This window comes from Phymastichus coffea, unplaced genomic scaffold (assembly GCF_024137745.1).
Source record: "Phymastichus coffea isolate CEN01 unplaced genomic scaffold, Cenicafe_Pcof_1.1 PCOF00163, whole genome shotgun sequence".
In the NCBI taxonomy this organism is placed as follows: Eukaryota; Metazoa; Arthropoda; class Insecta; order Hymenoptera; family Eulophidae; genus Phymastichus; species Phymastichus coffea.
The window spans coordinates 1,303-145,481 of record NW_026706974.1 but is presented as its reverse complement, the minus strand read 5'-3'; the positions used below and the strand labels follow the sequence as shown (position 1 = coordinate 145,481).

Genomic DNA, 144,179 nt, shown 5'->3' with positions numbered 1-144,179 from the left:
TAAAAATAACTATAGAGATTGTTTATAGCAGTTTTCGATATGATAAATTATGAATTTGGAATACACGGAACAGTTTTACTAATATATGATTTCCAATATGATATGTATTTTATAACAAGATTGAAGAACCCACTTTTGAAAAAAAATGATTTGCGTTAAATATGTTAATTAATATAACAAGAAAGGAAAGAGAAGATGAAAATGCGCGTAGCACGTCTGTTATCCTTAGTTACCGTAAAAAACTGATTAAAATAAACCAAAAAAAGAAAAAATAGAAAGTACAAATAAACGAGTTGTAAAAAAAAAAACACGTCAACACCGGTAGACGGTGGCTTGACAGACGAATCAAGTGTCTTTCAGCTGGATGTGGTGATGGTGGTGCGTCCTTAAAACGTTGTTGAACGAAAGAAAAGAAGCAAATCCGATGTCTGGGAGTTGGCGGCAGGAAAGGAGATATCTTCATCCGTATCAATTACTCAGCGATTAGATGGACGCAGATACGCTCTCTCTTTCGCTCAAGTGGAACATAACTGGCGAACCCAAGCAAGCGCATCACAATCTTTCTTATTTATTTTTTCTCTTTGGTTTGAAGAAAGGGGTAGCCAAGTGGAGTTGCTGATTGACAGCGACATCGAGCAGCCCTGATTCCTGAGTGAACGCTGTCACTCGCCAGATAAGAGCGCTGTTTGCGGCTGCTCCCTTCTCGAATATCTTAATGAGAGAGAGAGAGGAACTCATCGCCTTAGGGTTCTACCTCCCTTTTTCCTTTGTTCTTTTAGATCGTCGTATATAACGCGACGAATCCAATCGCGAAATAGATGCCAATTAGACGGTATAATGGAGAGGCGCTCTCACTGATGGCGCCCAAGACGTATGCGCTCGAGCTCGTGTCATTTTCATTTTTCTCTCGTCGATTACACTCGTGATCTATGTACGCGCCACGGGTGCTTGTCATTTTTATCGCCTACCTTTCTCCCTCCGTTGCCCCTCCGCTCCTCAATCGCCTCGGGTGAACCTTTAATTGTGGATTCATTCTGTGACTTCAAGACTTTTCACTAAGGCAAGCTTAATGAGCTGGACCACTGTCTCTCACAAGTGAGAGTGTTTGTTTCAATTACACAAACGGGTTGATCTTCATTATAAATACTTAAATTTTATTAAATCATGACACGAATATCCGTAAATCTAAAAAAGTAACAGTGAAAAGTACTATTATTTTTTTCGTGATTATTTTGTATTCGAGAATTAATTCTTAGTGATCACACAAGACAAAATCCGCTTACAATTTTACTTGATATTTTTAACAAAAGATGTCAACATTAAGATACAATATCTTCAAAATTAATAGATCTTATGCTAGAAAAGGGCATTAAAAACTGCATATATCGATTCTTATAACTATTTTTGTTGTACCTAGTATTTTTCTTGAGTATCAGCGGTCAGTAATTTATCTATAATCAATTAATAAAAGTCGTATAGATTAATTTTGGACTTGATAAAGTAAGGCTCACTCAAAGTTGGTTATAAATATTTTTTTTCAATCATGTTCCTATTTGAATAGCTTTTAGGATGTACATGCTGCCTGCAAGAAGAAAGGCCAAGAGGAAAGGAAGAAGCTGTCGTAGTATCGCCAGAAAAGGTAGAGGGAAGTAGAGAGCGTTTAATTAAATCCCATCAGGATGAGGAAAAAATATGCAAACACGTATTCGTGGTTCGCGCGAGCGGCGAAGAATGGCAACGAGAGTAAAAGATTTTGCTGAGAGCAACAAGTCTGCGTACAGAGCAAATCATTAAAATCAGAGTCGACTCGCTGCATGGCAGCGGCGTGTGTATATACAGAGGCGCGCGAAGGGATTGTCCTTCAATAATGTCACCTGAAAACTTCATGGACCAAAAGAAAAAGAAGAAAGGAGAGAGAGAGAGAGTGAGAGAGAGAGAGAGAGAGAGAGAGAGAGAGAGAAGGCTCGCCGACGCGCCACGCAGCAACAAGAACAGAACGAGAGGGAGGCCTTTAAGGAGACGCGGAACATGTAAGACGCACCGTAATCTTGTCGATCAAACAATTAACAATGCCGAGAGAAAGAGAGAGAGAAGAGAAGAAGGAGGCGTCGTCGCATCCTCTCTTAAAGAAGGAAAAGGGGGAGCGGGGATGAAAAGAAGAGCGCCGCCAGCGATTCGCGCGCCGGAGGTCCGTGCGGTCGATGTCTCCTTCTCGCGTAGTGTCACCCGTTAATTATTCGTTAATTAGCCCGTATGGGCAGCAGCTGCGCTTCGCGGTGCCGAAAAAGAATCTGATGCGTACCAGATCAATCTTGGATTCTTGCCTGACGCAAACGACTCCACGGTACACAGCAGCTGTTCCCGGAGATATCATTTTAAGCTTAAAAAAAATAAAAGCTCCATATATACCGTTAGCTTATGCTGAGTATAATTTTAATAGGCTTTAATGACGCGTGCGAAACAAAAGTTAATATATTTTTGTAAAGATTTCTTTATTTTTACAATCTATATTAAATCAAAATCTCCTCGTTAAAAAAGCTATGTTTGGATGTGAATATACACTACTTATAAAAATTAAAGAAAAAAAAAATCCAAATTTTTGAGGTTTTTTCCAATAAAAGATAACTCGGAAAGAAATAGTCGTACAAAAGAAAAAACTTATAGCTTCAAGTTTCTAGTTTTCAGATCTGAGTTGTAAAACTTTTTAGAGTAAGCGGTTTTCGAGTAAGCATCGAAAAACCTATGAACAAAATTTTTCTACGTCTTTAAAATGGTCTGTGAACTTCAAAAAAATTTATTTGGTCATGCGATTTTGAAACTCTTTCAGGCTATTTAATTAGCTTTTATTTGCTTTTTTTAAAGAGATCTGTATGATAATTTACTTAGAGTAATCGTCGATCAAAGCAAAAAAGTTCATTTTGACTTTGATAATAATCAATTATTCGGAATCTAATAATTGTACAGAAAATGAAAGTACGGTTCTAAAAACTGCGAAACATTCTCTAACGTTTGATTCGTGACTGTTGATAACAAAATTTTTTTTGAAGTGATAATGTTGACTGAAACGAAGTTAGGTTTTATGAATTTAAGGACATCTAGAAAATTTTATATAACTTTGGATATAATGAATAAATAAAGAATGTCAATTGTAGTTTTTTAACCTCAAAGTGTCGTCGAAGACCCTCAAAGTTACAGTTTCTTACGATTTGTTTTTCTTAGTGACCTGAAGATTCAATATTAACGGTTTTATCAAAAATCACTGTAACAAGCAATTTTTTAGATTTTTGTTCAATATTTTAACTTTAAAATGTATATGTTAGCAATAAGTAAATTCTGTATGCAGACAAAAATTACCAAAAGAATTTATATATAAAACACATTTAAACAAAAATTTTATTTCAAATTTATTTCAAACATTTTTTTTTCTTAGCACTTTTTACTGTTTACCTAAAATAAAAAAATGCCAACATTTTTTTCCAAAAAAAGTTTTATGTGAAAAAAAATATTTCTAAAAAATGAAAAAAAAACTTTTTTTTACTGTGTTTACGATGTTCCTAAAAAATTTTGTCATAAAAAAATAGTTTATATAAAATTTTTTCTCTATTGTAACCGTCTTTGTTTTAAGTGTCAATTAAAAATTTAATTAAATAAAGTTGATATACCTTCTAACGGTCTACTAATTCTCTTCACATTAATCTCGAAAATGTAATATTTTTGCAGCTTTTATCGTTAAAATACAGTTTCTTAACAACCACAAAACAGTTTTTTTTAAACTACTCCAAAAACAGTTTTTTCAAAACTACCCAAAGACGTATTTTTCAAAACTAGCTCAAATCTTTGATTTTTTAAGAACGATACACATTCACTTTTTTTTTAAAGATGGGTACCACTAATGCTGTTAGGAAGTGACAAAAGTAAAAAATCAGGGTAATAAAGCATGACGTACATGCTGGGAAAAAAATTTTTTTTTTTGTAAAACTTATTTTTATGTATATTTTTCTTGATAAATTTAGTCTTTGAATACAGAATTTACTTATTTTAAAAGGTTAAAAAAAACATTTTAACGTTAAAAAAGTGAATAAAAATCGAAAAAATGGCTTGTTACGGTGATTTTTAACAGAATCGTTAATTTTAAACCTTCGGGGCACTAAAAGAAATTGCAGCGTTCAACCACTTTGAGAGTTTTTGGGTACACTTTAAGGTTGAAAAATTACAATCGACATTCTTTTTTTATCTATTATATCCAAAATTATATAATATTTTTGAAATATCCCTAAATTCGTAAAATCCAGCTCCTTTTCAGTCAATATTATCACTTCAAAAAAAATTTTGTTATCAACAGTCACGAATCAAACGTTAGAGAATGGTTCGCAGTTTTTAAAACCGTACTTTCATTTTCTGTACAATCATTAGATTCCGAATAATTGATTATTATCAAAGTCAAAATGAACTTTTTTGCTTTGATCGACAATTACTCTAAGTAAATTATCATACAGATCTCTTTTAAAAAAGCAAATAAAAGCTAATTAAATAGCCTGAAAGAGTTTCAAAATCGCATGACCGAATAAATTTTTTTGAAGTTCACAGACCATTTTAAAGACGTAGAAAAATTTTGTTCATTGGTTTTTCGATGCTTACTCGAAAACCGCTTACTCTAAAAAGTTTTACAGCTCAGATCTGAAAACTAGAAACTTGAAGCTATAAGTTTTTGTCTTCTGTACGACTATTTCTTATCCCTTGTTGAAAATAACCCTAAAAATTTGGAATTTTTTTATATCTCTTAATTTTCGTGAGTAGTATATATATATATATATATATATATACATATACATATACATATATAAATTAATTTCTTTTACTGGCAATAAGATAGTTTTTTCTATAAACTCCTAAGAATCATTGCCGCTTATTATAATGTAATCTCAAAAAATTTTTTTCTTTTAAAATTAATTATCATGGTAATAAGTATTGATTATAAGATAGATTCTGAATATATTCATACAAAAAAATGTTACTAAAGATAAAAGTAATATAAAAAGTTAATTAAAATCGTACTTAACTTTATTTGAATTTCGAAGTATTTCAAGAGTGAACATTTGGTATATGTTTACGCTGTGAAAATATTGAGGATATAAAAAGTTGCAGAAAATAAAGCGCATTTGTTAGTGAAATCCGACGCTCTGAAAAACGTATCACAAAGCATAAAAAATGTCATTCTCGATAGTCTACTTTAGGACATTCGCATATTTACGCGACACGTTGGTGAAAGCAAAGTGCTCAACATCCTGATAGCAAGTTGCTGATAGGCGTGCGCGTGCGTCTCGGATTGTTCGACAGCTGAGTCGTATTCTTGGAGGATTTCCATAAGCGTGCTTCGTCTCCTTGACCATATACGTACAATCAGTCGTGAAGCAGCAACACAGCTGCCTTATCAGAATGAGCGCATCAGTCTGTGAATTTTTCCTCGATCCGCGAAAAGAGTGAAGAAAAGAGAGAGAGAGAGAGAGAGAGAGAGAGAGAGAGAGAATGTGTACGTGTGACGAAGCTTGGCTGGAGTGAAGGATACAAAGGGTGTGCGGGCTTTCCTAGCTTTCTGCTGGCTGATGTATTTATAAGAAGCTGGGGTATTTGCATGGGATGCGCGAGAGCAGATCGTCGATAGGAGGAGAGAGAGGCGGCGTGTCTCGGCCCGATTCAAAGGCTTGCTTTGTGCCATTATCCGGTGCCGGTGCAGCAGCAACGGCATCAGCAACCTCCTATATATTCCAAGAGTCGCCGCGATTCCTCTTTTCTCTCTGCCCGCGCCCTTTCGTGGAAATAAAGCGTATCGGCACCCTTCAACCTGTTCTCGCTCGCTCGATTCCTATCTATTGGGGACCTGCCGTTCGTTGCTCTTTCTCTCTACTCGCTCTTTTTTTTTACTGCCTACCTTTTTGCCATGAAAACATGCTGAGCGCCAGCTACAAGGCTGATTGGCAACCGACTTTTCGAGCGATATCGCACCGCGCACGTCTCTGATTGCCATGAGGATACCGAGGGCTTGTGACACTTTTAAATTTGTCAGAATACTTGTTCGCGTTATCAGCTTGAGAACGGAACTAATTTTTCATACATTTAATACGAATTATCACGAATGGGATTACAAATAATTAATCCGAAGAGTCCATCTTAAATTAACTGTTTTTACGGTAAGATGTTAATTTTTTGAATTCATCAATCAAAATGACACCATTACCATAAGAAGAAATGTGATTTCTAGTAATCATTCAAAGTATTCATTGAATAAAGAGTGCTATAGCAATTTGTACATCTTGCAGATGAGGAAGAGAGAGAGAGAGAGAGAGAGAGAGAGAGAGAGAGAGAGACAGGCAGAGGAGATAGAGGAAAAAGACAGTAAGAACACAATTAATCAAGAAATCAAACGTCAGTGCCAATCCACCTGCGTCAACTGCCTGGCGAACAAAAGCCCAGCTCAGTGAGACTCGTCTCAACTCGAGAGAGGGACCACCCTCACTCGACTGTGTCTTCGTTTCCGTGGACCACCATGAGGTGCGAAACAGCAATATCCTGTACACTGGTACTGGCATTTCGATAGCCCTCCGTCAACAATGAGACACGCGTCAACCGCTATCGTGACTTAGGCATCGATCTCATGTACCGAATTGATCCATGCACGTTTTGCGCTTATAAAAGAGAGAAACGATTTACTGCTTGACGTGCATTCCTTATGAGCTGCTGGGCGTATAAATTGTATGCCTGAATCTCTTTTCTTCTTTTTCTTCACAATGCTTGTATCGCACGAGACGGTTATTTCAAAAACAAGTATTAAATATTGCCTTACTGTACCACAGACGTTTTTGATTTTGGTGGAAATGGATTCGTCAGCGAATTTTAATATCGCTAAGAAAAAACTTTGTGCGATAATAATGCCATGTCATGAATATAAATCAATTTGTAATTTTGTGCTGTGTATTAATATAGATTGATAATATAGTGAAAGAAAAGTAATTTTTTCGTCAGTCAAATAAGAAATATTTTAACACTTCCGACTAAACTAAACTGTTACTATTTATTGCTTCCTTGGAAAAAAAAAGATTTCTTTTTGCTTCTTTTCTTATCTTTTCAATTGTTGTTACAATTGTTTTGTTTTTGTCTGTAACTTTAATTTTGTAAAATATAGAACTATTTTATGTCATTAAAACAACAAATTTCTATATAATATTTATTAGAAGTTATGAAGAGACGACAAAATCATTTATTATGATGTCTGTCCACAGGAATATGTGTGTGGGTATGAGTATTTATAGCTATTTTTATAAATATTTTTCAAAATAAAAAAAAATTGTTAAATCAAGATGATAGCCTATATGGAATCACAATGTACTTTATGTGCTGTAACTTTGGATTGAGATTGAATTATTTAACATGCGAGGGCTTATTTTGAAGATTATAAAAGTAGTTTCCAAAGAATTTATGAGATAATGGATTTTGTAATATGTAGCTTAAGTTTTCTTATTTAAAAGTGACTATACTTTATTATACATGTATTTTTGTGATATATAAGAAATTACTATACGTAAATTATTGTAACTATTGATTAAGAATACGTTGTTTAATAAATGAATGCTCAATTTAAAGCTTATATAAGCAAATTTAAAACAAGTTATCGCACAATATATTTGATAATATCTATCTTAATATATTTCACTTTCAAGCAATAAAGCAACTTTTCTTTTTCTGGTCTGTTTTTCGATGGTATGTACGATTATATATTGTTTGTTTTGCAAAACAGAATTTTTTGTTGTTTAATGAGATTATATTTATTAATGCATATCGATAATCTGAAAAAGAGTGATTGTTTAAAAAAAATCTTGAAGAATGATTACATGCATTTTTTAATAGTTTCTTTGATGTATGTAGTAAGAATATGACAGCTGATTAATGGAGTACATTTGATGCTAATCTTGTTCATAAAGCGGAATATTTCTAATACTACATTTGTAGAAAACTGCAAGAAAAACACGAAAAAAAATTTATCTCTTATATGAATAATTAATAAAAAGTAGATATATCGACTTAAGTTAACAAATGTATTTCTTGTTTATGTTTTTCAGTTTATTTTTCTTTTCTTACTTCATGTTATTATTTGATGATGATTGCATGATTTATGCCGTGTAAACGTAACCCGTCTTCCTAATCTTTAGGCATTTTAGTATCAAATAATCTTTAACTATTTCTCTCAGTGGATAGATTGAACTAATAATTGAATAGATAGTTAAATACGATTGCTTAGTAAAATCATTCACCAATGATAGCGCATTCCCAACAGGATTCTTGAAAACTTATAGATACATAAATTATTTATATAGAAAAAGTTTCGACTCATCCAGGAGAATGAAAAAATAATTTTACTCAATATTTGATATCTGTTTTGAAATAACCTATTAAGAATATTCGAGAGCTTGAAAACTTGAGAATGTATAAAATTTCAAATCGACTTAGTTTGATTCGACCTTGAAGCTCTTGCTTGGTTATTATTCTCAATTATACAACATTTCGTATTTTTACGTGATACTAAGTAATTAATAAACATTCCAACAAAGTTACAAAAAAGATTTTTTATAAAATATTATGATTCTGAATTTGAAAGATAATACAATGAAAACGTTATCCAATTACACGATATATGATTTGACAAAAAATTATAAGTTAATAACAATACAAACACTTATCCTAATTTCCAAGTAAACATTCCTTGAGAGCATCTGACAACATTTTTATTTCATTTATTGACCGATGTATGACCGATTTTACATAAAACTTATCAAGTAACTGAGTTAACACTTTGTAAAATTATCTCAACACTACAGTAATTAGGGATCGTTTATTTCTCATTGATAAGCAATATTTTTATTGATTATCGTAATTTGAGTATATACATGAGTATAAAAACTGCAAAAAAGTTTAACGCATTTTTATTTGAACGTGAAGTATTAAAACACTGCAAAACGAATAATCTTAATAAATCTTCACGATGTAATGAAATGTATTTTTAACAAATATGTAAAAGGTTGGTCGGAATAAAAATAAAGCTGAAAAATAGTTATTTGCAGCGCGTGCAGTCTGTCCTTTCTCGTATCTCTCCAATTGGAGTTGAGGTCCGGCACGTTCGAGGTAGATATGTAAACTCACGAGGTCGAAGGTGACTGCTTGAAGATGCTGGAGACAATGTATGCAGATTCCCTTCCGCTTGGCGAACAGAGACATCTTCATATCGGCGTCAATCTCAATTTAAAAGCCACGATCGCGCACGAGACATTGTCGTCAGAAATGAAAAACAAGCGGCTAGCGAATATCGTGATGCGCACGTTTCTTGTTCCGAGACAGCGATAAGAATTTCCGACACAATTCCAGCAAAACGATGCCTTTTTTCGTTGTCGAATAAAACGCCAGTGATAATTCAACAATTAAAAAAAAATCTCGACGTTTCTCTCACTTATTTATTTAAATCAAAGGATGGCGCCCAAATCATCGGATAATTAAATCAATATTGAAATTTCTTAATATAATTTAACATACAACTAGAGAGAGAGAGAGAGAAATGGCAATATTTAATCGATATTTCGTAATTTACCGCATCAATATTAATTCAATTTCAACGAGTTCGGCTTAACGATTAGTTATTTATTCATTGACGTTCAACCAAAATTTTAATTTATCGACAACAAATCCGCTTACATTGAAATATATATTTCAACGTTTTTAACGCTAATCAAATTCACTCTAGGTGTATATGCATATTATATATACATAAACTTGAATGAATTTGTCATTATACTCGTACATACAGAACTGCGTCGAGTTGAACGTATAGTTTATCGTTGTAAATAGAATTGTGTACGTCAATAAATAGTGTTATCGTACCTCGGTTAGGCATATTTTTATTGATTGTCCGACAGCCTGAATGCGTAGACGGGCAGTAACACACTGCACACACAATGTGCAGACTGGCGCAGCTACGAATTATATGGTTGCCGGACGATGGCTGATCTAGCGGCCATTAACCACGGGTAAACAGAGCGATAATTTAGCCAGAGCAGACTTACTTCTTACTCTATTTTGGTTCCAATTCTTTATGTCCAGTTTTATCTTCAAACATTCTTTCAAATTAAGTCAAAGCAATCGTTATTTTTAAAAGCTCACACTGCGCAATCTCTTTATAAATCTGAGAAATGTAACTTTTATTTTTCATAAAATCCACAATTATTTTCGAGACTGAAATGTACACTCTACTTCTCAGCATTTACATTTGAATTGTGTAACTCTGAGTAGGTAAATTTACTGCGCGAACAATGAATTGTTGTTTATTTGCTTTAATCCGCTTAATATTTTTTATCAAACAAATTGATAATATTAGAAGCGATGGCTTACAAAGCTTGAAGCCTCGTGACGTGTACGCGTGTGCGCGTACGTGTGAACAGGCCAAGGGCCAAATCGTTAAACGTAATAATCAAAACTTATGGCAACACACGTGTCGCAAATTTCTGGTTGGGGTCCACGGAAGTCCGAGAGAAAGATAGATACATAGAGTGTGAGAGAGAGAGAGGGCGGATATTCGGGCACGTGTTAGCGTAAATCCCCTGGTGGGTCAATCAATGTGTACTCAGGGATGCAAGACACGAAAATAAGGTGCTAATAATACAATTTACGATTTTTTCCGGGGGCTTGTCGTTAAGTGCCAAACATTTGTAACATGCCGACAATCTCGGGTAAAATGATAATTTTGTTTATTGTTCCAGATAAATTTCCTACGTGCTTTTTTTTCACTTATATCAAAGTTACGCGGACGTCAATTTTTTTCGTTGCATCACATTCTTTTTACGTTAGGACGAATGAAGATTCTATTGTAAAAAATGAACGTTTGAAGTTTGATTGGCATGTCGGTTAAGTCGTATTCCAACGGGTAACATTGCAAGTTCGCCGAAGAAAAAGAGAGGAAAAAATGCAAATGATCGATCTAATGACTTCAATCGTCGCACGATAGCGCGAGCTGCACACGCGAGGCACGTCGCTCGAATACGAATCAGTAGCGATACGAGTATAAGACTCGCCAAGTCTATACGTGCATCGAAATAGACGAGGTCGTTCGCGGCGATGGCGGCGACTGCACGTACAAGCGTAAATCATTGTCGATTCGTGGCGCGACGTTTGCCGACAATTAGCGTTGCATCACAAAGACACAGGCTCTATACACACGAGCGAGCTTTTAAACGTGTGCCAGGAGCTTTCCGCGAAAGGAAAGACGCGCTCCGTATATGCCCAGCACTGCTACACGCCTATATGTTTGCGAACAAGGTCGGCCTACAATGTATCGCTACGTTACGTCCGTTCTGTCTGCGTCGCTTCCGTTTACCGCAGTGTGTCCTGCACTTGCAGACCGCTCATACTTATTCGTCGCGTCAAACTGCCTTGCGTAATCTGTTTAGCCGTTGGCTTTATTTATAGCCGTTAGTGATTTCCTAACTTTCCGATTAATCAGGGTTTCATAAGCTCCTTTTCAGCCCACGCATGGATGACACTGTTTGTTGTTTCAAAGTATAATATTGTTATGTAAGATGTCGAGCTTGCAGGCATACCTCCTAATACAAAGATAATGTTAAATCTCCTTGAATCAATTAAAAAATATTATTTCACAGACATTTCAATCGGCCGAAAATGTTTGAGCAACTTTTAACTTGTAGGTCAAACTGTTCAGGTAAATCATAAAACTCTTTGATTAATTAGCATGATATGCACGTTAGCACGTGTAATACGAGAATCGAGAGGGCATAGTCGACCAAGTTTTCATGGATGATGGAGTCCTGCAGAAAATCAAAAACGACAATTACGAGTTATAGCAATCTCCTGCTGTTTCGAAAGCAATTTCACGTCCATCTTACCTTCCGCTTATGCTCATTTGCACACTCTCTTTTCAATTTATATCTCGTGTACTTTCTCGTACAATTTGCGTACATCATTTGACTAGGAGTACTTTATTCGCAAGAAAAATCTCTCTTACACCCAGAATAAATTGAAAGGCAGACTAATCAAGATTTCAATTTATAAAATATAATAATTGGCAATCGCTAAGTATATATGTGAATGAAAATGTGCGGTATGAAAGTAAGCGAAAAGTCTCTCGATTCAAAAAGCTCGTATATCCAATTACCGAAATCTCGGCAAAAGTGTTTTTATTCCTCTTTGCCATTTCCCATCTCTCCTCTCCCTCTCCTCTGTTTCTTTTTCATTCGTCTCTCTCTCTCTCTCTCTCTCTCTCTCTCTCTCTCTCTTTTAAAACGTATTTCTCCCTTCTATCTCGTGTCTCTTTCACTCGTTGCGAGAGTCCTCTTTTTCTGACTTACTCCCACGCGACTGCCACGCATACCGTCGTCCACTCTAATTTGAATGTAACAACGTTCCGTTCGGTCGCAACCCGATACCATCTCCAACTGGCTGGCTTGTGCTGTATGCTACCGAGTTGCCGCCGCCACCGTCACCCCCTCGCGGAACGCGCGCTCACACACACACTGGACAAAGGGAATATTATTATTGGAGCGCTCTCCCGTAAGCCGTGAAGGGCCTATGCCTTTGAAGTGGCGCGACGATCTTCTCCCTCTCCCTCTCTCTCTTTCTGTGCAGTCGATGTCGAGAAAAATGCAATGCCGATCGACTACTGCAATGCACGCCGGTTCTCTTTTTCTCTCGTTTAGGGCTTTTTCCCGCGTTTCATGTCGCGACACTATGGTCGCACACGTCAGAATTGTCGATTGTTTTGCGTATCGGCTCGCCGGCCTCGCCAGATTATAAGATTAAAACAAGGACAAAAGGGTTCAAAGTCGATAGGCTATTTTCCTGCCGTTCGTTTCAACGTATCTGAAAATAAAATCTTTTAACAATAGCTAGTGGGAATGAAAAGAGAAATATTTACATTTTTTCTATTAATTTATGGGAAAACTTACTGAAAGAAAACTATTTTGCACTTGAATAGGCCAATTACTGTAAAACAATTAGATTAGCACTTAATCATCCAGACAACCTGCATACACAAGAGGACAATGCATGACTGAACCATTGTGACACGGAGACTCGTTGACCGATCAATCAGTATAGAGGAGAGCGTCTATACCGATGACGCCGTGTATGCGGAAGATTAAGGAGTCGCTCGCACTGCCTGCATGTATACATGCATATATATATATATATATATATATATATATAATATGTCTATCTATATATACGCAGTGATTGACACCACGCACTTGTTTCGGAATGCTAGACGCACTCTCATCGTACCGGCAGTCGCATGACTCGAATTCGCATAATTACCGTCTTACCCGCACTTCACTGTCTAGACAAGAGACTAGTCTAGAATTGCGATTGCCAATACCTTATCGGTCTCGTCCAGAAAGACAAGACTCATGCCAAATTACTATGAATAGTTGTTGATCGATGTCGTGAACGTTGTTTGACTTTTGTATGTTACAATGCTGATTTAAAATTTTTACGCTAATTAAATGACTGCAAGCAAAATTTTCAAGAATGCAAACGTTAACGAAATAAAGTAGTATATCCGATAAACGTTCTTATTACATTGTGGTCAAGTGTATGGAAGAGGGATTGTAACTTCAATCAACGTAGAAAGTAAATAAAAGAAAATCGGCAATTCGATAAATTTGATAGACGAGTTCGAGCTTTCTGACAATCTCGACATCGATGGGCACGACGCCGAATCAAAACTCTTTTATTGCCACTGTAGACATGAAAATTTCATCTGCTCCATGGACATGATAATTACTGTGTCTGTTACGTTGAATCTTTGTGGTAAACGACGACGTCAAAGACGGCTTGTGAAATGTGCATTCGGAGCACTTCAAATGCGTACTCAAATTATAGATCGAGAGAAACCGAGGACTACAAAGAATATAGAAAAGAATTAACTACCTTTATGCTCTTTTCATTATATCCTATACGGACAACTTTAATTGCTATAAAATGATTGATCATATTTTTCTTAACTGGCATTGTTTTTCAACAAATATTGAATATTTTTTACAATTGTAAACAATGTATAAATAACGAACGATTCATAATATATTTACTCATTTATATATAGTTTGTGAAGATAGAATATTATTTCTAAGACCAATAATTTTACACGTATATAGAGAAATAACTTTATAAAATTTTAGAAAAAATTACTATAAGATAAAAGTAAGCCATCCACATTATAACATTCTTTTCTGTAATTATAGTAAGCTTTACTGTATCAAATATTGCTATAAGTTACAGGGAATTCTATTATGTTCTGAGTATTATAAGTTATAGTAAATTTTTTCTTTCAGTACAATTTTGGATGACAAGGAAGTAAAAAACATTTTTTTCTGGATTTCTACTTGCTGATCTTCTTATGTTTATCCTACGTTTTTCATAGCAAGTAGATTTTTATTAGCGATTGAGTATTTCGTTTTGTAACCTACATTTTACTCGCTTAATTAATCGTCTCTAAGTTTTCCACTCACTGTACTTATCGTATTATTATACTTTTGATGCAAGAAATTTCTTGTATACATTGAACAACTGAGGTTTCAGCCGTATTGTTTTGTAAAACATTGAAAAAAGTACATTTCTTTCTTATTTTGAGTAAAATTTTCAATCTTACAAACGCAGTTTGTATTGACCAAACAGATAAAAATTGATCGTTTTATTTCGATAGAAAAAGTTTTTACTGTTCTATCGGTTATTTGACAATGTTGCTGTTACAATGATACTCGTAAGGAAGATAAATTTGTTAAATTTGACTGAAGAAATGTTCATAAAATCTTAATTATCTATTACAAAGTCATAATGGATCATCAATTTTTTTATTCCTCATAAAAACGTAAAGGAAGATCAATTAAAAATGCGTAGAATAGAATGTAGAAAGGTGCAATGAACGACCATCAACAATTAATTACTTTTGCTATCCGAATTTTTAACTTTAATTACTACAATAAATATCTAAAGTTAGTACATTAGAACAACAAAATGGATCTAATCACTCAAATGTTCATAAGAACATAGTCAGCGTATATGTACTTCTTATTATCATATCGTTATTCACAATGACTTACAAAATTTATTCAAGGTATATTCTGATCTTAACATGGAGATCAAAAAGAATCGATATTTCATAAAATTTGTGATATTATTATAAAGAGCCTAAGTCAATTGAAAATTTTTTTGAGATATTGTCGTATGAATTTGTAATGTCCTCATTTTTTATCGATATTATCATATAATCAACACAACTGCAATCAAAATTTTAAGATTTGCAATGGTATTCACGTAAATCGAAGACAGCATGATATCATTATTAAATTAAATTGTTGAGAAATTGAATATTTTATAGCTAAAATAAAAATAAAAATAATTTTTCAATACAAAAATATGTACAGCCATTTTAATAAAAATATAATCATATTTTTCGACTATTGGGTTTGTTGTATTTTTATTTTTTAACATAAAATAACTCGTCTTGTTTCCTAAGCACCATAGAAATAAGTGTAAAATATTCCTCTTTTATGAAAATTCATATAATTTAAGAACGAGAAATTAACTTATTATTTCTAAACATGCAAGAAACATCTTTAAGAAAAGCACATGATTTGGGGTCATACATTTGTTTAGAGATGGACATCAGTTTGGTAGCCATTTCCCGTTACGGGACATTTGCCCCAAAGAAGTGTGGCGTCTACTCAGTCGGGGTTCTCTTTTTGGATCTTTTGCACTTCCGTCGCGTGGTCGCGTGGCTGCAAAGTTATTCGAGCATCTCACTAAAGCGGAAGCTGCCGAATTTGTTTTTAGTCCGATAGTCGTATATTTAACATGGTAGTAATGCTCTTGCCGTTATTTATCGTATGCACAAGCCATCTCTGAATCTATATCTTCGATAATTTCTTTGGCCAATAAAAATTTCATCGGCGATGCATGAGAAATTCAATATCTTCCTGGATTATCGGAATTTGATAACAACAATCGTCTGGATGATAAAAAAAGAAGATGGAAGACATATCCCAAGCTAATAAACATCTCCTTTCAATAAAAGGCTCGTATCCCGGGAGTTACGATACGATAAAACAAGTCATTTTCCTTGGGCGTTTGCGATCTAGCATCAAGCGAAAGAGACGTCCTTCTCTCATTTCTTCTGGGAAGAAGCATTACGGGCTGGTGCCTCGTAAAACTCGAGCATCTGGACCACACCGCGAGAGAGAGAGAGAGAGAGAGAGAGAGAGAACCAAGAGAGGCGCGCGGTCAGTGGCATCCAAACTTCAGTCAGTCACACGCGTTCTCTCTCTCTCTCTCTCTCTCTCTCTCTCTCTCTCTCACTCTCTTTCTGCGCTCTCGGACAGCTAACTTTTACGAGCGCATCACGCCAGATTTATACTTACTTAAGAAATCGCTAGTGCACTTTAACCCCGGGTTATGGGCCACCCCGAGCGCGCGATATCATCTTGATGCGCCAGTCCCGGGACCTCTTTCTCGCCTTTACGCGCCTTACGCCTCGTCATCATCTCCTTTTCTCTCTTGCCTCGCTGATCTTTTGCCTCCTCCTTTCATGCTGATGCGCTCTACAAACTTAAAATACCTTCTCCTTAGAAATCTTTAAGAGCTTGTTTTTCGCTTGCTTAATTTTTTATTGTTCCCTTATCTTTCTCTGTCAGAGAGCATTTTTAAATTATTGTGCGTCGCGTGATACTCAACAAAATCTTTTATTTAAATGTCTGCGTGATGATTTGTAACATTAATAATAGAACGTACATTGTCAAAAACGGATATGCGCGGTATCAAAACTCTACAGCACCGGACACGCACTACAACAATATTTTACAGACGATAGTGTAACATCATTCGAATTGCGCAGTACGTAGATAAATTTTTTTTAAAGAATTTTTATATTATCTCACGATAGTATTATCATCAAAACCTATATAACGCAGAAAATATTGCTTCCTACTATTCAGTAAGTAATTTGATCGCTGCATTAGTAGTATAATATACATATTACGGAATCGTCACAGGACCTCCACCAGTGTAACTGATACAGCAAATCAGAAATATACGAAAATGGCTATCAGTATAATCAATATCGTCACTCTCTCCGCGTTATCACTTACATTGCCACTAAATACTCACAGTTTCATTACAGAACATTGGTGGGCTACAACAACGTTTGACGTTGAACAATTGAAGTATACGTGGATTATCAATAATTTCGACTCCCTTCGCTTAGCTGAAAATAATGGCTTATCTTCACCAGATTTTTGGGCAGATGACGATGACAGTCATAAATGGCATCTTTCTTTAGAAGAAATCGCTGATAGCAACGTTCATGGCGTATATTTGAACCCTAATTTCAACGATCCATTAACAGTACAGTTTAGTATTTCGATTAATGACGCCGAAGACTCTGCGATTCACAACTTTATTAACGGTGAACATTCTGGATTCGAAGTCTCCATAGGTACCGGATTTGATTTAATTAATAAGAATAGTAACGCAATAACTATTGAATGTAACATCAAGAAAATTGATAAAGTAAAAAATAATACAAGACGTTGCCAAGCACCCAAAGAAGATAATTCACCAAGCAAAGATATATTCAACGATTACGAGTTGTTATTCGAGAATGGGAGTTTTAGCGACGTCACATTTTACATCAACTCGAAAACTCTTAGAGCACATAAAGCTATCCTCGGAGCACGTAGCTCAGTTTTTCTGGAACAACTGAGACGCGATCCAACCGCATACAACAGATTTAATCGCGACATTGTCATTGAAATTAGAGATATGGAATTTCCAGTATTTAAAGAGCTCTTGCGCTACATTTATATAGGCCAAGTTCAAAATCTGGATGATATAGCTGATAAACTTCTGATTGCAGCTCAACAATACAATGTTCAAGGATTGATAAAATTGTGCGAACAACAGTTGTGCAAAAATTTGAATATTCACAATGCATTCGCTCTTTTAAGTTTTGCATATGATCAAAATCTCCATGAATTAAGATCAGTGGTTGCTAAATTTATTGCCGGACACGGTTCGAGTATAGTGCGTACCGGCGAGTTTAAAGATATTGAAAAAAAACTTAATAATTCTTTACTCGATGTATTCCATGCGCACTACGATAATTGATTTTAAATCGGTATACTATATATTTTATATCGTAATGAAAATGATTTTAACTATATTGTATTTTACACGCGTACTTTTAAATTTTAATATCATAACGGGTGCATGATATGTGTAATTTAATATAAAAATTTTTTGAAGAAAATTCATTTTTCTGCCTTTACCTATACATAACTACCTTTCACGAGAGATCAACACGAAGCCCATAAAAATCTGCACTACCTAATGAAATTTTCACCAAAAGATAATTCGTTCAAGCATCGTTGTTGCGTAATTGAAGAACAAATTATTTTTAGCAACGTACTAAATCAATGGATCAGCAGATCAGTCGTGTTATTTGAATTTAACATAGATTGAAAACAAAGCAATTAAGATTATTTTACCAGGTCCCTCGGAAAGAAATAGAGGAACACTGGTCGTCGTGGCGCTTACGTCCTCGAAAGGCTAAACCGAAGAGCACGAAGAAAGAGGCGTTGCGATATATCCGAAAGGCTGGCTCGTTCCGGATCGGCACGTATGTACAATCGTATAAACGTGTGCAGTTTGCGAGTTATTTAGAAGCTATCGCTTACGGGCAGAGAGAACGAGAGAGCAAGCGAGCCATTAGCCCCGATCGCATTACCGGAGCCAGCTAATGGCCGGGGGTCGTGAGCTTTTCCTCTCTTTTGCCGATTTTACAGAGGCTGCTGCTGCTGCTGCTGCTGCTGCTCTCTTTCCTGTCTGATATACAGCGCACAACGGCGAACACGCGCGGCCGCGTGACTCTTCCTGATAATACTAATTCCACCGCGAGCGCTAAGCTGAAACGTCGACTTTTCTCCCTATCTGCTACTGCCCGCCTACTCGCTGCTGCTGCTGCTGCCCCGCGCACGCTACGTGTATCGCTAATCGCCGCGCTCGTTTAACTTTTAAACCCAAGCCTTTCATTTATCTAAGCGGCCATTTCATATTTATACGTACGTCATTCTATCTGGACGCTTTCTCCTAAAATACTTCTTTGAATTGCTTAGCGACTTATTATTGACTGCTGCCCAAATATCGAGAACAACGTGTGCCTATGAATATTCGAACTTTGATGTTTTGCAAACACAAATCCAAAATAGTTATATAATTGCTATTAAATCAAATACAGCATTAACTTATCGGTTGATATGCAGTCGATAAACTTTATCCATCATTCGCATAAAAAAAAAATCTGGAATTTGAAATTCATTGCTGCTTTCATCGCAAATATTTATTCTTCCCTCGAATGATATTTGTCAGAATGCATCTGACCTAACAAAAATAATTTCACATATCAGCACTTTGCTCATCCTCACTGTTCTCACAATAGACTTTTAATAGTGAGATGTCATGCAGAAACTGTATCATAAAGATTTTATAAAAAATTGAGACTTTGACAACTGCGATTTTAAACAAAAGTACTGTTTAGGAGAGGTGTAAACAAGCAAATGATAAATGTAACATTTTGCAACTGAATGCGTTTTCATTTGAAAAAGCATTTAAAAACTGTGCTGCAATAACGGGCCAAAAGAAAATGGAAATGGAAAAATGCTCGTGCAAGAACCAATCGATGTAACAGACTCACGGGCAGGCGAAAACACGTGTAGGCATACTCATATCCGCGAGCAATATCGACAATTATATGGCAGCGTCGAAATCGGTTCGGAACGGTCATTAATTCCCGGCGCGTAAAAAATCAATGAACGGCCCATAAACAACGAGCGCGTGTGCGCTCGTGTGCGCGCGTATGTGCAGAGCTCGGGCTCGCGCATCGCTGGCTGTCTCTCTCACTGTCCGCCTGCAAAACGCGCCTGTGCACGCAGACGGCAGCCATTTTCCAATTTGCAATTGCGATTCGCGTTTTTAATTATAACGAACACAATGGCGGCCTGGTCGCGCGGGAATGGCATCCGGTCAGACTCTCCTCTCATCCCCCAGCGTATATATAGCCGCCAGCAGCCGCCGCCCGACAGCCGGACTCGGGATATTCCGTTTTCACGATAATTATTGTCGTTCGTTTATCTTCCTCTCTCTCACTCTCTCTCTCTCTCTCTCTCTCTCTCTCTCTCTCGCTCCCTTGCCTGCTCGCTGCTTTGTTGCCTTTTTCCGCGCTCCAAAAATGCATTTCCAGTCGCCAATACGAAAGTCAGGCTATTCACTGTTCGCGCGAAAAACTGATTAAATTTATTAAGTTATTAATATCGCCGGTATCGATTTGGCTGCATCGCCAAATACGAGTATTTTTTCAAGCTTCACCGTGGTTATCAATTGAAAACTTTTCAAAGCGACAGCAATAATTATAAATTAAAGAAATCGACAACTTAAAGTGTATCTCTCAAGGTTGTTGTACGTTAATTATGCTCGGAAATGTAGCATTTAGTTTCCATAAAACGCGTTTGAACATGAAAGGCTTTTATATTACAACTTCATTAAGCAGACCCGTTAGTTTATAATTTACTATGTACTTTACCAGTGCTTGAAACTTGGTTACAGATTCAATGTAAAGTTGAATTAGTATGGTATTAATAATGCAAAGTTAAATTGCAACCATGTTAATAAACAGCGAAATTAAAAGAAAATAAGGAGAAGCAATTAAATCGAGCATATCTTCCCAGCATTTGCCCGCAGTGTATTTATATACAGGCAGTTTCAGCTCTCTTTTTCCCCTATGACTACGTAGACGACACACAAGATGCTCTCTCAGAGATTAAGCCAGAAATCCCGGCATCCTGTCAAAATTGAACGGTGAAATTCTAATTACGGCGAATTTCATTGGAGACCTCTCGACGTCTAGCTTGGCGTTTATGCTTAAAGCGCGCTATCGCACTGGAGAATCTCATTCGCTCTCTCTCTCTCTCTCTCTCTCTCTCTCTCTCTCTCTATCCTTCTCCTTAGCTCGCGATTCTGCCGATGTAACTGGCAAGAGGATGGCACGATAAAACGTCGGAGCGAGCGAGCCTCCGACGCCAGTTCGAACGCCGACGAGCCTACGAACGCGCCCGTTAAGAGTTAACGACGTAACGATTATGCCACCATAATGGATAATCGCTACTGTCGCTGATACCGATCTTTATAACGTCAAATGCCACGCGCTCACCAAGCGTCACGCCGTCCCGCTCCATTTTAATAAGACGCGATGACCAGAGTCGAATTTATTCCTTTGTTTCTATTTTCTCTCATTGCCTACATCTACAGTCATTAATTTAGTTTCGTAAGTTATAGTTTCCCCATTTTTTTAACATCAGCTTTTTTCTTTTGAAATGTGCAATTCACTAATCTATCTTTCGGATTGACAGTTTGGTTCAAATTTATCTCATTCGAAGAATCCGCGCTCAATCTCAAATGTTAGTTTATTTTTTAGTTCGCACTGTTCAATCAAATATGTCATAACCAATATCAAAGAACGTATTGTATACATGGAATCGAGTGGAAGGTAAAATATAAAGTATGACAGTACATACACGTAACTTCTACAACAGAACCAAATATTACCTTATACGATACCGAGAGCTACAATCAACGCGAGTATTAAAAATCAATACACAGTGTTTTCAGTTAATTACAAATTTCAAGCGTACGACAGACGTCCACAACTTCTTTGTTATTTCATTCTTCCAGTTTCCACTTTCGATCACGCTCGTCGGTTGACTTGTCTCTCTCTCTTTCTCTCTCTCTCTCTCTCTCTCTCACTCTCTCTCTCTCTGTTTTTCTCCTTTTCGCCAGAGTTCCCTTCCCAATTTCCCGGCCGATGTCCCGGTTATACGTGAAGTATACACAACGAGGTAATCCCATGGGCTCGCCGACGCTGGGAGTTTCATATAGAGGTTCGCCGCGGCGAAGCCTCATATATAAGGATTTATCACGGCTAAGTCTCCCGTATATTGCACTGTACCGATCCGGCGTTTCCTACCCCGACGCCGCCGTCTCGCTCTATGTTGCTTGCTTGCTTGCTTCTTTTTCTTCAGCTGTGCTCTTTACTTGCCAGCGTGGATCTCAGTGCCGCACGCACACTGGATGTCATCCAAGCTTACAATTATTACTATCTTTCAGTTATGTTTCTAATTGGTATACTGAAAAACCACATAGTGGAACATTTTCACTGATAATTTCTCCTGAAATTCATTATTTTCTGGATTCGTAAGCGATCTCAGTTTTCAAGAACCAATTTGCTTTACTTCTGAAAGTCCACAGTGTGAAATATTGTATTTTTCTTCTGTTGGAACAAGAAAAGCCAATATTTATTTATTTTTCACACTTTCCTATATTTCCGTTGAATTCTATAGTAGAATTCTTTCGTTGTTTATTCGTGTATCGAACTCGAAATCTCCGCGCATGACGACGTTTTCATTCCCCGGGGATATCACGGACCGTTCACCTCTTTTCAAGCCTTACTGCACTGCGAAACGCTTTTATTTCTTCGTGTCCCTGTACACAAAACAAATCTCTGTGCAGTTCGATTTCGCATTTCTCTTTCTTCCTCATCTTTCTCTCTCTCTCTTTCTTCCTCATCTTTCTCTCTCTCTCTCTCTCTCTCTCTCTCTCTCTTCCGCTTACAGAGCATATCGGAAATTAACTTCTGGATAAAAATACTTTTGAAACCGACCTATTCGTATACTGAAAATAATTTGATACTTTCTAACGTCAGAAGCCTCTCAAAATCAATATAGGTCTGTTTGAAAGTTTTGTTGGAAGTTGGCGAAAGAAACTTTAGGTTCCTGCCGTTTACATCGCGCAAGAAAATCACGAGAACGAGAGAGAGAGAGAGAGAGAGAGAGAGAGAGAGAGATAGAGGGAGAGAGGGAAAGAGAGGGCAAAGGCGACGAGAGCGAAAGGAGCACTTTGTTATTCTGGCAGCAGTGGTGTGCCGCTGCGAAAGTGGAAAAGAGAGAAAGGAAAGGGTAGTGCATCTGAATGGCGAGCGACTCGGTAGCTCCATTAATCATGTTTATAGCGACCCTCGTGTCGCAAGTCACTGTTGCACTTCGTGTAAAAGCACGTGCCTATGGTGCTATACTCGCGAGCGAGCGCCGACGATTGTCCTTAATGGGAGTATCGGCTCAATTCCCTTTTGCTTTATTTCCAATCGATTCTACGTTTCCAGCTGCATATGGCTTCATTTTTATCATTATGAAACATTGACTCTATGTAAATTTTATATCAAATTAATTTTGCCAACTTTTATTAATTGGATCAATGACCGAAAACATATTTATATGTTTCACATCTACAATCAATTTCCACACACCAACAGCCATTATTACTTTCATACCTTTTCTGATGTTTTACATATACATTCTACACGAACATTGTTATTTTTAATAAATTTTTACAAATCAGTAAATTAATTTATCGACAAATATCTAAGGTTGTAACAAATACACAATCAGAAGTAGTTTGTCGCAACAAACCAGTGAGATTTCAAAGAAAACAGAGGGTGTGGGCAAAGAATGAGGAAAAGCTAACAATAACGGCGTGACATCGTTGATTCAATAAAGCATAATATCTGGCCCGAAATAGAGACCCTCTCATACTTTCACCCCGGCTAACGCAAGTCTAGGCGAGGGAGAGCAACGACGACGACGTCGACGGCGAGGAAACGCGTATAGAGGGTTGGTACCCGTGCCATTGATACCGACATAAATCACAATAGGAATTTGTATTACAGTTGCCGAGAATGGTGGATAGGAAATAAGGAATGTAATAAAGAAAATGGTCGAATGGAAAAAGGTCTCTGCTGGTGGTTCTCTGCAAGCAGGGGCTGCTGCTACTCCTTAGTTCGAATCTTTAAATCCCCATGGCTCAAGAAGAGGCGAAAAAATGAAGGAAAAAAAATCCTTGGTCTGATGCCATAGCTCCGGGAAAAGTCGTTAATAGCGCTTTTGCTTTTCCTAAATGCCTTCGCTGATTCGGCTTTTCTTCTTCTAAGGCAGCCCCTTGTTTATGTGTGGATTTCTGGCTTTGTTTCGGCGCACTTCTCACAAATTCTTGACTTTTCTCTTTTTATGCGCTCTTATTACTATAATAACTTTGCACAAATGCAAAATATAAAACTTCAGTAAAAATCAAAAACGTTGATTTGAGCGAGACGCGATACAAACGCAATGTGCCGAAGCAACTTCACGGCTGAATAAAAGCTTGCTCTGTACGACTAATAAAGTAGCTTATTTAAAAGGAACAAAAATACCTATGTGCAGTATACACGAAACTCGAAAATGAAAATGCAGGGCGCAGCTCTTACACTCGGCAACTCGAAAGCTCGCGCGATGGAGGAAGAGAGAGAAGGGGGGGGGGGGGTGAAAGAGGAAATGCTTTGCATGCGTTGAAGAGCGCAAATGAAACTCTCTTGGTCGCTCTCGCGCGGGCGCGCAACTCGCTCGTCGGCACGCGAAAAGGAGGTTAAGGGGGTGTGGATCGGCAGTGGCGCGTCGACAGGGGCAAGTCTCCAGTGCTGTGGGAGGAACCTTTCTCTCTCTCTCTCTCTCGCCCGAGGAACGGGGAATTGTAATGAGCAGCCCGACAGTTACAAATGACAGGACGGAATTCGCGAGAGCAGAGCGGCGCAGCAGCAGCAGCAGCAGCAGCAGCAGCAGCAGCAGCAGCAGCGCAGCACCAGTACTAGCAGCTAGCTCGACCTAGGAAAAGCCATCCTCTCTGTTACTCATTCGCGCATGCAACGTTCCATCTCATTTTCACTCTCTTTCCTCTCTTTCCTCTTGTTTTGAAAGCGTTTTTGCGAGATTGCGCGTCTTTTTTCGCTTTTTCTCTTTCTCCCTGTGCCGTAGCCCTCTCGAGTGGCTGGCTTCGCTCTGAATTTGTGCGTTTTGGGGTCGCTGTTTCATTCGCTACTTGAACGAGCAAGTTATCGAGAACGAACTCGAATTTTCACAAGCGCTAAATCATTTGACGCTAGAAATAAGAGAAAGAGCTTTCTCCGCGTCTGAGCGCTCTCGTCTGGTGGAATTCGAAATTTGGTCTTGGCGCAACGATAAGGTATGCTGCTAACGATGCTCGGGTCGAGTTAATGTGCGGCTGGTGCAGACTCTACTCTCTCGCGGCACCTTCGAGGAATTTCTGATTGCGCCGGAGCGGAGCGAGTAGCAGCGGCAGCCCCCGAGAGAAGTCTCTCTCTCTCTTGCTCGCTCGCTCGCTCGCGCATCTCCACTTCTGTCTTCCACTATGCAAATTCCTACTTGACGGCTCGCCTCGCTCCTTTGTTTCGCGCCGGATCTGAATTTCGCCCGGGATATTTGTCATTCACGCGGAAGGGCCTGCGCCGCGCCGCGCCGCGCTCGCCGGGCGCACTTTTCCGTTCTCGCTCGCGCTTGTCGTTGTCGCCGTTGCGCTCGGCGAGAAATGCCGATTGAACGCGAGGAACACGACTCGGAATTAATCGACCGATAAATAAGCGAGCGAACAAGAAAGCCGCATCAGGGCTCGCGCTGCTTTTCTTTTTCTGGCTCTCGCGCGCGAAATCCCCGCGGGGATGCTCTTGATGGTGCGACGACGGCGGCATCGACGGCGACCGATAAATACCCATTTGGCCGCTGCAGCCGGCGGGGAATCAGCTGACGGCGAGCACACTAATACCATTAGAGCATAACGCCAGCGCACACGCGCGGCCGAGCGCGCGTACTTGGAAAGACGGAGAGACCGAGTGGACGAGCGGCTACGGTTTAGTTCGGTGGTGCGTAGCTCGTGATTTCTGCCAAGTCACGTTACAAATGACTCCTCTGACGGCGCGGACCTCCTTCCATTCTCGTTACCGAAGTGACATAATCGTTCAGGCGTAATGCTCTTGTATTCCGTGAGCGCGCCCGCCACGCGGAGATCGATATCGCGTGTAATGATCTACCGAAGCTTAATGTCATCCTCTATACCGCTCCCTGGCTCTCCCTCCCTCTCGCCTCCTCGCTCTTTTCTTTTGCCTTTCTTCATGCGTGAGAGAGCTTGTACAACTCTATGCAACGAGGTCACCCAGTGTCGTGATTAATTGTGCATTGTTCGAGTAGGAACAAAGTGTTATTTCAAACTATCCATCCATTTTTAAGACGTAAGTGAAAAACTCGTTCAACGAAATGTCATTCAAATGACTGTGATCTATGCAAAGGAAATAAAATGCCAACTTTCACCGATTCCCAATACCAGTGATAATAGTGATCGGAAACGTTTTTACGGAGCATCTACTGGATACATGGACTGTAAATCTGCAAGCAAACTTGCGTTTAAACAAATACAAAGAGACAAGAGTAACGTAAGGCGGTGTATTAAAAAATAATGAAAATTGTTGAAGCGTGGGCGAGGGCCTGGTCGAGGAATAATCTCGTTGCGGCAGCTTTCGTTCAGTGAGGCGCTCTCGTCGGGCGAAGAGCTCACTTTCGCGGCTAATCCACGGGCCAGCGGAAATCCCGGGGCTCGCTCGTCATAATTTATGGCAGTATAAGAATGCGGAAGGGTGCCGCGTTGTTTACCGTCGTATGCAGGATTACAGCAGCAGCGGCACACTCGTCCATTAATTTACGTACGGCGACTAGCGCAAACATCGAGGTTATCCTCTCTCTCTCTCTCTCGCCCTCGATGTAAGCAGTACATATGCGCTCAAGGCGCGACAGACGCAGAACGGAAAAAAAAAGAAATAGACGCGCGAGCGCGCGCACGGAGTGATTCAGTCGCTTTTAAATCTCTTTCGCGTGTGCGCGAGGGCCAAATCCACCTAACAAAAGGACGATTTAAGCTCTGGAGTAATTTTTACGCGGAAGACACACGGGGCGACAAAGAGAGCAGTGGCTGCGGCCGGCCAGCAGCGGCACCAGACAGCACGCTGAAATTGTGAGTTGTGCGCTGCGGGGCAGCACGCACAGGTGGCCCCTCGAGCTCTCTCGCTCTGCGTTGTACCACCGCTCGCGCTTTAATATATTTGACGCTAGATTGGAGAGAAGCTCTCCGAGAGGAATTGTGCGTGCTGCAAGCTCGCTGCTCGTGCTGCTTGCTTGCCTTTTGTAATTGTCAGTTATACGGTCGCCTCTTCTTCTCTCTAACTCTTCCTATTTTTTTTCTCTCTTGCTCGTCCACATGATTTACTATTTACAATCTAATAAACCAACAAAAAAATGTTTTATCTTTCTCGTATTTGCAGCCCACGCTTGGCGTCGACTTGAACAACTTTTCAGGGTGAAATTCATTTATTTATGAAACTGATATTTCTTTTTTTCAGTTTCATATTTAGTATAAAATCAATGAAAGGTTGGTACAAGAAATGAACTATTTAATGTGAATTTATACGTATTAAAACATATCAACTTATCATCCATAGATTGGCCATTTACACGTTATAAAAATACCCAAACAAAGTGTTAATGGACTAGATATTAAAATTTTTAGTGCTTTGAATTGATGTTTATTAAATGTACCATTAGTTGGACAATCAATCTGCAAAAAGAAGCGTCACAGGAATTTAAATCGCAAGAATGAGAGCATTCATTCATGCGTATATGTAACGACAACGTCTCAATTGATGGTTTTCTAAAGAAAATTCATATTGATTAAAGCACTAGGATCCTATTTTCTCTGTGAAGCAAATAAAAGAATTTCAAAGACAAGCTGGAGTAGTACGAGAGGCGGGCAGCAAAGTCGTCGTCGTCGTCGTCGCCGTCACGAGAAAATCAATAATCGATCAGCTAGGTTGGCTCTCGGGGCCGCGCAATAAATCTTTGGCCTGAGCGAGGTAAGAGAGAGAGAGAGAGAGAGAAAAAAGGAGAGTTGTTTTAAATAATTTAGCGTTGGCGCCCCGCTTCCTCGTCGTCTCTTTTGCTCTCGTGTGCACTCAGCTCTCTAAGGCAGCTCGAAAGGCTTAATGACGCCTCGTACCATCTGCGTCCAATCGCACCATGATTCCCCAGTTTCCAAGCTTACGATTGCCTCCCTCTTTCTCCCAGAGAGAGTATACGCCGCGGCCTCTTGCACTCGGCCTCCATTAATCACCCCCTTGTGCACCCCCAACCCTCCCCGCTCTCTCTCTCTCTCTCTCTCTCTCTCTCTCTTGCTGCCACTAGACAGAGAAACCGACTATCTCTATACTTTCACTGCAAGAAAGCGGAAGAGTTTCTTTTTCCGATAACAGGGGGCGGCAACTCGCAAGCTTGCCTTTATACCTCGATACAATTAGTGCTAGTGATTTTTCTTGTCGTCTTTAATCTGCTAATTTTAAGTTGGCGCTCTCGCTGAGTAGAATGCTCAAAGCGTACAGCTCTCGGTATACCTACAGAATAAAATGTCATTGTTTATTATTTTCATTCCTTCATTTGACTACGATGAAGCTCGGAAAAATCAAGACACCGACAAGAAAATGAAACAAATTACGATTATTGTGGAGATTTATCTACTGAACTGAAATTACCTCTGAGAAAAGTGCTTGCAAATAATTGAATATTTCAATAAGAGAAAACTTTATGGGGAGGGTGGGGGGGAGTGGAACTACAACAAAAGCATAAAAAGCATTGAAGCTACGCCAACTCATTATACTGGCGCTTGGCTCATCAATAATTACTTTTCCACGCAAAACTTCGGTTAGCAATAAATAACGAAGGTAGTCCCGGGGATAAGAAAAGGCGCTGCAGCCACCGGGAAAACTCGCTCTCACAGTGCCGAGCTTTATCCTTCCGCGGTGCTTTCTCGCTTGTGTGTGCATTGCGCGTCGGTAGCATAAATTGAAACAGATGCGAGTTGCCGAGAGTTTTTCGTTACTTCCATCCCTGGAGAGAGAAAGAGAAAGAGAGAGAGAGAGAGAGAGAGAGAGAGAGAGAGAGAGAGAGAGAGAGAGAGAGAGAGAGAGAGCTGCGCCACTTTCCTCTCTCGGCCAGGCTTAACAGTATTGCCACTAACGGAGGCAAAAGGATAAAAACAAAAAGAGCTACCGCGCGGCGACGAGCGACGAGCGACGGGCGACGAGCGACGAGCGACGAGGAGGACAAAGAGTGTCGAGGAAAAAGTCGACTTTAAGACTTACACGTCCCACGGTAAGAAATAGCCGCTCAGCCATCAGGTAATTAAATTGAACTTTCTTTCGAAATCGTTGCTAGATGAAAAAAGTGATAGTCCTCGTTAAACGCAAGAGTATAAGAGGGTAACGTGAGTCAAAATGAAAATTTGACGAGAATGTTGATGAATAATAAAAAGAAAAGACGGGCAATTGCCGTGTTCCGATATCTCTGACGGATCGTCGGGAAAATTGAATATGTTGGCCGTGTTTCTGAGCTTGAATGAAAGATTAAAGCACGATGAGGCGTAGGGCTTAGAAAGTAGGCAGAGAGCAGGAGGGTGGCTTTTACGATCCGTGCGACTTTTCCCCTCGAGTAAGGTGCTCCTCATTGATAGCCGTGTCGCCGCGGAGACGAGCGGCCGCTGCGCCGAATGTGCGCGAATTCACCCGCTTCCGCAGAGAAAGTGTCGTTCGGGCTTTATCCGCCTTTAATTGGACTAATTCATGCGGACGACTTCCACGCCTCTCTTTATCTCAAACGCCCTTTTCATTTTCCCGCTTGCTGATAAGATTTCTATGGCTTGTCAGTTATCCATTTTCATTTTTACTCGTTTGCAGCTTTAAAACAATGTCCCTCGTCGATTCAATGACTTTTTTTCTCAAATAATCACGCTCGCTGTCTATTGCTGTAAAATTAATCGTAACTTAGTATTATTAATATATTCTTATTATTTTCCAACTGTCATCGTCTAACCGAGATAATATACTCGCGCAGGAAGTTCATTTGCGCGTAATACCAACGATTAATTATCGCCTGGGCAAAGAGGCAGGAGCGAAGCAAAGCCATGGCGCGGCAAGACGGACAGCGGAGAGTGGGAGCAAGCAACAGGGACTCGAGCAAAGATGCGCGCTCGAGCAGAAGAAGGCAGAATGTCGCCGCGGAGGTGTTCGAGGGCGCGAAGTTGTAGGCCCATTTACGGTGAGCCACGGTGCCGTGTAAGCGCGCAAATACGAATTTGTTTGCACTCGAATTCCTTGCCTTTGGCGAGAATTTATGCGGCAAGAAGAAGGGGAGAGAGGGAAGAGAGAAGGGCTCAAGTGTCCCGCTCACACTTGTCGCTTGCGCGCAAGGGCCTTATAACAGGCCTTCTCCATTTCACGCGCTGCGGCTCGCTTATATATACGCTAGCGCGCATATCGCGTGCTCGCGACGAAGCAGCAGCTCCTCTTTGCGTCGCGCGCGTATCCGAGCTGCATCGGTCCACGAGCAATTAGTAAGAGATCTCTGGTTGCCGCGCGCTTGCCTCGCGCGGACCTCCTTTGGCCGATACACATACACGATCACCGGCGAGAGAGCAGCCTACGGCGTCCTCGCTGCGTCCTCGCTGTGCCGTGCCGATCAAAATAAAGACTGAGCCGCTGTCTGCGACCGCCTACTCGTATCGTTAAACGATCATACGTTTCTGGCGTACAGTATGGAATAGTTACAATCCATCGAGTAACGACTTTACAAGATCAATTAGCTCTTTTCAAAATTCTCCTGGGTTCTATCCAAAAAGATCCACGTTAACTTTGATCCGACACTCCTGGTCAGTTTCGCCTGATAACGGTAACGACGTCGGCCTTTCAAGTAGCTCAAGTGAATATCGTCAGACAAGCCTTCGGAATGATCATCGTTTGTGGATAAGCACGCGCTCGCACGTGTGACGTGTCGGTTCGTATAAAGCACAAGTAAAGAGGAACATTATTAACGCGTGCCTTCCATGCCTGATGATTATTAATTTAATTGTACATCAAGCAGCGCACGTCAGGCAGTACACGCGAAGCTGCGTGCAGATCGTTGCGGAAAAATGTGCTCGCGGCAACATCGCCCTCGGGCGATCAGCTCAATAATTTACGTCCGATGAAGAGATTCGCCGGGTTCTCTCGAAGCAAAACGTCTGCGCGTCAAGCAGCAGCATCGCGAAATTCCTAACGCGAGGCGGCGCTGTAACGCGATACTACCGTAATTCACGTTGGTTTTACGCTTTATGCGACGCGGCGAACATGCACGTTGCACTCTCTCTCTCTCTCTCTCTCTCTCTCTCCCCGCGAATTTACGGGGGATCCAGCGGCGACGGGACAAAACATTCGTGACCGAGGCTTGATGGACGCCTCACCGGCGCTGGATTAAACACCCGCCGAGAGACAGAGAGTTTGCCAGAAAAACGGAGAGCGCGAGGGGAAGGGGGCATGCGTAAAAAATACGTTCGCGAATATTGCGTCCAGCCAGTGCAAGAGCCCGCGAAAATGCTGCAGCTCTGTCATTCTTTTCTCTCTTTTGATGGACTGCTGTGGGTTTTCGCAAACACACACACACACACACACACACGCATTGCCGTTATTGATGCATAGAACTTATTGGTTGTCGAGCTTTCTTTTTTTTACAAACCTGCTTTACTTTAACGCAGTGCTAATTACTGCATCGATGCGCTGCATTTATTTCTTCGTACAATTTATCAGGCTTACACGTTGTTAAACTGATTTTTATTGCCATTAAAAATTTAATATTACTGCAATTTCCATAATTGATATTTTTTTATAGCAGAATACATTTCCTCGAACAATATTTAACAACGATAGTACCAAGTTTTCACATTTCCCAAATAAATTTCACGCAGCGCTCTATTCTTCATCGCTTTCCTACAATTTGCCCTAAAATACATTCAAACGTTCAAGTAGTTGTCTACTTCAACTCACTTCCTAGATAACATTCATCGACGTACGGGCAAATCAATATTCACCCTAACCTTAACATACTACACCGGAAATGATACTCATTTAACATTCATAAACACAAAATAGCTTATGCGCGTTCAGCTAAGTATTGCCTTCAGATTTTTTTTATAACTTTCATGCATTATAGAATAGTAAAAGTCAGCTGACACTCAACTGAGAAAATTTCAAGAAATATGAACGTAAAAGAAATTTGTCATAGTATGCTTATAATAATAAACAAGTTGATTGAAAAAACAATCACTTGTTTAATTTTATCAAGTCTTGAAAAATAATGTAAAAGCTTTCGCAAATATTTTTAACAGAAATATGTATTGTTGTACGTCTAAATGTTTTCTCTGTGATATATTTTACTTTTGAATGTAAAAACTATAACAAAAAACCGTATGCCAAGCAAAAGGCTCGATGGAACATGAATTATTTTAGAGGAATAAAATCGAAAAACGACTGCAGCAACGAATCAAAGCACAGAATATTTTTGCGAGCGAACTCTGACATAAAAGAATTTGCTAAAATGCCATTGCTATTTGGAGAATAGAAATTCTTGAAGGCTGCATTGGAGCCGGACAAACAGACAATTCAGCACCATCGCACTGGTGTCTGGCGCTGCCGGCCGTGCGTGTTTCCTCACGAGTAGCCTGAGTTCCTCTTGGGCAAAGGTAGAAGAGAAGGGCAGAAAACGAGAGAGAGAGAGAGAGAGAGAGAGAGAGAGAGAGAGAGTGGGCAACGGGCGGCGGGGGTGGGTAGCTGAACGTCTGTCTGTTGGCTGCCAGCGAGCCAGTCAATCATTACGTGCCGCGCAGGCGCCTGGACGACTTCTCTCGTTCTCTCTTTTTCGCCCCGCTCCCTTTGTCTATGCCTTCCTCTCTCGTGCGAGTTAGTTCACCCTTTGCCTCTGTTACAAGCACGCTACAACGCCGCCGCCCATCCTGCATATTTAAGCGACCTGTCTTGGCCGCGTAGTAGTTACAACCTCTTTCTCCCCCCTCCCCTGCCACCCGCTTCCTCTCTCGCTCGCTCTGACGCTTTTGTGTGTACGCCGCCTAGAGAGCTTTCGCCGCGACTGCGAATTCGCAAGCTTTAAAGTCCGCGAGCTACGCTTTTGCCGACTTTTTTCGGTAATTCTGCTATTTCCCTTTCGTCGCTGCTGCCTTTTGTCTTCGCAAGTTCCCGAGCTGCTCTCTTTTTGCGCGATATTCCCTTTGTTTGCCCCAAGCAAAACTAGCCGGGTATTCGCCTGTAGCTTTGCGCGGATGGAAAGCCATTCGTACGCCACGACTCGCTTTTATATTTCTTTTCTAGCTTCTATATAAAACTCACCACGACCATTAATCGTTCCCATGACTTTTATGGAAAATTATTCTATTCGTATGCACTCGATTTTACCTTTTTACCTTTTATCTTATGAAATACGTCGCGGTCGTTCTGTCTTAAGCTGCCAAGCACGCTAGCGATGTAATTGAATGACCTTGAGAAACGAATGAAAGTGATTGTCGGATATATTTCATTCCGCTATAATAATGGATAAATCAAATAACTTTGACATAGATCTGTGATTTGAATGCCGTTAATGATATACCAGTCAGAGATGTCATGCTATCGTTGTATACACCGCGAAAGAGAAAAAGAGAGGGAGAGAGAAAGAGAGAGAGAGTGAACTGGAAATTGTAAAGTCATTCACGTAATTTGTAGCAGTCATGGACTTCCGGAAGCAATTTAATTAATTTCCCGAGCTGACTTTGCGACAGGTCTGTATCTATCAAATGATTAAAACTAATGCTAACCATAGCACGTCATTTGTAACGTGTAATCCAGTAGAATAGAATGTTGTTTGGAAAAGAGAAATAATTATTGGACGTAAAAGAATCGCTCCTATTTTAATATTAAAGTTTCCCAGGTATGGGATTGACAATCAATGGAAAAAAAAAGAAGTACTGTATTTCGGCGATAATCCAGGCAAGGTATGCTTTAGCAACAATTTCTACAAAAATAGCAACAAACGATTGTTTCACAGAAGCGCGTTTTCCTCGAAAAAAGAATTCATGGATTTTTTCCTTTGGAAAAGTACAAAAAAGCTCCGCACGAGTAGGGGCGCCCCTGTCAGAGAGCCGGACGGAGGATGCCCGAAGCCATAGTAGTGCGAGAGAGAGGATCGGCCGGATGAAAAGCTTGCGGAGAGCGCGTGCGCGGGCGGTGGGGGCTGGGTTAGCGCCGTCGGGACTCGCCAGCACGACGACGACTGCTACTGCTACTGCCGTTGCTGCTGCTACTGCCGTCGCTGCTGCTACCATAGTGGGAGTGCAGGCGTGTGCGTTATCCTGGCTACCGAGCGAACAAGAGAGAGAGAGAGAGAGAGAGAGAGAGAGAGAGAGAGAGAGAGAGAGAGAGAAAGCTGAGCTTTCGCGTGCGAGAAAGAGAGAGAGAGAGAGAGAATCATAGGGGGGTGTTACTATGGTTACGGCGCTCGCGCCTTGACATTGACAAATGGCCGAGCAGAGGGGTGAGCCCGAACGAACGAACACAGCGCCGCTTTTACATATGCAGGGACACCCATTTGTCCGAAAGAGAGGCTAAGAGCTGGAGAATTCGAAAATTTTTCGAAAGGGATCACGCTTAAATGCAGCACAAACGACAACGACCAAAAGAAAGAGAGAGAATAGCCGGCTAATAGAGAAAAGGAGATGACGGGCGTTTTGCCCAAAATGGGCTTTTTATGATCCAAGAAGTTTATGAATCTTCAATTTTGTTTCTCTCGACGGCCGAGAGGATTGAACAAGCGAAACAACATGGACAACACGGGCGCTTGATTAAGAGGCGTATCTGCTATCGATTGACCTGCGAACCGACAAGATACAAGCCGCGAGCAGCGTTTCCGCTCTGTGGGCCAGTCGCGCACCGCCGAGTCTCAAACAAATGACACATACGTCGGCGTACGTTTCTCTTATTCTCTCGGCTGTGCCCGTCTTCGTACTCAATCGTTCAATCGTTGGCCTCCGCGGGCTCGAACGATTGATCGGCTCGTCGAAAAAGTGGCGGCAGCCTGAAAAATCACGTGGCAAAGTGAATAAACATAGAGGCGACGGAGCAGCAACAGTAGCAGTAGCGTAATCGCGTCCCCGGAGAGTAGTACGATAGCACCCTTAGCGTGAAACGCCCTCCGAAGCGCGGCCGCGCCACTCCCTTGCGCGCCTCTAATATCTCATTACCGCGCGGCCGGCAGTAGCACACCGCCGTCAACCTGCCATTACGAGATTGTTTGCTCCCGGCGATGCTTTATGGCCCCATGCGCCAGAACCGAGTACGTCGAGTCTTCGTCAGCGATTCGGGAATAACTAACAAAAAAATAACAAGCCAAACACACTTGACTCTTCGGCCGAGGGTTATTTTTTGCTCCACCAAGTTCAAGTCTGCAGCACTTTTTGTCGATATTTTTTTTTTCGTCGATCAAGAAGAGCTTCAACGTGGTCTTGCGCATAACGGATACGTTGAGTTCGGTCGAACAAAAATCGAGATTCGTCAAAAGTCACTTGAAGTTCTATTTTTGACGGACGAATTGCTCGAAGATACAGCTTCAAACGGAGAATGGGTCTTTCTATTGCTCATCGCGTGAAATCGGAGGTGACATTCAAGTATTCTCATGTAATCAATAAACTAAGCAAATATATAACGGTCCTGCTGTCACTTTGCCGGAGCCACGTTTCTCGAAGAAAAGACGACGGCGCGTCGTCAATAATTGGGATCTCTCTGAAAGCCGTTCGTGAAGCCGAGACGATACGCGTATAATAAGGTCCATTTCCATGGAATAGCCATCAGCGGTAATTGGCACGAAGCTGCCGCCACTGCTACCACCACCACCACCCTCTCTCATATTTCATAAATGGCCAGGGGACGCGACGTTGTGGCGGTGGTGGTAGTGGCGGCGTTCGACTCGCAAACGAGAGGAGGCACCATCGACACCCTTTATTTTTTTGCAGCGTCCGCTATACAAGCATAACGAGCTCTCGAATCATCATCGACGGCTCGAGCTAACAAACCATCAAGCCCACGTTTTATCGAAAGAGACGGCCTGAAAAACTTATTCTCGTATACTTCTTTACGGCCGCGAGCGTAATGTCGTTAATTGGTGCTTAATCAATTGTCAAATCGACTAGAGCATCTGTCTAGTCGTCGACAATCAGGCTGATGCCTCCACTATATTCTGTTTAACTTTTTATCCGTCATAATTATCTGTTTCCGCGCTTATAACGTATACGTACAAGCTTACCTTTTTCGTGACAGGCATTCAACTGCAGAGTCATTCAACGTAATGGAGCTCGTTGCCTTTGTATTCTTTATATAACGATTTTTTCCATTTATTTTTATATTTATGAGTATGTCTCTTTGGTCTTCAAGTAATTTTCGGAATAACTAATTTTTAATAAATTTTCACTTTTTAAGGTGTCAATTCTTCTTATATATGAATTATAAATAAAGAAAACTTTAATAACTTTTAAAAATAAGTAATAAACAAAGGATAAAATAATAGATGTGGGAAAGTAGGAACGGGAGAGAGTGAAATAATTGCAAAACAGCGTATGTACACAAGATGTAGCATTTAATGCTCACGTTTTTCAAAAAACACTATACAATGGACACTTTTCTAACATAGACCACCATGACATCGTCATCCTTTTGTTTCTCTTTTTTTAAACTCTCTCGCTCTTTCGTTTCGCTGCCTCGTATAAAGTGAAATGTGTGTATGTGTGTAAATGTGCATGTGTCGTCCGCGTGACGTTAGAAACGAGTGACACACACGATGATCATATGAGAAAACGCTCGTTCACGTTTGCATACGGCTATTATACAGTCAAGCGCGAGCGCGTCACGCGAATCGCTGTACATGTATATGTATATACACGTATAGTTCGATTCGTCGCATCTGTACAATTCTATGGACTAATACGTAACCAGAGATAGGGGTATACTAAAGCCATGCAATAAGGTAGCCAAAGCAGATCGTCTCCCGGTCTCTTTTAGCCATCTTTGCATGGTTTCATTATATCCATATATATATATGGAGTCGCATTAAACAATAGAATGAGATGTCTTCACGGTATTGTTCTAATAGCTTGACGTTCGTGTCACTTTTTTTGTTTCCTTCTCTCGTACTGCAACTCAATCGCGTAAGATTGACAAAATAAACGTTCACATTTGCTCTCTATTCTTGTTCCTTTTCTCTCTTCGCGCGTGACGATACTCTTGCACGAAATCTACGCTGATGTACACGTCTATTCATTGCAGCAGCAAAGAAAAATCGCACGTTAAAATCATCGAACACGTGTTATTTTTTTACGTACAATATACACGTATTCCGAACCGGGCTAAAATTCGATTTTCCTTTGTTGCCCTCGCGATCACGATTTATTTTGTTACTCATAGTCAAGGTACGAGTCGTATACATGGTTCAAGGTTTGCTCGCAGAAAGGTTCCTCCCGTACGTCTACATGTCAATACAACCGTGAAGCGAACGATTAAATAGCGACGAGAACAAGCGTTTAATCCATGAGTGTAGTAGTTAAAAACATTTGATCTTTAGCACTTTTACTCTCGATCACGTTGTCGATGTGATGCAATGCGACTGGTCAAGGTATGTCAGGTGAGTTGTTGTTGCTGTTGAAAAAATGTATATGAAGACAAGGTTTCGAACAATGCGCAAAAAGAAAATAAACACTGGATGAAGTCAATTTTCATACCGATATAATGAATGTTATCATATTTATACATCATCTTTTATCATAATCGTTTACAATAGTGATCGCAACAATTTTTTCTCCCTTCGCAAAATCAAGCCCTATTTTCGTGGCAGATCATCAAACGTCGACCGCAAGAAAATCGGACGATCGGTAATCATAATTATACACAATATATAATAATTATACAGCGTGTTTTGTTTCCTCATTGTTTTATTTCTTGTTACGAATTCCACCACAAACACATTTTTACTCACTCACTCGGTAAGGTTTCATGCGATCAAGCATTTTTATTAATTTCTTGTTGTCGGTACGCTTAATCTCTCTTTTGCACTCTTTCTCGCGCTCGCACATGCATACGACACCACTCACCCGCATCTGCTCTATTTTCTTCTTTCGTTCTCTCTCTCTCTCTCCACTCACTAGAGTCGATGATGCTACTGCTGATAAAAACTCTGTGTACTCTCTTTTTCTATACCTTCTAACGTGTATATTACTTAGATAGCTTAACTGTTACTTCGTATACATTTTTAAGGCGATGATTCAATCGAATGAACTCATTTTTAAACGAACAGCCAAAGTGTCGGATCGCATCGTATCTCTCTTGTAAATTGTTTCGTAAAAATTTGCTTTCTATAAATTATTCATTTTATATCGCTTACCGAGGACAATAGTGTTTATTGTAAAATCGTATACAGTCGTTAAAATTGGGATATCCAGGTGGAATTGGTGCCGAAAGCCATATAATTATACTGAACAGTTACAATGAAAAGTTTCTCCTGATTATCTATAATTGTTCTATGCCGAATTTATTTATATTTTTTATACAGTTCAATTAATATTTCTATATTGAACCCTGTAACAAAAGGCAGCCGTAGTTTGACTTTCGACGATCAACTTGAACCCGGATCCCCTGTGAATTCTCGCACTGCTCGATTGTTTAGCTCGTCGTCCTAAGTTACTAAAATCTACCAAACATATTAATACTATGTTTCTTTTTTTTATATAAAATTATGATTAATTCAACAATTAAAAAGATTGCACTATTGAAAAATTAATAGACAGTTCGACAAATGTGAATTAGCTAAAAGTTTTCGAGCCATAACCGAGCAACGATGCGATTGATTAGTTACATTTGATCCGATTCCGCCTGATAATTTTTCTTTTCATAATAAGATAATTTGATGTAAATGTAGGATAAAAAAACGAAACCGAAACTCCTGTTCCCCTGGTCGATCGACGTCGCACCGATCCACACAAGTCGGGCTTACAACAAAATTTAAAATCTATTTCAATAAATTCAATAATTTAAAAAATCAGAATCATAAGAAAGTTGCCCGTTCATTGCGAGTCGATCGGCACGAGGCCAAAAGATTAAAAAACCGCCTTTTGTTTGATATAAACGCATGTCTAACGGTTGATTGTCTGCTTAGATCGTTCCCATTGAATTAAAATTGATTGCTTCTCTTCAAGAATGTCAGAGCGATTTTTGACACGCGTGCGCTTGCGTGTATGCGTACATTTTTTTTAAAAGGTATTCATAACGCGCACAGCTCGTATACGCGATAATCGTCGTTTGCGGGCCAGGAGTTTCGGCTACCATCAAAGGCATTTTTATAAAGTTTTTAACGCGTCTTGATCCACTGGAGGAAGATCGATATCTTTCTTTCGTCAGCATGGGCATAATTGAAGTGTGACCTAAATGTTACCAAGTCACGATCGCGCGTTCGATGATCTCTTTCTCCAATTAATCAGACGTGAATCTTTTTTTCTTTCAGTGTTAATTACATAAAAGTTTCGGTATACATCAATTTCCACTGATTTTTTACATTTCAGTATACTAAAACGCCGAGTCACGTAACGCGTAAAACCAAAGCGACGATTCGTTTCGTTTGTCTGACGTTAACCTCTCGAATGAAGTCATCAATCGATGTGATCAGTACCTCTCTCTAAATGAGATTAAATCAATCGAAGTGACGCACGATTGTGCCTCAACTCGACGGTGAACTATCCTTACGTAAAGTACATCGTTCGCTTGATATCCGTTGCTACCGTGCTATCCGACATATAATTTTGAGAGATTTAAAATTGATATCAACTTCACTGGTGATCATTTCCGGTGCGTTGTTAAAGCAACGTCGCAATTTCGATAGAAAATAGTTGAAAATCTTGAAACAAATGTTTCTCGTCACTGATAAGTCGATCCTTGCTATACATTTCAAAATGAATATATGTGGTCATCACCAGGAGAGCCTCATCAAAATTAGCCTTTGTGTTGTGTATGTAGATGCGCTTCTGTCTCTTTCTTTCACACTCTTACGTATATCAAGGACATTTAGTATCTAAGAGATGAAGAATGGACTTGCACAAGATTTTTGCACTCGCTTTCTCTATCTTTTTCTCTTGCATTCGTTCTCTCTCTCTCTCTCTCTCTCTCTCTCTCTCTCTCTCTCTCTCTCTCTCTCTCTCTCTCTCTCTCTCTTTCTCTCGGTCACTCGTTCCCTCTTTCTCTTCGAATTGAATGGGCGTTGAAAGTTCGACGTCTGTTTCGTTTTAGCCGTCGGATCTTGTTGTTGATCATCCGTAGAACGTAGTAAAAATCTCGAATGCTTTCAGCTGCTGCTGGCATTGCCGCGAATAAATTAAAAGGTAAGAAAAACACACTGACCTTGACGAATCGCCAATCAAGAGTAAGCGCACTTTAACGAAAGAAGAACTGCAGGGGGGAAGGGATATAAATGGGATTAAATCGAGATCTCGTTGTCTTTTTCTCTCTTTCCATTCTCACGGTACAGTCGGGAGAGGGAGCCGCTTCGTTGCCGATCCACTCTCTCTCTCTCTCTCTCTCTCTCTCTCTCTCTCTTCCTCTCATTCCGTGTTTCTCTGTATATATGTATATATGTGTGCTGGTTGCCATGCAAAAATCTTCGTAGATTTCGTGCGCCAAAAAAAAAGAAAATTGGATGTTCCGATGCCCCCTTTCGCTTCACTTTTTTTTATTCTTGTTCTCTCTTTCTGTCTTCTTCTCTTCTTCTCCGGGATAGAGTAACGATGCAATACAAAAAAAGAAAAAAAAACAAAACAAAAAAGAAACGAAACTGCCGACGAACCGATTGTGGACTCGTGTGTGTAGATGTACTTTCGGGCCCTAGATACCTGCTACTCGCGTACTATATATAATATGTATACTCTATTATACACCGCTCATACTAATGCATAATTTCTTGCATTCTCTCACAGAAAAAAAGAAAAAGTTTTTTTTATTGTTTATAGTCAAGCACCTTCACTGTCGCTCGCACACACACACACACCATCACGCACTTTCGTCGTTACTCGCGCACTCCAAATTTGAATTAACTATTTATACACAATATATTATAGTAAATCGTAATCGTTAACTCTCTAAATTAACTCCTAGGTTGTGTTGTTTTTTTTCTTAATTGAGCGCTTCGCTTTGTATAGCCCCCATCTCTCTCGTGTATTTCTCAGATCCACCTTCCAACATTGTTATCCTCGGTTTTTTTGTATATATACTATACAATGCTCGGGTCGAAATTTACGTGTATACATACACGAGAGCCGTTGCAGGAATGGAGGGGCTTCCATTTGCTCTGCGATCGCTTAATGTTCCTTCTTCAATGTTGATTCATTTATTTATAATATTTATATAGTTTACTTCTGTTTAGTTAGTAAATTTATTTATAAGGTAAGAACTGTACAGATTCAATGTTCCTATTGCGTGCGTCGAGGAGATCCGTTTTTTTAAACGGGACGACAAATTCGACGCCTCAAGTCGACAGTCGCCTCTTTTCATAGAGTTTCGCAATTCGCGCTCGCTCGCGCATAACCTCTATGCTTCTAATATCTCTCTCGAGGCGGATTTTCATATATAAGCACCTTGAGCCTCGCTCTTCTTTCTCTCTTCCACTCTCCAATTCATTCGACATGAATATCGGATTCGCGCACGTACGTCTGGACCAAGCGTGGAGGATGTCTTCATTACTATTTTTCCATGTTTCCATGTTTCTCTCTCTCTCGCTCTCTCGCTCTCTCGCTCTCTCGCTCTCTCATGTATTATTACTATTATTCATTATTTTAATTGTTTTTGTGTTTGGCTCGCAGCGCGAGAAAAAATCGTCCATTGTAATGTACATGCCCGCTAAAAATTGCCTATATTACTATGTTCATTACATATATAGTCTCTCAATTGCGATCGTATTAAAATTTAACATTTAATATCTTCAATCACTACAATATTACATCGCAAATATTTGTACAAAGAACAATCACATGAATTTTTCTTCCTTTCTCTCTTTCGCTCTCTCGCTCTCTCGCTCTCTCGCTCTCTCGCGCTCTCGCGCTCTCGCGCTCTCGCGTTGACCCACCACCGCAAACCTGTCGTGTATTTAAAATGTGTATGTTACTTAAAATCGTTTTTAAATATCAAATTCATCTCTCGATTTCGCATTCTATCGGTCTCGTAATGCGGCGTCGCTTGGACACGCGCACGCACACGCGAGTGTCAGCCTCGAGCACCTGAACGCGGGGCAAGAATCGTCGGCTTAGCTCGATTAAAAATCTTTGACGCCGCTTTCGTATTATTTTCACGGTAGTTCTTCAGCGTGGCTCGAGAGAGGCGTGAGTCGATCGATTCTCGCTCGGTCTTTCCGCTGCTGCTTGATCGCGCGCGACTCTCTTCCACGTGGTTCCGGGTTGCGCGTTAGGACAATCGTGCTCCATCCTGCCATCTCTTCGCTATGACGTGCGATCATCGTCTTCCATTCGCCTACGCGTGCATCCAGCTGTAACATCAATCGCAAAGAGAAACCAGTTGAATTAGTCGGCCTTATTCACTGCCCACCTAGCTTCTCGTCCACCTCTCAAACATATCTGAAAATCAATGTTAATCAGGCTGGCCAAAGCTCTACTCTTACCTTTATAAGTGATGCCCGTAATATTCAGGATAGTGGTACTGATTGTGAAAGCCAGTTTCGGCGGGCTGTCGGTGCATCATGCTAGCCGCTTGTCCGTCCATCATGTAACCCATCGTCGCCTCCGGACTATAAGCACCCGACGGACCTGCGGACAATGTCGGGAATACTACACGTTACTACGGTTAGAACACTGTCCCACCATTGGCGGGGCCGCTTTGATTTCAGACATGTATATTACGTGTAATGTGTGTTTTTCTTACAAAAGTCTTGTCGTTCCAGAAGAAAAGAATTCCTAAACAACGCTGAGCTATGGCTAACGGGTGTAAGCGAGGGATTTAGCATAAGAAAGGCTTAAGGGTTGGGGCACAATGGTAGAGAGCAGGGTGACGGGACAGCGACGCAATCAGTGCTCTTGATTTATCGAGGCAATATACATTAAGATACCGAGACATTAAAACTGGGGGAGTCGATCTCTCTCTCTCTCTCTCTCTCTCTCTCTTTCTCTCTCTCTCTCTCTCTCTCTCTCTCTCTCTCTCTCTCTCTCTCTCTCTCTCTCTCGACAGGAATTATACCAGTGGCGATGACAGTAAAGTCAGAGTCTCGCTCTTTAGAAGGAGCTTATTGCGATTTTTTCTAATGAATCAAAATATTTCGTGCATAAGCGAGTGCACACAGCTCCGTCGTAAATCACAGTCATTAGAAACGATATTACGGCTCTGAAAACTTGCTTTTCTTTTCTTATTTTGTCGGCTCTTTCATTACCTCTCCTCTCTCACGCGAAGCAAACTTATCTCACGAGAGAGTCGCGCGGGATTATTATGGATCTGCAACTGCGCGCGTGCGCGCGTGCGCGCGTGTATTCGTCGGAGGAATGTAGTTCTTCGACATTATGGCCACTCCGCGAGAGATATCCCACACTATCGAGGGATGAGAGAACTGCTAGTGCGATTAAACGCGCGCTATAACGCAGCGGGGCGTCCGTGCCGCGCCGTCGTCGCCACAATATGGGAAATCAAGAAATCGAGCTCGGGCGAGCGAAATCTCAGTCGAGTCGGCTCTTCGACGCGCAACTCAGGACATTTATATGCATTGCAGCTGGTAATTAGGTGTGCAGACGCAATTTACGCGCACAAAGGCTTTTCAAGGATTTGGTCGCCAGGTCGCCACAACGACAAACAAGAAAAACACGAAAACACGTTCTTTGTGCGCGAGCGCAGACCCCAACGAAGAAAATCAAGACGAACGACGAGTTCTCCGGCTTATGGATTAAAAGCTCGCCGGAGACGGAGAAAATGTTCTTCCTCGTTACCTTTCGCTGTGTGTGCGTGCACGTGCGCCATATTTATATGCCCGCGCCGCGCGAAATCGCATCGCCGTGCACTTTTAGATTCTTCGAACGCTCAGGCCGGCCAAAGGAGATGATGACGATATAGCGAGCGGGATGTGTACGCGTTATTTGCATTAGTTACGGATTGCAAATTATTCGAGTGCCGGAGACTGAGTGTCTCGGACGAGTGTAATATTTACATCTGCAGTTTGTCCAGATTACCTCTCTCAATATACATTTTTCTCTCTGTGAATCATTGCAATTGTTAACGAGTTGAAGTAACCTGAGATGACAAAAATCAGTGGAACTCCAATTCGTTGAGTACCACGAACTGTATCCGATTTAAATGAAAAGAAAAAAAAGAAAGTGAAACTCGATCGCAATTGTGAAGCAACGAATAACGTCTTCAGTAGACATTAAAAAGCACACGCGCACACGCACATGCACAGGCACAATCAGGTTTGAATAAACCGAAGGTCGGTAATTTTCCAGTTAGTCTGCGAAGCGAGGCCAGCAAACGAAACGCGACAGACAACAAACCTGCCTCGCGGTTGAAATCGTATAAAGCGTCTGAGGGAGAAAAAGGCTAATGCAATAAAAGCGGCTAGCAGCTAGCAGCGGTGCGTTTCGGAGCCGCGCGTAAATCCTGTTCACCGTGGGACACCCCCGTGTGTAATTTATTTAGTAAGCGGGGAGAGAGGAGCTGCTGCCTCTACTGGCCGTTAATTGCCGCGCAAGCGTTCGCGTTAAGCTGCGAGAAAGTATTCCGCTGATACGGAATAAGGAAGAGGAGGTAGGGCACCGCTTTTACGCCGCTTGCCTTGCCACCCTCTGGAAAAGGCACAACGAGAGAGCGAGAGAGAACATTGCTCGATTACGTCCTCCTTTTTGCCGGTAAATGCCACATCAGTCATTCTATATTAAAATGCAACTTCGTTACTCTCCTTAGGATGGTTAGGGTATACGTATATTAGATTGTCGAGTGACTGTGACGACGAGCTTAATGTATTGCGCGACATCAGATGGATTTGGTCTTATTACAAGCGAGTTGTTTGATGATAGAGCGAGAGCGAAGATTAAGAGTAATATGACATTAGCTTTCGCTGCTGTTTATTGAAATATTGTTATTAGGCGTACAACGCGTCAAGTATCATTCTTCCATATCGTCCTTGCTCGCCAAGTGAAAACCAACATAAAAAAGTAAAAGAAAAGGAAGGTAACGCAGGCGAATCAATAAAACGTAAAGGTTAACGAGCTAGCAGCGCCAGCAGCAGCAGCAGCAGCAGCAGCAGCAGCAGCGTTTCTCCCGTGCGTCCACTTTTTTTATAGCACTTAACGATCAGGCTCATTTGCAAGCGAGTCGCAATACAAGGTGGTGCGATAATTAGATTTTTGCGGGGAGAGAACTGGAAATCCGCAGCGCGCGAGCTCTAACACGAAAACGACATTAGTCGAGTAACTTACGAGGCTTGAGGTCGCGGGCCGCTACGAGAGAGAACTTAGTTGGCGACGACGACGAAGGCCAAGTTGTATAGCTGACGCAAACAAGCACGCGCGCGCGCGCGCGCGCACACGCTGAGCAAACTCGAGAGAATTCGTAGGCGCGTCAGCATCGAGAGCTTTCCACGGAGCAGAGAGCGCCTGGTGCACGACGCGCTTGTTGCGTGCATTGTCTCTAGTGTGCTCGCGCTTAAACTTGCAAATCGATACACGCGGAGAGTACGCAGATACTTGATATCGTTAAAATGATGCTGACCTCGACGGCGCTGCTCGTGTTCCGTATTGAAAGATATTAGAGGGTCAGTTCTGGAGAAAAGCAAGTGAATGCGCGTTCAAGACAAAAGCCGGAAGTTTGCTATGAAGGGGCTGCTGCTGCGTATAATATTGGCCAAGGAAGTGAGCTAGGTGTAATGGAGAGTGGCTATGGGCGATAGTATATGTATAGAGAGAGAACGATATTGCCAAGGCATCCGCTAGACTCAGAAGCGTTTTGTGTGCAGGCGAATTTCGGGGGGTAGATGGAAGCTTGCGGAAGCCGGAAATGTGCTCCGGAACCTTCAACAATCCCTCGATGAAACTATTGGTCATCCGCGACGACTCTTGCCGGATACTAATAACTCATCCGCGTGCCTATTACCCAGCCCGAACTGTCATCCTACCATCGGTTTTTTTTCCCGACGATGATACCTCCAAAAAAAACCAAGTTTCATTTCATTCCTCTGTGCGAGAATGCACGACCGTTCTATAACGCTCGATCTCGTATCTGTTCTCTGTTTTCTTTTGCTTTTCATTTGAGCTTCTGCACAGTGTGTGTGTGTGTGAGAGAGAGAGAGCACACATGGAAGCTGAGAGAGTAGTACGCCCATTGCAAGCACGTGATATATAGCCCCTTGGAGGTCGATGACTTCCGCTATTTTTCTTCCGCTGTCTCCAGCAAGCTCAAGCTGCTGGCTGTACCTACCCTTCCTCCAGCGTCCGAGCTTCTACCAACAGCAGCCAATTCTTCCTGCTATACTTTCAACGACGTATGGCCCTCTACTGCCGCCTTTTTTAATCGATGCGCGCGGCAAATGCAAAAAATAAATAAAAGAAGAAAGACGCGATCGCGTATTAATGGAAAAAGTAGCCGGGGAATAAGCATCGAGTACTAAGGACGAATTTTGTATTGGCTAACAAGTATCCTACGATCTTTATAGAAATATTTACAGGCCGCCACGCAAGAGTCGTCGCGGGCCGCAATTAAGAGTTTATAATTAACCGATCGTCGGCCGGCCACGCAACATTTGCCGAGGCATTAGGGCTGTCAAAACAAGCCGATTAATTCTCTGGGCTTCCTAGCCACTGCTCTCGTGCAAAAGACACTCCGACTGCTATAAAGTCGCCACCCGGGCACGCATCCAAAATTCGACAGTGGAGTTTGGCTCGTCGCGATGTAAGAATCCACACTGCACTTATGGATGCGATCCACACACACTCGTATGCACGGGCGCGCATACCGTTGACGACTGGGACAGAATTAATTTAGACGCGAGCGCAGAGGCATATTTTAACCCGCTTCTCTTAGAATATAAATCGAGGGAGCGGGGCGAGATTTTCTCTCGTCACTCTCGTCATCGCGCGGCGAGAAATTGCGCGCTTTCACGAGGGTTAGCGAGCCCGATTACGTACGAGGCGCGAGCTAGCTGGCGAGTCGGAGGACGGCGTCTCGACGTTGCGAATCGCGAGCAAGTCCAATTATCGCGTGGCAATGCAAAAAACAGAAGTAACAGACAAGTCGACGAGCAAATTAGCGGTCGGTCGGGGAACGAGCACAGCGGAGAGCACATCGATTTAATCAGCGCCAATCGCGCGTGCCTCTCCCGATAAAGCGCGCGGCTGCCGATAAATAATTAATGGGCGCGGGCGCGCGCCACTCAATATTTATAAGGTGCTGGCGATATATCGCCCAAACAAATCCGCCAAAGCAGGGCGCAGACGGTACTTAGATATTTTAATTAGCCAATCGCGGCCATAAATTATTATAATTAACGGGGACGCGCTCGATAGCACGTCATCGAGCGCCCGGTCAAGAGAGCCGCGACGGGTTTTCGCGCTCGTTAGAGTGGCCGACTGTGATGATGATTTAGTGGCGTCTTTCTGCTTGTTCTCGGCCATTAATTGATTTTTCGCCGGCCGACTACTCGATGTATTTATGAGCTTTGATACTTCGTTTCCTCGACGCTAAGTAGTTTGGATTGTAAATGATGAGCTTAGATCGAGTGATGAATCGACTTGCCGCAGCGCGCCTTCGGAAAACAACGAGCCCGCGGTGTACGGGAACGCCTCGGCTGTGGAGCGGCGCAAGCGAAGCGAGTCGTTTTGCGGTCGGCGACGAAAAAAAATCCAAAAGAAAGTTGGAGCCACGGAAGAAAAAGGAAAGGGTAGATGGCGCACTTCGGGGCCGCGGGGGTGCTGGGCATTTGTTTATCAGTAAAGGCAATCTCCGGGAAGCTCTCTCTAGGCAAGGAAAACATCGCCGATAGCAGGATCGTAGAGGGATGTGTAAGCGAGGCCACTTATAGCCGAGCAGCAAGCAGGAACGGTCAGTTGAGCTTGCGAGATGAGATAGAGCAGGCCATTATGCCGTGCTGCCGGCCGATAAGATAGGTCCAGTGGCAGGCCACCCTTACTTGCTCGCTGCACGTGAAAAATCTTGCCGACTATTCCGAAGAGCGAGGAGAGGGAAGAGAGATTGTAGCCTTATCCTTTCATAGCGCCACCGAGAAACTCCATTTTCCGCTCTCTCCTCTCTGCCAATTTATACGGCCCTAACGAGATGGCCTCGTTTACATGACAGGCAAGGCAATCGATGAAGATTGATATATATGTTTTTATTCGGCGCCACGAGCGGAATGCTCGCAATTGGCACGTGCAGAGAGGAAAGCAGAAAAGGCAGGCGCAATGCGAAAGTGAGAGAGGCAATTTCCCTTGAAGTATTATAGCCGCAGCAAATAATAAGGTTTCTATAAGTCGGTCGTTTGTATTCGACTAGTGGCGCTCGGCCGCCGGCCGCCCCCATTTCAATTAACGTATGATCTATGTGTCGTATAAGGAACGACGAGAGCGAGAGAGCTTGGGACCACCTTTCAAACGTCCTGCACGCGGAGCTATAGTAATGCGCAAGGGATCGCTATACAAGCACCGCTCTCTCTCTCTCTCTAAGTAACTCTATATCACGTCTACGTGACGCGGGAAAATCGTCCGTCGCTCGGTCTGCTACTGTGCCAGAGAAAGCCAGAGAGAAATGCTGCGAGCATCGGTTGAGAGGTATCGGCATCGGAGCTTGAGAAATTTCCACGCTGCAAATGTTCGTTGATTGAATTCTGCGCTGGATTGAAACGGCAGAGTTAGCCACGAGGTTCGCGGTATACGCGCGTGCGACGTTGAGTGCATCGTTCGTCGACTCGTTCATTCGAGTCGGGAGATTTACGAGAGTCGGGCGCAACTGTGACAAGAATACCGCCTGCGCAACACGTACGTGCAGCCGAGGAGAGGAAAAAAGTGCAGAGCTCATGCGTCGGCAGTAAGTCAATGGCGCTGCCGCCTAATTGAATTGTCACATGCATAAGGGAGCGCGAACGCGCGGGCGTGAAAAGGAGAGAGGGATGAGAAAGAACGGCGGCGCGGAAGAGGAAGGAGACAGGTTCCCCGGAGACCAGGTCTAGTCCCGCGGCGCGCCAGCAAACTTGGCCGCGGATCAATCTCGGGAAGTGAAAGACCGAGTCTCGCTCGGGCTTCCTCAAAATAACTCGCGGCAACACTTGCGATTCCTTCCAATTTCTGACCCCGAGGCATCCATTTTATTTAGCGCGCGAGATACATTCTCGTCCCACCGGAGCCGGAGTCGCACGCGAGACAGAAGCAAAGAAAAACGACCAGCTGAAAGCAGTCTGGGAAAATAGCGCGGCGGCGGCGGTGGCGGCGGCGGAGATAAAAAAAGAAAAAGAGAGAGCGAGCTTACGAGATGGACACGGAGAATCGCCATTACAAATTGACAAGCTTGATTGATGGCGAAGGGCTCGAAAATAAGGGTGGCCAAAGTCCGGCACTGTGCTCTACGGGAAGAAAAGGGCGCCCGGCGCAGATAGCGCGAAAGCTTTTGCGCCAGGGAGAGAAAGAGACAGGAAAGCATTGCTGGCCGGCGGCAAGCATAGCCTTATCGAGGTGAACCTCTCAGCGAGTGCGTGACGAATGGTGGCCGCACCAGCGCTACTCGGAATATTCGATCGAGGAGAACGACCCTTTTTTCTACTTCGAGATTCGTCAGGCTATATATGCGCGAGGGACCACCGCTGCAATCTTTTTTTCTCGGGAAATGAGAGGAGGGAACTTTATTGGCTTCGCTTCTGCATGAGCTGCCGCGCCGTAATCTCAACTCTCTCTCTCTCTCTCTCTCGCTCTTTATCCACGGCCCGATAAAGAGAGTTAAAAATGACTTTTCCGGATTAGAATTGCTAATCGGATGATGCTCGCGGATGATTGCTCGGATGATAATACACGCGGCTGAGTAGGTGCGTTTATCACGATAGTCAAATTTTTGTCGTGTGCTCGAGGGGAGCGACGATGACAATTTCATATTCGCGCGGAGCCGCACAAGGAAGCAAAAGCGCATGCCGACAAAAGGAAGGGCCTCTCTCGCGAGGAAATGAACTCCAGGTCGTAAACGACAATCAGACGTCAAGTCTCTGTGTGCCTCGAACCCAAAGATTTTGACGTACGACCTGACCCCGCGGCCTCCGTAGCTACCGTGTTATGTGTGTCTGCACGCGCGCGCTCGCATGTGTGTGTGTAAAACGCAGCCGCGCGTTCGCGAAGGCCCTGCAATTATGACATCGCCGGAGCCCAGTCTCGCGCGCGTGAGAGAGCGAATACGTGCGCGGCACGAGGAGCTGTCAAAAGGGCGGAGGCGCATGCCGAGGATGAGCGATGTTTATTGAGATTATAGCTGCACCAGCGAGAGAGAGAGAGAGATTCGTTTGCTGCGAGCTTCAAACGTTGCACACCGCACCGCAACGCGTGTAACGAGTAATTGCGTGTGTGCAGGTGTGAGTGTGCCGGTATGAACACGCTTTGTTTGCCAGAGCGAGGCGTGCGAAAGAGCAATCCGATGTCTTGTCAATAAAAAGTCATCATACGGCTTCACCTTCATTATTTTTTTATGCTACAGAACGACAATGTTAATAATTGTTAGCTGCAGGAAATAGGTGGGGGCAAACGTTCGCGCACATAAACGGCGTCCAAATTACAAGGTAAGGGCGCGCGAGTGCCGCGAGTATAAGGTTTTAAGACGTCATAAAAGGGCAGTTTACTGGGTCAAAAGTTCAGCTTAAGTAAGGATTGTACGAAGGGTACGTTGTAGATTCCATCGAATTGCCTCGCCTCTCGCTCGAGCATTTCGTCTGCCCGGACACTTAAAAGAGCGAGAGCCCAATTCCTTTATCGTCGCTTACCTTACGGTCACAACTTTACGGTACTTCGGGGTAGCGTTACATTTTTACAGCCTTCGAAACTGTGTATTCGCGCCGGTGACGACGACGACGACGACGACGACGACGACGACGACGACGACGACTACCACTACCGAAAGAGAAAGGGTCGCAAGATAAGCAAAGACGACGTGTCATGCCGTTAGAGCCATATATACTTTCACAAATCGACGTGGCTCTTTTACTTACAGATCGATTCTCGAGATTAAATCTCTTCCCTTGCAAACCTCTTCGTCCGAAAATTTCATCGGCATGAAACCGACGCGAATCTTTGTAAAACGTCTGGGCGCAAGCTCAGCAAGCGCAAAAGTCGCAGCTGGCTGCCTTTTGCCTACCGCCGCGTAGCTCGACAGCCCGCACACGTACCGTAAAGCTAATAGAATCTCAGCGAGCGGCAGGTTGTACATCGTAAAATGATGCAGTGCACCCGCGCGCAGCAGTTTATAGTTTATAGTTGAACTGCTACGATCGCGGGATTTAAAAGGGATCGCGCGCACGAGCAGGTTTTATGAGCGGTATTAGATGTAAGAACTGTGCAACGTTAAAATCCCCCAACGTTAAAACGCGCGCGCGCGCACGCGGCCGCAAACGCCTCGCCTCTTCCTCTAATTTTACGCTAATTTTCACGCGAAATTCTGCGGGTGGTCTCTCTCGATTAGATCCTTGAGCTTGACGATGCCACGACGTTTATCGATTCTCGCGAAAAAGCCCATGCGAATTATTATTATGTCTACGATGGCGCTCGTAAACCTAGCAATATGCGTTTTTATAATGTTCCATCGACAGAGATAAGCAAAGTTAATAACAGAGAAATGAAGATCGGCGATGACGATGACGAGGACGAGGAAGAGAACAAGAAGAGAAGCCTATAGACGGTCGATCTTTCAACGCGCTCAATTTTACGACTCGGCGTAATGATTACCCGCAGCAGATATCGACTTTCGCCAGAGCGAGCTCGAGTAAGTGAGAGAGAGAGAGAGAGAGAGAGAGAGAGAGAGAGGGAGAGAGAGGCTGGAGGCGGCTGATTTCGAGTAGTGTAGTTGCGGCGCTGCAGCGGCGGAGACGTGGACGCATGATGCACAGGCTCTCCTGGCATTGTGTGTCCGTGATGCAACACAATATGCTTGCCTCGGTAATAACAGTGTCCCGCGGGCGCTACGGCCAATCCTCGTAATGAAAGTATGATTGATGGTGCAGTCGGGACGCGACGAGAGAGAGAGAGAGAGAGAGAGAGAGAATGAGACTTGGCCCTCTCTTGCTCTCTGATCATTACCTCTCGACAACGCCGCGTGTATTACATGCGCGAGCATTATTATCCTCTGCCCCGTGCAATCTGCTAAGGCCCTGGCAATAATTTAATCGCTGCGCGAGAGCGAGCGAGCGAGAAATTGAAAATTTCGCCTGATGAGCTTAGCCTGTTTTAGTCTGTTTATTACGGCGATTCTTCATCTTGCGTTAAGTTTTGTAATGAAAGCTCTCTCCGAGCCAAGCAGACTGAATTATTGACTGGAAACTACTGCGATATTTTTCAAAGCGAGAGAGAAAAAGAGACAGATAAACAGAGAGATCGCGGTCTCTGAATTTTTCATCGAGACGCGCGAGAAGACACAAGGCTAAATATATAAAAGCTCGTTCGCGCGCACAGACATGTCCATTTTGGAGATGGAGAAGATAAAGCGCGAGTTAAGTGGTCGAAGCTTGCAGTGTCGGTAGTAGCACCTTCCCCCCGGGGACTTGCCGCGCGCTCACGCGGGCCATAGAAAAGCACATTTATCATTTATGCTTTCCGCCGGACAACAAAATCTGCCCTGGGGGCGATATTTCGGTTATTAAGGTATCGCAGCAGCTTTCTGTCTGGTACGAGAGAGAGCTTGACGAAAATATAACACCGCATTCACGTGAGCCGGGAATTTCATCGGGCGAGTTTGAAAAATTCAGCGCCAAATTGATAGCGGGATATTTTCAGTTACTTAATTTTAATCAAAGCTCAGCGGCGGTGCCGCTCATCCATTTCTTCTCTGCAACGTTACTTATTGAGTGGGAGAGGGAGAAAAAAGCGAGGGCTAGGAGTCTCTTAAGTGCAGTGGAAAAAGGGTAGAGTCAGCACTATATAGAATGAAAGAGAGAGAGAGAGAGAGAGAGAGAGAGAGAGAGAGAGAGAGAGAGAGAGAGCGCGCGCGCGCAAGGGAGCGAAATGGCTTTGATGAGGATTGACTTCGGGATGATAATCTGAGGAACACGAGTTTCCACTCTCGGTCTCGAGCTCTCGAGAACGAGCACTTTTGGTCGGCGGTAACAGTAGCTTTTCTTCTTGGACGCGCGGCCGATTTCTGCACTACTACGTTTTGATTTTAGGATAGCGCGAAAGCACGGGAGTCGACCACGGCCTCGCAGCATTGGAAAAGCAGTGATCGAACGGTGCTCAAGTAATTTTTGTTGCCTTCGGCGGAAGCAATAAGGTTTTTCGTTCTGCACGCGAAACGCACATCCGCGCCTCGTCGATTGCACTCGAGAGCGCAGCGCTGCGAGGCAAAGAGGCAGAAAAGAAAGGAAAATCCATTGGTTTCTTAGAAGCGGCGAATATGTCTCTGGCGAGTCTCTAAAACGCCCCTAAAGCCCAGTTCGGGGCAGCAAGGCAAACAAGCCGTAACTCAGTGAGTGTTTACGAGAGATCGAATGGGAGAGAGTGGGTTCGGCAGAGTCGTAAAAGTATGCTGCTGCTACCGCTACCAGCGACTATGTCTTACGCAAGAGGGTTCGCTTAAAGAAAGAGAGAGAGAGAGAGAGAGAGAGAGAGAGAGAGAGAAATCTCTGTTAAGAAGGCGCAAGAGAGAACACAACGGATCGTAAAAGCTCTGATCACCAACGCCGAGGCAATTATCCGGTCGTTACATCCCCTTATTTTATTCGTACTTTCGTGCTTTTTTCCTTTCTTCCTCTTTTTACTGCAAACGAAGTGATTCCCACCTCGTAAAAAACATTCGAAGAGCGTTGACTAACCGATTACGCACGCATGATCACCCGGTATTCTGAATTTTCCAGCTCGCAGGAGACTCGATACTCGTCCGGACGCGGCGATATATTCATGAATTATAATGGCGCGCCGCGCACGCAAACTTGTAACGGCCGGCTTTCCTTGATATTCGAGCGATAAAAAAGGTTCGCATAATCACTTTCCAACGAGAAAGAGAGAGGGCGGATATCGGCGCGTTATTTATAGCGCCGACGACACTCTGATGAAATTTTAATGCTTGATTATGGGAAAATAATGTTTGCCAGTGTGAATGACTCGCTCAACTGTACGTTAGTTTACCGTAGATTATGAATTTGATGTATCGTTGAAAAATTGCCTCCTGTCTTGGGAGAAACCCAGTAGTAAAAGTCGATTTAAGTCAGACACGTCGAGATTTATCGAGAATACTTCTATACTTGGACAAATATTCGTCACGAGTTCTGAATGTCGCTGTTGTCAGTCGTTTGAAAGTCGATAAAAAATGTTGTTAGCTGAATATTGCAATGTGTGCAAGTGTGCTACAGTATAAGAGTGTAGAAATTAATTTTGACAGCATTGGCCTACACTTACCGGCTCGATTGCTCTGATCGATCATTGGCTGGACGATTCTACGCCTTGCATTGATAAACCTGAAATCAGATGAAACGATATTGTTATTCGCGAAGCCATTCAGAGAGAGTCAGTACATTGGATACATATCGGAATATTTCAGCGCAGACGAGATGAATCTCGGGTTACAGGTTTAATTAGACTAGCCCTGTCAGCGCGTGCGCAACGCTATCTTATCGGCCAATTTCTCCTTGTCGCTCGTTAAAAACGACAAAAAGAGCTTGGTGCATCCTGCTTCTGAAGAGCAGCGTTTCGTCCGATGACCAAAAGCTAATAGAGAAGCATCTTCCGTGATACGTCATTAGCGAGAAAAAGAGAAAGGGCGAACAATGGGCAAGAGAGCGCGGTTGTGTTTCGTGGCGGGCCGTTGAGCTTACGAACCAGCAGCCGGCACGGGGAAGAAAAAGTCGAGGATTGAGCAGCGACCGAAGGAAAGAGGAAGAAGAAGAAGAAGAAGAAGAAGAAGAAGAAGAAGCTATATCGCAGGCTGGCGGCGAGGGTCTGCACGTCAGCCGACGTCAGCGTCGCGGCGCCCTAATGGGCGCAGACGCCGGAAGTGATTGGGTTTCCGCTCGACTGGCTATCTCTCGCTCGCTCTCTTGTTTTGCGGACGCTCCTCTTGCGATTCGCTCACGCCTCGGCGCGCTCCCTCGAGTTATGAATAATAATTATTGAATTCGCATCTCGGGAATTTCTTTTTTGCTCCCCATTTTCCAGCAAATCCACCTGACTCCGCCAGTATGTAATCTCGAGCCTCGAAGAATAGAGAGAAAGGGAGCAAAGAGCGGCGAGCGAGCTTGCATTCCTCGTTTTCTCTCTCTCTCTCTCTCTCTCTCTCTCTCTCTCTCTCTCTCTCTCTCTCTCTGGCTGAGCTGCGCGCCGCCGCGCCGGTGGCACGTCAGAGCCAGCTGACTCTCACCCTTAGGCGGCCCAGCCTGAAATATCGCCCGAACAATGGCTTGCCCGCGCGAGCGGGAACCTAGCTGCGAGCTGGCCGACGAAAATATCGCCGTGTTCCAGAAGCCGGAAAACTCTTAGGGGCGATAAAATTTTACAGTCGAAATAACTCGCCGCTTCGATTCTCGCAAGCAGCCAAAGAGACCGAACGAGTTTTCTTTTTAACTTTCTCCTCTCTCTCCCTCTCCCTCTCCCTCTCTCTCTCTCTCTCTCTCTCTGTCGAGCCTCAGTTTCCACTGGCTTGTTATTATTACGCTCGGCTTGTCACAGAGCACGCTGCGCTATACTACATGCCGAGCCACGTTGAGGAATTATACACTTAGAAAGTTGCAATTTAGAGCAGTCAGCTGAGTTATCGTTGCCTATTGAATTTGAATTGAATTGACGAACATCGTTACAGTTGCAAGTCCAACGAGCAGCGCTATTCCCCGACCTTTACCTGCTCTGGTTAATGAATATGTCCACTAAAACAGTCGGCGCCCACGAAAATACGGAGGTTCAACCGCGGTGAAGGTTTTATCACCGGGTGATATATATATATATATATATTTTCTTCTTTTTTCTAGAGAACAGCGGTATCTTGCTAGGCTCGCGCGCCACGCCGGTTATCGCCGAGTAATGGGGTATACATTTCGCGGCGCGATGGATGCGAAACGAGGCGAGAGAGCAGATTGCCGACGAGTCACATGACAAAACACTCCTTTTTTTCGCCCCCTTCAGCTATAAATAAAGCCGTTTTGGGCTCAATAATTTTTCCGGCCAAGCGATGATCGAATTCCCGCGCAAGAAAGAAACTATCGAGCGCGACGCTTCGGCGGCGCGCGTTTATGGAAATGACCAGGGAGAGCACGGCGATCGCGCTCGCGTAAAAAAGGCATAAAACTCAGGGCTACACCGTATCCCCCACGTGTAAGCCTGTGCTTCCCCTAGGCGTGACTAAATTTAGTGCACTCGGGCCTCGGGCGCATATATGAATAATGCTCGTGCTTTTTATAGCGACTGGCTGCATACGTCGATGCGGCCTGAATGTGTCAATTGACCGTGAACGGGGCGAGGAAGAGCATCGAGTCTTGTGGACTCGCAAAGACAACGACGGAGCGTCTCCCGTAGATTTTGCTACCATTCGAGAAGCGCGAATCACACTCGCATCGAAATTGCCAGCGAAACGATCATCATCCGCGATCACGCGTGCTCTGATAGATGAGAGGGCCGCAGCAGCGTGTAATGGCCATAATCGACGACGCGAGCGAGAGAAAGCCGAAGCATTCGCAATTATCGAGGAAGCTTCCATTAGCGAGATGGGGTTGGGGGGAAAGGATGACGCTCTCCACTGTAGCCCGCATCAAAACATCATTACCGCTTAGTCGGCTCGCCTATGCAGAAGAGAGAAGAACGCGTGGCAAAGTACGTAGGAGCGACTGCTATTAGTTATCAATTTCGCAGCTAATGCGTGCAGCGACAGCGCCTCGTCTTGGCAGCCCAGTGTTTTTTCTAATTCTACGTGCAAGCGCGTCGCGATCGTTGCTCCAAGCGCGAGTACAATCGAATAATCGCGCGACCAAGTATCGCGACAGGATCAATGATTGCCCACGAGCGAGCAAATCTTGGACTCGAGCCGATGTAATCGGACGCTGCAGCGTCGTAGCAGGTCGCTCGCGCAATCGCTGCCAGATGGGATACGCGCGGACAGCTCGCCAGTGTCAATGCCTTACCGGCGTCTCTGCTGCTCTCTCGTCAAATTCACGGCTTTTCAGCTTGAAACAATGCCACACGTGCTTTCCCGCGCGAGCTATTTTCCTTCTCGTTCCCGCTATTCCTTTCTTTGTTTGCTTTTTTATTGGGATCGCCTGGCTTATGAGCTCGATATTTAATTGAAGTTGACGTGGCCGCAAAGTTGAAAAACGATTAAAAATTCCGTCGCACTGCAAGCGGAAAACCTTTAAATATATTCGATTTTACTGTAGGGTGGAAAGGTCGTCAATTCTGTGCTTATTGCACGTTTACGATATTATTGACGAGAATTTTTTTTTTCATGTGGAATAAATGACTCGACGTTCGACGCTCGTCGAATAAATTTCTTGACGTATCGGCCAAACAAAATTTTACTCGCCGAGCGAAAATTTTTTATTAAGAAAAGTTGGTATCAAGGCAAAATTCGACACGGCATTACTCTCTCGGCAAAGTGTGGCTTTCAGCGCGCCAGAGCGTTCGCCAATATTTCCATTGCTTTCATAAATTGCGTCGGGCTGGCGGCGCATTCTCTCTTTCTCCCGCATTTTGCCCGTTTTGCCCATTTTACCCAGAGGGAAAAGCGCCGAATAGTTTTGCCGCAGCGTGTGCGCTTTTCGCGCTAGCGCACGCTCGCTCGCGCCAACGTTCGGTGACTCGTGCTGCATTTAATCTATGGCTCTCCCCCCGACGACGGCGGCGGCGGCGGCGGCGGCGGCCAAGCGCTTTTTCCAAAAATTCGCCCTCGGAATTTATATAATTGTTTTGCCGGGTTGGCCACTAAATTTTCCGCGATCGCGCGCTCTGATGGGCGTGCTTCGCTCGAATTCTCTCACCCTTCACCTATATAACACCAAAACCTCGATCGACATCGCAGCTTAGCTTTTCGCGTTACGTTGGCCCGCAGCAAACAGGTTTTATCTTCAAAGGGGATAAACTTTGGGTCGAGAGCTCATTGTCGACCGACCGACCGACCGACCGATAGTTAGGTCCAAATTGAAATTGCTTTGAAAATCCAATTTGTATGGAGTTAGTTCGGTGAAAAACACAAGAGGAGATTTGGTTAAAAGCTTTGTCGAGCGGACGCTCTCGCACACGCAGCAGCGACAGCGTCGGCGCTCGCGCGGCCGGCCCTAATCACAATTAACGTCGACTTTGCGAAACGCGCGCGAATGCACGCATACAGACAAGCGCGTTCCGGTTCTGAGGGGGGGGGGCTGTTGGTGCTGCTAATATACAAGCTGCAGAATGCTTCGTTTTCGTCACGAGGCGCGAGCACACGAGGTCGCTGGTTAATCAGTGCAATTAGGGTAACACGTGCATAACCAGGCAGCCGAGCACATGTCACGTGATGAATGGCTGTGCCTCGCGCGAAATTGTGATCGGTGGACGCACCGACAACCTCGCTCTCTCTCTCTCTCTCTCTCTCTCTCTCTCTCTCTCTCTCTCTCTCTCTCTCTCTCTCTCTGCCTACCTATACCATACTTCGTGCACTGTATTTGCGCCTATCGCGCCCCCTCGCCCATCCCTCGCCAAATAAACGTAGTCCGCGGATACACGTTACATTGCGATACAATTGCGAGAGACGAGTGGATAAGGGAAAGGCTTGCGTCCCTTATTGGCTGTCTCGCTCTGCCGCGTGAATTATCGCAATTAGTTTTCGGAGAATGGTAGTTATGGGCTTTATGGGGATTTTTTTCGAAAAATACGCCGATTTGGCTAAGCCTGTTTGGCACTGCTTGGAATGCTCTGTAGTCTTGAAAAGAGCAGAACATGCTGGCCGACTGACGACGAAGAAAGGCTAATATTTTTCGCGAGAAGCTCTTGGCGAAGTCTATGAAAATTTGATTACATTCCAGAGACACTGTCCCCTCGTGCTTCGGTTTAATGATGGACTCCTACGAAGAAAAAACAAACCACCTCATCGGCCAATGCTCGCGCCGTCGATAGTGAAGAAAAAAGCGTTCTACGCAAACAATTACAGCCGGAGCTAGATGATTGATCGAGGTGGCGGTGGCCGGCCGGCACCATGTGATCCCGATATAAACAACTCTGTCGTCTGCGAGTTCAATAAAGTAAGGCCTGCGAGTGTACAGTTGCGCAGGGAGGTCCAATATAATCTAGGTGTGGCGTGGTGCACTTGCTACCGGTTCGTTGGCAAGTTATTGAGCTCGCAGCTGTCGCCAGAGTGAGAATCGAGTCAAGCCGGGGAGACTAAGTCGATTGTCACGCTCATCTCGATAGCCTCGGCGCTTGCGAGCTCGGGCGTCAGCTTGTTACAGTCTCTTAAACTTCGCCAGCAGAGAGAACGGACTCTATGTGTAGCAACTGCTGACGCCGTTATAAACTGCCACCACTGCCGTCGTCGTCGTCGTCGTCCTTGCCAACGGCTGCTGTGTGCATAGAGACGTGTTAAAGGCCAACAGGGGTTAGCTGCTGCTGCTGCTGCTACTGCTGCTTTGCACCGATTGCCAGCACGAGCTGTTGCCATTATATTCTCTCGCTCTCCTCCTTCGCTTAAGAAAGAGTGAACGTCAAGTGTCAACCTACCTATCCTGCTAATGGTCTCTATGGCTACTATTTTATGAACTGTTTATTGCCTATAAATACGCCGGCAGTCATCTTAACAACAACAACAACAGCAGCAGCAGCAGCAGGCACGCAAGATTACTACGTAATTTTTGCGCGCATAAGACCACCCAAAGCTTATTTTATTAACCGACAATAAAGACATTCACGTTCATAAAACCATCAGCTTTGAAGAGGCTGTTCGGCCTAATTCTCACGAGGCGCAATGACTTCCTGGCATAATCCCCACTCGAGAGGAAAAAGGCAAACTTTCCTTCCCTTTCGCTCTGCTCTGATATAGCTATACGCACACCCTTCGTTCTTTTCTCAAAATGGTCTCTCTTTTCCCCTCTATCCATCCAAGCATAGCAGTCACGTGATAATCCGGCTCCGACAATCGCCACACTTTCCAAAATCGACTCTTGCCAGGCCGTGCCATGCCCGCCTAACGGCCATTACGTTCGGCCTAATCCGCTCTACCGACAATTTTCATCTTCAACCTCGACGATATGTGCGATTCATCAAGATCCATATAAATGAGAAAAAAGGACACTCGAGACTTGTTCGTTTTTATACTCAAGTGCCCCGTGACTCAAGTGACGGAAAATGATGGCGCACGGTCTAGCAGGTGTCTATCTTGGACGTCGACTCGCTGATAAATGTCGTTTAAATGCTCACATGAATCGACGATCGGCTGAACAGGCCCGAAGTGCTCGTTTTTTGCATTCGATCGGGACAATCGGAAAAACTGCGTGCGCAGTTTCGTAGATGACGGAGAAGAAGCGAGCAAATGCCGTAGGCGAGGTTTGCTTACGTTCGTTTGGTATATCTCGCGCGGCAACGAACAGGAATTTCGCTCTGTTCCGCGCATAAAATAGAAAAGCAAGTGCGCTCGAGCAGAGCTACTCGCGAGAGAGCAGGAGGATGGAGAAAGCGCTCGGAAATGTCCCTCGTCGTTTTGCCTTTGCTAGCGCGCGCGCGCGCAGCTTGCATTTGCTCTCTTTTGCAATAAAGCCGCGGAAAGCGCTCGACGGCCTCTTCCTTTTGGGCTCTGGGCGTGGGGGCCACGGAAGATTTAAGGTCGCCGCCGTTGCGGGCCAGCGGTGCCGCGATGAAAAACCAAAACGAATCTCGCGCGCACGCAAACGGAATACAAGCTGTTGGTTTACGAGGTCGCAACGCGAAAAGTCGCTTCTTCTCGTTCCCTCCGTGCTCCTTTTTTACACACCTGGCCAGCTCGGTCAGCTCGACCGCGACGGAATTTTCAAGTGCGCCTGCGCCGCAATGAAATCCAAGCTTCGTAGGCCCGAACTCGTGCGCGGCCGCGAACTCGTCGATAAGAATGCGAGTAACGCGGAATCGACGAGCCGCTCTCGTTCGCGCCTTTTCGATCGCCTGGGAACTGGAGATTGGCTCGATCGCAGTCGCGCGAGAATCTTGAATATTCAATTAATTAATTCTGTGGAAGCGATGCTACGTATAAGCACATCTAAAGTGAGATGTTTTATTCATGAAGGCAAGTATATAAGGTGGCAGTATAATTGGCGGCAATCGAGGAATCGCAGAAAATTCGCATTAAAAGAGCAGCGCGGTGACACAGGGCAATTTAGATTGCACATCTGAACGGCTACATAAGCAATCCTAATCGTCCACAGCGGACTTTTGGGATGAGCCGCTGAAAATCAAGGGTTCGGGACTTGGCTGGCTGCTGAAGGAGAGGGTAACTTCTCTAATTACCCGACTGGCTGAGGCTCGAAGGTTGATAGCGTGCGAGCGCGGAGTCGAGGTAAATCCGATTAGGCGGATATCATCTGCGTAATGTATGTACTGTGGCGCTTGTGTATGTGTGTGTGGGCGAGAGACGCGTGTGGCGACGTCACCCTCGACTGCTGGAAGAAGGCCTGAAAGAGAGATAAAGGGTGCACAGCGTAGGCATACAGCCATAGGGGTTGTGTGCTGCCTATATACACCGTGCACGACATGTTTTTCTAGACAATTTGTTCGGCAACATTAATCACCGCTCGCAGCGGGGACACGCGCCACGTTCTCTCTCTCTCTCTCTCTTTCTCTCTCTCTCTCTCTCTCTGTGGACGCTGCTGCACTTCTGTCGCGAACGCTCGCGTTGTTTTTAATTTATTCCCTTCGACGGCTGAGGCACCGCTGCGGATTAAAATTTCACTGAGCTATACGCGTCGTTAGAAAAAAAAACAAACAACATTCCGCGCGCTTGGATTAAAATAGAATTGAATTTTCAAAACTGTAAGTTCGTGAATTTCGGCTGTCAACCGTTTCTCTCGCTAAAGAAAAATATTTTTTGAAATTGGTTCTTGATACAATAAGCGATTGATATCGTTCTACGCTTTATTTTTCGGAAGATTATAATTCAGATGAAAACAACGAATGTTCTTGTACGAAACACAGAGAAGAAGTGCTTGTAAAAATATATTGCCATGAGATAAGTACATCGATACAACAACTGGCAAAAAGAAGAGAGAGAGAAAAAGCGTAAATCGGTATTATTTATAGCTTGATATTAAAAAGAAAATTTCCAACGGTTGGTTGTATAGAATAGGCCATGGATGTATGTGCGCAGTAGGCAAATAGAGAGAGTGGGATCGCATCGAGAGGCTCGTCCATCATCGGTAGAGAGCGAGAGAGCGAAAATTACCTTCCTTATCAAGGCAAGTGCCTCGCAACAGCGGATTAATCTGCCCTCATACATACTTTAAAGCCACGCAGAGAGTCAAGCGAGAGAGCGAGAGCGAGAGCGAGAGAGAGAGAGAGAGAGAGATTGAGAGAGAACGCACAGCGGTCGATTGTACGGCCCTTTTCGAGGCTCCGCCGCCTGAGCGTTCGCCCAATGAGGTAGTACAACACAATACCGTGAGATGATTATCTGGAAAACTAATTTCGCGAGAGCCTGGCGCCACGCTGCTGCTGCTGTTGTTGTTGCCGCAGCAGCAGCCCGAGGCTTTAAATAGGGGAAATGAAAGAGCATTGTGTCGCGCTGAGCTAAAAGGATGCGCGTACACGCGGATAGATAGCGCGCACGAAGAAAACGCCAACCAGGAGATTTAACGCCGTTCACTATTGGATTTCGATGCGTTTTAATTAAAAACTGTACTTGTCGCGCATATAGTTGGATTCGCATAATGCACCGACTAATATCTCCATCGCGTACGCTAATACTCATAAATCCAACAGCAACTCGTAGCCGTTGTCTCCGAAGTTCGTCTGGTCCCGGCGATTATACGCAAATGTCCAATGTTATTCCGATAGATCCCTCAGCGAACAACAGTTTCAGGGAAAAAGCTAATATCGCACGTTTGGCTATTTGTAATTTTCATAATCTGCACGCTAATAGAGACATTAAAGCTTGAGCGCAAGTAGGGATGTTAGTGGGGTGGCGCAGGGTCGAAATGTCAATCGTGCGCGTGCCGGGATAAAAGAAGAGAAGGCGGGTCAGGTATCGCCTATGGGCAATCCAAAACGGCCACGCCGATACTGCGGAAAGGACAATCGTTTGTCTCGCGCACTCAAGACAACAAATAAAAAAAGTAAAAATATTAACTTTTGCCCAAGCGATAAAAAACACGCCGAGGCGATATCGTGCGTACAAGGTTTTTCGTCCGCAGGCATCGGTGAAATCTGACTTGAGACTGGCTGTTTAGCAGCATTTATTGGCTGCTTTAGGGCCGTTTCTATGCGCGAAACATTGTCGTGTCTAAATAACGTGCAGGCTTAGAAAGAGAAAGAGAGAGAGAGAGAGAGAGAGAGGTTGTATATGTGCGGGGGACGGCCGAAGGAATGGGAGGCGCGAGACTCTTCTCACGGCCAATAGAGCATACGCGTCGGGCTATTTATTGGTTGACAGCCCTCCCGAGGAGCGAACTAAAAGGTCCAGACTACGACGGCTCTCGCACCCCCATATAACCACTCGAGATTTACGGCACAATACGACCCAAGCGACGACGATGATAATTATGATGGTAATGCTCCGAAGCACCGTTAAAATGCCGCACGGCGATGACGAGCGCGCTATACAATATAATTATCGGATAGGTGAACATAACACTTCCTGCTACGCGCACGTGTGGGCCATTTTGTTTGCTCGCTCATTGGAAAATCATACAACTCTAATCCGGTTAATCTGCGTGTATGCGATATCTTGCGTTCTCTGCGCGGGACGTCAGTCATCAAAAACAATGCGACCATAGCATGCTCAGAAAAGCGTGCGACGTGCGAGGCAGAAAGCCACTCACAATGACAAACAAGAAAAGCGACTATACGATGAATTAATACGCGTAGAACACATACCCACTTGGATGCACGAGCATCGTACGAAAAAAGAATAATAGGGGGAGAAAAGTGAGCGCACGTGACGCTTCGCGTCTTTCCACGAAGCTGGGGAGCAGCAGCGGCGAAAGGGTTAGCCTCGCTCTCGCTCTCCGGAGAGTTGAACGAGTATACAGTGCCGATAGAGAGAGAGAGAGAGGAAGGACTAATACTCATTCGGGTGTAATCGCGCTCGCAAAACTTCATCACACTTTACTAATAGAGCTGTGCGTTGGCGTTGCCGCGCGAAGGGAGAGAAAAGCTTTATGCGGTATAAACGGCGTCACGCGCGCATGGAGAGAGAGAGAGAGAGTTAGGGTTGGATAATGGCCGACGAATGATTGCAATAATACACATACGCGCCTACAGCTGCCAATTTGTCCGTGATTGCACGCGACTTATTCCGCGACGATGTGCCATCGATCGCGAGCAGCGAGCTGTTTATTCGCGACATTTGTTGGCCTGACTCGTGCACTCCGCGCGTCAAAGGCTCTCGCAAAAGTGACGCAGGTGCCAGCACGCTCGATCGAGAGATTAGATTGTCGCGGAGGAAGAAAGCGCTGCGTCCCATGTGCGAGAGCTACTCAAATCCACTTGGCAAACTCATCAATTGCACTCGGCGGAAAAAAGAAGAGGACGAGAGGCAACGGCGTACTTTACAATTCTCGGGCATTAGCGAAAATCCTTAATTCCAGAGGGCGAGGGATGGGCGGGGGCGCGCGCGAGGCTTCCTTTTTTTCCTGCGAATCGCAGGCGAAGCGCGCGCTATCTACGTGGCCATTATTTACCGCTTTGTTTTTCTCCCGCGGCGAGAGAGCAGTTTTCTCTCGTCGGCGGGCTTGCAACGAAGAGCGAGAGCAGGGCCCCGAGATAATCCCAGTTAATGATTGCCCGGACAATTACTGCGCGGCGGCAAGGCGCTGCTGGCCGCGGCAAGCCGCCCGATTCATTCTGCCTCGTCGACGCCCTTTACTCGCCTCTAGTACCAAAGCTCGAATCTCGTCTGCTTATTTATTTGCCCTTAAACGTTGCTTCGTCGCGATGTATTGCACGCTCGGACGTTTGAAAACTCAACTCGGAGTAATAACTGCGAGTCGTCGTCGCCGTCGTTGTTGTCATCGTCGCGGATTATCCTTTGGGATAGTTTGAGAGGCATAACGCTGGATACTAAAAGCACGAGCGAGAGCAGGTAAGCGTCGACTGCTACGGCACACAGATAGAGACAAGACGTTACACTCGGCGCGTCGAGCAAATAGGCTAGTCCGCCTACGGACGACGACGACGTCGACGACGACGACGACGACGACGACGCGATGGCACACCTGTGGAGCAAATTTACGAAATGTTTACGAGCATCGTCATCGCCGTCGTCTGTTCAGCCACTGTCTGCCTCCCATCCCCCTTTCCACTCGTTGTCTACACCGGCGCTGCTGCCACAATGCCTACGCCTCCCACGTCGTAATGCCGCACAAAGGGTTTTGCCAAATTAGCGACGCGATTTATTATTCGAAGAAAGAAAATTGAATGACCTAGAAATTAGTTTGCTGGTGGGAGCAAAAGAGTTGGACCCTCTCGCTAGCGGACAAGTTTTGAGGGGCACGAATGCGGAAAAGGCGAAAAGTCGCGAGGACGGAGGAAGGGAGGCGCGGCGAGTATATAGCGCCGGCTGCTCTCTCTCTGCCGGTTATGAATGTGGCCAATTACATCTTAAAAGCCGTGGCCCATTAATTCTCGCAGCTGCTGCCGCTTAATTGGGAGCCCGAGTGAGAGAGAAAGCCTGCAGCCCTGATAATAAACCCCGCGCGTACAGACTCTCGGCAGTGAGAGAGATGAAAGCAGGCAGTGACGTAACTATACGCGTTTACGAGCCACTTTCAATCGATCCGCTGCGCTATGCGATCGCATTTTACGACTATGACCTTGATCTAGGCTCATTCAGGTCTATCGTGCACCCCTCTCCCCCACCACCCTTTGTTATAGCTCACGCGCGAGAGAAAATTCTGGGTTAGCTTGCATTTTACGACAATTGGGCAGTGCGTTCGAGTAGGTGTGAGTCAATGCACTTCGCTATTCGTTTTCTTTTTACTTTTTCGTTTCGAGTCTGCCCTCGACGATGCGATGCGGTTAGCTTTCTTTGCTTTCTGCGTCACTTGTAAATTATCGCCCGGCGTAATACTATACTCGTGTATAAACCGAGCCACCCAAGTGGACCTTGTTAGTGCACGCGACATCCAGTAACTTGAGAGCGCATTGAGAAACCGGCGCTTCTGTAACCTCATTATCTAAAATAAAAGCTGAAAGACTACGCGACGAGAGCAAAGGAGGGGGGGGGAGTGAGAACTTTGGTTGCTTATCTTTTACGAAAATAACTCGTTCATTTACTAGGCTAAGCCCTAGCTGCTTGTTTCCAAAATAGTGTTTTTTCCGAGAGTAAAAGCAGTTTCTTTCAAACGAAAATAAAAGAGAACTTTCAATTGATTAATAGTTAGTTCGCAGCGGTAGAGCCGTACGAGGCATAAACAGCAAAAAGTGACGCATAGGCTTGTCCACGTAGTCATGTGTCATTGACTTTGGCTCTCGATCGCGCGCGAGAAAGGAACGCCGCGCCACTGCGCAATGGCTGACGTAGCGCGCGCTCTGACTACTAGCAGTAGAGACGCGGGAGATCTCTCCCGAGAAGAAGGGGCAATGGCCCGTGAACCAGCTTAATGACGCGGCTCTCCTTTCAAAGGTCGCGTCGCTCGGCTAGCACGCGCACGCACGCACTAACACCGAATCCATGTCGCGAAATTACTGCGAGCGAGAACGAAATAGTGCTCAAGAGAAACCCGAAGCTGCTCCTCGCGCTTGCTCGCGTGGAATTGCCATGCGGCCTTTTAATTGCCGAGTCCAAACTGTAACGCGCGATCGCTGCTCTTCCTCAGAGCCGATTCTCGAGCAATCTCATTTGCCGTCCGCGGTGCTCTGGCGGAGTTCCACCGAAGCACGACTCGATGCACTTTCTGCCATTTGGGCGCTGCTGCCGACCAACCATCCATTGCTATGCGGTCTGAGTTTCCGAGCTGACGAGAGTCGAGTTGTCGGGCCAATCGCTGATCTGTTTCACTTGAGGGAAAAAAACCTTTTCGCGTGATTAATCGATGCAACATCGGGCTGATTTAATGCCACTTACATGAATAAATATCTAGGCACATCGTCGCGATTGTATTATCATTTCAGATGGGACTGTTCAGATATAGGAACGCGAGATGAAATTAGAAGGAATACGACAACGCGAAGATTGTGATTCTGCGTACGCAGTAAGTATATCCGTAGAATAAAAAGATTCAGAGATGAGAAATTCCAGATTTTCTATGTTTGTAGCCAGTAGCGAAGTATAATAAAGAAGTCGCGAGGGGCCTCCAATAAAAATGAAAAATGACTTTGCCTCCCTATCTGGAATTAAGTAAAGAAAGAAATAGTCTTGGTCCACATCGCATACCTTGGGGCGACTTCTAAACGGCTATGGCCCCGGCGATCGGAACAGCTTAAGAATGTCGGGGGTAGAGAAAGGATCGAAACGTACATATCGAGACATTTCATTTCTGCTGATAAAACCGCAGTCGTTAAAAATTTTTTCCGAAAAGAAAAAAAACAAAAAAGAAAATAAAAACAGACGCAGACACGTAGGTGAGCGCGCGAAAGTGAGAGTAAAAGAAGTTAAATTAAGGAAATAAATAAGTCGGCGGGAATTCAAGAGATGGAAGATATGAGAATTCTGGAAAGAATAAATGAAAGAAGCTTGCTTGCGCGTGCGGCAAACAGATAAACAAAGAAATTAAGCGAGTAACCGTGAGCGGAAATACGAAGGGACTAGTATAGCCAGGCCGTGCTGCTGCTTTTAAAGTTATAAGAAGCAATTTAAAAAATCGCGCGAAGCACCAGCAAGGAAAAGTAAACTTTTTAGCGGCAGCGTTATATACAGAAATAAGGTAGCGCGGGGCTACGGTGCAGAATAAAAGAGAAAAAGAAAGGAGAGAGTGGAGGGTAAGAAAGCTTCTTAGAGAGGGGGGGGGAGGGCGAAGCACCGAGAGTTAAGTCTCGGAATTTTAGTTAAAAGAAGCAATTATAGAGAAGAAAGATACGAGACGGACGATAAGGATAACTGATCACCCGTTTCTCCCACTCGCAGCTCTCTTTCTCAGCTTTTTCGTTTCCGCGTTCTTTTTTTCCTCTTTCCTCTACAATCGTCTGTGCGTTGGTTAAACAAACAAACGCGAAAGATTTCCCAAACGTGATATAATATCCGTAGGGCGAACTCATCGAGAATTGCCAAGCATCAATTATCGGCTGGAGCATAATGCGCGCGCGAGACCCTTCGGCCAATCGGCGTTATTGCAGATTCGGTCCGCCACGCGCGCCACCGCTTGATGGATGTACGGGCTCCTTCTCAATTGCTTCCTCCCCTCCGGGAAACGCTCCCCGGGAAAATAGGAGAGAGAGAGAGAGAGCAAGCACTATGAGGGATTACGCGCTGTGCCTGCACACTCGCGCACCCTGCCTTCTCTTTTTTCCTAGTTTTCTTTCAGGCTCCGCAAGACGACACGCTTATTGGAAACGCCGCGTGGTGAGAGAGAGAGAGAGAGAGAGAGAAAGAGAGAGAGAGCGCACACGTGTAAATTCGTTGGATAAACATTGACACGCTAACATTAGACACGCTGTTGCCGATGAATTTTTATAAGCTCCACTGGATCCCTGACAAATGATGGAGTCCCGCTGGCTTGACGCACGCGGAAGCGAATAAAACGAATGGAACTTTCAATTTTGTCGGGCAGCGAAGCCGACGTTGGTTTTCATCGATTGCGCTTCGTTGATTTGGCAATATCGTGAACGAGAAGCTACTCGAAACGTAATTGCAACTGACTACAGAAACTGGCAAAGCAACGTTCGCGAGGCGTGGCAGTGTGTACGGAGCACGATGCATTGGCCGCGAGAGAGCCTGGGAGAAAAGTGCGCGAGCAATACGCACGAGAAGCTTGCATCCCCCAAGAAAAAGAGAAGAAAAGCTTCTCCAAGGATCTCGGTATTAGTGTGTGCGTACGGGGGAGGGGGGGATGAGAGAGAAACGAGTGATGCGCGAAGAGCAAGCTAGCAAGCGCCTCTGGCGGGGGCTATATGGAAATGTTGGTCAAATATATCATTCTGGCTTGACAGTGCAATTCTCTTATCTGCCTGGCTGCTGCCGTCCAAACCCCATCCCGAGCTGCCTGCACGCGCGCGCAGACTCCGACGAGAGAGAACGGGAGCAAAGGAAAAGGGGGAGGAGGCTTCGATAGAGGATCTGCAAACACGCTACCGTCACACTCCGCGTTCTCGCTCTTGCTCCCCGACTACGGATAGAGAGACGCAGTGCACAGCGCCCTCCCGTATGATCCGCTGAGAATCGTGCCGTCACCTACACCAACCTGCTTATTGCCGTTGTCTTGGCTTTTAACGCGATCGCCTTTATAACACGACTTTTTCTTGCCTGCAGATCGGCAAGACTGAAATATTGCAATGTCAGATTTATAGGAACACTTTACCCAAAGAAACTTGCTTTAACGGAATCTCATCAGTCAAATGACAAGCCTCTCATCGCGGAATTATCGCGCGTATCTGACAAGTTCAACGAACCGGTCATATTGGCATTTCTATCGTTCGTTCAATCAAAATTGCAAACATTTCCAAAAGCAGCGTTTTACCGTCGGACGCGCATGTTTACCCAAGCTGTACGAGGAGAAGCTTATAATCAACACACTCGGCTTATGATTGACTGTAGAATCATCGTGTAACAGCTAATTTACCACGCATGGGAATAGTATACATAAGCGTCGAATACGTCGGCGCGCGGCCAGTTAGACAAACATTTAGACAGTGCGTGCTCCGCCGCGTATCTATCGCTCATTATTTTTCTCGCGCTTCGTTCATGCGTCCCGCTGGAATAACGTCGGTTTTCAGCTTATTGACAGCTTTATATACGACGCGATGTTATTGCAAATTTTCTCTCGTCGCCTGCCATTTGCTCTTTCTACGTACACGCACACGTGCGCGCGCGCAAAATAGAATCGGGCAATTGAAGGATATCCGTGGACGAGGAAAAAAAAACGAAGTGACGCAAAAAAACAAACGTAAAGAAAAGAAAGATAAGAGAGAGAGAGAGAGAGAGAGAGAGAGAGAGAGAGAGAGAGAGTCCGGCCGCGAGAGAGGGCAAAAAAAGAAAGATAAAGGAGCATAAGAAAGATGAGATTGGAAGGCGAGATAGCTGTAGCAGCAGAGAGTCTGCTCGTCTTCTCTCTTTGCTCATTTTGCACGCCACGAAGAGAGAGGGCCAATCGGGACGGATGCTGCCGTAGCTAGTACGGCGAGAGTCGCCGCCGCCAAGAGCGTACTATCGTCGTCGTCGTCGTCGTCGTCGAGCCAAGCACAACTTGTGTTCTACGAGAGAGAGAGAGAGGCGCATGGAACAATACAATTTAGATAATTAAACAGATAGAAGCTAGCCTGTAGTACTGCACTGCTAATGCTAAACAGAGATTCGCCTTTTCGAATTCAGTTTCTCTCCCTGTATATCCATTTTCTCTCTGTTACTCTTAGCAACGAGTATCTTTTTTACCTCGTTCGCTGCATCCTGGCTCTTGTAACGTATTCCTCTTTTTTCCGAGGTTTTCGACAACCACAAAAAATCCGCTTGTTTCGAGAGATAACCAATATTCATAAGTGCATTAGCTCTCTTTTGTCATTTCTACGTTGTACAATGTGCTTAGCACACAATTTAAAAGTGAAGCAAGCCGGGAATGAGAACGAGCCTCGGATGTCTCGATGCGATAACGTCTGGCGCTCTGATAACTCGATCACGAATCCAAAGTGGCGAAGGAGTAGGAGGAGGAGGAGGAGGAGGAGGAGGAGGAGGCGGCGCGCAATATCAATTTGTCCATCTCGTGGCGCGTCAAGGGCAAGAAACACGCGGGATGCATAAATGAACCGAGTCATTGCCAGCCAGTGAGAGAGTGACGAGCCTACATCTTCCTCGTTTTTCTTTTACTTGCATGTGCGTGTACGTTCGCCATATCATTCATATCCTTGTCCACACGTGATCACTCAATTTTTTAGTGGAATACGTCACTAACAATTTTCGTTTCGCTGCGTAGTGTAGTATTTACGAAATTATCGAGGCAGTCCCGACGAAACAATGACCCCGGTTCGGAACAAAAATTTCAGATTACACATACTCCATCGCGATATTATCTCGTACCTACACCAGTGCCACGTAAACGCGGGTAAATACATATATAGCCAGTCGCGGAAAGAATTCATCCCCCACCGTACTCGTGGTGCGCGACGTGCGTTAATTTGAATCGGGAGAGATTACGCGGGGACTCCCTGTCGCGCGAGGCAGCCATTTTATATCGAAATGTCGATAAAGGAAGATTCCCATTGCGCGCCACGCTCCGCGCGCACACCGATCGCTCATCTCCATCTCGCACGGCCGAAGAAGCCGCTAATGGCCGACTCCCCGGAGCACTTTGGTACAAAACCACAAGCGCGCGCACCGGGGTTATTCAATTTTATAAGCGTCTTCAAATGCTAGTTTCATAATTTTGCTGTTAACGATGCTGCTCGCTCCGTGATCTACTGAATACTTATACCTTGCTATGCGAGATTTCTTCGCTGGCAAGAAATATGCGAGCTGTTCAAGGAATATTATTAATTAGAAATCGTCGGTCGGATGAGGAATTTGCAGGGTAATGATAACTTACCCATTAGCTTGAACGACGGAGTCCAACGTGCAAATGTAAAAGAAAAACCGTTTCAATTGCCATTTCAATGAAAAATCGAATTAGGATAGCAACGCACGAAATCGAAATCAGATATGAAAACAGAACTAGAGGAAAGCAAAGCAGCGAGAGAGGAAAGGTCATTGCGAAAGCGTTGCTCATAATGGCACGGACAATCAAATACTCGTCGAGGCGCGTCGCGCGCTATTTGTCTTTGGCGGAAAAGGACCAGCAGCGATATATTTCACGCACAGCCGCTGCTGCTGTGTGGCAACGATTGTTTGATGCATGCCCTCGATTCGAACGATCGCGATCCTTTGCGCGCTGACCGCAATTGAGAAAGCACCCGTGAAACGAAATTTCAATAGAAGCGAGGCTCTTTCTCTGCGCCACTGGCAAATGAACGGCGATCAAGTGCGCAGTCGAGACGACTTCATTCCGCGACAAGAAATCGAGTTCTCCCAACAACGATGATCAATATTCGGGATAGGCAATAAAAAGAAAAAAGAAAAGTAAAAACGAGAGAGGAGAGAGCGAGTCTCTGGCTCGCGATTATGAAGCGTTTCATATTCGGAAGGAAGAAGCGAACAACGCGTAGGCAGTATCGGGATGGGAGAGGGGGAGGGGGGGGGGGGGGGGGGAGAGCTTCCCCAGCGTGACGAAATGTGGCCAGGGTTCGCAGACTGCTTCCGTCGGAAAACCGCCCCCGATCCAAAGCCCCTTGTATTTTCATTGTGTACATCGCCGGCGCGCAAGCGACTCTGCCGCCGCGGCGCCGTCAATATCTATTCACGTGTTTTCAGCGTGCCCCCTTGCTCCCCGTTCCGCGAGAAATCTTACACGTGTTATTATGCTTTTCTCCCGGGTTAATTCGCCAAGGCTCACGCTCCATAATAGAACCAACTCACCAGGCGCGCTCGCGAGTAATGCTGAAAAAAGTCGCTCGGTCTCTGCACTCACCTGCAACAGAAAGAGAAAGAGACGGGCATTAGTGAAAATGTATTTCAATGGTGATGCAATATCAGTTGAGAGAGAGAACAAAGGTACATACAATCCCGCTGGCGTCGTTCGCGGGCAAATAAAAGCGCGCGCGTGTGCCTGGTGTTCGAATCGGGTCGCTGTAATCTATCCCTTCATAACGCGCGCACATATACGCACCTCTACATAATACAGCTTTTTCGCGCCATCTCGTGTATCTTTCGCGTATTTCGTTGCAAATTTATCGTAGCTCGCGAAAAATATGAAAACTGGTTTTGTACGCGAGAGCCCGGAGAGATGAGATCTTCTCGAGTTCTGCTGCCGCTGCCCGGCTCCGATATTATACGCGCGAGAGATGCAAGGACGAGGGCGATATATATGAGCGTTGCGATCGTGTATGCCGCAACGCCTGCTTACCAGTGTTTATTTATGTTTATACGAGGTTTCTCCTGTCTATCTTCGATCTTGCCATCTTTGACGAGATTCAATGTTTTTCGAAGAAACTTCCCTCCGGGGAACTGATTTGCCAGTGACTTTTAAAATTCTATCGTGGAGCGTTGTCAGTCCGTACTGCTATCTATTCATCCGAGCGTTGAAGGTTATCGAGCCATCCCACTGACGATAATGTACTCGCATGCTTACTTTGAGAGACTTAAGCGGTCAACGACGATGACAGTCAGTTTCGAGTTGGCAATGTACAACAAGCCGAAATCTCGCCAAACGAGGTCAACGAGAAAGGGATCATCCTTAACGCAACTTCAAGTGAAACCGTGACATTTTCAAGCGAACGTTCTTGCTCGTGACTCCCTCCGAAAGGCGCATACCGTCCTAGGAGCAGCCTGGGGCTGCGCTTTTCCGTCGGCAAGCGAGCAAGCAAAATGGAAAGAGACGGAGCGAAGCGAACTTGCGATATTACCGACGGCGACGCCAGGCAGGCAGACAGGGCTTTTTCGTCGAGCTGCGCGTAATTTGGGTACCGGGAAATTGGTTTTCTCGACAATGAAATAGAAGAATGCGCCGCTGCTGCCGCTGCGCGAAATCGCTGGCGCGCCAACGAATTAAAGGGCTTTCCGGAGGTTCCGTGGCGCGCGGGCTTATTGTACCCTGATATCATTGTGTGTGTGTGTGCAAGGCATGCCGACGGAATTAATTTCTCACGCGTTCGAAAGTGACAGGTTTCCATTGTCGTCAGTGTGCAAAAGTAGCTCGATAGGAACGCCTTGCAAGTGGAAGATTAAAAAAATGGCCCCTTGTCGAGGTTCTCGCGCGCGGCTTTTTGTTTGTTGCGAAGGGATTCTTCATACGCGTGCACATTTTAATGATTGAAAAGCTGCGCGCACGATAGCCGTAAGGAGGTTTTACACATAAATTATCGGATGCAAGAACGATAATCGGATAAAGGTATGCGTGGCGGCTGCAGCGCGTGCGTCGAAAGAAAACCCATTGGCAAGCTTCTCGATGATACCCGTGTACAGCGGCTCTATCTAAATCCAGCGAAACGTCTCTTCGCTCGTTCTCTCCTTCTCTCGAAAGCTGATGTTTATACGAGTTTCTTCCATTTAGCGGCGAGAGAGCGAGGGAGCGATATTATAGTTCATAAATAAGCTCGCATATACGTCTTATCTCAAAAAAAGGATTATGCCGCAGCTGAAAAAGTCCAGCTCTGCTTGCTTGGGGGCTGCTTGCGCAAGTATTTGCCGTTTTACAAAGTGGCTACACGATAAGCTTCTCTTGCGCGCTGCTCGTTCGCCAGAGAGAAAATCATCCGTGATATTTCAGCGACTGCGTCTCTCGTCTCGTACGATCAAATTCTCACGACTGGTCAACTTGCAGAAAAGGAAAAGGAAAAGGAAAAGGAAAAGGCAAGCGGGAGAGAATAATTGCGTCGCTGGCGGGCCGAACGCAAAAGAAAAGACGAGGCGAAAGTCAGATTGAAGCGAGATTGCGGAAGTGGAAGTCGGATACGCACCGTTAAGTGCGCGTCATTCGCGCACGGCGACCGAGCGCGGCTTCCTATACACTAGGCGCTCTGAGCCATTGGGGCTAATTATCCATTACGATCGAATTATTGTATATCCTGCGCGCAACGCCGAATAGTTTTGTTGCCAAGGTAATTGCTCGGGCGCTCGTCGGATCTGAATAAAATACGAAGCTACCGCCGAGGTAGCAGCGGCACGAGAGCCGCAGCCGCGCTTGTCTGCCCGTCTGTCTACTGTCACGCTCCTGACGTGGGAAGACACTACACAACTACCTCCATGTGTCCGTGTGGATGGATATCTCGCACTCGTTCTGGCTGCAACCTACCGAAAGCCAGTTGCGATTGTTCGGAAACTCGTCAAGTCATGCGAGAGCCGAGCTAGGCCACTGGCAAGCGCACGTCGCGCTGCAATTTCACTGCGCACGCAATCATAATCAACCGCACGAGCGCTCGATACACCTATGTGTATCGAGCTGTGTGGCCGCGCGCGTTGCTCACCTGCTCTAGCTTTCTTAAACAGCCAAAGAGACAAATTGCAAGTGACTTTCGGCAGGCCAGATCGAAATAAGTAGGCGAGTCGCTGTGGGTTTGCCGCGAGATAGGGAGAGGTCAATTAGTCACACGGCAGGGCACAAACGTCGTTTCCGTGGCGGCAGGGCGGCAGGGCGGCAGCGAGGCGCGTCGCAGTCGTCGTTGCGCGCACGCAGCTACGTACGCTTCCTCCGGCACCCGGCACGTTTTACACCGCGGAAAGGATTAGCGCGGCTGCGCGCACGCGAGAAATCGATGGATTTTTCGACGGAACCGAGGAGCCCCTTTGCGGTCGCTCTTTTTTCTTTTCTGTTTTTTTCTTCCTTCCGTAATTCACTTGGCGAGGTTCTCTTCTGCTTGCCCTCTTGAACGCTTCCGTTTCTTTTATTTCGTGTGGTTTTCGCGCACAAGACAAACATTAGCTTGCGGTCGGCTAATGTAACCGAGCACTCATCGCGTTTTCTCTCTCCTTGCCCTCCTCGTCCCCAGCTCCGCGTCGGGGACAATGAGAGAAAGCGGCTTTCTTTCGCAGGCTAACACAAATACAGTTCGTTGTTTGTCCGCGCTTGCGCGCAGGCTGCTGCGCGCCTGGTGGCCACGAGGAAGTAACGCAATAAAAAACCATAAATACGTCGATAATCGACGGTGGTCGACGGCACGCTACCCGCAAAGAATCAGCGGACCGCACGCTCGGTAATTCATAACATCCGATTTGCGCGCGCACACGCGCGCCCCCTTCGCGTGGCCAGTGGCGCAGTAGCAACGGCCGCAAATCGACGAAAAACCTCAGTGAGAACGCCGATCCACTTGCAACTATGTCAACGGTCAGCAGCTGTGGTAGCGGAGCTATGTAACATTTCTTTCTTTGCGTGGGCTTGCCTCCAATCATGCACGAGCTAACGCGTGCACCGGTGCTGACACCCGTGCTCGCCGAATAACTATGTCTCTTTTTCCTTTTCGTCTTCGCAGATGATTTTACAATCCTCTTCACTGCCGCGCCAAGTAGGTGTAGTCGACCAAACGAGAATTGTACGCAATCAAGTTGGGTATTAGGGATAATGCAGCCTTACGCGTACAAGCGGTCGCGGCCTTCGCCATTCCCTTATTCACGCGTTATATTTTCGCGCGAAAAACAATTGGCTCATTAGCATGGATTTATACCGGAGGCACGCGTACGTGCGTTTCTATCGTTTGGTCGTAAGGCGTTCAATAATTTATAGCTGGTCCGATCGCGCGCCGCACATGACGAGTGCACGGAGAGGCAATCGCCTGAAATATTGAGAAAGCGAGTGGAGGCGGTGGCCCGGCGCATTAATCGACGAAGCGCAAATGCGCGTCCTAGGTCAAGAATTCGGGAGCCGAGTCGCGGCTTCCGACTGCGCCCGATAGCGACATCTTTGTGCGGGCGCGCGCGATACTTCCGAGGGCTGCTACGGCTAATGCACGTAATTGATCTATTGTGCGATGCATTAGCAGCCGCGCCGGCTGTATCGTGTGTCCGCGTTCTGCGCCGAATAATAGGTAAGGCGCGCTCGGTCTCGGCGAAGGGATTTCTTTTGCCGCCGTAAATTAGATGACGCGGAGCCGGGGAGAAAGAGACGCTGGCGAATTTGGATGGAGATAGGAGCGGCCCTCCGCTGGACGCGCCGGATGGAATTATGTTTGCGCGTTTAATTGCGCGAGCTTTGACAGTCGCATCTGCATGCGCGATAGTCGCGTCTGCGGGGAATAATTCACGCGGCTGGTCCCAATTAAATCTGTCGCGTGCATCTCCTGGCCGCGCGAGAAAAGCAAAGGAGCGAGATCTGCAATCGCCGAGCGAATTCATAAGATCGGAACTTTATTCAGGCGCGTTTGGCGCGGGTGCAGAAATTTATCTGGCTTTGCTTTGAGCAACAGGAAATTCGGAGAGGGGCCCCTGAAAACTGAGCGACGGCCGTAGATAAGGCGGCCGCGCGTGTACGCGAGCTGCGTTCAGGTCACTCTCGCTCTCTTTATGTACGACGTGGACGTCTCAAGCAGCGGGGCGAGAAACATGCGAGGCAATCGTAAGTTAGGGAGCGCGCGCGCGCGAACATAAAGTTGCAGACTTACGACGCGAGATCCCCGATAGCTCCGCGGTCGGCATGAAAGCATCGGCACTGAGAAAAAGGAGAACGAGAGCCGCTCTCTCGCCCGAGACAAAATAAAAATGTTCGAAGGAGAGGACGACGACGACGAGGACGACGAAAAAAGGAGGGCTTTCGCTATACACGTGCGTGTGAGAGGCTTGTATTGGTAGTCGGGAACCCCGCGGCGAAACTGACTGCAACCGAGGTTTCTCTCTCTCTCTCACTCCGTTTTTCTTGTTTTTCCCAGCCGAAAAGCATTTTTCATTACGTACCGGCCTGCCTGCCTGCCTGCCTGCCTGCCTGCTGCTGGCTGACAATTACGCTCGCAACCTTCCGATCTGCTCGCCTTAATAAGCAAATCAAGGACGGCCCGGTTCGCCAAAGCTTCGTCGTTGTTATACTTGCGAGATTACTTTCTTGTTGCTTGGGTCGCAGCCGTGCCGGCAGTCTCGCGCCATTTCCATCAACTTTCTCCGCGAGTTTCATCTCTTCACTCGGACAAACCTTTTGGAGAGCCCGCTGTAACTATTGACGCGAGACAGTGCGAAACAACCAAAGACAGCCAGAGCTCATCGGCGATGAACTTGCAAGCTGGATTCGCTCGCGGATGATATCGGCGGTGTACGTCTGGCCTCCTTATTCCGCAAGCGCACGCGTCAGACCCCCGCGGCGACCGACCTGTCTTCCCGACACCGCCGCGTCCTATCTCGCGCTCACGAGTAGCGCTGGCCAGCCGATAATCCTCCGGGCGCACACGGCTGACTCGGGGTCGGGGTGCGCTTACATTTTTCTTCGCGCGCGATAGCCGCAGAGCGCTAGAGGTCAAGCCTCCGGCCTAGATAAGAGGCCCTGATTTTCTTTGTCCCGTGAGCGCCGCCGAAAGAGTTATCACGTCGCCATTGAATTTATGTTGTGGCAGCCCCCAGGCAGCGGATCCGCACGTATGTGCACGCGTGAGGCGCGTTTTAGATACGCGGAGCATTACACGATGCGAGCGCGCGCTGCGATTATTTATGGCTTTCCACGAGGATGCCGAAATTATTTATCGCTCGTGCGCGCGCGCGCGCGCGCCGGGGTTGCATGGCGCGATTTCCGATATGTATTACACGCTTGTTCAACTCGAATTGCGCACCCGCTTAACATGGTTCCCCGCACTTGCACCAGCGCAGTCGTAAGTTTTTCCTTCTCCACGCACGCCATTTCGCGCTCTCATGCAAAGCGATCGTTTTCACGGGGCATAAGCGTATCCTCGCACGCGTACAAGGAGTGCATTGTCGGCTGCTGCTCCGGCAAAAAAAAAGATTGCTTTCGCGCTCTTCTGCCGAGACGTCTTCTGGCGGCTGATCCCAGTGAAATACAGGCTCCCCGGTGATAATGATGGAGCGTGTTTACACGGGGTAAAAAGTCGCGCAGAGAGAGAGTACGACTGCTTTTCTCATGTAAATACACGATGTTAAAGCTCTTGACCGCGCCTCCGGCACCACAATGTGATCCCCCACCAACTACCATTGGCAGCAAAGGCGGAGGTGGTACTACGACGAGTGAGCGCACGCGTGTATGTACTTGTGTGTGCCCCGTAAAATATATCAGAGCCCAGCGACTTCTCTCTTGCCTTGGCCACGGCCACAAATCACGCCGGACCCCCCGTCGCTCGCAAGAAGGTGCACACACGCAGTGTGGGTGTAGCTTCATATGCACCTTTGCGCCCGCGAAAACCAGTGCTTTCGTACTCTAACGAGCTTCGCTTACATCTCCTCTCTATACCTAGTCCAACTGTGCGTATGTTTACCTTTGCCACTTTTTTTTTTCTCTCTGCTCCCTGTACTTGTCGCCGTCGCAAGAGCACGCAAATTATGAGCGCGAGCAGATATAGAGAGAACGCGGGCGTTTGCTTGAAACTTTAGATGCGTTTGCTCGGTGACATCGTGATATTTTACTTTGAAAGAGAACAAAGCTCAGCTGGAAAAGGAGCATCGCGTATACAGATTGGTCCGTGACGTCTCTCTCTCTCTCGTTCATAAATTTAGATGACTTGTTTTCTTATCCAAAATAACGAATCCAGTTTTCACAATTTACTCGCGCGAACGACGATGCTTAAGCGTGACGGAGCCGCTCATACGTAGAAATGTAATCGGTGATCGAGCCGATCATGAATATGAAATTCAAGGCGATAATCCAAGTCATAAGTATGTCAAGAATGTTCAGTGGTCCCGGACGACGAGGACGAGGACGGGGACGGCGAAGCAAAGAAGAGAAAGAAGGAAAAGAAAAAATAATGGAAGCGTATAAATATGAATCATGGTTCGAAGGGCTCGTGCGAGTAACATCTACAGACACAAGCGAGCATGGCGCGCATCAAAAGATACCGAAGAGAAGACATCGTACGGGACGTTAATCCTCGCGAGAATCTACCTATCGCGTTGGTCGCTATAAGCACTTCTGTGCGCACGCTCTCTTGGAAGAAAGGAGAGAGGGGGAGAGGGAGAGAGGGAGAGAGGAAAAAAGATTGGAGCTGGACACGATCAAGCCACGAGGAATCTTTGAATACCATTAATGAGAGTCTCTCGGGACGGGTTCTCTCCTCTCTTGCTTTTGAGTGGTGCGCCCTTTGTTGGGGAGAAAATAATGCTTGCTGGAATGTGACCCGCGACGCTGGCTGCAGCATCATTGTAAGAACGCGAGAGAGCGTGAGCGAGAGCGAGATGATTCACCGACGACGACCACAGAGTCCCGTAGAGCAACGCCAGACAGAGAGAAGATTCGTTAGCACGAGCGAGGAATAATATATGCTTCATACTCCTTTTTCCCCCTCCGTTTTTCGCCAAGCTATGACGATTCCTTGAAAAGGCCGACGCAAGCGGAGCCAAAAATAAATCTCCGGTAAAACGAATGCAAGACTCGCCATCCCACAGAGCTCGACTGACAAATGCCAGCCAATAAACTTAAATCGCAGTATAAACTTCGAAGACAGCTTCGCGCTAATTCTCAACTCGCATTTTTACGTGTCCCACTATGCGAAATACACGAATCGAATACGAACTGCGAGCGCAAAAAGAAGTACTCGCTTCCAATTAGGTGCAATGCGAAAAAGAAGAGGGCAAGCGCTCGGGATTGCATATTTCATCGGCAATGAAATGGAGGTAGAGCGTATATATACGCCGCGAGAACCGAAACCGCCGAGCCCTCAGCTTTTTCAGAGCAAGGACCCAGAGCCCGCGCGATCGCTCATTCTCGACGTGTATCGTTATTAGCGTTATTGCCCCTTGCCGAGCCGCATTCGCTGCTCCGTTGTTGGCAACAAGGATATGCAGAATATTTCCTCGGAATAAAAACCACATATTTCCAGATACAAATTAATCAGGAATTTTCAGGCAGTACTCTAATATTCTACTTATTATCCTGATGTTTGGCTAATCGCCAAGCTCATTATATTAGTATATCGAATATAACGAGACGAACATACGCCAAGACTCGGTAAAAGAAGCTAAAGGAAAGAAGGAAAGAAGGCGGCGTGTAATGTAGTACTCGTTACAATCTCGCGATACTCACGCGATAAGATCTCTCTCTCTCTCTCTCTCTCTCTCTCTCTTTCTCTCTCTACGTGGCGATATAACGAAGGTAGGCTAGACTCTCTCTTACAATTCGAATTTATCGAACGACGTTGCTTGTATTTATTTCACTTAATGGCGCGTCTCTATTTGCCCATTTGTATTTTCCCCCGATCAGATACTTATCTGTTTTTTAGTTGTTGTTCTTCCAGAACTAACCAGCAACAACAAAAAGTAAGTTTCTCTAGTATAGCGTGCAAGTCGAACGATGCGGGTCGCGTGCACCTGCTCTCACTCTGAATTATCTAAATTGCGGCGATAAAGGTGTGCGCGAGCACACTTTGTTTCAAGAGGGAGGGAGTAAAAAAGCCGGTGAAGTTTAAACACTATGTGCAAGGAAAATTCTCGTGCGAGAGCGTGAGAAAGGAAAAGCGCGTAGTCGTAGCAGCAGCAGAGTAGTGGCAGCCGATAAGCACCCATTGTGTCCGAACGCTAGCGCTTTTGCGTGCGCCACGTTTATTTTCTCCTTGCAGTCATTTTTCGTTTCAGATTCGCGTTCTCGATAGACAGCAGCTGCGTAAAAGCGGAAAATTTATCGCCTTCGAAAGCAGAAGCGGTGAAAAAAAAAGCAACATCAAAGAAGACATTCGCACACCGGCGCCGGCCTTATTATTTATCATCGCGCACTTTACCAACTATTTTCGTCACCTCGACACTACCACGCAGCAGCAGCAGTCTCGCGTTGGCTAACGAATGCGGTTATAATTGCGCTGTGCTGCCTAATGGTTATTGATGGGACTTCTCGTGCGAGTGCCCAAAGTCGGCCACGACCCCCCCCCCCCCCCCCGGTAACAAACGCTACGGCTAAGGGATATCCATTTGCATGTCGCCTGTTATTTTAATCCGCGAAACGCAGGCACGTTCGCGCGGCGATCATCGCGTCTTTTACACTCTGCACATTTATTTCGGCATTGAACGGCCATGCACGAGCGAAAAGTCATATTTCGCCGTTGGACAATTTTTATACGTGATCAACAGCGAAGGGGCATTCAAGACCCATATCTCAAAGCTTCAACGGTCAAAGATGAACGTGATGATTTCAACGGATAAACATTCACGTCTGAAAGTTACTTTTCTTCAGGCGCTTGATAATCCTGCAAAACAATTAACTTGCCCGAATGAAAACGTCACAGCTCGTAGCCACAAGTATACTCGTATGTGAAGGTTCGTCGTCTAAGCCACAATGACGTTTGGCAAGCTAGTAAACAGCGTGATTACGTATACATGTATACGGGGTACAAGTACTCCTCTCTCTCTCTCTCTCTCTCTCACTCGTGACGTTGCGGTCTGCGCGCACACGCGTGTAGCTATAAGTCGCCCCCGCAAAACGTCGTTTTCGCATTCGCAAGTCGACGACGGAAAAAAAGAGCTAGTCGTCGGAGAATCGGGCTTGTATCGAGGAGGGGGCGCGCATGCGGTTTGTCTCCGCAGCAACGAGCAGCACTTAGCGTCCGTTAAGCTTAACCGCAAAAGCCGCGCGCACGTAGGCCTGAGCGCGACACACTCTTATCTCGGCTTACAGGTGTGTTTTCCCAAGATTGTTGCAGGCCCCACACCCACCGAACAGCAAGAACGTCACGCGCGCTGGCCAACAGTCCGATTGTTCGTTAGCTTGTTCGCGGCGCGACGAATAATTTGCAGCTGCGCCAGAAGGAGTGTAAATGTATTCTTTAGAGAAGAGCTTCGGAGACGCGGCGCGTACCGAATTTGCAATGGAGACGCGTAATTGAGCCTAACGAAGTGTTCCTGCGAATGGCTTGCGCGCAAGCGCGCTTGCGATCCAAATCCAATCATCCAATCGGAGTCAATTACCGACAATGGAGAGTGAGAGAGAGAGAGCCCCATTCCCCGAGTGTCATTTCGCATACAAACAGGATTACGCGATCTAATTCTAGCGCTGAGCTGACAAAAGGCCTCATCGACAAAAGAAAGTTAACCCCTTATACATACGTCATCCGCCAGTGCGTTTTTGCTTTTGTTTGCCCGATCTACCTACGCCTGTCGTTAACATATCGGATGCGGACGTGGCGGCCAAATATGAGGAGAGAAAAATCTTTAGTCGCAGATAATTCGGGCAATTTTTGCGAGCAGGCGAGCGATGCACGAGAACCCTTGGAGCGCTTGCGGAGCATCGCATCCTTAAAAGGCAGCACCGAAGCTCCAGCGATAATCAGCCATTGTCTTTCTCCCGAAGGATACAACCTGTGCACACACATGCAGTGGCATTCTTCGTCTAATGAAGATGGCCACTGGTGCTGCTGCTCTCGAGGCGCGCCAAACGCTGTGCATCCTTGGCGATTTTACGAGCGACGCTGCGACGCCAAGATTAAGATTACACGAATGCTCAAGAATTAGGGAATGAGGGAGCCATGTCAGGCGGTCGCGTACACATTTGCAGCGGAGGAAAGAGTAAATATTGCAGTATACACTCGGTAGCGACGGCGTACGAGACACGACGCATGCCGATGCTTCGCCCCCTTTTCGTTCCACCTATCCGTCCGCGCGCGCACGCATGTACACATCTATGCATTAGCAGTCGCATATATTATTTTACCAGAGAGTGAAACACGAGCTGCACGCGCGCATATGTATCCCAGTCGAATTTACTGCGATTCGAGCTTCCATGCGAATATCGAATTTGTCGCTCTCTCGCACTCTACTACTTCAAACTTGTATTATACGCGAATTTCCATCAAGAGTCGTAAAATTTTATTTTTGCGCGAGCAATTTCTCAATTACATAGTCATGACAGGAAATTTATTATTGTTCGGTTAGACGTGCTAATCTCGGATGTCGCAATGGCATTAAATCAAGCAATTAAGCTGAAAGCTCATAAGTCGCACCGAAGAAATACGTGCATCGAATGAAAGCATTAAGAACATTCATGTACGTATGCAAAAGACGCCTACAATTGGGCAGACTAGCTTGCAAAATTCACGTGAAAGAGAAAGAGAAAGCTGGACACGACATATTGTCTCTCTTCAATTGTTTTTTTCCTTTGTCGAGGAGGGAGGGAAAGAAAAACGCGACAACGCGAGTGAGCTGCCTGTCATGGCTGACGTTATTTATGAGTCTGTGCTACCATCTCATTCATATAGTTTTTATTTACATTTCAGAGGACCGAAAGAGAGAGAGAGGGGGGGGGGGCTTATAATTCATGGTCCAAATAGATACAGATTGCCGAATGACGCACAATCCTGATAAATTGCTAAAATTTACATGCGCGAAGAATTCTCAAAGAATCTGAAAAAAACAAGTCTTCGTATACACTCGTCATATCCGCAACACGCGCGAGATTAACGAATCGCCGTGCGTGAAACGTATATGGGGCAAACGAGAAAAGGCACGCTCTCTAGCTCGCATATCACGCCGGCTAGCGAGTATTGTTCAGGTTTCGCAGGCCCTAAAGCAACGCACAATATACAAGGGCGTGTCGCGTACATTAGCAAGGTGTTCTAATCCCTTAAACGCCGTGCATTATTCTCGTAAAATCTAATAAAGACTTGCAACTGAGTGTATTGCATGAGATGTAGTCTATGAATATGGGTAGTGTATGAATAGACAGAGGAGAAGACTGCGAAAAATACATGAGCAGTAGAGACACGGGGCGGAGAGAACACGCGAAGAGGCGTGTTTCCGGAGAGGGGGAGCGGAAAAACCACGTGTCCTTTTTGTTTCGTTGAAGAATCGTTTGAAGGATGTTCCGAATGATTATTGTGCCACGATTATCGGTAACAGTAAGTAAGTAGCTGCTGGTCGTAAATGGACCTATTTTACGATGCTTCTAATTGCGTTAATTTTAGCATCTAGCAAAGATATTTACTCACTCGCTCGCCCGAAGATTGTTTTATTTCAATCATAAAAGCGGCAGCCGAACGCCGTATCCACGTAAACTTGTAAGTCTCTTTCACGCTTCCACCTTGAATCGTAAAAGCCTCGTAAAAGAGAAATAGACTCGCTAGCGACATTTGACCAGCAGCGAGAGATCTAGCTTATATGGCCACGCGCGTGCGCGCGCGTATTTACTGTATACCTGGAATAATAATAATAGCAATAATCCGCTTGGATTTCGGTTTCGATCATAAAGAAATCACTACCCAATAAAACTATGAGCTAGAAACAATGTTGGACCCGGTGTGATTCGCGCTCTACTCTATCGCATTCACTACAAACTACAGTGTATTAAAACTTATATGACCACTGAAACTCGACTCAAGTAAAAAAGCAAATAAACATCGATCCTCTATTTTCTTTTTTACTTCCTACTGTATTTCAGCTCTCGCTCAAACCCTGTCAGTTTCAACATTATAGTCACTTGACTTTCAAATCCTACATCTTTACCAACTAAAATCACATGAAATTGGGACTTGCGTTAACCTTCGGATCTTGCGCATCGATTGATTTATCAGCGATTCATCTAGATCAATCAGTGAAGTTGCTCGTACGCGGGCAACTTTGTACAGCTGCTACTTTCTTCAGAAAAGTCAGACTTGTTGGGAAAAAATATTGAGCTAAGCAATTGCGTTGGAATTCAAGAGAAATTAATTAATTTCTTTGTAAACGTCAATCTCCGAAAAAGAAAATTGTCTTGTCAATGTGCAGTCCTATTTTTTTCCGACTCCGACTTGAGGCAAAATATTGAACAGATTTTAGGCTTTTTCGATATATTACTTAAATATTTAAATGTCAGCGTTGCAAAGTTTAGCATTACGTACAAACAAAACCGTATTTATTGTTTTGATCGTAAAATCTCAATGTATGATGGCTCCAGTGTAATACAGTAAGCCTATCGCTGCCTGTAGCTAAAACAAAATTTTTAAATAACAATACACTGCCAACGCAATGATAAACTTTGAGACGATGGTATTTACAGATTAAAATAATGTTTAAAAATTTATGAAAAATAAAAGAGCTCAAAATCTGTTCAATATTTTGCACAAAGTCCGAAAGCAACAGGATGGGCCATTAACAAGCTAATTTTGTTTTTCGGAGATTGCCTTTTACAAAAAAACTCATTGATTTTTCTTTAATTTCACCGCAAAATCGCAAACTAAATTTTTTTCCCGACGATGCTATAGTTCTTTTGATGAAATAACAGCTGTGCGAAGTTGCCCGTATCGGAAGATCCATGATTTGTCATTCACGATCGCCGCCGCGGCTTTGCTATTTGTTCTAGATGAACCGGTGGTGAATCAATCGATACCCAAGATTTAAAATTTTAACTCTATGCAAGTCCTAATTCTATTCGATTTTTGTTCGCATTTTGAAAGTCAAGTGACTATAATAATCAAGAACAGCACATCCGTGCAGTGTTGCTACGAAAATAATAAAAAAAATGCAAGAGTGCAAGGATCACAGTGTGGTGGACGTCACTATTTCCTCTGACTCGTGGGGTTGCTGCTGCTGCTGATGTGTCCGCACTTGCGATCAACGAGTCATTGTCGTGGTGATAGATTGCGCAGCTGCAGCGGATCACAAAGCGTCGCCGTCGCCGTCGTCGTCGTCGTTGGCTTGAAATAGTCGCGCGGGGACAATGCTCAGACCGCGCGCGCGCGCGCCCAAGTAGCCTTTTCATCGAGCAAGAGGTAGTCGCGCGCACGATCGACGCGATCTCCGGTACGATTTATCTCTGCGCTGCAGATACGTCGTCGTCGTCGTCGTCGTCGTCGTCGTCGTCGTCGTCGTCGTCGTCTTCGTAGTCGGTCGTGAGCTAAGAAAAACGAGTTAGAGCCCACTGAATTACGAGCTTTTCGGCTATTTGCTTGTCTCCTTTGACATGCCCTGACGACAGGCAGCTCCATTCTCATATTTTTATTTGTACTGCTTGGAAATCATTCGTCAAGTCGGAAAGACGCCTCGCCAGGACGTCATTCCGAAAGCGCATAAGTATCGTTTTCATGAAATCTGGAAATAAACAAAGGGTCGACGTCCGAAAGTTGGTCACATCCGCGCGGTATAACGTTTGGCTCATTGCCCGGGCGGTTACGGCAGCTCGTTCACGCACAGGCGCGAGCGCGGGCCTCGTTGGCCATTATTGCGTTACGACTATGCCACGGGTTAAGGCCGCTGCCGCGTGGCGTTATTATAAATGGAAGACCGGTAGCTGACGCTCTCGACAAGTTTACGGTTCGCTACCGTATAATTACGGACTCTCTTGGCGCAGCTCTATTTTTGACCCTAAAACGCCGAAATTCCGAAAACATAATACTTGATTACCACATTTACCCACCGCTCGCTCGCCACTCGCTTGCCGCTCGCTCGCCGCTCGTCTCCTTTTTCTACGCTGGCCGCTCTCGTAAAATCTTTTCGCGGAAGTAGCACCTGACTAGGCGCAACCTATATATTTCGCAAGAGCCAAATTAGCTGGCCTGATTATATTTCATTATGCTAAGTGAGGGATCGACAATTACTTCCTTCTTGCTGGTGAAATTCAATAAGCGTTCGCTTGGGCGTTGGGCTTCCGCACGTGCCAATCGCCAAACATTCGGTGGCTTGATCGCGCGCGATTTTTCAAAAGCTCCTATTCCATAATTGAGTCGAGTCCATGAAGGATCGGCTTCGACAGGCTTCATCGTCGCGGATTTCTCTCTCTCTCTCTCTCTCTCTCTCTCTCTCTCTCTCTCTCTCTCTCTCTCTCTCTCTCTCTCTCTCTGCTTTCCTCCCTTCACCTGCGCGTGCCTGCCTTGACAAATCGCCTCTACGCGCACAAGCCCTTATCAACTCGGACTAGTCTCCCCAACTGCTGCGCGAGCGTGTGTCCCTCGTATTAAGGCGTAGGGGCGGCGGAGGTTGCCGTTTCGCTTTTTTCTCGTTTTCCCTCGAGCGCGTGTGATCCTCGGGATTCGCCCGCTTCTTCTCGGGACCTTTATTTATATTTGCCAAGCGGGCGCAACGTCCAATTTTCGGCGCTTCAAATTAAGCAACTTACGACGACTCTAAGTCTCTGTTGACTCGGGACTTACGAGCGACGAATACATCTCCGGGCTTTCATTAAAAGGCGCTCGGCGAATAAACTTGTCACGCGCGCGTCTACCAGAAAGAAAAAAGTGGATTGAGCGCCAATAAATGATGCTCCGACTTTGCCGAGCAAATGCCTTGCCTAGCAGGGAAAATGTACGAGCTTTGACAGATAGTCAAGTGGGTAGACTAGTTATCTTGTCTGAGCAGACGAGAAAGAAGAAAAACCGATAGCAACGTGCTCTTTATTTAAGATTCAATCATTTTTACGACTACGCAGAGTCTAGTGCCTCAACTCCTCGTTCGTTCCCCTAATGAAAAATTACGCTTGACTCTCTTTCGTTCTTTTTTTGTCATCGCCGCGGGAGAGAGAGGGAGAGAGAGAGAGAGAGAGCGAAGTAGACAGTACAGAGTCGTCGCATTTTATCGAAGAGAGATCGGCAAATCCAACTCGGAGGTAAGAACAGGGAGAGAGAGAAATGGACCGATGGGGGGTGCGCCGGAAAACGGCCCCCGAAGGGGTGATAGAGGCTACCTAATAGCTCACGGAATTGCCTTCGAAACACCTTTTTAATGAACTATTGCCGCGGGAAATGAAAATGGGGTGTGCAACGACGACCAGTGGCATTTTGGTCTATCTCTTCATCCAAAGAAACACGTAGACGCAAAATCCCGAAAAAAAAAGAAATACATGACTCTGGGAAGGAGGCAAGCTGAGAGAGACAGATCTCAGCGAGACGCCATCCGAAAACATTCCGGTGAATTAGAGGAGGGAGAGAGAAAGTGAAGGAAAAAAAACTAAATCCAAGGAAGAGGAACGGTGCGATTTGTCAAAACGCATCGTCGCACGCCTCCTCCTTCCATCTCTCTTTCTCTCCCCGAGCGCTCTTTGCGCGCTATCTTCGCCTTTGCGCTCATTGTTATGCTAAGTGCGATTACGAATGAGAGCGTGCCGAAAGACAAGTTCGTGCGGATTGACTTGGCTCGTTCTCCTTTTCTATTCTTCTTCCAAGAATGAAAAAAGAATAAAGACATTTCTCAATGTGGATTGTCATTGTTAACAATAAAAATTAACCATGTAATAAGATTCCGACTTTTCTGCAGCAATAAATCGAAAGACAGTATCGACGACAGCCATTCTTTCATTTTAGGACCTTATATTCGCACCTGCGAGACCGGGACAGATGCATACCACGGGATCGGCGTGGAAATTAGGTTAACATGATAAGCATGGCAATGTCTACTCGTCACAGCTGTCCTGACATTCGCGCATTATTATTACTTTTTCGTTTCATCAGTTTAGCGTACGCAAATAACTTTCCTACCAATCCCCAATCACGAGAGAAGGACGCAGCGGGCACGTGGAAGACAAAGTTGGCACGGGGCGCACGTCAAAGAGAGCAACGTCGTGCGACCAAGGAGCAACTGTGGAAACGGCTCTCGTGAGAATCGCGAGCTGACCCATTAAGGGACGCTCGCGCGTCTTCGCGCGACTCCCGGCAAGTTTCTGGTCAGCTGCTGCTTGCGAAGAAAGGTGATGGTGGGATGGGTGGGTGGGTTGGCTATGCGGGATTATGGCCAAGGGCCGGTGTTTACGAGTCCGCAAAGGCCGATTACCGCTCGCTGGCGCATGACTCCTCCCAAGGTCGCCAAAGACCATTAAGGAAAAGGATAGTCGCGTTGCGCGAGCGACCCCTGCCCGTGCCGTGCGAAAGTCGTCGAGTTGCAATGTTTTACATGTTGTTTTGAGCCGAAAGTTTCCCCTAGATCGCTCTGACAATTGCTCTGAAAATTGTGTAACGATTTTTTAATTGACTTTCTGTGCGATTTGAATTTCATGCTGTGGAAGAATGGTCGATTTTGTAATCCCCTTATAAATACATTTTCCTCGCATTGTTTACTTTCGAACTAATGTCAAAATTATGCACTGGTAAGCAGAGGACTCTGCACTAGTGGAAACAGACGGATAAGCCGCTGCGACTGTATTGTCGTCCCACTGGGAGCGACAAAACTCCGAGTAGATATGAAAATTTTCCACGTGACAAGGACTCTGTCGCGCGTGTCTAAAAAGGAGCAACAAGAACGCTTGAACAGAAAGGAAAAGAACGTAGCAGTAGCGAGTTTTTTTGATTAATTACCCTTATCCTCGAGAGAAGCAGCAGCAGCCAGCTCTTTGCTTCCCTAAAAATTAGCAGTAGACCCCCGAAGCCAGTATCATTTTTCCGTCGACCCGATTTCATTTCTTTCACTCGCGCCTCGTCATCATTTTTCATGGGTTCTCCTTCTCCTCTCTCTCTCTCTCGCTTGCGTAGACCCCATGTGCCATTGCGCCAAGGATAATGGAAGGGAAAGCTTTTTTTTGACGATAGACGCGTGCGCCACCCTTCGACGCCGTTACCGGCGGTAACATATACATATATGCATGCAACTGTTTTCCCGTTTTCAGCGCTTCGTTCTTATTGAATTCTCTCTGAGCAAGCATTTTTTTGATCCGTGGTGTTCTTTTAAAGAAAAAATGTCACATAGTATGAAAATTTTTCCATCACATTTATGTCCCGGGCTTACGTATCTAGAGCGCGATATGTGCACTAAACGTCAACACTGATCAAAGAAAACAACGGCGTTAAGTATACGGCAAACATTCTGATTCTGCGAACTCATTTGTATATCCTTTTGAGGTCCTCTCGTCAGAGAGTCGTGTTAATAATAGCCGAGTGATGGGCCAAAGAATAAAACACAAATAAAAAATAAAAGAGACAATGGGAGCAGTCGGATGTGAGACATCGTTCGCCCACGCCGACGACGATTCCGACTGAAACAATATTCATCGCGGATGTAACACGCGCAGAACGAAGATCCGAGCACCAAGATTAATACGGAACTCGCTTGTTTACGACTGGAAAGTTTGTACTTGCACGTGTCTCTCTCTCGTCGGTCGGATCATCGTGCCAGTTTAGCTCACATTTTCATATTTTCTTCTTGGCTGCTGCCTTCGCTTCTGATTATCGTCAATACTCACCTGAAACAAACAAAATGAGCCTTGTATTACAACGCTATCCTCGTTAACATTTTGCATTGCACAAGAGTACATTTTAAATAGCTCTCTCGCCAAGAGTGTAGACAGTTGGGAATTTAAAAGTCAAATAAAAAAGTTGAGCAAGAAAACTGTGAATCTAATTTGATTCGGCCTAGCTCACCCCCTGCTCGCGGAAAGAAAGCTCTCGCGCGCCCTTTGTCTTGTTCGCCGAAAGTCTCCGAGGAAATCATTGAATATGCAACTTAAGAGAAATCCTCGGATATTGTGTTTTATTATAAACGAGCATCCGCCGCGAAGTAGCACCCTCGCGCGAGCGACTTTGCATATGAATATTTTTAGATTCGAGAATACCTGCTCAGACTGTCTGTACTGCTGTCTACTCCCGTGAGAACATCTGGCAAAAAGCAGAAATGCAAGCGCACGGGTGATGTACTCTGCACGAGAGAATGCCAATTATTTGGCTTCACGCCATTAACAATTTCAGGATGCCTCCCAACAAATTGAAATTATTTATCGAGTAAAAAATGTTTTGTACTTATTTTTCTCGGCTCGATACGTAATTTTTTTCGGTAGCTATCGACATTCTTCGAAGAAACCCATTCGCTGCTTGTTTTTCAAGAAAATATCACCAAGACGACGTTGCAGCAGCAGAGGTAGCAGCAGCAGCAGCAGCAGCAGCAGCGAAGTCTTTGAATTTTGCAACGGCAAGAGAAAAGAAAAAAAAAAGAAGGAATAGAAAGTAGGTCGTGTGCGTCGTTCGGTATCACGCGCACCCGCACAGCTATATTGCACGCGGAGAAAAAGCAAAGGCAATCTCTTTCAGAGCGTCTAACTCCCAGGACTCGTGAATTATAAATGCCGAGCGTATACAGCGAGAGCCAGGCTAGAGAGAGGGTGTAAAGCTCTCCCGTTGCTCTGCAAGTGCTAGTTTCGCAATTAAGCTATTATATGCGCGCGTTGGTAATTAGCGCAAATTGTTTTGCACCCTTTCCACCCTTTCAAATATTCATTGGCGCTGATGAAAAAGCTTATCAATTTTTCTCATGGCAAAAAGTTGCGTGTACATTGATTCGCAAGCTCTCCCTCTATTCAATGATCATTATTCATATTCATATTCTCTCGAGGCGGCGCGAGCGAGCGAGAAGTTTAGCAAAGAAAAGTTTCACGATCCCCAAGCGTATTAAAAGCCCAGGTGATCCCCGCAGCTCACGAAAATATACGGTTATCCGTAGGCGCCTTAATATACTGCCTCGATAAAAAGAAAAAGTTGCTTGGCGCGCGAACGAAGTAAAAGAAACTTGTGTTAATGGTTGAACAAGCTTTGAACAATTTTCGACGATGAGCGCGTAATGCATATAACTGCGTGGGCGGTCAGAGAATGAACGAGCTTCCTTCCGACGAGAGATAGAGTCTGTTCTAGGGAGGCAGGTTTCCGGCGCCGAGTGTTGCACACAGCAGCGACAGAGTTTCTCTGCAGGCAAGTTTCGAGAGGTCACGCTCCGGAATTATTTCGCGATTTAATTATGAAGTAGCTGATAAGAAGTGAGCGCCATGCCAGGACAATGGCAAACTTTGCGCATAAAACGCAACTGCAGCTAGCGACGACTCGCGCCTCTGTATCCCGAAACTCGTCGTCGCCGCCGCCGCCGTCGTCGTCAGCTTCAACTTTCAAGAATACCGAGCTTTCAACTTACACGTGCCAATATTTTAACGAGCGATTGAAAAGAAACCACTCTCCCGCTAATTAAGCTGCTCGCCGCCGGTGACACCGGTGCCGCCACTATCAATCAACAGTAAACTTCCAGGCTCGATCGCCAACTAAAGAGAGCCAAATGAATATTCCAAGTAAAATCTCATTAACCCTCTGGCAAGCCCACCCCTTTTCGGTCAAGCCCCCCAAAACGAAACGTTAATTACTCGTAGCACGAGAGCGACCGAGGCAAAAAGCCACAAAGAAAGGCCCGCAGCAATGGTTTCATTCGCGCCCAAGCGCGCAATGTCAATCCGTGCGTGGCATATGCTCCTCTCTCCACTTGCAAGTCGAGCTATGAAAAGAGAACAGCTACGGTGCTTGTGAAGGAGGGGGGGGGGGGGGAGTTGCCGCTGGATGGTTTGATGGTTGTTGCTTGATTGTCGAGCGGCGCACGCGCGGGGGTGGCGCACGGCCATCGCCTCTCCGAGACCCTCTCCGCTGATTGGGTCGACGGAGCCCGCGAAACATCTGGCGGACTCCCGCGGGGCTTGACGACGACAATCGTGCGCCCGCGCGCAGCCCCGATATCGCCGCGGTAATGTTTCCCGTGACGTCTTCATAAAAGCCCGTGCCACGGATTTTCGGCTTTGACGCCGTTAATCAATGCCACCCCCGCAAAAGGCAGACTTGTCGCACTGTATTTGTCATCTCTACCGGTGCTTCTCGTTTTATCGAACGTCATCGTTCGACCGATACAATGCTTTTCTGAAAGAGCGCGCGAGAAGATAATTGCGATGCCGCGCAATTAAAATCTGGAGAGAACGCAAGTTCGGAACGTTGTCGCTAAAAGGCAAAGAGGTCCGAGCGAAGAGGCGGCTACGCCGCGGCCGGTTCCTTTTCGCCGCGGTGTCGGCAGACAGTGATAGGGGGCTGCACGTCGACAATGGATCCACCGCGGCTAAAAAGCGCAAAAGAAAGGCGGCCCTGAAAGAACGTTCGCGAGAGCGAGCTCGAGCGGGCGGCAATGATGAAAGCATTGTCCCCGTTCAAGCGCTCTGCCTTTTTCTCTCCGCTCTGGCCTCCTTACTTATTCTCTACACCGCTCGCTCGCTCGCTCCTCTTTTACGGCTTCAATTTCTCTCTCTCTCTCTCTCTCTCTCTCTCTCTTGTCACTGCCGCTGCTGCTCAGACCAGCATTACCTCTCCCTCTCCCCTCCCTCCTATCTCGCTCGTTGCGGTAGCCACGAGCTTTGTAGTTACAAGTGAAAATGAAGCCAAAAGCAAGGGGATGATGGTCTCGCAATTTTCCGAGATGAAAGCTCGCAAGCTCTTTCGCGGCGCCCAGAGAAAAGAAAAAGACGCACGAGTGTTTGACTGTTATATCAAATTTCGAGTGTCAACGAGTCTGTACCGAATCAGTAGCCCAGATGTATATATGTACATATATATATAGACACACATACAGGCGGTCCGCCCTCACACGACTCGTAATTCGACAGATCCGCGCGTGTTTGCAAGTGTTCCTTTTCCCGTGGCGCACACACGGACGCAACCCTTTTGGACCCTTGACTCTGTCGCAGCTCAGGCGCAATAACGCACGTTAATCCGCCTTTCTGTGACGCGCGCGAGAGCACAGAGCCGAAAAGCCCTTTGAGCGTATATACACATACACCCTCGAAATGATCGATCACGATAGCTGTTACATGCCGAGGAAAAAGGGGGAGAGGCGCAGTGCGACGATTGTTATTCTTCCGGCGAAAACTATTTACAAAGTCGAGGCTAATGGTATCAAAAGATTTTCTCCCTTGCTCTTGTGCCGCACACTTCGCTCGCTCGGGCTGCTGCTAAGTAGTGTTGACTTGGGCGTGCACGCGACAACGTAGAAAGAGTTGAGCTCGCTCGTGATTTTCAGACGCCGATGCGCTCCTTGAGCCACTCGACAGCAGGTGAAAGAGTGAAATTATTCCATTGTTGCATTGGTGCAACAATCGTACCGGTGTCGCAGTTTGGCGCATCGCGAGCTGAGCAATACGAGCAAATGAGTCAGGCACTACGGCAGCAGGCACGCGTAGCCTATATAATACAATAAGAGCTTTGCTCTTTGCTCGGCTCGTGGCAAACTCGCGCGCGGCATATTGACCCTGTCAATCTTAGGCTCGTGCGCGCTTGATTCGATTTTAAACGTGCGCGCGAGAGCGCAAGGCGAATTTAATTTGCATCTGCCGTCCCTTTTTAGCGTCATGAATTCTCAAAATGGCACACGCGTGCGCGGCTTCTGCACAATTTTCGGTTGCTCGCCAGCATGCTCGTCCCCCTCCCCCCGCCCCGTCAAGTGAGCAACACGTCAATAATTCACGCGCCGAGGAGCACAATTGCAACGTAAATCAATTACGGTTGAAAACATCGAAGAATAAAAATTCAACGGGAGGACCAACAAAGCCAAGCGGAGGCAGAGAAAGAGAAGAGGCCCTCAAGGCGAGAATCCAATATCGGAGAAGAAGAAACGAAAGGTATTAACGCTCGGCCGAGCAACAATAGAAACAAGCAGCAGCAGCCCTTTCTCAATTACTCTCAGCAACAGCGACCTATACACTACTACCATCTCTCTCACTCTCTCGTGGGCGCAAATGGAAAACGGATTGATTAATCGTAGTAATTACCGATCAGCCCCCGCTAATTAGATATCCGACTACCATCCCGAGGGCCACGGCCACGCGCAGAAGAACCAAGGGCGCTCTCTCTCTCTCTCTCTCTCTCTCACTCCGTGCAAGCAGCAAAAGCACAGTCTGCCAAATGAGATTGTTTGACGGGGACTATCCAATATTACGTTTCTCTCTCTCACACGCATACGCGCACACACAGCACCTGCTCGCTCGTGCTACACAGCGATCGTTAACGCAATCGCGAGCTTATAAGGAAGTAATGACGGCTTTGATTTAGCTCGCCCTCGGGACACACATAATCTCCTGCACACGCCGAGCCGCCGCGCCATCGATGATTTATCCGACGATCTATACTTCTCTTATTAAAAATATATTATACATCTCGACAATGAATTTCGAGTACTATTTTGCTGCAATGCACTTGATAAGAAAGGGAAAATTGTTGCACCTCGCGAATTCACGGGTGCGAATAGGTTTGCTTGCTTGAGATTTAATTGAGGACTGAGCTCGTTACGTCAGACGAGTTAGAGACTTACGTGGCTGCTGCGCGATTTACGATTCCAGATGAACTCGGCGAGATATTGGGCCGCCGCGCCGAGGCGTGCGCTCCGTCACTGTCCGCACGTTCTCGCTCGCTCGCTCGCTCGCTCTGACGGTATATACCCTTGCGCGCCGCGATAATCTTTTAATAGCAATAAATCGTTCACTCCTGCTAAGGACCTTGTGCATGCGAAATTTCGACTTGTTATGCACGTAGGTGCCTTCCAGAAATAGATTTTGCAATGCGAAATTCAACGACGAGTTATACCAACTGTCTAAGTGTACATTCGTTAACCCAGGAATATCACGCGGCACGTCTAAACGCTCTTGCGATTCTATTTTGTACAAAACAGTCGCGCGCGGATACACTATTTTTCGGCGAGAGTAGCAACTCGCGCCACGTCTAAATTCCATAAATAATTTCATCATGGTGGCGCTTGCAGCCTTCGCAAAATTACGCGTGTGTGATCTTAAACGGAGAGAGAGAGAGAGAGAAAGAGAGAGAGAGAGGGCGGAGGGTTGTCCGCCTCTCGAGTCTCGACTCGTGACACGCGCGTAACGACTACTACTAGCGAGCAAAACGTGTGTGCGCGTGTGTGTACAAGCGAGAGAAAGGAGAGAGTATTAACATCCGGTCGCGGCTTCTCCGTTGGAATTTACGGCTGGTGCCGACCGATTTTGTAAAACGAAATGTCTCGTTAGCGCTTTACAACGGTCTAAATTACGCTCGCGCGGCCTCCTTAACGATCTTGTAACGCGCTCCGCTTTCCTCCGACGACGTCGTCGAACCGTCGACGGCGAACAAGAGCAACAGTGTCCGTGTATGCACTTGCGATCGCGCGCGAGCTTACGAGAGACAGAAGAAAGAACCGGTATTTCCATTTGGTCCTTAACGCTGCTCTGTCTCGAGGCCTTTATGCCGATCATAATTTTTATTATCTCTCTGCCCCTGGCTGGCTTCGGGCCCTACTGCGCCTCGCCGGAGAATCCCTTTTTGCTTGGCTAATTGCAAAAGCAGGCCATCATTAAGAAACGTCTTCTCTCGTCGTCCCGCCGCCAATTTGTTTCTCTCTCTTTCTCTCTTCGGTGCCGACGTGAGCGTCTGCACAATGTATACGCGTGTGTCGGATGGAATCTAGACCGACCGACGATTGTTTTTTGCTTTTTTTTATCGCCGACAGCGCTTATCAGAGTTCTATTTGCAAATTCTTTATCTGGTCGATAAGAGACGTCATCTTACGATGTACACTTTACGAGCGCCATTTTACGCGGCGCAAAATATGGAACGATATTTTGCGCAAAATAACAGCCTGCTCGGATTCTAAAATACTAGTATTATCAATTTGGAAACGTAATTGCTATCTTGAGAAACTGAATTATCGTAAAAAAGAAAAAAGTTTTAATAATGAGAGAGAGAGCATATGTCGCGCGTGGTGTATTATGAAAATTAATTTCAATAGCAGTAGATCAAATAATTATCCGGTGCACTGAAGCACAGGAGCGCAAGCTGTCTTGAGGAATAACGCGGAAGTGCATGGAGAGAGCATCATCATTATCAGAATGGCGATGCGCAAGAAAGAGAAAAAGAGAAGAAGAAGAGGAGCAGAAGGAGGAGGAGGAGGAGGAGGAGGAGGAAGAAAAAGACAAGAGACGTGGAAGTGCAAGAAGGCATAGCAGCTGCCAGAGGCGAATTAGCGGCGAAATATTTAACGCCTCTACATCACCGGCGCCGGAATTACGCTAATTGTCCCCTCCCATCTTCTTCATCGATAAATTTCAAGCTTGATTAAGCGAGCAACACACTCGCACACGTACGGCAAATAAAATCATCTCGAAGTGAACTGCGAAGTTTCAAGGCTCGCCGACGGATAAAGAGATGCGCAGATGAAGATAAGTAGGCCGAAATATATGTGGTCCCAACTGACTGGCTCGCGACTCGATAAATCAGCTCTGCTTTATTAGCGCGGTATGCGGCACGACAGGCGCCTCCTTCCTCCTTGGTGAATTAGCCGCGGAATATTAGAAGCAGCATTTGCATCGTCAGGCGAGACGGAGGTGGGCCCGGCGACGAACGTTCGTCGCCGAGAAAAATTCGGGATCCAACTCTGCAGATCGAACAAAAGCAGATTCATCGAGCGAATTCCAGGGAGGTGGGCATTCAATTGGCCGAGCCCGCGGATAAAGATCGGCAGCGATGATTCATGCAGAGGGCTCGCAGCGCGCAAAATCGAAGAAACCGAGCGGGCGACCGAGCGGGCGACCGAGCGGGCGACCGAGCGGGCGAGCGACCGGCCGACCGCGAGTAGCAGTTTGTCAGAGACACGGAGAAGAGTCTCGTGGCCCTTTACCATATCGCGCATGCAGATCACACGTGTGAGTTGTCGGCGATTTTCCGCGATGCGCCGCCGCTATCTGCACACGCGAGCGCGCTGCTCGCGTTAACAAGCTGCCAAGCGTCCCAACTACTGTCCTAGCCAGCGCGAGCCCAAGATATACGTGACGGAAAATTGTGGGTGAGAGCACGCTGCCGCCGCGCCTTCGTGCATGCGTACACTTATCATCCACTCGAGATCAGCGCGAGCGCGTGCTGCGCTTTCGTCCGCGTAGTCGTTTCACCTTCGAAAATTATTTGAAAATAATTTACGATCACGTAGGCGCTCGAGCGAGATAACTCCGACGGCCGCCGCATCGTTCGCATTAACGTTTATTCTAATGCACTTTCAAGGACTCTGGCGGATTCGCGGTGCGTACGCGAGTCTTACCGGGTAAAGGTCTAATTGCGCTGTTTACAGCCGTGCGGGCATTTAACCTCGGTTGTTTATAGGCGAATCATTTCATTTGCCTGGGCATACAAATGCAAAGTCAAACGGCAGAAGCTTGGCTGTTCTTGGTCGCTATTCTAATTAGAGCGGCTATTTGGAAGCCGTCGCGAGGCTTAGTCGAGCGCGGGGGCACGCAGCCTTCGCAAAAGGACAAGAGATGGGCGAAACGAGGCAAAACGAGGCAAAACGAGGCAAAACGAGGCAAAACGAGGCAAAACGAAGGTGGCGGAGACGGATCTAATTGCATTACGGAAACACGAGTCCTCCGCAGCCGGAGCGATACACGCGCGAAAATTGCCAGCAATAACGGACGCGCGGCGCGCGACATTAACCTCTTTTTAGTGGCCACTCGCAGCCGTGCTTTTCTTACGGCTTCGCCTCGCGGACGAATTTTTCTACCTGTGATTTATGTGCCCGGGACCGCCGCGCGCCGAGGCAAAGCGGTTTACGACGGAAAAATTGCGGCGCCATTTTCAGCATAATTGTTTGGGAATTCGTACGCGTGCCCGCCGATCAAAGGGTTCGCGCGTGCGCTCGGCACGAGAGGCCAGAGAGCCCACGCCGTAAACAAGTCGAAAAAATATATACACAGCTTTGATCGCATCCCCGAGATAGAGAGCACATCTTCAGCGGAATAAAAATAAGAGGAGCGGGTGAAAAGGGCGAAAATACACGACCTACGCGCAGACACGATCTTGGCACAAAGCGACACGATCTTCGAGCGAGATAAAGCCGCGAGCCGGAGGATGTTGACTTGGCAGTGCGTGGAGAGCGGCGGGTCTCCTTAAACTTGATTTGTGCTCAATTACGAGTACCGAGCGAGGCCTCATATACGTCGCGACGACCATTTTATTTATAATGCACGTGACGCGCCCGCGCGGACTGAGCGCGAACCCGCCCGCATATAGACACTCTTTCTCCGGCGTCGTGGCTCTGATTCACGCTCCGCGAGCGCCCGGATTATTTCGATCTCTGCGCGCGCGTTGCTAAAGTTAGCCGAAGGGATTGCGCGCCCATGCGCAGGACAAACCGGGCTGCAAGCGCGTCCGATGAGCCGTGAAAACTCAAGAGAGAGAATGAGTCGAGCGTGCGAGCTACAGGGCAACGGATGCGATAACCATCGGAAATTATGATGGATGTTATCCAGCTCTCTCATCGCGATACACGGACATTATGTTTCCAACCTCAAGACCGCAGCGAGCAGAGAGAAATAAAAACGGAATGTTACAAAAGTGCCTAACTGTCGTGGAAGAGAAGGGGAACAAATCGACTTGATTGAAAATCCCGCTGTAGGAAATATTTTAATTAAAATGCCGAGGGTAAACGCAAGATAAAAGCGAAACAAGGAGTCGCCTGCACGAAAACACAACAAAAGAAAGAGAGAGAGAGAGAGAAAGGACAAAGCTTTACACAGGGAAATTCGGTGGCGCAGGTGTCGGGCGAAAACATTCATCAAGATGATAAGATAGTGCGCCGAGCCTCTCTCTCTCTCTCTCTCTCTCTCTGGAGGATCGGCTTTGAAGGCGGAGTGTCGCACGCTGCCGCCCCTCGACATCCGAGCGAGAAGGGATTAACCCTCGACAAGCAAGCAAAGACGCTTTCCACGGTCTTAACCCTTTCCCGATCGACGAGCGGATTAAACACTCACAGCAGTATGGATTCCGGATTACGCGCTCTGAAGCTCTCGTACAAGAAAAGTAAAAGGTGATCGGGGGATAAGGTCGCGGAGCGAGCCTCAAATTTTCAGTTCGCACGCCGATGAAGGCGGCCTGCACGAACGTCATGAAAATAAACGTGCAGAGAGGGTCAAGCGGCCCATGCGAAAATCTAGGTTCGTTCCGAGCGACGGCATATGAAGCTGCGATAACACGTGTTTTTCGGTTCGTAAAGCAATCGAGAGGGTACGTACGCCACGCTGCGTGCGCGCCTGCTCGCAAGGCGGCCTGTCGACGAAATCGTCGCGGCCCAGATACGAAAATCGTAAAACCACAGACGTAACGCGCGGAAATCCAAAGAGGCACTTATCCCCGCTGTCGAGATTAGCAGCATAAAGCGCAGTGGTTACGTCTACACGCCGTTGTATCGCAAGTATGAAAAAAACCACTTCTCCTATGTTGATCCCGCTGCCTGTGTCCACACTTGGCAAGAGCCTGTCAGTTCGAAATATATTTATGAAAGCTACGTGGCTACTCACCAATTGTTGACTTGAAGAATCGTTAACCCCGTGTCCTGTGCCAGCTGTTTCTTCTGGTCTTCCGATGGGTATGGATGCTGGAAAAAAAACAAAGGATACGGCAATTAAAACATACTGCCATAAATTCGCGCAACTTTAATTGAAAATAATAACGACCGCGCAAGAGAGGGCTCGGCTCTACGTTGCTGCAGCAGACTAAAAATTCGATGCAGCCTGTGCCAGCGCTCAGCGCGACGCTAGTTCGAGGAGAGAGAGAGGCATTACGCGCTGGCGCGAGCACACCTGCGAAATATTATTTATTGCTGAACGAGCAAAAAAAGGAAAAAAAGGAATAACAGGAGCGAGCGGAGGGTGCTGAAAAAAAGTACGATAGAGAGGATGTTCGGAGAACGCGCGTTTTATATCGGCGTTCACATCTGTGCAGATGCGCCATGTCCTACGTCCCTTCGCTTAGGGACGGAGTGTTAGAGGGACTCAATTTTTCTCTTTCGTTTTTTTAATTCTGTACAACTCACGAAATTCCGTGCGAAATGGAGGAATATCAATTTTTTTCGCCGCACGTCGATATTACATTCATGAAGAGTAGTGACTAGGCGCTGTGGAATGTAACTTTTTTTTAACCAAACAAAAAGCTATACAAAACCAGAAAAAAATGCTCAAAAGCTCATTCAAGCAGTCATAAATAAAAACAGCAGCGAAATAACGTCACGCTCGCGCCTTCTGTTCATTACTATCAAAAAAAAAAAAAAAAAAATAAACGCGAGAGAGACTAGCGACAGTACGACCGAAAAAAAAGCTGTAGCTTTTGAAAAACGCGCGGAGACAGAATGGCGCGCACAATGACGGGCGGCAGAAAGTGCACGTAACGTTAATAAAAAGCGTAAAAAACGAGCGGTGTGGCTAGCCGGACATAAAAGAACCGTGTGTGCTCGAGTCATATTTTTACATAATTAGCGCACGGCAGGATCGCCAACAGCACATTTTCCGGTTTACCACAATCGATGACGGAAGACAATTTTTCTTTTCAATTTTTAATTAAGGAGAAGACGTCTTATCTTAACGTATTCACTCTATTTTGTGTGCGAAAGTCAGGAGAAAGAAAAAAACAAAGGCGTGTACGCAGGTGAAGTAAAATTAGCCAACGGAGAGAGAGTTGTGGCTACTGAATTGCAGAAATGGAGAAACGTCGTCTATCATTCTCTGGGGTCGCGCTGGTATATGCATAAAACAATCAAGATAATTGTCGAAGCTTGGGCGTAAGGCGAAGGGAGCGACGGCCAGCAAGAGAAAGAGCACGAGCTATCCAATTACATTGAAAACAATAGTCTTAAGTGCTGCTGGCGGCTCGTTTTCTCTCACTCTATCTCTCTCTCTCTCTCTCTCTCTCTCTCTCTCTCTCTCTCTCTCTCTCTCTCGCTCTCTCTCTCTTTCTAGCGACCCCCGGACTTACTCGCTCGTGCTTTTCCATCGATGGGGTGAGAGCGACAACTGTGCCCGCTTCTTTTTTCGGACTTTTCTCCGATATTAGCCCCGAATTTCGGAAAGTTTTGCCGATAACTTTCAGCCGAATTCAAATGTTATCGACTAGACATTTTCGTGGATAAACATTGAAGTGGCTAAAATGTACGTAAAAGTTGTAATTTGGCAACAATTAATTTATATCTAACGGCTCTCTCTCGTCCGTGTAGTAAGTCAAAGTATAAGATTCAATTACAGCTAAACTTTATATATTGACATCATTCCAAGGCAGATGACTAAAAGCACAATTGGAGGGTGGGTTAGCTGCCTGCGTCTGACGAAATTAACCCATTCGAAGGGTCGGCTTCGTTTTCTGTCCATGCCCAAACTGGCGATAAAACTCGAAGCGAGCACTGAAAACACATGGTGCGAGGGAGAAAGAGAGGAAGCGATTGAAGGGGGTATAAGGAAATGAGCTTCATCAAAGTGAAAAATCAATTACGCGCGGCGAGAGACGCGTCAATTTTGAAATTGAGAGAATCGACATGAAAACGCTTGATGCTGTGTCAGGTAGAGCAGAGCAGAGGCGTGGTAGCGTCGCGCGTCCCCCAAGACGTGATCCTGCCATTTTCGAATGACACGCCGATGACGAGCCGACTGCTGAGTCTGGCTAACGAGCGAGGCGTGGGATCGGACGACGATCGCGCCTCGTCATCACCAACCAGCGAGAGAGAGAGAGAGAGAGAGAGAGAGAGAGAGAGAGAGAGAGAGAATCTCGGCCTTGTAGCACTGACGCGTCAGGGAGTACGCTCAACGCTCACGGGCCGTATATACAGCCAGCTCTTGCGCTCTACGTGACTCCTGCCTTCAATGTGTTTTTGATCGGTCGATGCTCATCGTATCACTTTTCATTAAGGACCTTACATTTTTCAAGTCAAAAAATCATTAGGCTCCCTCATAGACGCTCAAGCTTTCGCGATTAACACACTCTTCCGATAAGCTGCTACGTATCTAACGCATAACTGTCATTGTTGTCATTATCAGCAATCTATTCGTTGCACAGCGGAGCCTTCTTGGGGAGCAATATTTTCAGCACCAAAAGCAATAAACGCAAGATATAAAAAAAATTGAGAGACGTGTTGGTAACGCGCGATGAGACGCGACCCGTCAGCCAGCGTCAGTGTCTTCATTTCATCTGTCAACCCCACGTGGATATTAGCTGCAGGTATTTTCGCCAAGAGGGCATAAACTCGTTACCATCATCGCCCTCTTTCCGCGCGCGAGAGACAGAGGTTATTCAATTTTCAGTCTTAAAATCCTCTAATGTGCCGTTATTGCCGATAATGGGTCTTCTTCTTCTTAAAAAGAAAAAAAAATCCCAACTTGCAATCTCTCTGCGGTGGCGACACAATCGGTAATTGAATTCTCCGCGCGAAAGTACTTTTTCAGGAGCCGTTATTACGCGAAAGTAGAAATGAAACGCCGCACTGCGGACGATTTCTCACGCTTTCGCTATCTCTGCTCATGTGTAATTATTTATGGCGAGAGAGAGAGAAAGTACCACGTCATCTTCTAAACAGTGAAGCTGCAGATACAATTTATCTGATCGATCGACAAGTAGGAGTATACAACTGAGATTGATTCGTCAGTAAATATAAGGGCTACTCCGGCTCACGCGGATACTGTAATACGTTGCGAAAATGGAGGGTGTCAAAGTGCGTTAACGCGCAGCCAGCAGCAGCACGAGGCTCATTAGAACCGAGGGCGTGGTGGTCGGGCGACACGTCGCGCGTGCGCGCGTGCGAGTGGACCTGTCATTATCACGACAGTCTCTCGGTGAATAGAGCGTCGTCGTCGTCGTCGTCGTAGTCGTCGTCGTCGTCGTCGTCGTAGTCGTCGTAGTCGCCGTAGTCATCGTAGAGGGTTACACGGCCCTTCGGCACACCTCCCTCATTGTTTCCCCAACCCGAACCTACATGCTGGCCGACGCGCGCCAGAACAACGTCCTGTCCGAGCAATCGACACAGACGCACACATACGCATGAGGGCCAGAGTGAGCTGACCTTTGTCTGCCAATTCCATTGATTAGATGACCTAGGAGCGATTGCGACGGCACCGCTAATGAAACTGCGGCCTAATCTTGCGTGTACGAAACACGCGCGTACACGGACACACGCGTGCGTGGAAACCTCGAACAACTGGACAAGATAAAACGCCGGGCTTTGATTAGTTCGAGGCCAGAGCCGCTCGTCAACCTCTGTGCGAATTGAGACGTTGTTCCAGCTCCACTTCTAATGGCTACGACCACTTTGCAGCTCTATCGATTGACAGTATTTACAGAATCAATAACGATCTCGGGTCAGCCATTCTCGGCGAGACATTGAAGAGCAAGTTCAAGAGCCGAGGGGAAAAAAGAGGATGAAAATGATGGCAACAACGATTTAGGCGCTGGAGAAATCGCATGTCGAAAATCGCAGTCGTCACGGCCATGGCTTCGTGAGGCATCCTCGCCGTCTGAATTTCGGGGCCGCGTGCATGCAGCGTCTCCGGAGGGGGAATAATTATAACGTTGCTGCGTTTAGATACGTACGGGGCGGATGGGCGAACCTCCTCCGCTTCCACCTCTCTCCGTTTCTCTCTTTCTCTCTGCCGCTCACTCGTGCCTGGAGGCTCATGCTCGCGCCGGAACCCAGCAATCATCCCCAGTCAGTCTTTCAGTCAGTTCCTGTTGCTATTTAATTATCCATTTAAAGCGTATAATTTTTTCTCTCTCTCTCTCTCTCTCTCTCTCTCTCTCTCTCTCTCTCTCTCTCTTTCTTTTTATTTCTCTATCGTCGTTACGTACGCGAATATAGTCTCTCTCTCTCTCTCTCTCTCTCTCTCTCTCTCTTTCTTTTTATTTCTCTATCGTCGTTACGTACGCGAATATAGTCTAAGCGTGATCCTATGCAGGGCCGGAGCAAAAAGGAAAGCGTGGGAGTCAACGGCCGAAAATCACACACGACATTTTGGGATGAGTCCAGTTTTGCTGCTGGCGAAAGCTATCCGATACGTATCGTTTTATTTGCAGTACTCGAAGCGAGGGTTTATTGCGTTGTAGGAGCGAAGCCGCCTTATATGTAGAACGACGATTCCACCAACTTGCCATCCCGTATAATTAAATTGTAGCAAGCAGATTCAACACGCTGCTCGGGCTTTATAATTGATTTTCAATTAAGATAAGCGATGGCCGTCGTACTTTTGTTTATCGGCAGCGTCGCCGCCGCGACTCGCGAATCGTCGTTCAATCGAGCAAAGATTCGATTTGCATATGATTTGCCGCGAGGGAGAAGAGAAAAGAAGAAGAGGATGCCGACGAATTGGGGCGCTCTCATAAACGAGCTGGTTGTTAGATGGATATTGGCCGAACGCAGGCGTTCGGCCGCCCACGCGGGCGAGAGGGCGAGAGAAAGAAATGCCTCCGGGCCTCGATTTTCCCTTGGTCGTGGCGCGCGCGGCCATAAACGAAAAACCCGTTTAGTGACAATTTATTCGGGATTGCCGAGATTCGCCGTGGCTTTGAGATCAGCCTCTCTCTCGCTCCACGGCCGTTTGCATAATATTGTATTTATTTCGACTTGTAGAGTATAACCCTCTCCGGCAGGCAGGAAGGCAGCGCGCGAGCGCGTGCATACGAGGCGTGCCCCATTCGCGTAGGGCAATTTGGATCCGCCACGTTATTGGACGCGAGGCGAGCGAGAGAGCGGAGCCGGAGCCGGAGCCGGAGCCAACTTGGCGTTCGGCTCGCTCGCCTCTCCCTCTTTTTCCCTTCTTTCCTTCTCCCTTTCCTCCTCGGCCCGCAGCCAGGGAGGACGAAGGACGGAGCCGCCTGCAGTTCGCTCTTGTCCTCCTCGCGACAATCAATGCGACGCACATCGAGCAACGAGAGACAGAGAGAGAAAGAGAGAGAGAGAGAGAGCGTGCGCCGCATCGGCGGCTCGTTCGCGATGCTCGTTTATTCTCGGCGTCTGAAATGCTTGACTGGCGAGATTGAAAGTTAACGCAGGCGCGAGCCAACGGTTATTAATTCCATCGATCAGCCTAAGCGCGAGAGCCGAACTTGGACGACGAGATTCATTAGACGAGAAATTACTGGAACAAGCCATTAAGATTGCCACTATCGGCTTATTGTGTCTATCATTTGGTGTTTCGGACTGGTAATATCTGTCAAGACGGGGCCTTTGCGTCTCTTATCTACAGCTGCTACATCCTGCTTCCGTCGTCGATAAAGCTCGCAACGAGCGTAACAAAGCGTAGCCTTGAGACGGGCGAGAAAATGCAAGGCGCGTCGAGGTCCGTCTCGGCGATGATAAAATACAATATATTGGTAATGAGCGCGTCAATCAGTCGGAGGCGACCCGCGCGCGCGCAAGAGTTTGAGTGATTGACAGGCGTGCGCGTGCCCACACAAATAACTGATACGCGGAGCATATGCGCTACAATGACGGCGCGAGGAGCCCACTTGCGCGGATCACGCTCTCTGACCCCGTGACAGTGCGCGCACTCGGTGATCGCAAAACTCGCCGGATTTTTCGCGCCAATCGACACTCCGCCTGACAGGCCTCGCGGTTTTGTAATCGACGCTACAATGTTGGCGCTCGAAAAGAGGAGAGCGCGCGGAAAATTAGCATTCGGCCAGTGGAGGCGATCGCTATCGTTAGCACGGCCGTCAGTCAGTCCGCGATTGATCTGTCAGGCGAGCGTATAAAGTGCACCTGCTCATCGCGTACGCGCGCTAGGCAGCCGGACAGCTGACTGTCAGTGCCCGCGGAGCCCGGATTCCGCGCCCTCGGCCTGCGAGCTTTTCCCTGAGCGCGCAGCGTGTTTCGGCAGCGCTAACATCGTCCGTTTAAGCTGGAAATTGACCGACTATGTCGGACCGGCTATCGGCCGAGCGGCTACGCAACGCCCACGCAGACTCGACTCGACCATCGTTGCTCTCAAGTAGCCACGTCGCAAATCAACGTTTTCCTCATTTCCCCAAGCTGCGCTATCCTCGCGAAATCGAAGCAGAATTTACTTTGCAAAATAGACGCCGTTTTCGGTGCGGAGAGTGCATCGCGACATGAATATTGCATAGAATGCATAATTTATATATAGCTCGGGGGATGCTCAAAACAAGGCACCTACATGTAAAAAGTTCCTGCTCATCCGCACGTCGCCATCGCTTAAACTGTGCGGCGCTGCTGCCTCGGCGGATAATGCCGATGGCGAGAGAGAGAGAGACAGAGATTAAATCGATTTGGCGCGTCCGCAAAAATGACGCGTCATCGGATTTTAAAAGCCCAAAGTCGAGGGGCAGGGTGGGAAGCAGCAGCCGATGCCAATGTCCGTGATTTTCATCGCGGAGTAATAATGCGCCCAACTGCACAGCGAAAGCCTATATCGATGCTTTCCGACAACCTATCTAGCTATAGATATCTGCGCGGCGCGCGGCAGAGTTGGGCTTTTATCGTTGCAATTTCGCACGCGCTCGCCGAGAGATTACCAGTGCGCGCACCTTTGTCGTACTCGCTGCGCCGATTTACGCGCCAATAAATATTTTTTGACTAATCAACTTAATTCGTGGGCAAATAATAAAATTGCGCGATTTGATGGGACTAATGCTCTCGTTTCCTACGTGCACTTGTCGCAAAGTCGACTTGTCGCTGCGTTAACCCGTTCAACGGAGCGCAGCAGCTTAATCGCCTTGTCGGCAGTGACGATCATGAGAAAAGCCGAGGAGGAGGAGAGCGCGTGGCAAGAAGCGCCGAGCGAGTTGCTGGGCGCGATTCCCATAGCGCACACAGCGCGAGAGGAAGCACTCGATTGACGGGCGGCGCCGCGCGCGCGCTCTCGCAATTGTTTCGGCCCAATTAGGACGGCGAGATTCGTGAAAAAGCTCGCTGCTCGACGGATGCTCGCAACATCGATGCGCAGCGCAAAGTAGCTTGTTGCGCACAGTCTGCCGCGTGAAATTTTACGCTCGGTGCGGCGGCCCGCGAGCGACGCAAGAGCAACGAGCAAATCCAAAGAAACGAAAGCGCGCGAGTATTTATGTATCCTCGTTGCGCGCTCGCGCTTGCAGCCCACGAATAATGGGATGAGTTAATTGCCGTACTACTGCGCAGTACTGTAGCAACCGGCCGCTTGCCGCTCGCCGCTCGCCGCTGCGCCAAACAGCCGACGGCTTTCTGCAGCGGAGGCGCGGAACAAAAGTTATTGACTACCGGTATGCGCGTCTTCTCCTTCTCCCGCGGCCACTCGGACGCAACGAGAAGTCATCATTAGAGGAGTCGCCGGAAAAAAACGTGAGAACACTCACTGCTGGATTGAGCGATCCCGTCGTCGCATTGTTGCGGACAGAGAGCCTCTTGCGCGCGATCGAATCGACTTTTCAGCGCCCAGTGCGAATTACCGCCGCGTTATCTTTGCTTTTTTCCCCTCCAGATTGGCTGTCGATACCAACTCTGCGCTCTCATCTAAACGTTTTCCAAATTCCAAAGTTATCCAGGTCGTGTAGCCCTTCAGCGACCATTACTTTGCACTCGGACAGAAGCCAGATAAAAAATAATAAAAAGCCGAGGCAAGACTGCAGAAATATCAACGCGGCGCATCGCCTGTATGTATGTATGTATGTATGTATGTGCAGATTGACAGGCGGATATTTTTATGCGAAGCCCCGCGCCCGATAATTCGCTCTCGCTGTTTTATGGCTGCGCCGCCGCCGCCGTTGAGCTGACGTCACGCGCGTTGCTGCTGCTGCTGCTGCTGCTGCTGCTGCAGTGCAATATGAATTTCGCATGCGAGAGTCGGCGGCGCTGCACTATAAATTGCTCGCGCGTAGTGAGAGAGAGAGAGCGAGGATTTTAACGAAAATCTGCATATTCGTTTACAGATGCTTGACGGCCTCACCCCCTGCGTGTATGTTTGTCGATGTACGCTCTCACTGTTTGTAAATGCATTAGAATACCAGCGGAGCGGACAAGCTGACTTATGCACTTTTGAATTTTAGCAAGCTTTACGGCACCGTCGCGCAATTTCTATTCGCGGTAAATTGTGAAATGAAATATTGAACAAAAAAAAAAAAATAAATAAACTATAGGTTTTTTTCGACAGGAAAAATTGCTTCAGGAAGGAAATGTCGAAGATTGGAGCGAGCGGCAGAGGAACAAAAAACAACAATTGGAATTTTTATGAAACGGAAAACGCGCATTGCGTATGCAAAGCTCAGCGTTACGCGGAATATTTCGTCCTTTTACGCTCTGGTTATTGACAGATGATGTTTTATCCGCGAGCAATGTAGGCGCTCGCTCGCGTGCATGACGGCCCGATTGCGCACTACTGTTTTCGTGCTCGCGGCTCGACGCGCGCGCGCGCACATTTCGGCCTCGCTCTCGTCTGCCGCGCGCTCCCGACTGACAGCCAATGTTATTTATTGAAAAATTATTCTGTCATTAAAATAGAAAATAAATCATTTAATTGCAAGAGACGAGGCGTTGTGCGTTTGGGGCTACGGGAACGTTCGTCTGATGGATTAACTCGTTTTTTTTATTCAAACGTGCGATTGATAACCCACCTGCATGTTCTTTTATTATTATATTTCGCACGCTTCGTACGGTCGCTATTCTAAAAACGAAAAGTCGTCTGCGAAAGATTGGAAATTGCGTCGATCGCAATCGCAAAGGATCTTGGCTCCAAATTATACATTTGAGTCGCAGAGCGTTTAGAGTATGCACTCGGCTATCCTCGCTATCCTCGTCGGCGATCATCCCGAGGAGTGTAGCATAGCCGGCTAATGGATGGGAATCGAGGCGAGGATCGACACGCTCTGCTCACGGCACGGAAAGTGAAAGAAATGAAGCGCATAGGTGGCGCGGTTGGGTCGGAGCAAGAGAGACCGCAGATATTTACAACGGCGTGGCTGTGCGGCGGCCATCCCTCTGCGGAGCTTGGGTAGGTACGAACAGACGTGATACGGAATATATGAATAATAATGGCCGGTATCGCCGCAAACCACCGTCACCACCGAGGCGTTATGAGCTGATGTACTGGTGGCGGCGGCCAGGGCTGCACTCTCTCTCTCTCTCTCTCTCTCTCTCTCTCTCTCTCTCTAGGCGCGCGATCCGCTCTGATTAGCGCTATCTGTTACGATAGCCCCCTGCCCATATAATCGACCGGCGCGCTACGCCGCGGAGCTCGCCAGCCTCGGGCTGAGTTATGCGTTTTTTCGGATTTTCGCCGAAGGCTGCGGCAGCTCGCGCGGGCGCAGTTTTGGAATGTTGCCGAGTAAGCGCGCAGATGATGTTTATTAGCGCGGTTCTCATTGTTCGAAAGAGCGACGTCGCGCCGCGCACCAAATAAAACTATCTTGCACGCGAGGCGATACGCGCATCCTGACGGATTATCCGCGGCGCGCGGCCACGATACGCGGCGCACATTTGGCCGCGCGGGCACACACACGAAGCGTTATAAATACGGTTTATGCCGCAGCACGCGGCGCATTAATGCAGCTGATTGCCCGTACATCAAGTCTCGCTCGGTACCGCGGGCACAGGGGTACCGTCGCCGCGAGAGCTTTATTAAAATATTGGCTCCTCGGTCTGGCCGCCGAGAGCGAGAGGTTATGTATATCGGAGCGGCTTATGAACCAAAGCGGCGGCTCGGCATTATCGCGGCGAGGAAAAAGCCACGCGGCTCGTTACGGGCTGTGACCGTAGCAATCCTTCCAAGTGCCGCGGCGGCGGCGGCGGCGGCTTCGTTAGCGAGAAGCACTCCACTCTTGCACGTACCACGCGCGTCGCCTGCATTTTCCTCGCTTCGCAGAGTTCTCCGTCGCTGGCGGCGCGCTACACCGGCGACCTCCGTCCGCGAGTCGCATCGTCGATCCGAATGGGGAGCCCCATTGTCAAAGTCAGCGCGAGAGTTGATAGGCACAAGAGGGATCGTTCGCACAGCTACAATGTACGTCAGCCGGATAATTGGGCTTAATCTATTAGTTTACGACTTGGCCGTGTACAAAGAAGCTCGCGAGGGTGCCTCGCGTGCAAGTTTTTCCATGGGAAAATTGCCTAGCGCGCAAACTTGCTCCAAATTATAATAGCCGTTCTCCTCTGCTTCTCTTGCTCGTGATATATACATCGACAGCGAGGAGCCCCTCGCGCCTTGGAAAATTGTTTCTCTTGCGCTCTTGCTGCATCACGGAGATCAGGAGGCTGAGATTAAGTTGAACGGACCAAGTGGTCGATGTATTATGAATGTTAATGCGACTGGGCATTATAATCGACTGATTACGTTACGTGCGTTCACGTAGCCGCCTGTCCATTAGTTTAATGGATCGATGAAGATGTTTTATCTGGCGCGCTGACGGGGCGCATTGTTTGAAAACTTGCGGAGCGCGCTTACAAGCGAGTCACTAGATAACTTCAGATATCCGACGTGTCGTCCAGTGGAGAGTCCAGCGCGCCGGAGATAAGCGCAATGTACGTTTGCGTTATCCCACAGAGAGAGAGAGAGAGAGAGAGTATGACGACGAGTCGCCGGTGGTGGATATATATGCACAGAGAGCACAGCGCTGAAAGCCTCCGCGGATAACATTGTGCCGGAGCTGCTGAATGCGCACGTCGAAAGCTCGTCGCGCAGTTTGCAGATAAGTCGACGAGTAACTCGCTCTCGCGTAGGAAAATCCGATTTGCCTGGCCCTCTCGAGCAAACTCGCGATTGATTTACTATCCAGCTTGGGCGTGTATATTATAGTACTTGTTGAACAAAAATCGCATTTCAGGCCGAGACGCTCGTGCGCGGCTATAATTGAGCTGAATTTATGAGGAGCCACGAGGAGACATGCGGCCAAGTTGATACATTGCGATTCCAGTCGCATGTCGTGTTTTACACGCTCTCTTGCTAATCATGCCGACTTTTCTCTCGCTAAAATATTAATGACTATACCTGCTGCGGAATTTCAACTAATTGCTAATTGAGTTGTTTGACCGCTTAAATATTCCACTCCGCTTTTCTTTTTTCGCCTTCGCTTTTTGCTACGCGCTCTGTCTTTTTCGCACGTGCGATTGTGCGATTGCTCGACGGCCAGATGCGTCCAGCGCGATAGTTGTTTTTAAAAGCGAATTCGAAAATATGAACGATACCATCGTTAGAGCCTCGTTATATCTGATCATTTGGAACGTTGTATCGAGTATTTTTTCGCAATTTTCCCCGATGGCATAGAGAAGGATCGTAGATTGCACTTTCAAATTTGATATCATCGATGTTGCCGCAGGGCCATCTCTCCCTTCGCGCGGGATACAACTACGCCACTATTTATTTAATAGCTTATTTGTTCGTTCGTTTGCTTGGTTTAAAGTGAATATACGCGTGTGTGGTAGTAACGCATAAAATCAGAATAAGAGCCGTGACGTTATTAAAAATCCATGAAAATTGTTATTTATAAGCCATCAAATGATCGTAATTAGTATGGTTATTTTCTGATGACAACTTTACAACTGGGGACATTTGGCATGCAGCGAAGAAAAAGAGCGGCATATAAAAAGGCCGCCGCGAACGAATGAAATAAATATGCGCGCTCGACTACGCTGTTTTTACGAGTGTCAATAGTGGTCGTTTCTAGAATTAAAAGCTTGTAAGCGTCGATCCAGAATTACAGATATTTTTCCATTTAAAGGCTCATAAAAGCCGCGCTTGATGGCATTGTAACTGGCCCGGCCAATAACCGCAGATCTCGCTCGTCGATAAGACAAAAGTCACGAGACATCGAGAGGTGTCGGACTATTGGATCGTCAAAGGTCGTCCGATAAACTTTTTAATAGAGAGACTTCCTGCCAGGCGAAATTTTACGGTTTTCACATTAGAGATTCAGAGCGGCGAGCGAGCCTGCGGAATCTCCTCTTCGCCGATGACGAAGAAGAGAGAGAATATCGAGAGGAGGGAGAAAAGTGGTTCCCAATAAAAAATGATGGCGCGCCGCGGTGCCAAGCGACTCCGTAAGTGTGTCCTAAGTGCATTTAACGATTATTTTATATTAACGGGCGAATTTATTAGCAACTTCCATTATCGGCGGCGGGAGTTAGCTCGAGAAACCGAACGAGACGAATAAAAATGCCGACGAAGCTACGGCACGGTAGAAAAAAAAAACTGAAACGTTGAGCGATAGGTTGAGAGACGGGGATCCCGTTGAAAATTAACCAAATTCACCAAACGTCCGATTTTCAGTTTCGGAGAAGTGGAGGCATTTGCGCGCTTTTATCAAACAATTTGAATTCCCCGCGTGCACACGCTTTCCACGGCGATGCCGTTCCTACTGGCGAATTTACCTTACCAAAAATAAACTTTCTCTCGCTCGACGACGCTTGTTATTTTTTAGAGTTAATCAGTGGAATCCCGAGAGTATAGAGTTTCAGAGCCAGGGCCACCGATCCTAGTCCGTCCTACGCACGCACTGTTTTATGGATGAGAGCGAAAATGGATTGTCTTTTCAATGTGCGCAGCAGTGATCGACACGAGAGCTGCATTCATTGGCATCCGATAAACATGGACAATTAGCTGAGATTTACCAAGTACGAGTTTGAAAGTCAGTCCGGTGCGAAATAACAAGTCGCTTGTGTCATAACAGGGTGATTATTTAGCCACTTAATTGGCTCTCAATACAATGACTCCTTATTCCAAGCGACGTGGACAGGACGCATTGAGAAATCAACATTTTTCAAGAGATAAGCATAATTTAAATTGGCTTTTTTCTACGTGGCCTAGTCCATAAACTATAAATACACTCCTGCACAGCCTCGATCAGCGATAAAATGCGAGAAAGGCAAAGCCGAGTAAAGAAACGTAGCGCATGGTTGTCACGACGAGATAATTTCATTTTATGCAGTACGCGGCTGTCCCAAGCGAGCCACTAGTTGGCCCCTATTTTTCAATCCCCCGAAGAAAGCCCCGAATTCTCGACAAAAGCGCAGGCTTTCGTTCTCTCGCTTTTTTTTTTCCTTCCCTCTCCTCCCGCGCCAAGCAAAACTAAGAAAAACCAGAGAAGAGGGCGCGCCGCTTTAACGTGACCCGCGGGAAAAACTGATGGGGTTATGGGCCTCGGAGGCCTGCTTTTATTCCATAATGCGAGCCGCAGCTACCGCGGAAATGCCTTTTAGATCGCGACCGCGAGACTCAGATCGGATTGAGATTTGCCCGCTGCTACTGCGTGTTTTATGACTGCTTTTTTTTCTCCATCTCCTCGGGGTATACCCACGAACTGTCCTTTCCCTTGTTTACGAGCGACAATTGGATTTTTTTTTTTTTTTTTTTTTTTTTATTCAATGCACCGTCATGAACTCGTTGCCTTACTTACGCACGCAGCCGGTTGAATTTGAGAGAAACGAAAAACCGATTACGTTGAAATCCGGTAAGAGATTGAGATACAGGCGCACAACCGAATCTACAAGCAACAAATATTTTCGTAAGCCAAGCATGTAAAAGAGCACACGAAACAAGATCTGGATCTGCCACCCCCGTGGCCCCGTGATCCGGCGCTTTTTTCCCGATGTAATCGTGAGCCTGTGCGCCTATACAACACATGTATATATATCTTGATGACAAGGATACTATTTGTTTTGGCGCAAAAACACTAGCTACTTTTGTTGGTTTTTGCTCAAGCCGGTAAATCAAGCGAAGGGAGCTTTCCGCCTGCACGTAGGCAAGAGAGAAAAGAGCTTTGTGTCTCCCGTTGCGGAGAGGCTGCGTCGCTGTATTCATTCGGGCAGGAAGTTCGCATAGCGAAGGAAGCGGATGACGCGACATGATGATCATTCTACCGCCTGTGCCTTTCTATGACTCTGAAAATTTTTTTTTTTTGCCCACTTGATTAATGTCACGCTACTCCTAGCGACTGTCATAAAAATATTTTTATCTCGTGTTCCGAAAAATTCGCAGCCAAAAAGCTACAAGTTCGAAAAGACTTGGAAAAAAAGAAGCTCGGAGATTCGTGGTGTTGCAACGTGCGCAGAATTTGCATGATAACGAAAAGTTATAAAGCGCACACCTGCTTTCCCGGGCAAGTCGAGAAAGGTGAGAGGACGAAAAGAACAAGGAAAAAGATGGACAGAATAAGTATCTCGCCAGCGGAGGAGTTGTTATAAATTGGGCGAAGGCGGGGCGGGGGGGCTATTTTCGGTGCATCCGTAATCGAAATACGGGCGCGCATAAACGATTTTCTCCGGTGGTCTTCGCGAGCAATCGGGCAAGTTTTACGCGTCCTGGAGGAGCGATTGTCCGCTCCATGGATTACGGAAACTCCCCCACCGCGCCCGCGCACGGTTGGCCTACGCACGAGAAATACGAGGAAAAGGTTATTTCAGAATTTTGCATTATTCCCAGCAGCAGCGCTGCGGCCCTTTTGTCCTCTATCTCGAGCGTCTCATCTCGTTCTTTCTCTCTCGCTCGCCGATATTCCGCCATGCCAAGTTTATGTTACGCCGAGGGATGTCGCCCTTGTAAAGCCATTTTCAGATAACGCATCTTTCTCGCTCGCGCACACGCGCATAATCGCAATAATATATACATAGGCTGGCGAGCGCCGAGGCGGCTTCTGTTTCTCTCTTTCTCGCGGCAGCGCCGCTCCGCCGTTCCTTGCATTATATATGAAATTCGTATCGTTCGCCCGATCGGTTTATGGTTTTATATTTCTGTTGGCGGTTTTACAATGATTGGAAAGCCGCACGCATCTGCGCTGTTGCTGCTGCGGCTCCTTTCGCATCTATCGCTTGTGCACATACTTCCGGGACGTGTAGCTTATATTTCGTGAATACATAATCGGCGCTAGCATGTACCTTCGTATTCTATATCTCTCGTGCAGATGGTTATCTCGGAAAATTAAAATATACAAGCGCGCGTATCGCCCGGCCACGGACATTATGCGTAATGATGTTTACGCGGTGCGAGGAGGCCTATCTGGAGGCCATCTGTGCATACCTAATTTTCGGATACTCGAGAAAGGGAAAGATGCATCGTCGTGCCCGCTATATCCGCGGTACGCGGCCAAACTTTACATTCGATTTGGACAGTTGGAAAATTGGAAACACGTCAAAGGGCGCGGACGAGCCTTGCGGCGAAGGGGCAAGCGGAACGGAGGTGCTACGGCCGTCATAAAAGTTGCAGAAGCGGCTCTTAGGAAGCGATCGCGTCTGAGGTCCCGAGGGAAGCGGAGCCTACTATAACTCGGTTCCTGCAGCAGCGACGCATCGGGACGATTACGGGCGCCATGCATTTTTGAGAGACAGATCCAGAGGCGCACCCGCTCGCGCCGCGCAATTTTTGCCCCTTATTTGTTTCTCCGCGTGCCCCTCCTGCGCGACTCCTCTTCGCTCTCACTCTCGGATCTACACCAGAGTACACGACCATTTTCGCCGAGCGTAGCCCGAGGGGGACTCGAGCTTCCAACTTACAAGCGCTACGTTCTACCGCGTTCAATTCAATCGCTTCGATTGAACTATCATATTCCTGGCTGACTTTTTTCACCGATCGCTTTCGTTGGCATTGGCTGTGAAATCATTTTTGGGTGATTAGTTGGCAGCAGCTACGAGGTCGCCTTCCGATTTAACGAATCCAATTGACGCAGTGAAATGTTTGCAAGCCCGCGCATTGTGTCCGTGAGATAATTAACACGATCCGATGGTTATAACGAAAATCAATTTTTTCTCATTTGTAAAACCGCCGGGGCAGACTCTCGCGCGTTGCAATTTTATAAATACATTCGCGCCCGCGGAGTTGATTGCAAAAACGTCAACGAATGCGCGCGTGCCAACGGTAATAACGTGAAATTAAAAGCATCGCAGAGAGAGAAAGAGAGAGAGAGAGAGAGAGAAAACGTATCGGAGCGGGAAATGAATTTATTCAGTGGAGCGGATCGGCCGCAAATAAATTCTTAAAATCATTTATACTGTATTATTTTGCTGGTGCGCGCTCGCTCGCGAATTAATAGGACTGGCGCTCGCAGCCAACTCATTGGAAATAAATGCAAATTCTACGTGCAGGCGAGCGCGCGATCCAATAATTTCCGCGCGTTTCCTAAATTCGGATTATTTTAAGAGTGATACGCGTGCGGAATTGCGCGATCGAATAATTCGGTTATTTTATCGTTGCGCTCTCTCTCCCTCAGCTGCGAGAATACAACCGCGAGCTCGCGCGCGATTTCGATTCCGATCTTTTTGTTGTTTATAAATAACTGCCTCGCTGGCGCGCGCGCGCGCGCACCCTACATCGACTCGGGCCGTGATTCATAGCCTTCGCGCGGGCCGTTCTCGCGGCCATCGGCAATGACTCAACGACTCTGCGTTACGCAATCGGCAAACGAACTTTGCCGAAGCTTCGAAAGAGGCCAAAAGTAAGCGCGCGTTGCGTACGAGTCCGCTGTTCCGCGAGCGAGCGCTCGTGCACGAAATCGAGTTAACGTCGTTGGAAAAACGACTTGTCTCTCTCGTGCCCCTGATGCGCTGGCGGCTCACGTATGCGGCGGACCGGCTGCGCTGCGCCGCGACGCGATGCAGGCCCGAGATAGTGGCGGCACGTAGCGAGCGGACGGCGTATCGAATAATTGGCTCCCGCGGCAAGTGCACACACCACCCATTATGCGCATCGCTGCATCTCTCTCCTCTCTCGAGCCGAGCGAGCGAAAGATCGAATCGAGTTTCGCGGCCTAGACCTCGAAATCTATGCCAGACAACGACGACGACGCTTTGTCATGCGCCAAGGCATTGTATCGCCCCGCGATCTTTCCAGACGCGGCGCACTCGATCGATCGGGATCGGCGCTGCCCAAGCAGTCTGCTAATGCTAATGCTCCACGATACAGCCTCGTACGTTATTATTGTTGAAAATCCTCGCGCTGATAAACCGTTGTCCAATGACGAGCGCAGCAGTCGCAAATCAAAGGTATATAGAGGTGGTCGGTCGCGCACGTACGAGACTTGGTGACCGTCGTCGTAATTTCATCAAGCGACGAGTTGGCCGCAGCGGCAGTGGTGGCGGCGGCGACGACGCGAGAGTGCAGCTACGTATGCGTTTGAATTTGATTAGTGGCCGACGCCGCGCTGACACCCTTTGCTGACGCTGCTCTGCAATTATCCACACACGCGTACACGCGTACGCGCGTCGCACCGCGAGCGAGTATGTGCGGCAGGCGCGTCCAAGATTTTTTTCTCGAATCCGATTATACAACGACGTCTGCGCGCGATAGAATCGCTCATCTTTTATCGTCTTCTTAAGAGAGCTTAATTAAAAATCGAATGGCCGAGTTAACGACGCCGTAAAACACGAAGCTTAGGCGAACCGATCTGTCACTGCACGGCATATTGGGCTAAAGCTTTTTTTCTCAAAACAGTGGCTCGTAAACGTCCGCCCGGCTGAATTATCCGCTTGTCCGCGGTAGGTTCTTCTTCTCTCTCTTATTTTCGTGGCTGACCGATAAAAGTTTTTACGATCGTTAGCCCCGCGAATCTGAATGAAACTTGTTATGGATGAGTATGCGCATGCAAGCGCGCGCGCGCGAGCGCGCGAGCACACTATTAAATAAGACGATACATCCCTTGATATACAGCCGTCGAGCCCTTAAATTTTATAGTTTTCTAAGCCACGGCCAGCTCGGCCGAGCACGACAACTTTACAACAATCGCGCGGATGGCGCATAGCCAATTAAAATTCAAAATCGTAAAAGCATCGGGGAAAAGTTTTCGGCGAAAAGCGCCGAGCGAGAGAGAAATCCTTCGAGAAAGCCGATGATGGAAGATCGCGCTTATGGCGCGCGCGAGCGAGCTCCGCCAGTCCCTTTTGGCGGGGAACAAGAGAGATCGCGAGCAAGAGATCCAGCGCGGAGCGAGGCAATAACGTCGAGCCGCGGACGCTAATAACAGAGCGAGCGGCGCGCAAGCGGCTGCCCATAGGCCAGACTCGGTGAAACGAGTCCGAGCGAAAATCCCACCCAGCGCAAAATTATTATGGCCGCGCGTATGCGATGCGAGGGCAATGGGCCTCGGTGCCAAGCCGTAGAGCTTATGGTAGGCGCGCACTTGCAGGAAGTGCGCTTCGAACTTGCGGCACTGCCTCCAAAGAAACTGTCTTACCTGCCACGAACAAACAAACGAGTCTGTTAGTTTCGATATCAATTGTAAAAGCACAGTTTCGAGATCATTCCGGAGAAGTCGAAAAGCAGGCCAAATCAATTTGGCAAACGCTCGGGCGCTCGTAAATCGCCTTCGGGAGAGATCCGAACGTATCTGCGCGTTTCGCAGGAGAGCAATTTCAGCGGGCAACGTGGGAAATTCGCGCGCGCGCGCGCGCCAGCGAGAGAGAGAGAGAGAGAGAGAGAGAGAGAGAGAGCGATAGCGCTATTATCGTCCACATGTACTTAAGTACCAGACAGAGCGAGCGAGAGAAAGAGGGCACAGACGAGGTAAGCACTTATATTCTTATGCGCGTTGCAGCGTACTTTGCTCTCCTCTCGGCGAGGAACGCGCTCGACCTTGCGCACACGCATGCGTCGCTGCCCTTATAGGTGCGGTACAGAGAGAAGAATGGCCGAGAGCGCAATGAAGATTTTAACTGGTGCTCTCGCCCTCTCTTTCCTGCTTCGGTGGCTTCTCTTTTGTCGCCGCTCCGCTGCAGGCGCGCGTGTAAAACGAGCAAGTTAAACAAACCGAATCTCGAGTCGCTGATTGCGATTGATCGATGGCGGCTTTTTGACGAAAGCATTTAATTCGGTTTCTTCTCGGGCGCGTATAGGCCAGGTTTAGCTCAATTTAGCCCTGCTGCATTATTCATGACGACAATACGACTTAATTGCATCCGACTTTGTTTGTCTTTTTCGCGGAGAATTCGACGGAGAGTCTCGGCGAGACTGACGCATGCTCGCATCAAAGGTGTTTTGCGTCGAAGGGGGAGAAGAGCGTGCATGTGCGGGGAGGCGGCAGGTGCTCTGCACGCCATTGGCTAGCTCCGAAACATGGCGCGCGCGCGCACTGCCGCGGACATAAAACAATGACGCGCGCCGTCATTCGAAAAGCGAAGGATCGAGTCGCAGTGCGAGGCGGCTCCGGCTGCTGGCTCGGATCAGCGGCCAGAGGAAGGAAAGAAGGAAGGAAGGAAGGAAGGAAGGAAGCGCACGCTGCAGATCCCTGCAGATCCCAAAGCGTCCATTGGCCGTGCTACTTTGGCGAGTGCGCGACTCGGGTCTTTCGTAGCCACGCGCTGCGTGCGTGTTCGCACAAGAGAGGCCCGACGGGAATATTTAATTACAAGCTCCGGTAGTCGCGCTCTGCGGTGCGCGCACGCACGCGTGTACCGTGTTTACCTCGCGCTTGGTAATTGCTCGGCGAGCTGGCAATTACGTGGATCCGCGGTTCCTCGTTCGCCACGAGGCAGAAGCGGAGAAGGCGAAAAGGGGGATAAAACTTGCGCTTGGCTAATTATATCGAACGTCGATCTTCCGAGAGAATGCGCCGCTGCGCTAGCTTCTGGCACTTTTTCCCTCCTCTCCTCTTTAATAGTCTGATTAGGGGCCTTTTTATTCCGCAGCTATGGCCGCGCGATGCAGCTCGGCCCGGGAGAGACAAGAATGCTCCGCAGATCATTCAAGGGTGTGTCCAAAGAAACAGCGAGTTCCGCTGAGATTTATGTTGCCTTCGGAAAGGAGATTTGATGGAACGACGCGAATCTATAAATATTCAATAAAAATGATGGAGTCTTGGCAGCGCCCAAAGGTTCGAGAGATCCTAGAGAAGTATCTGGCGGCGTAATAACTCTGCCGGCCAAATTGGAGAAAGCGTAGCAAGCGTAGCGAGGAAAAAAGACGCGAGTCTCGGATGCGAGTGGAGGTATTAGCGACGACGGCAGAGATATAGAGAGTAAAGAAGTCGGACGCGGCAAAAAGATGCACAGAGCGAGACGAAAGGGACCCAGGAGAAGCAGGAGAGCGAGAGATTTTTAAGGGAAAATAAAAAAGGCGAAGGCGCGCCCGAGTAGGCCCCCGAGGCGTAGTGCGAGCTTGGCTTTCTATAAATCATCTTAGTCCCTCAAATCCCGCGGACCCGTATTTACGAGCGTTCGAACGTATAGCGCGTGCGCGATTACCTTAGCGAGCGCACACGCATACCCACACTCGCACCCTTTTGCCTCCACATGCAAAGCCAAGCCGAGCTCGCTTCTTTGTATTCAGCGGCCCAGCAACGCCAAGCTAACTTTTTTAACGACGGGACAAAGTTGTACTTTTACGAGGCGCGCCACAGAGAGCAGCGAGCGAGACATTGAAATTTCGCAGAACTATATTCGCAGGCAGAGCGAACGATCTTGCGGCCGATTTCTAAATGGTTTCTAGTCTGCGAGCGGCCTTTGAATACCAACCTTCCAAACAGACACCCACCCACTTGCCCTATTCAAATATTGCACTTTAAAAGCCCGTAAAAACCTTTCTCCTCGTCCTTCTCCTCTTTTTCGGTACATATTTCTTGCCACTTCTTTTTCTCCACTGGGATAAGATAATATATTGAAAAATGACATTCCGTGTTGCGCGAATGCGAGAAGAGTGAGAGGGAGAGAGAGAAAAACGAAGACGCGAAAATGTACAACATTCGTGTCAGTAATGGCGGGCGCTGTACGTCTTGGCGAATCTGATCGGGCGAAGACGTGTGCGTGCTTATATATATGTGCGTGTGTGCCAAGAACACAGCATTGCGTTTTTATCTTATCGTCGCAGTCGCGCTCGCGCAACCTAGTCCCTCGGGTTCCTCGCCTATACGTACAACGTCTGACGCACGCACTGCCGCTGTCTCTTTTTGCAATCTGATTATTTTCGTCGGCGCGACAATCGATATTTGTTCTCTTTTATTGTCCTTCGCAATTTTTCGAGTGCAAACTGGTTGTCGCGCCAACCAACCAACGCTACCAACGCAAGAACGACTCGATCCGATCTATTCGGACAATTATATTTTCTTAGAACTTATCCGATTGCGACAATGAAAGGAATTTTTTGTTAAATGAAAAAAATTATATGTTTTTGTCTGGCGCAAGAGCCCAATCGAATAGACGTTTTACGAAACCGACCATTGAATTTTGCGCAACCACCGAGGCTCGCATTATTTTTTCCACTTCTCGTTCAAACGTGAAACTCGTGCAACAAATATTCGATCACGTTCATCGGGCACACAAGTATATGGCAAAAGCCAGAAGCCCGCGAAATTTGGCGTTCGCGCATGGGCTAGTGCCGTTCGGAAATCCGCGTTGTGCGCGCAGCCGTGTGACCTTGCATCGGTACAGCCGCCGAGAGAGAAGTGCACGCATGGTCGGCGATCATATCGACCCCCCCCCCCCCCCGGCCCCGTTATAACGCGGGCGGCTCCACGCACACATACGCGCGGACCTCGACGTTTCACTCTCCACACCTCGTTGACTTTGCCAAACATCGACACGCGTATATACGCACACAAACACGTCGTAACGGCCGAGCGCGTTATCGCGAAACGCGAACACAAAGAGAGAGAGAGAGAGAGAGAGAGAGAGAGAGGAAAATACACGCGCAGCACAGTTTTTTTCTTCTTCCTCATCCTCTCCTCCTGGCTTTTAAATAAACGTTGCAGCCGCTCGCGCGAGCTTTTATTCGCAGTTTTCGCTGGCGCTGCGTGCGAATTGAAAATATTGCACAGGCCAATGGCTGGCTGCCGCGCGCTTTTATTGCGACGTTGCGCTTGGCACATTTTCCGCGTTTCACACGTTTTTAAGCTCGCCGATAACGTATGCACGCACAACGGCCAGATATGTATGCCCCTAGCCGATACGTCCATCTACTTTAGCTTTCGTCCGCCGCCAATGAATTTTTGATGTGTTCGAGAGGGCTAACTTGTTTGATACCGGGCTGATTTTCCCTCGCAAGCTCTCGTCAACGATTGAAAAATGAGCTTTTCTGCTAGCCAAGCGTTCATTCGGGCGCTTACTCGAAATGATGCTGTTTTTGGCGTTTCTGAAAAATCAGGCTAGCGAAGAATATATGGTTGAAGCGCATAGGTAGCGCTGAAAGTCACGGTAGGGTACTATACACAGAGCGAGAGCGAGCGGTGAACGGCCGCAAGCGCAAGGGCCAACGGGAGGGGTCGGTTCCATTTTGTTTCTCTGGCGGCGTGTGGCGGTGCGATAGCAGCGGCACTCTGTCAGAGTGTGACGTTATCGCGACACCCCTTCTCTCTCTCTCTCTCTCTCTCTCTCTCGTACGCACATATACACACAGAGACCAAGAGAGAGAACCGTGTGGCGTATATATGAGGGCACACCAAAGTTGCCATTGCTTTTCGCTACTTTTACTCTTTCGCTTATAGGGCGCAGCTCGTTCGCCTAGAAGTCGCTGGGACCACGATAAGATTATGCCCGTAGCATAAACTTGCTGCTACTTTTCTTTCTTTTGCTGGCTAGGCGGACCCGTGCAACACTTTTCGCTCGCAACGACGATTCTAATCCAGATAGCGCTGAAATTATTAGAGTGACTTTCAACCAAAGGCAAGTACTAGCGCCGGTGCTGTCGCACGACAAGAGAACGCCATTATCCGTGGGATTTGGAAATCGAATCGCTAAAATTGACGTGCAACGCATCATCGCGAGAGCAAAATGCCAAGATTATCGACGTTCACGCGTGCGGGTTGCACGCGCTGCAGCGGATGCAAAGCGCGGACAAAGGCTGTGTGCAAGAAACGCGCTGAATGCGTATTATATGATTCGGAGAGAGAGAGAGAGAGAAAATGAGAATGAGCGAGGCACACACAGGTATGCGGCTCGAAAATAAGCAGCGACACACCATCAACATAGCATCGCCATAGCGCGCGTCGCCTTTGACTTTTTTTGCCAGCTGTGCTGGGCAGCAGCCTGTTATAGCAGCAGATGATCTTCTCCTCCGACTCTTATAGCCTGCTTGCTTCTCTCTTTTCCCTCTCGCGGCCACGGCACAGAGCGAACGAACGTCATCCCTAACCTTCTCTCTCTCTCTCTCTCTCTCTCTCTCTCTCTCTCTCTCTTTCACTGCAGTATTCTTTAGCCCTTTTATTTCGACTCATCTTTTACCTCTCGTACAGGCTTGCATTCGGATATTTCTCTAAAAGAAACGCCGTTTATCAGATCTCTCGCCAGAGCTTTTTTTTCTGCCTCTCTCGAAGTATCCTTAAATTAACGAAACTTATCTGAGCGTTCGATCGAATTTCGAAAATTCCCCAAAGGAAAAAATACATGGGCTACGCGGGACTTTAATAATATTTCGTCGCTGCGCCAACCACATGGCGGAAGGATCATCCACGCACCTCGCATATGTATATCGAGTGCAGCGATCTCTAAGGCTTGGGTCCCGCTCTCTCTTTCTCTCTCTTACTTTTTTCGAACGATTTATTTCCGTGCCCGTGCAACTCGCACTTCCGAGACGAATAAATTGGTGGGCCCGCGGGGAGAGAGAGAGAGGAGAGAGAGAGAGGAGAGAGAGAGAGAGAGAGAGAGAGAGAGAGAGAGAGAGAGAGAGAGAGAGAGAGAGAGAGGAGAGAGAGAGAGAGGAGAGAGAGAGAGAGAGAGAGAGGTAAGCCCGGGCGTCACGCTTCCGCGCGTCTTATTCTTTCAACGGGCGTTCGCCATATGCCCCTCCAGAGAATTGGCACTGCACTCGCACACACCTTCCGTGAGAATCGAGGCGCCAGCGACACTCGCACATCGGAAGCTAACGCTGAAATCCTTTTAGACGCCTTGGATATGCGAACTTTGCTTCGATTTTCGAATGCTCACTCCTCTCTTTTCTTAGTTAAATCCTTTTCTTATCAGGCGAGAAGGATTCTTTCGAAAATATCCGAGAGACCGAAAAAAAGAACAAGAGGCGAGGACAGCGACGACGGCGGAGAAGAGCGAGGGAAAAAAAAGCGACTGCTGCAGAGATATCCTACGCTCGATCGAGGTGCCTTAAATATCGAAAGATACCCTCGAGAATAGGAGCCGACGAAATTTCCGAGGTAGAGGGAGGCAGTCTTGTTTGCGTGTACGACAGAAATTTGCGATTTTTATCGGCAAGCGCGGACGCGGGTAACAAGAGGATTCGCAATCCCGCGCCCAACGTCCCGCGCGACCAGAGAAACGACTCTCCGCCAGCGACCACTGTTCACAGCTGGCTAGTGTGATAAATTTTGACGCCAGATGAAGATAAGACGCTCAAATTATTGACACGACATTTGCTCGTCGTTTGTATCCGTATCCGTGTTAATTGTAGCTATACCTTCAGTGCTCTGTTTTCGGACGAGTCAGAACGATTAATCAAAAACCAAAAAGATCTTTGGTCCTTGAATTTAAACGCTTACATTTTTTCTTGCAAATCATGATGTATTTTTCATGGGCGACGTAGTTTTTCCACGCTCCCAATGTCCACATTGAAACAGCTGGATTTGAGGTATTTGCCACTCGATATGCTATCGATATCAAATCTTTAATAAACAAACTGATATTGTCAATATCATGAAAGCAAAATTATTATAACGAATTTGATAATTCGATTAAGAGTTGAAAAAAATAAACTCCAAATCATCTGGTGAGCAACGCGCGAGCTTAGTTATAAATAAATAGTTAATACGGTGCAGTACGTTCACAAATGCATAGGTTCGACATCGTGTTGCTATCGATACAATAGAATGTGACATTTCACTGTAATAATGGACCGTGGCATTAAGTTTCAATTCAATTAGACACTGTCACAGTGAAAGCCTCGATTTTTGTTGCTCGAGGGTGGAATGATAATAAACTACTGGCTTTCCATTCAAAGAAACAGAATCTTGCGAAAGTTAAAACGATTGTCATGTGGATTTATTTAACGTTCACGCATCGACACTCACGCAGCAACGATGACGACAAGATAAGATAGAAGTCAGAATGACCGAAGAAAAAAACGTAGAAGGGATTAGATGAAAAGACGAATGTCGTAGTGTCAAATATCGAATGAGCAGTATCCTTCTGTTTCCGAGAAGATCGTGCTGCTGCTGGTGCTGCTGCTCGTCCGGTTGTTAGTTTCGGCTTCGAACTGAAATAATTAATCAAGTCGAGAAAGAGCCAGCAGCAGTCCCTATCTCTTGCTCTTCTGCTTAAAGCCCCGCTGGGTATCCATTACATTATACATCACGCGGATACTCGAATTCTAATTTATTCACGGTCGCCCGACGACGACGACGACGACGACGACGACGACGACGAAGAAACTTTGCCTTCTGATGCGTCGAGTTCACTTGTTTAAACCCTTTGGCTTTGCTCTTTTGTCAAGATTGCCGACGATGCTCTTTCACTGATAAAGCTTTCAAGAGCGACAGCCGTAATTATTGTCGGCGCGCGAGGGTCACACCTTTGCAAAGCTCGACAAGTGTTCCTCCGTCGAAAACATCGATCAGTGGAGCATGGAAGCTTCATACATTTTTCTTAGCTAGTTGACTTTTGATCTGAGCTTTGCGAGCTTTTGCTTGAAACGTTCATTAGGCATTCCACGAAAAACTGGTGCCTTGGTGCTGATTGTCAGTGGGCTAGCCCGCAGATGCACGAGAGAGAGAGAGAGAGAGAGAGAGAGAGAGAGAGCAAAAAGCTGGAGAACATCAGACAGCAAGGAGAGAGAACCACGTATCTCGTTAAGCGCGTTAAAGTCGCGCGAGTATAGCGCATATTCCTCTAGCTCCTCGCTTTTTTCTCCGCCACCTCAGAGTCAGCCACGTCAGAGACCTCCGCTCGACTCTGCTACTGCTCCACGTTAGGTGGCCGGTGGGAGACCGTCGCGTCCTCTAATGCGTAATTGAATTTTCTTTTCTTTTTAAAGACAATCCACTGGCTCGAGATATAACCGATTTTCGTAGAATCATCTAGCAATGCGTGTGTACAAAAAGAAGGCGCAGCCATATTCATGATGATGATCATTCAGCAGTGGATGAAGCCGGTGAATCGCAAAAAAGGTCGTTGCATAAGTTGCCGCCGGCTAAGGCGGCCATCGATGTAGCATCGATTTGCATATTTATGAGCTGCCAATTTATGCGCGAGGCTCTCGTTCCGATTGATCGCAGCCAAAGCTGTTTATTAAGATATATGTATATAATAGTTGTTCAAGGTGTACGTTTTTCCTTTGACGAATTCGCTCCACGATTATAATTTCATTTATGCGCGATGACCCGCCATTAAAGGTTCCATCGTGAATAATTATGAGAGTACGGCGACGAGAAAAAGAGAGGAAGAAGAAGGAAAGAACGAACGAGTATAAGATCGAGATTTGATTGGCCACGAGCCGACTTGGCTTGAGTTCGATTGGCGGGATTATTGGCAAGCGAATCCTCAAAGATTTCCAATTACGTTATATCAGCGAAACATAAAATCTGAATAAGAGTTTCTTCCTGTTCTTTTTCGCCTTGGCAAAAAGCAATTTTCAAGAAACCTTGCTACGTTATCAAAATCCATCGTTCTCCATTACACGCAGCGAGAGCCGAGACACGTTTCCTTGCAATAGCCATGGCGTCGAGGGATAAACCGGGATAAATGTCGTGGAAATATAGAGCGTCAAACGGAAATGAAAGCTTGCGGTCGGATACGGATACGTACGCCGATATTTCGTTTGGGAGCTCGACCAATTTTTTTTTTCTCCTCTCTCCAGCGTCTCTCTGACGACAGCGACGACGCAATACAAGCTGGTCCTCGATATCCGGAGGGTGATGCTCGAATTCCTCGATTTGCACGCGCCAATGGCTCCGGACTGTTTAGCTGTTGGCTATCGCTGCGAACGTGCAATGGCCTTCTCCAAATACTCGTCTTACCTATTTCGCAATCGATCTACTTCGAGTGCGCCGCACAGCTACGTGGCAATTGGCCAATCGACTGAGCAGAGTATTACAAGACTCTGATCAATAAAATATTCAGCCTCGCTTCGCGTTTAACGCCGGCGAACAAGCATTTCTTGCCGGGCAAATGCTTTTAACTCGTTGCTTGATGAGACGATTTATTAAGAACGACCATGTGTCTTTTAGCTTGTCACTTTGTTACTACTAAAATTCTGACTTATTTTCTGACGCGTGTCAACATTTTTTCATTACTTTTACATTCGTTCTTCGTATTTTTGCGCTACGAAGTCTCAATATGAGAGCCTTCACTCTATCGGGCGCAGTACACACATCGCTGAGAGGAACAATGAAAGTCGGCGCCAGCAACGGCGACATCGATGAAGAAGAAGAAGAATAAGAAGAAGAAGAAGAAGACGAAGAAGAAGAATCATCAGCACGAGCGACAACAGCAGCAGCAGCAGCAGCAGCAGCAGCAGCAGCAGCGCCAGTGGCGGCAGCGTCGCGGGGGTGAAAAGTGCGCTCTAGCGACTCGCCCGCGTGAGTGGGAGAGCAAGAGAGAGGGCGGCCGGCGGAGAGAGATTTATGAGAGGCGTTAAGCAGTAATGAAATTGCTCGTCCGTTCCCTCTCCCTCTCGTGCAATTACCTTTCGTGCAGACTTTAATTCTTGCGGATTCGTCAAAAAAAAGAAAGAAAAAAAAGGAAAAGAAAGTTTAAGTGAAGGGGATGGAAAGCAAAACAAAAGAAAGAGCCACGAATGCCTTGACATTGCTCATCCCCACCTGCTCGAAAAAGAATGCGTGGCCGGGGACCTATCACTATGCGCCGCAAAAAATAAAACGCTCTTGTAAGCCGACACGCTCTCTTCGACTCTTTCTCTCTCATCGCGATTGCGCCAGGTGTAAGCTTACAAGCTGGGCGCTCCTTCGGAACTTGATGTTGTGCCGTGTTTTTCTTTCTTTTTTATTCGAGGGAAGAAGGTGGTTTGTCTTTCACACCAAGTATACCCTTTTGGCTTGAAGCTTTTTGGTGAGCACGCGCGACGAGTTCTCGGTTACCAGAGCTGACGAGCTGAATTTTTCATTGGCTGACTTTAACGATGTGCTTAATGAGACGTCGAGCCGTGAGTTCAAGAAAGTACTCGGTCTTTCGCCTCTCTCGGAAAACAATGAAATTGGAGGAGCTCCGCGGAAATATTCATAACGGGCGTGAGCGAGCGGGGCATGAATTTGTTAACGACCAAAAATTGCCGATACACGGCGTGCACATAGCGAGAGGGTTATTGACCCGAAAGCCCTGCCGACTTATTTGCGTGGCAACTGGCAGTAAATAACTTAAAACTATAACTAATGAAGGCCAGGACTGCAGAATTGACGCCAGACTCTCTCGCGACGTCGCGCGACTTGAGATCTTGATCGTCGTTAATTGCCGAACGAATAATACGACGGGAAAGATTCCGAGCGGTGGCGGCGCAGTATCGAGCTTAGAAAATTTCGGTGGCTTTTAATCAGCTCGCTGAGATCTGGCGCGCTCGTGGACCGGATAAAAACGCAAAACGCGGCGCGGCCGCATTTCGAATCCATTAGCGTCGTTTAAGGCCCCTTTTGCCGCTGGGCATTCCACGGCTTCTTGCCATGTCATCTAATCGTTTCTGCACGCCTTTGATCCAGTCGCCTTCTGCGCGACCGCGACGTCGCGCGAGCAAAGAAATCAGCCGCCGCGAATGCAGCCCACTCTGAAAACAACCTCCTCCCTCCCCTCCTTCTCTATCTGATTTTTGTCTTGCATTCTGAACGCCTTCTTCCACTCTCCTCTTTTTCGGGCGCAAATTGAATGTTTGCGCAACTCCGAGGATGATCGGCCTGCCCAAACGAGAACAGTGGGTTTCAGCTGAAATGCCAACCACCGAGCGGATCGTTGCAAAGCTCCTTTTCAAAATCGCTAAAATTGCTTCGGACCCATCGCATCGCCTTTGGCTTTACCAGAGACGTCTGGGCCTTCACTAGGCGCACGGTCACTCGCGCTTCTTCCGCGTGCGAGCATATCTGTAAACTGCAATCGTTTCTCTTGTGAGAACGATCGCCGAGATTCGCTCGTTTTTTTCCTGCTCGCGTTCTTTCCAAGATTTAACAACTATTCATTTGTTGCGTTTGCTCGTGTCCCTTCGGTACTTGCTTCGGAAGCGCGATACGATGATATCGTGGAATAACAATGTTAAGCCGACATTCACAGATGCAAAAAAAGAGCAGTCAGTTTAGCGAACGTGCAACTGATGTGCGCAATGCAATAATTATCAGCGTTTATCAGGCTTCGGAGTATTTGATTTATCAAGCCAATTTTACAGGGTCTAAAAATGAAATGGTCGACGTTGCATTATGCATCGGAGAGCGGATGTACAGATGTAGAACGTGCCGGAGCGATATCGGGAGAATGCAAAAATCAAGAAAATATCGCGCACTAATTAACAACTGCGAAACGTTATGAACGCGCGGGCAGGGGAATCTACGTATACAATACAATCGCTGCACGAAATTCCCGGAAAGTATATTTATAATTTATACGTCAGAGCTTTCTCGCTCACAGCAAGCGATACGATAAATTAACGTACACGAGCGCATTCGTAATCAATTAATAATAACGATCAAAATCGTAAAATCGTGATCAAACATTTCGCTCGCGTGACGTATTTCGTTGCGGCAATTTAGAATTAAAAACGGCTCCGATATATAAATACCGAATTATCAGTGAATTACGTTTCTGCAATTCAGGCCGCAAACGAGTGAGAGCGAGAGAGAGAGAGAGAGAAAGGCGAAAGTATCAGTGCAGCACAACTCGCTCGATTCACGATAACGTCGATCGCGCGAGAAAAATCAGCCTCCCGTTCGCGAGGCAAATGAACTCTGGACTTTATTGCTCCACGATAAAGTCGCTGCATTACGAACACACGTACAGCCGCGCGTTCCAATCGTGCCCGCGGAATTATTAGATAATCGTCAGGAGTCAGAAAAAAGAAGGCACACAAGTAATTCAAGTGGTCGACGCGCATTACCGGCAAGCTCCTATCGGCGCAACGCGCGTCAGTTGCGCGCGCCACGGCAATGTTTACGAACTCGGCGAAACTCGGCGCCGTCGCGCGCCAGTCGAAAAGCGAAGCAGCTCGCAAGCCCGAATCAGATCGGACGCAAGGCGTCCGCGCCGCGCCGCGCCGGCTTGTACATCTCAGTGGGGCAAGGCCTTTCCATAAGTCTGCTATCAGTATTTACGAGGGATGCCGCGCAGAGCCGCTGCTGCTGCGCGCCCCCGAGAGACCATTAAACGCTCTCGCCGGAGATTCGCTGGTCAAGTAATCCTCTATCTCTCGCTCTCTTTCTCTTTTACAGCGGGCAGCTCGCTGGGACCTATGAATTTTCCATGCCTCGGCCTCCTCCGCGCGCATTTCACATCACATGGAATTTTCAGAGCCCACATGGCCGTTCTGCATTATTGAGCCTGCGTTTCCGTCAGTTTTATACAAATAGCCGGCAGCTACGACGTACCCATTATACCCCAAGCTCTTTAACTATTCAGCCCATGCGCCTGCTTCTTTATCCCGAAGAAAGTGCACCTTCGCCCACATCGATCGCATCCTTGCGTATATGTCGCTTCGCACGAGTCATGAAAACTTGATAAAAGCCCATGGGTTCGCGCGTGTATCGATTACGGACGACCCCTCCGCGATGACCGGCAGTAGCAGTCCCCGCGTTAAAGTGCTTAATGTATTGTGAATAGCATAATCGGCGACGGGGGTGCGCACGCATCCCTTGGCCGCGAGACCGACAGACAGATGCGGCTCCGGGACTGGGCACTCTCCTCGATGGCGCATACCGCAAGCGTAAACGGACGAAAGGGTCGCGGCGTCGCACGGCGATTGCACTTTTAAAGCGGCGGCCGCCGAACGTTGACCGAGGCGCCGAGGCGCGCGTACGTGTTTCGGCGCTCGCGCGCGCTGCGTTCAGGGAGGCGTCGTTAGCGATTTATGCTTACTCCGGACGGTTCATGCATTCGCAGATCGAAGCCGAGCGCGATAAATTTTACGAGCGCACGTCGGGCTATTTGCAGAAGCGTTTACATTAAACGGGACCAAGGTAAGGGCAGCTTGCTTTTATTTGGCATGCGCGGCACACGCGGCAATGGGTTTCGTAAGCGGATGAGCTCTCGGGGATAGCGATGATGGCTTGGAGAGGGTTTTCCAAACGATATATATATATATGTGTGTGCGCGTGTATATATATATATATATATATATATATATATATATATATATATACATATATATCGGCAACGAGGGGCAAGCGCGCAAGCACGCAATCGCTGTAACTAATCCTCCGTTTGCGGCCTTTGCATATGGATGCGTGCGCGGACTGTAGTCGCGCGGTCCATTAGCAGCCGAGAGGTGTTCAAAGCGGGCGCTAATGTCCCGACCATGCATAATTGGATTAATTTGCAGGATCAACGGCGCGCGTCCTCCTCCTTTTCGTCGCTTCCTCGCGATAATATGACACACACGACGACTCGTGGAATTAGCGCCTCGCGCGCTTCTTTTGTACCGCAGCCAGGGAGCTCGTGAATCACGGAAATTGTCGCGCCGAATAAAAAGCAGCTCAAGCTGCGCGGCAGAAGGCTCAAGGTTTATACACACTGCGGAGAGCGACAAGTAGGTAGCGTCAAAGCTGAGTTAATGCCCAACGGCCTTTCATCCATCGGCTGCTCGAATGCGCTCGCGCAGATACGAGCAGCTTGCAAATCTACCAAGCTCGGAATTTAATACTCGCTCTCGTCTAAACTCGGCGGCGACGAAACTCCAATGAGTGCGTTCATACATCGACGCAAGCGACCAAATGACAGCCCGATAGGTGCGGCGACGCAACACGCGAGCTGCTAGCCAACGTGAAAAAAGTCAAAAGGGAGGGATTAAAGCCGATAAATTTCACAAAAATCATGGCTCAACCTGTCGCCGCGAGAAAACGACTTTAATCCCTTTCTCGTCTGCGGGTACCAGCTTCGCGCGCGCGCGCGCAAGGCAAACGCTGCCGTCTCCTTTTTTTCGCACGATGGATTAGTTCGATATTAGAGAATGAGAGAAGCGGGGGAGGGAGGCGGGCAGGCGAAAAACGATTGCATGCGAATCGCGAGCGGGGCGAATATAATTTGCCTGGCGACGGCGCTGATCCTCCTCGCCCGAGCTTTGGCGCCGCCTTGCATTTGAATATAATGCAGGCGCGTTCCCTCGCTCGGCCTCTGCGATTAAGAGAGAGAGAGAGAGAGAGAGAGAGAGGGAGAGAGAGGCTGTAATTATGCTGATGCGCGTGGCCAAGGCTCGGGCAGCCATTGTTGGTGTAGCGCGCCGCATGGCCGCGAGCGCTGCAGCGTCTGACGCGGGGCCCCTCTCCACTTTTTTTCTGACTTGGTTGCGCTTTACTTCTCGTTCCTGGCTTGATTTATACGCGCAGCGACAAAGGGGGGGGGGGTACCGCTACAATTCAATTTTTTAACAAGTGCATCGCGCGCCAGCGCACCTTTAATCAATGCAATCAGGACTATTGTCGCAAGTTTTTGCGACGGCATCCAGCTCTATTGATCTTTGAGAGAGAGAGAGAGAGCAGCATGATTTACGGCGCGTTGCGTAGCAATTACGATAATATGATATTGTGCTGTCGATTCCATTCCAGCAGTTTCCAGCTGAGAATATTCCAACGTTTATGATATTTGGCTTGCCAACTGCAATTCACGCGTGTCTCCGAATCGATTATTTCCAGAATGCACGACAACGGAAAGGGGACGGACGTGGAAAGCACGCCTCGTCGCAGAATATCGAATCAAAACTGGAAAAAGTGCAAATTTTATAACGGAAATATAAAATTTTATCAAGACGAAAGGAGCGTGATTCAAATACGTAGGTTTCCGGGGCTGTAGCCTTGTGCGCGCGTGCGAAGGGTGGCTGCCGCGCAAAATTTTGCTTCGCTCGAAAGTGCACAGCAGCGAGAAAAATAAACGAGGCATTTCGTCGTCGTCGTCGTCGTCGTCGTCGTCGCTGCCGCTACCGCTGCCACCGCGCCGCCGTCGTCGTCGTCGTCGTCGTCGTCGTCGTCGTCGTCGTCGTCGCCGCCGTCGTCGTCGTTGAGGAAAAGAAGAAAAAAGAAAAAAGAAAAGATCCTCTCCGGTGGCACTTGGGGAGATTTGTTCGGCTGGAAAAGCGGTGTATGCAAACGCCAATAGGGTGACAACGCCGCTCAACTATTGTCCCGGAGAAGTTGGCATTCCTGGAGAAGAGTTTTTTTCCGGGACAATAGATGCTCACCGACGTAAAGCCCGATACGAGATCTAAGTAGGCCATGCTCAGCTACGGTTATGGCCGTATAAAGCCGAATTTTTCTCTCCCTTTTATGGCCGACGAAAAAGTAAACTGTCGCTATGATTGCCTATGCAAATTGTTTAAGATATCCGGGAACAGGCGAGGGATCGACTCAAGCGAGTGGCGGATGTGCACGGCTGCGCGTTACGAGCGGCGAAACACGATTTTTATGAACTTTGATGTGTTCCGCTTCTCTCGTCTTTTATCGTCAGTTTTATACTCACTCTAAAGAAGCTTTGATCGTCAGTGAAACTGCGTTATGACACTCACCTGGAACACGGGAAGCATTGGCAAGCATTAGAAATGAAATGGAAGCATGTACACGGTAGTTTACGCGTGCTTTTCCCGAGATGAAATCTGATATCCCGGTGCAATTTCGGAAAGGTCGCGAGCGTCGATATATAAAGCGCGCGCTCGTGCAATCGCTCGACGCGGCCATTCCCATTGATTTAAGAAAAGCGGAAGAGTGGTGCGCGCCGCGCGCAAGCCAAAATCGCGGCCGCGCGTAGACAGCTATACGCGCGGTGCCTCGTCCCCCGAAGTAAATTAAAATGGATTATAAATTTGGGCCAAGCGAAGTCTTCGATGTCGCTTGGCTTTTTGGCGATCGCAGGCAATTTTAAGAATGGCCGAAATTCGCCGCGAATAAATCATAGCGCGCCGGCGACTGAACCAGCCAGAAATTGAATCTTCCACTTAGCGAGTAAAGAATTGCAGCGCGCGCGAGCTCGGGGCATCGCTGCTAGCGAGCGGGCATGTATCTTTTGCCAGCAAGTGCAAAAACTTTTGCCGCTCGCGGGCTATACGCCTTGAAAATAGACGACCAGGAATTTGATTTAAGGCAAAAGGCAGAATAGAAATAAAAGGTTCGCGTGGCGCTGCTGCTCGCCGGCGAATGAAAAACAATTTCGATGTTGCTCGTTGCAAAACTTTCGGGGAGAGAAAATTAGTAAGCTGAGTGACACCGCGGAATAAAATTAAGGCGCGCGCGCACGTAAGTGCGCGAGGCGCGAGAGAGCGCGCACTTCTCTGTCTAATTAAACTTGTGGGCGCGAGAGAAGCTGCGAGCTTTCAAAATGACAAGCGCCTGACGCAATAATGCGCTGCTGCTGCCGCCGCCGCCGCCGCCGCCGCCGCCACCGCCGCTCTTGCTGCTGCGCTGTTAGCCGACCTCGCCCTCCTATTCTTTCTTTCTAAATTTGAAACTTCGCGCATGCCTCGCCTCTCTCTCCTGTACATTTGCAAACACCAGATCTCGTCTATTTCCGAGTGCCGTTCATTTTCTCTTTTTTTTTCTTTCTTTTTAATTTTCCGAAACCATTCGTCACTTTTCGCCCGTGGCAGTTTTTTCGACAATTTATCGCTCTGCGCGCGCACGCAACAATTCACCAGCGTGGGGAAATTTAATCAAAACACAGCGCACGCTAGACGTGACACGGCCGCGGCGGCGGTCAGGCCAAATATGCCGCTCGGAGAGCGACTCTGCAGAGCGACACGCAGAGAGAAAGAGAGAGAGAGAGAGAGCAACAGCTAGGGATTCCACCTTCATCAAATTAATTTAATTTATATCTGGCTGTCCGAGGCTGCGCTTCCTCTCTCTCTCTCTCTCTCTACTTTTTTCTTCATTTCTCGTTTTGTTGCGGGCCTTCTCTATTCTGTTCGACGGGCGAATTTCATTCATTCGTCATAATCGTTTCTATACATACAACATGGATTATTCATGAACTCGTCGTCTAGATTGGAATTTGGAATGTTTTTTGAACGACCATCCGTCCATAGCGGAAATCGAGGATTCCAATATTCTTTCCAAACCGTAATCTAAACACATACGTACAGCAGCGATCTATCGCTCATTAAACGCAAAGTTATAATCGAGAGTTCTGTAATCTAAAATTTTTGGCATCATTATTGCATTGCTCGCATGGCCCCACGCGGGGGCGCGTGGCTGTACAGCGGCAGCCGGATTCGATTAGCGAGCCGAGCAGTCGGTTTCGCTACTGGTACGATCGATCGCCGATAGTTAACCCAGAGCTGCACACGCATTAGAGAGCGTGTCCAAGAACGCCCAACTGTGTTGCCGACGTCATATCCAATCGAGAGAGAGAGAGAGAGAGAGAGAGGGAGAGAGAGAGAGAGAGAAGGCGCTGCCTGCGAACGAGCGAGGGACGTAGCGACACATACGTAGTCGATTCTCGGCGACGCTTCGGAAGCCCTCAGCGTCGCCGCCATCCCCCCGATTGGCCAGTAATGCCATTAGGCTGCTGCTGCCAGGCCGTTGCAATATGATTACCAGCAGCTCCAGAGAGTAACGCGCCGGTAGCGCCAGCGCCAGCGCCAGAGATGAGGTAACCTGATCGCACGCATCGTCCGAATTTGCTCTTCTAATCGACGTGTCTGCAGAGTCGCGCCGTCCGACCCACGGGCGTTATCGCGCGCGTTCTTCTCTCGCGGCCAATGCAAGATTGGCTGCTTAACTTGCAGGCCGCCGATTCAATCGGCGCGCGGTAATTCGTCTTTGTTTCGACGCGCCGACTGACATGTGTGCCGGCATCGCGCGATCAAATATGGTGTGCGACCGCTGTAGGCAGTGCTGGGCGCGCGGGGGAGCTCCGTTCGCTGTACTTTTTGCGGCTCGGATTACTTTTGGGTCGTGTGTGAATCGCTGCTCGAAGGGGGGAAGCGAGTGCTGGCTGGCGAACCCGGAGTCGAGCTCGGCGAGTGGGGGAGAGCCGTTCCTTATCTCGGCATTAGAAGATTAGGAGATTACGTCAGGACAGTCAAGATGAATTAGATCATTAATCTGCTTTTCTCATTCGACTACATTTTGCAAAGGCGTCGCCTGCTGCCTCGCGGCGATGATCAACGCGCAGCCGTCTTTTCTCGGTGGTCTGAGCGCTAGGCGACGGCGCGCGCAGCTCGTCGCCTTCGGCCGGACGTTTAATTAGAGCCCAAGAGATGTGTCTGCGCTGAAACAAGAAGCGACGATTTCGCGCGAGCTCCTCTGGCATCGCGCTTTTTTGCCTCGCTGGAATTTCACACGGTGACGACTGTTCGCGGAACGCCGATTTCGAGAGAGAGCGCGCAGCAGCAGCCATCGGCGCCTCTCTTTTTCTATCTCCCCGTCAGTCGCGTGCTGCTGCTGCTGCTGCTGCTGCTCTTGTTTTATTCGGCTGTTGACGCAGTTCCGCGAAGTGCCAACTTGAAAATGGTCGCGCGGGGACAGGAAGCCGCGGCGTCGCCGCGTCGACGACGCACAGACGGGGCAGCAAAATAAAGCGCTGACTTACCGTTAGGTGTTGAAACAGCCACGCCCTGAGGATGTTGGTCGCGACCTTGGGGAAAATGCCCCTCTTCTTTTGGTTCTTCTTGCCCGTTGAGTCGTCGTCCTCCTCGCCCGTACCCTCTCCGCTACCGATACTCGCGTTACTCGCATCACCTGTAACAATATCGCAACATCCACCTTAGTCATCGACATGGACAATCTTGTCGGCATCGAGATAGGCCGCACCGATATCACGAAAATGACGCGGCAGCGCGTCCGACGCTTCGGCAGGCACGAGGTCTCTCGTTAAGCCGGAGTCGCAAGAAGCGCGATTATGGCCTCGGAGTGTATGCGTGGGACCTCCCCAGGCACAAAAAGCCAGCTGACGATGGCTCGAATCGACGTGTATAATATAACCAATGTGTGCGAGAGAGAAAGAGAGAGAGAGAGATTAGACATGAGCTTGAGCGCCACGACTCTATTCGTTCGCTACATTAACCCGCTTTCATCCCGGAAAATTAACCGCAATCGCCGTATATTACCGGCGAGCTCCTTCTTGTTCTTCTTCTTCTTCTTCTGGTAGAAAACCTCATTAACCGACGCCGTAGTGTCTGCAGGAAGACTTTTTTCTACGGAGCGGCTCAAACGTTTCTTCATACAGAGTGGATCGTTCCGTCATCGCGAGTCGCAAAAGTGCGCGTGGGTATATAATGAAGGACAGCGAAGAAAGCTCGAGGAGGCTGGCGATCGCTCGGCCACGATAGAACCTTGAGAAACGGACTGCGCGATAAGATTCGGTCATTTATAATGCCCTGCGCGCGCTCGCGTTTTATCAGATACGGGCGACTTGATGCTGCTCGCCTCGAACTCCTCTTAATAAACCAAAGTCAAAGAGAGTGTTTGTTCTTTGACTATTTTCAAAGAGAGCGAGAGGGAGGGGTTCGGAGGGTGGTCGGCCACCAATCGTGAAAAAGAAAGCAGCGTAGAGAGTATTTACGTGAGTGCGCGCGCGCATTGTTTGGTCTGGGCCCAGCGAAGACGAGACATCTTCGTCTCTCCGTCCCGCAAGATAGCCGAACTCCGCCTGGGCTCTATTTAAGGTATTCGCTGGCTGTCGAAATAAGCTCGCGGCGCGGCGCGCATATGGTCGACGAGCCCGAAAATAAACATTCCTAATTCCCATGGCGCGCGTCGAACCGCGACAGAGCGCGCGCGAGAGCGAGGGCGAGGGCGAGGGCGAGGGCGAGATTTACGCCGCGGATACTTGACGAATCGCGCTCCGTCGCTCGCTGCTCGTCGAGAGATTGACGGCTCGCTGCTCGCGGTCGATTCTTTGCCGCTCGGAACGTCATCCGCGCGCCGCCCGAGCTTGTAACTCCATGCCGGACGCAAACAGATTAGCGGGCATACGGAAGTGCCGCAAAAAAAGGGGGGAGCGGCGCGTGCTTGCGCGCAAAAAATAGAACGGGAGTACGCGCCGGATACCAAGACATTTATTCGCTACGGAACGCCGAGCCGTGCGAGCCGTACGAAATGTGCGAGCGAGCGGAGTGGCAGGCGGCAAAAACCAAGTAAAAAGCCTATAACACGAATAACACGAGAGGAGCGGAAAAATACGGGGCAAGCGGCAGACGATCCGCGCGGGGGGAACGAGAAAAGCACGAGATATCCGCGCCTCTTTGGATATCGCGTTTCACGCCGCTCCTTTCTTCGGCGTCTACGCTCGTCAACTTAACGCCAAGCCGCGCCAATGATTAAGCGCGCGGAAAATGCCCGGCTTCGGCCGCCACGCGGATCCCGCTGCTTGGTTTTGTCTCGTTTTTCATTCCTCCAGCGGCGAATCGATACAAACCCAATCTCGGACTACACGGAATCCGGGAGAAAGGGAGAACTGCAAGCTCGGTTCGGCGATCCCATCGGTGCGAATCTAAATACTTTTTCGGGCGTCCGCGGCAGCTCCACTCGCGCCATTGAATTTTCAAGCTCGGGCGCGCGTGCGTCGGGCTAATCTAGCCGGAAAGCGCTCTGGGCTCTCTAACCAATCCCGCCGCCGTGCGTCCGAACTTTTGTCGCGCTCGAGCGCAATAAAGCCTCGTTACCTCTCTCTCTCTCTCTCTCTCTCTCTCTCTCTCTCTCTCTCTCTCTCTCTCTCTCTCTCTCTCTCTCTCTCTCTCTCTCTCTCCCCCGCGGCGAGCATTGAATTCTCGGCCGGCAAAAAAAAATACGACCCTCCCAAATGGCATTGCAGACTCTTTTATGGAGGCTGCCTTTCTGTCGAGCTTTTTCTAAAATCAGCGCTCTTTTTTTCTACCAAGCGTAGGTTACGAAGCTATTATATCGCGTCCGCATTCCTCGGCTACGCGAAGACGAGGTACAGAGCCGCATTGGAATCAAGCGCCGGAGTTGTGCGCGGCACTCAAAGTGCCGAGGCGCGCGAACGCAACGCAGAAAGCGAGATACGCGCATACGCCCAGAGAGGCGCTAATGTTTTCGCATACTACTACTCTCCGAATCGGGAAGAGAGAGAGAGAGAGGGTCATTGCACCAAAACACTCTCCGTGCGTACTGCCTACATCTATCTATAACCGTGGCGCACATTAACCACGCGGCATTCGTTACTCCGAGATGAGCAAACTGACGACGAGCGCGAGAAAAATCGAGCGAGAGATAGAAATCGCGGGCCGAAGCGAGCAAAGCCAAAACCATCCGTCGAGGAGGAGCGGCTTTGTGCCAAGCACGTTGTCTTTCCATTTGTCCTTCTTCTGTCTTCCGAAAGTCAAAGGCGCAGCGCCGGCGGCGTGCTCGTTTGGCCGCAAGATTAATCCAAGATCGTGCCTCGCGAGAGCGACGAGCCGCGAAGTTGGCTGTGCGCGTGCGCTCGTAAATGTCCGCGGCCGGCGGAAAGTGCATTGTCACGGCGCCGCAGCGATGGACCGTGTGCCGAGTGGCCGAGGAAATTTGTCCGCGGGCCGATCGGACGGCGCGGCTGTCCCGACGCCGGTGGCAAAGCGAAAACCACCCGAGAGCTCGTGTAATCCGATCAAAGGCAGCGACAAGGCGAGGCGTATTATAAGCAATGAGGCGCTTGCTCGCGCGAAGTTTGTCTTACAAATGAGGCTTGCGACGCGAATGATTTAGTGCTCGAGAGCGTTGCGGCGCGCTGCGCTTCGTATATTGTGCGCGCGCGTTTGCGTGGGTGGCTAGTTACACTTTAGTTATTAGCCGGCTCGCGCAATGGATAATAAATATCAACCGCGAGAGAGCGAGAGTGGAGGGGGCCGGCGCGTATATTTGGCTCGATAAATATCGATCGCTTGTTGCACTTGTTCGCTCCGACATCAAAAGCTGTGTAGTAGCCAGAGTGAGAGAGAGGGAGCTTGAAAAATGGCTTTTAATGGATTTGTTTATACGCCGAGCGAGAGAGAGCGCGCGAGCTTTGAAGTGATTACCTAGTACCCGCCACCGCCGTTCATGATTGATAGCTTAATGCGAAATTATTGCTGTGCCAAACGGAGAGCATAGCTGTCGTTATTTACGACTATTGACTTCCTTACTCGTCTGGCGATACTCGTAATTGTCGCTTGACGGCAAATCCAATCGGCTTCTTCGTCCAAAGTCCTTGCCTCAATTATCCTAATTCCAATGAGAGTTGAGGATTCCGAAATATCTCATTCCGCCGGACGACGAAGATCCGAAGGGACGACGACGACGACGCGAAACTCGTGCGTCTGCTCTCGCGCGCAGTCAGACAAAGTTATGCGGATTAAACTGCAGGAAATCCTATATCTCTCGCGCAACATGAGCAACGCCTTGCGCCTTGTGGTTTACAGCTATGGTTATTACTTGGGAAAGTTGGCCCAAAATTTGAACGCTCGTGCGAAAAATTTGTTCAACAGAGCTTACTCGAGCCGATGATTCACCACGAAAACGGATTAAAATTGAATGCGTGCCTGCATTCCTCCGCGTGTCATTGAAATAACATAAATCCGATGGCTTTTTCTTCGCTTTGCTGAAAAAGTCTATATAGAGAATCGACAAGGAGTGGACGGACAGTCGAGCGCCACTGAATTATTTATGAGAGATAAGAAAAGTCAGAAGGGAAGACGACGATTTCTCCAAAGATTTTTGTTGGCAGTCGGAGCAATTTATTCGCTCAGCAAACTAAAAAGGACGGCGCTCGGGATGACGATCCGCTAACAGAAGCACAAAGTTGTACATGCGTGTGTGCAGCAACGAGGGAGGGAGGGGGGGGGGGGGTATAAAGACCGATTGAGACATCGCTCTCTCGAGCGCCACTGACAGTTATCTGATTCATGGACATGCCGAGTGTACTTTATGCCGCACGACCTATGAATACAGATCGATCTGCTGCTAGCCTGGACAAGTCTTTCAGCTGCTTGCATTTCAATTAGCCATCGATCCAACAACGTGGCAATTAGTCAGCGCGCGGGGGGTATCCGTTGGCATTTTTCCAAAAAGAGCTTCATCCGCCGCGACGCGCCGAGAAAAATATCGCGGCATTATCAGACGAGGAGGGCATATGGGGCGCACTTTTCAAAGCGGCCGTGGCTATCCATTCGCGCTCCGGCGACGACGGCCCGAATGCCGCGACGACGCACGAGCGAGGACTATCATATCGAGGCTCATCCACGCCACACAGGCGTGCGCCAGCCAGTGACGAATTGCTCGCGAGCCGCTGGCCTATTATTCGCCTATAGGGGCCGCCGCTCCTCTTTCTCCTCCGCCGGCACAAATTGCGACGGGCGTTCGACAACTCGGAACGTTAAAAAGCGGCGGGCTGCGAGCGAGCGCCGGGGTCGCCCCGGCGACGATCGGAAGTGGAAGCGAGGCAGCTCGCTTCGAGCAGAAAGGGAAGGCATTAATTAGCGGCAATCTCCGCACGTGCCTGCCGCGCCATATCTTTCGCCTCCTTGCTAATCCTCGCGAATTTCGGCCCACTATCGCTCCGACTTGCTCAATTTCGGCTATCGGATTTGCGTTTCAATTGCCTCGAGTCGACGACCCGATTGTCGCGCCGCGATCGACGGCCAATATTCATCGAGGCGCCTGTTTTCCAAACAAACATGACGAGCGCAAATGTAAACAAGAGTAGATCGGCGATAAATCATCGGTGCGCGGCGATCGCTCCTTACATTTGTATCTAAGCCTAAAAGAACAGGCAGACGCGTTGAACTTCACCGCCAAGTGTCTCGTCGCGGGGAATAAGAGCGTTAATGGAATCGTCGTCGTCGCGACGCTTTGTTTTGCGAGAGTAAAAGAAACGAACCGACGACAGAGGATGAATCAGGTTTAAAAGCAAGAAATAAATTTAGAGAGAGAGAGAGAGAGAGAGAGAGAGTAGGGGGACCCGCACGACGACAAAATATAAACGCGCGTGTGCAGGAAAGGATAAAAATATGTACGCGTGTGGAAGATGAAACGGGCGTGAGACGATAGGAAGCAAATGCGAAGACATGTGACGAGCACGTGTCGCTTCGGCGATCTGCAAGAGCAAGTTCGTTAGAGGGATCGCCACGCACAGACACACAGGCGCGCGCGAGAGTTAAGAGAGATGACGTATGGCGCTTTTCGGGGGTCAGAGAATCTTGAGAACCGCAAGGTACCAGCGACGGCCGTATTCCGATTGCGTAAACGGTGGCGCGCGGCATGTTTCAAAATACACGGCTAGATAGCGCGCGACCGTAAATCTTGGCAAATAGAAAATATAATCCGAATCTCGCGAGCCAGTCGCTCTTGCGAAGTTGCACGAGATTCGAGGTTAATGGCTGCGCACGAAGAGAGTCTCTCTCTCTCTCTCTTGAGCTTAATGTCCGCGATTAATCAAGCGACCGAGCAGGAGACGAAACAAGAAAAGCCTGTCACTCTCTAACGTTTCCTATAATTAACCAGAAAGAGCTGCTACTCCCCCCTCCTCTCTGTTTCTGTCTCCCTTGCGGTGGCGAGACGTTATATACAGGCCAAGCAATAAATACACGATTGTAACTACGAGTCGTCAAACGACTCGCTCGCTTGATGAAAACGCGGAAAGTTTTGCACACGCCGCGGTAATGAGCCAGAAAACTGGCGACAGCCGGCTATACATATGCGCC

General features: G+C 47.0%; 2 protein-coding genes across 2 annotated transcripts; one reads left to right on the top strand and one right to left on the bottom strand.

The window, feature by feature from the left end:
- The first annotated feature begins 17,142 nt into the window (after nt 1-17,142).
- Nucleotides 17,143-18,316, top strand: LOC131672964 (speckle-type POZ protein B-like). Its single transcript, XM_058950550.1, has one exon. It carries the CDS (start codon nt 17,143-17,145, stop codon nt 18,208-18,210), a length of 1,068 nt encoding a protein of 355 aa, XP_058806533.1. The 3' UTR covers nt 18,211-18,316.
- Nucleotides 18,317-36,553: 18,237 nt separating this feature from the next.
- On the bottom strand, nt 36,554-141,797 carry LOC131672963 (homeobox protein homothorax-like; the record flags this gene model as incomplete). The annotated part of the gene is made up of 6 exons (XM_058950549.1): nt 36,554-42,491; nt 42,624-42,789; nt 54,559-54,617; nt 101,091-101,167; nt 138,095-138,243; nt 141,747-141,797. Coding segments are annotated over 5 exons (500 nt in total), but the record flags the coding sequence as incomplete, so codon positions are not given.
- Nucleotides 141,798-144,179: the final 2,382 nt, after the last annotated feature.

What these genes read in the sequence shown, in the direction of transcription:
- LOC131672964 (XM_058950550.1), top strand. Translation starts at nt 17,143, where the DNA reads ATGGCTATCAGTATAATCAATATCGTCACTCTCTCCGCGTTATCACTT.